The following is a 144,179-nucleotide window of genomic DNA, read 5'->3' on the forward strand; positions in this document are numbered from 1 at the left end:
GAAGATAAAAAATTCGAATATTACTTAAAACGTGATACAATATACCCAACAAAAAAAATCATGGTTTGAGTAAGTATACTTATTTTCTATTAATTCATCTTCTTTGCACCAAGTCAATGCTGGAATGAAATTTGAGGTTTATAAAATCGAGCGACGAGTGAATAGTGAGAACATTTTGTGCCAAATGTTATTATTACTATTTATAATCTTTTAAAGAAAATGGAGGTGAAACAACGTCTGAACAATGTTTCAGCACATGCAACTGTTTTGTTATTACAGTAGATTCTCAATAGTCTGCCTGTTCCTAATCTGACGTTCTTTTGTTGTTTTTTTTGGGGGTGGGGGGATCCTTCGAGCATAGAAGAGGAAAACATGTCGCTGCTTGTCTTTGCATAGAAGTTTATGCGACACGATAACCTAGGATCCCTTATAATTTCCATCTTTTTCATTAATTGTTAATTTTAGACCCCAGGAAACCACCCGGGGATCTCGCTGGAGTACCGACTCAGACCAGTATTGGTTCGATAAGTCTAGCAGTTGGGGTCCTCGGCTGTTGGATGAGAACGGAAACCAGAGGTTGGGTTGACGATGTCCAATCCAAATCCTAGTTTCACCTGTGTGGGGATTCTAGAATCTACTGTGTTACATGCATTTCCCTGTGGTAGGGCTCTTTATTTGTGTCAGATTATCGGGAGTCTACTGTAAAATGAAAGCAATATTATATTTTTCATAAAAAAATAATCAGAGAAAAATTAGTCTGGATTATATTTCAAGTTTATCGTATTCATTGTGAGTTATCATATAAATTGGAGAACTGTTGCTCGTATCAATAATTATTAATTATTTGGAAATACTGAAGCAATTTCTGATTGTATTTATTGGGATAAATGGTCTTGTATTTTTACTTGTTCCCGGTCTTCAGAATAAAGAACTTGAATGATTGCAGTTTTTGTTGTGTGTCTATTTTTTTGTTCAGTTGTATGTTTTACTATATTAATACTTACTCTCTCTCCAAGTTAATGAACTTAGAAATCATCTACTTCAGTTTCTCTTCATAAAGAAATGACAAGAAAAAAAAAATATGCGTACAAAATATTTTGTGAAATAACTTTTATTGTTTGAACATTTCAGACATTTTGTACATTTTTTTTTCAACAAATCAGTTTTAAAAAAATCACAGCAATACAAATTACATATGTTTGCGGTTACAATATGTTTTCCCAAAAGTGTTCATTGGGTATTTTTCACAATTTGTAGATATTGTGCCGAACAATTTCAATTTTTTTTCCTCAAATGTCGATGGATTTCTTCAATAACTTCTTTTTCACTTTTCAGCATTTTAAAATAACCAATCTTACTAGAGTTATTCCCATCTTGGATATTGCATTCAACAGCATCTTTTAAACAATCAAAAAGATTGTTGTAAAATAGACTGCCATATATTTGGGGAACGAAATGGGATTCTTCTTCACGAAGGATGATGAAACCATACTCTTCATTCACTAGTGAACAGTTAGGCAACCATTGATTATGAAGGGAATCTAAAATGCTTTTATTACTTAAAATTTTAAAATAGCGTAGATGGAGAGAACAACATTCCAGATAATCGAGATCCTGTGCTACACCATCTTTGAGAGCATCAATCAAATCAGAATATAAATTTGGAGAGCAAAAAATAGGCTTTGCTTCCGAAGAAACGTAGATGTAACCATATCGCTCCATACTTTTAGAATAAATTTTTTTATCATTACTATATCTTTTTATATAACATCTAAACCAACGTTCATATAACTCCTCCTACAAAATTATGGAATGACGAATAACAAGATCGAATTTTTTTATTAAAAATGAATTAGGACCACTAATTGGTTTAAAGCAAACTCTCACAGTACTGTATGACATCGCTTTGAGGTATATCAGGATAGTTCAGTACTTGTTTCGAAGCAAAAGCATGCATTTTTTTCTCATTTTCTTCTTTATTTCTTGTTAGCTTGTCCAGTCTTTTACCTCGCACAATATGCGCAAGGAAATATAAACAGAAAATACCACATGTTCGTGAGAATGGGGATTGATACACCGTTACATTTTATTCAATTACTCTCGAGTTTTTATGCATGAATCGTAAGATATGTATGTTTTTGCATATTATTCCATAACTATCAAAATAATAACATTTATTATCATCGAAATACATAGCAATCCAATGTGAACCTGGTTTATGTTTTGTATCTAAATTCACAATAAAGGCCTTATGCTTTCTTCGTTTTTGTTGGGGGAGTTGGTCACATGCAAAAACTCCGGCGAACACTGGTGATAGCAAACCATCGCTATGTGCTATTTGAAACAAGTCAATGGAATTCATGTTTAGAAATCTGTGTAAACGTTTCTAGATTTATCAATTTGCACAGTTTTTGGAACTTGAGAATAAACAATCAAAGTCATCGTCTCAGTTAGAGCTTCTGAAAATTTCATTTCAATAGAAAGATTTGAGGTTTCTATAGTGCTGATGTAATCTTGTTTATCTGATGAATAGTCAGGCGTGAGGTCGAAACCAAATAGCATGAATCCCTGAGGATAGTCCTCGTAAAGTATCGGAATATCTGTAGTACTAGCAAATTTATTTAAATCTGTGAAAAGTGACATATAACTTCGAGCGTATGATTTAGCAGAAGGGGTGTAGGGATTTGATGGATATGTGACACCGTCTTTTCTCAAACATATATAATTTATATTCGAATGTCCGAAATTAAACGGATTTTTTCTTTCATCACCGCTGAAATTTTTGTTTGGAACTAAACCAAGAACAATTCTACTAGGAATCTCACTTAAAAATGCATTTGCAATAGAGTGAGTTTGCGTCCCATTTGGAACAGTAAAAGTTTTCAAATCCGATTTTCGTATCGGAATTTGTATATTCCCTATTTCTAATGCTTTGGCATGGCCTAAAAGAACAGAAGGAGCTATTTGTACTTTTCGCACGTACAAACTAGCGTCTGTTATTTGTAATTTAGTGTCTGTTACATCGCTCATCAACACAAACGAATCTTTATTTCTTTCTAGTTTAATTCTGACGTCTACACCATTTATCAGAAGTTTTGGTTGTTGAGCCAAATCGAAATGAAGCAATCCGAAAAGATCCATTTCTTGCGATGCCTTACAACGTTCATGTCTTTTTTTCAATCCCTTATTAAGACTTGTCTGGGGGTCAAAATTGTCCAGTTTTCAAGCAGTATCTTTGATATAGAGGGAACTGGTAAGATAACTGTTTTGAGCAGCTTCTGATGTGAATAATAATGATTCTATGTATGCTTTGTAAGCATAATTAGCGTAGTTGTTGATGGGCTTATCATTCAAAAATACTTGCAAAGAAGAAAAACAAGTATTTAAAATATAGTTTATTGGTGTAGATTTACTTGTTTCGGGCAAATCGGATCCGTCTTGTTTAACGATCTTAGCTTTCAAGTGAAGATAAATTTGAGACGGATCTATATATTTTTCACTATTTGTGTTATTTATCAAAAATTCAACTGGGCCTTTTTGGGTGATGCTGGCAACTGGCTTCACTTCAACAAATGTTGAACCTTCCACAGCGACTTGAATTAATTGTTTTTCAAAAACATCTAATTCTGACTTGAGACAGATACAACCTTTGTCCTCCATGTTGAAAGAGAAGTGAAAAAAAATACATGAACATATCTTTTTATAATTTTAGGAAAAAATATCTTTCCGTCTTTTTTTAATCTTTTTTTTTAGTATTTGCACGTCGCTTTCTGCCCGAACTTGACTGCATCTTGTCAACTACATCACCTGCAATTTTATCTCGCATTTGCATCAATCTAGATTTAGCAGCTGTTTTAAAGTTCTGGCCTTGTATAACATCAGATGCTACCTGGATTCCCGACTTCAAAAATTGTTTACCTAAGTAATGACCTACTTGGGATAATAATGGTACAGCACTACGAAATATATTGGAAAAAAAAACTATTTCCTCGCTGAATTAATCTTCCTTGAAAATAGGGCAAACTATTGCCAGTTTGCTGACTGATGTAATAATTGCAACATTGTCGAGCACATAACATTCTTTTGGTGAAATATTATCTATTATGATGAGAAGTAAACATATAATTCTCTTATATACATATGTATATCCATGAAAGTACACCTGCTTCTAAATAATATCTATTATAAGGAGCGCTGGAGAAAAGTTCTCTTTTTACATCTCTATGAAAGAAAGGGTAAGAAATACTTTCCCCTCAGAAAAATTCAAAAGTTCACCAGATGTTGAACAAATTTGAATTTCAATAGACTCGATGAAATTCTTACTTACAGAATAATACAAAGGATTATTATAAGATCTAACTATCTGTTGGTTTTCCCCCTCATTTAGAACAGGTATAATTTTCAACAAGGGGGCCATAACATTATATACACGAGCAGTCAAGCCATGGGAAAATTTTGTAACTTCTTTATTCAAATTCATTAAGGCAGCAAAAGATGCAGCATCATTCTTGTTGACGATCAATTCAAAGCCATTTGAAACTTTTATTTGCACATATTTTTCAGTTTTATCGAGTGAAAATTCGACTGCATTTCTATTCGTAATCAACTTGATATTTTCATTTAAAGCTTCAAAAAATGATAATTTTGAGAATTCTTCTTTGACGTACTTAACCGGAATCATGAAATTTGGAACCAGAAAACTACGTTTGTCCACTAGGACTATTGACTGAAATATTGCTCACTAACATCACTCCCCGTAGACCTAAACTTGAACGTTGATGTGGAATTTATGATTGCGTCTTTCACAGGTAAATGCAACATGTATAGCAGTTTATCGGCATGCTCAACAGTAATCTTTATCTCATAGTCTTTTGGAATAGTCACAATTACTTCAGTATCTTTAATTTGAAACGCTACCAGATTAGTATTAGCTGTATGCAAAATTCGTTGATTAATAGTGTCCACATCAGGAGAAATGAATATTTGATATTCTCTAACATCAGGTTCATCTATCTCCTCTGTGAACGAAACCTGATATTTTGAATTACTTTCAGTAATATTGTGCCATGATTTTGGAAAAATGGCATCAGTGAGCGCACATTTCCAATCACCTTCTAAATGTAACGGAGTGAACAATTTTGTCACAAAATGACTCTGTGTATTTTGTGGAAACAAATCATCATTAGCATTGCTTGCAAGTGTCACAAAAAATTGATTTTTCATTTTTTCAAAGCCGTTGCTTCAATCCAAGAATTGAACTTAGGTCCGAAACCATGCCACTGGACGAGATACTGTTTGCGTTTACCAACTCCACGTGATTTTAATATTTTTTCAATTTTCCAAAATGCATTTGAAGGTTTTGTCACTCTTTGTAATTCGAACTCATAGAAGCGTCCAATCAATGGTTCACCTTTCAAATCTATTAAATCATACGTCGGTGGTTGAGTTTTATATCGTGATTTGATTAGAAAAATTTCATGTGTCCAATGGGGTAGATAAGATTTATGAAAAACTTTCCGCGTTTTCGATATTTTAACCTGATCGTTTATATTCAACTTAAATTTAGTGTTTGCATTAGAACCATATAATTTCTTAAATATTGTCGAATGATGAATTTTTTTAATTTTTGACGGAGCAAAACCTGTGCTGCGATTTATAGAATCATTGATAGATTTGACTAAGGCGGGTAAAAAGTCAATGTATTTATATTTTGAAGTGTGAGTGAAAATCCGATATATTTTTTCCTTAATTTGGTTGATTTTTCTTTCTGCTAAAGAAGCTTTATTCGGAGATTGAGTTCCATAATGATGAACACCATAACTTTTAAAAAAACTTTGCAATTTTCGATTAAAAAATTCCGTTCCGTGATCAGTATGAAGTTTCTGACACTTCTCTCGTAGATTCAAAAGTGTTTTGAATCCTTCTAAAACCTGTTCTTGTGTTTTATTTTTGAGCGCATGAACAAAAAGTTTTCTTCGAAACACATCAACAACGACTAACAAATATTTTATTCCTTTGTTTTCACGTGAATATTTTTTCATATCCATCAAATCAGCTTGCCATAACTCATTCGGTCCTAGAGCTATAGTTTGTCTTGTGGGAAACCGATATCTCACTGGTTTATGGAGTGTATACACATCCTGACTCATCAACCAATCTTTCGCTTTCCGTTGAGAAATTCTTGCTTGCTCAGCTAATTTTCTTACACCTCCAAATGACGCCGGGCTTTCGAAATTATAGTAGATTTTTTCTAATAGTTTGACCATTGTGCACCAGCAGGTTCGTGACTTCTACTCCGTTCTCTGCGGCTTACCAATTTATGTTCTTTTTTCTTAAATTTACTTTCCCGTGAGGGTGTGAAATAACCTTCAGGAAAATTTACTGAACTTACATGGCCTTCAGGGGAGGTCTTTTTTGATAGTGTCACCAGGCTTTTCCCCCGAATCTGTATAGGAGACGTATGTGCGAAACTTCTTTTTAGTACTTCATTTTGTATCCATTCCAAAGGAATTCCAGTCTTGATCAGTTCTTGAAAAAACAAATTAAAGCCCGGGGGCCAATTTATGTTCTTTCGGTTTCTCAACATAAATGAAAATATATCAATCACATGACTTCCTGGTAGCAAATCTCCATTTATAATCAACTGACCCTGTTTGTTCCAAAATAGATTAGCTTGCTTCATTTTATCTATAAGAGCCGGAACGAATTTTCTGGTTGTTTGTGGAATTGAAAGCAATATTTGTTGTACCATTGGATCTTCATCAACTAATTCGGCAGAATTGCTTATTGGAATAGCTTCTTCCTTCGATTCATCAGATGACTTTTCAATAGAAACTTTAACGGGCTCATACGGCGTGTGAACTAGTCTTTTGTATTTTGATACCATGTTATTAAGTATCTTAACCTTAACATCATCTGCCACGTGATTAGTATTCAAAAGAGATTCGATTTCATCTTCCGTTCGTGATTCTTCAGAAATTTGCATACGTCGAGGTAACAAATATTGTTCTGGGACTAAAGCCATTTTTTGAGCCGTTTTTTATCGTTGGAAAAGACTTCCTAATGCGCTGATTACAGTTGGAATCAAATATGGTAAAAATGCACCTCCGGTCTGATTTGTTAGCAACTGTTTCTTGACAGTGTCTGAAACTTTTTTGTCAGCGAGCTTTCTAATCACCGTCTTATATTTCTTAAGCTTTGAGATATTTGCTTTTCCAACATTCCCGTTCAGGGTATTTAAACATATTTCACATATACAATTTAACTGTGATCCAGTGAGCGTTTTCAGTATAGCGCGACGTTGAGATGGATTTGCTTTTTGTAAAAATGCCAACATATGATAATTCTTACGTATTGACTTCATGCTGAAGGAACATACACCCAATAAACACCATCAAAATCGGGAAAGCACGAATCTCTTAAACGAAAGGTTTTGTTGCTTAACGGATGACAATCGATCAACAAATGCCCATATGGGTTCTCTGTCGCTTTTTTATAAGCATCAATAAAGTACTTAGATTTACTTGGAAACATTTGTCGCGACAAACATTGAATTTGACTCGAATCTCTGTTGTTTCCGAATAAAATAAGATAATGAGTGTTAAGAGTGATGTTTCTAAATATCTTATTTTTAGGAAACAAATTTTGAGTCAAAAATATTACACTTTTATTTCCATGATGAGAAGTAACTGTAAATAAGCGAGAGACCTCTTCATTCAGAGATTCTAATAAATCATCAATTACAATTATATCGGCATTATTTTCAAACGCTTGAGGTAGCCCCTGATGGAAATTTATATTTCTTTCTTCCAAAAACCATTGTTGAAATGTTGAATAACACCACATTATACTTTTTATGTCTTTTCCATAAATGTTACACTTCAATAACTTCCTAACTAAAGTAGTTTTTCCACTTAACGTAGGTCCAGAAACCACAGTCGTAGATGGAAATCTAAAATGAAAAAGATCATTCTCTATCACGTCCTGTGTAAAAAAATTTGGAAAATTCATTTTTATTCAAAACTCCACCTCATGCGTGAACACGAGTTAACTTTCTTGAGCTGTGGTTCTTGAATAAGTGTTAGAAGTTAGCTCCTTCTGAGATAAATAGATTTTTGGTAGGTGGAATTAAATAAATCTATTCTAATAAGTTTTACAATCATGATAGAACAGAATATTGCAAAAAATAAAAATAAATATATAAAACTGTTTCTCGCTTATTTTGAACTCTTACATCTCTTTTTCTGATTTTCCTAAAAACTCTACAGCAGTGTAGGTTAATGTTTATGACTATAACCACTACACTACCCGAGAGTTGATAGAATTACTGCTTATAAACTTGAAGTTTGTTTATTATCATTAATAAAACGAGGAGACATGATCATATCTGGGAGACAACCACCTACTACATGATCATATCTGGGCCCCCCCCCCGGGCCCAGATATGATCATGTATATACTACTCCTGTCCCTCCATACCAGAACACGTCGGGTGTCACACTCCAGACTGAATCGGGACTCGTCTGTAAACAGCACTTGGCTCCAATCATGTTGCTCCCAATCTCGATGTTCAACAGCCCATCTTCTTCGGGCCGCACGGTGGCGTGGGGTCAACGGAATGCAGACCATTGGCCTACGTGCATAGAGCCCTCCCTCATGAAGCCGACTGTTTGGCTGGACACCCTTCGTCCTGTTGCCAAGAGCAACCGTCTTTGCAGCTGCGTAGCACTCTCTGTTCTATTTCGACGGGCTGTTAACCGTATATACCGGTCATCAGTTGATGTAGTGGCGCGTGGCCGACCTTGCCCTGGTCGACGTTTAACATTTCCTGTTTCTTGGAATCGATTCCACAGCCTTGCAACAACACTTCTGGCGACTCCAACAGCGTCCGCGACACTACGTTGTGTTTGCCCGGATTCCAGTCTGCCTATAACACGCCATGCCATGGATTCCGGTAAATCACGTTGTTGAGACATCCTCGAGTCACCTTGTCTCAAAAAAAAATACTGCGCAATCGAATTTCACAGTTACGGCAGTAAAACAGACGTTTCTGCAACATCCCGATTTCTGCCCTTATCTCCTTTTTCTGGTTTTTGACGTCATGAACTTTGATTTGCAAATGAAGTTTTCTTCTTCCGTTTCCTGCTAAGCTTTAAATTATGGATGATTCATTTTATGTTACTTATCGGTATACATCTTTGCGTAATTTTGTTAAAACCATGTGCTCCCTAATTGTTTTGAGCAGTGTATTATTTTGAAACCTAAATTATATTTTTTACCTAAATTAGAGTAATGTATGCTTGCAGCTTTCTTGCACAATGCAAACACACCTGCACTTGTTTAAACAGTTGTAATGCAATGAAATTGATTCCCAAACAGGATGCCACGGCACCCGATGGTAAGGGGCAGTAACAAGGGGGAGAGATTTGTCATCATTTTTTTATCTTTTCATCGGGTTTTTGCTCGTTTTTTTACTGCAGTAGAAAAAATTCAACTTGCTCTTTTCCAGTGCCGTCTTGACGCACGGACCCACCCACACACTGCCTGGGGGACCTCACGTGCAGAGGTAGCCCTCGTGATAATGAGATTAAAATTTTCCAGATTAAGCATGCAAATTGGTAAGCAACCACAGGGCTGCAACTCAGGATGAGCAGTCAGGTCTGGTGCCCTGGGCGCTGGACCAAAGGAGGATACAAATTTCAACCTTTAACCTCTCCTTCGATATTAAAGACACACTAAAATGCATGCTTGCCCCGACTCCCCACTCATCTGGTTAAGGCACTGAGCAACCATTTCTAGTTAGGTAGGGAGGTCTTAGAAAAATCAATTTGTCCGGGTTCCCAAGTTTCTCTTAGTGCCGCGAGATATGTTAGGGATTATGTTGAAGACAGTGAGGGGCTGTGATTCCCGAATGGTGAGCCACATCATCTTGAGATGCCATTGTTATTTGTACCGAAAATATTCTGATTATTCTGCTGAAAGTTTTATTTTGAAAAAAAAACCCGGCTTATTACTACACATACACTAAACCAGTGGTTCTCAACCGGGGGCCATATGGCCCCCTAGTGGTACTGGGATACTTCAGGGGGGCCACAGAAGAAAATGTAGAAAGGGGCCACGACAGGTGGTTTGGAGAGATGCAGAGAGCTGAGAAGAAACATTAAGGTGACTATTCACTTACAGAATCTAACAAAATCACCCATAAAACCCAGGGCCGTCTTAGGGTATGGACCCACCCGTGCCTCACGCCTGCATTTTGCAGCAGGATCCCTAGGATGGGTTTTTTTTGCAGGCCCTCAGCTACATTTTGCACAGACCCCTCTTCTGTATTAAATTATAGTGTGAAAAACAAAAAATTATGAAAACCATATCAGGCCCCGGGCTGCAGTTCTGTCAGTCCCACTCTTGTGAGGGGTCATGCCCGGAGGTCTCACGTCCATAAGTGAATTCCACCTTATGATATTTTGCATAGTACTTATACAATAAATTTTGAAAATAAGTAGGAAATATGTAGGCTGCTTATTTCCAGCTAACTATGAGACTACCATAGCATCACTTGGCCTAGGGGGGCCCATGATGTTGAGACGTCCCTGAATAGAACTCGGACTAACGGGGAGCTCAAAAATTATAGGCCAGTGGTCTGGAGGCCAATCTTATTTGCAAAATTTTCGTTCAGTATAAATTCAGTGAAAAAATCAATTCAATACGTATAAAGGATCTTGCTTCTAGATGAGGGTCGTAAACTCTGGGTAAGACAGGGGGGCACGAGAAAAAAATATGGTTCAAAGGGGGCCACGGGCAAAAAAAGGTTAAGAAACACTGCACTAAACCACACGTGTATCTCGTCCATATTCCTCTGCGGAACGTTTAACGAATTGGTTCATGTTGGAATGTGCGTGTCCGTGTTGTGAACCTAACGTGAAACTTGTTTCTGTGTAATGCTTGTTATTGTAAGGGTGGCCAACAGCTGACCCACGGGCTCCCGACAAGGTAAAATCAAATTAGCAAATTAAAATTAATAATTTACAAGGTGTTGAATAAAATTTGTGATCATTATTCGAGCTATATTCGTCCCAACAGCCGAAGACAATTCATTATTTTTAGTGACGAAAATAACTTACTGTTGTTACGAAAATTAGGTCTTTTTCCGCAATTTTTGAAGAACTCCTCGAGACAGCAATCTCCTGTTGCCAAACCGGAAATGCCAAGATATGCTCGAAGCTTCTAGATTTGTTTAGAGAATCCCTTTTGACCTGTGGGAAGGGGTGCCACCAACTTGGTAGTGCGAAATAGAATTCTCTGCAAACTCGAAGGTTCGATGAGTCTATAAAAACGATGCACGGACAGAAAGGGGGCAGAGTCAGTGTTGCTGGACTTTAAGCTCAGTGCGATCGTACTTGTCGATCGCGTTCTGTCTGCTTGTAAATACGTGTAAAATAGCTGTTTTCTGTGAATAAAACTCGATGCTGACGTAATACTTGAATGACCCCTTGATGGATGTCGTGGTTTATTACGAACGAAAATATGGGGAGGGCTTAGGCTCGGTGGGCAGGATACAAATTTATGCCTTTACACACTTGTATTGGGCGTCATTGCACTTTATTACGTATATTGAAACTCGCATTGGGCTGTAGTTGTTGTAATCGCGTAATGTGCTGTATTGTAATGTGTGTTTGACGTTGAGGTAAGTCGCGACAAAGAGGTCATTCAAGTATTACGTCAGCATCGATCGGGACGGGGGTGTGTTCCGATTTGCTGACTTTTGATGACAAGGGGTGTTTGGATAATACTTACGTCATCAACCACCCTTTATGAAAATATGAAATATTCTTAATGGCATTCGGTGCGCCAAAAACAAGAAATTTTTCGTTAGTTTGTGGGCACCTGAACTAACATTTCTCCCTAATGATAAATCCCTTACAGAGACACTTCAGCGATCTCTAAATGTTTCACGGATCCTTGAAGTGCTCTGGAAATGTGCCACGCGTCACTCAAGTGATCCGTAATTATGCCACGGATCACTTAAGTAATCTGGGAATGTTCCGTGGGTAACTTGTGATATGTAGAACCGCACTGGGGGCCGCTTGTGCTCCAAAATTGTGCCACAGATCGTTTAAGTGTTCTGGAACTGTGTCGCGGGTTACTTAAGTGATCTTTGAATGTGCCACGGGCTTACTTCAGTGATCCAAAAATGTGCCATGGGCCACTAAATGCTTTGGAATTGTGTCACGGGTCATTTAAGCGATCTGTAAATGTGCCGCTTAGTTCATTTTTACAAAATTGTGCTTGAGGGGGCAAACCACATAAGACGGCTCTGCCTGAAAATTATCTGAAGAGCATCGTAGGCCCCGGGCCAAGTGATATTTCTGAGGGATTTTTCCCCCCTCCTGTGCGTACATTTCTGATCCCACCAATATGCGTTAAAAGGTGGGGTCTGTACCTTCTCCAGTCAAGAACTGATCGTACACCATAATTGTGTATGAATTAAACCATATTTTCAAAAATGTAACTAGTTTGGATGCGATGAGCTCAAATTGCAACGCTGTGCCTGTCCAATCAAATGCACCCAACAGAGGATTAAAACATTTTCCGCAACGAATGAATCAAATATGATGTTTCGATTCCATTATGTTTGGGTAGAATAATATATCACCAACTGACATTGGGTTTTCAGGTGTAGCTACAACATTTCTCTGACAGCAGAATCATCAGTCATTCCCCATTGGATGACTTCTGATGTCTTTATTTTTTTTATGATTCTCATTGCAAGAATATTTTATGTAGTCTTTGAGACTTTTTCGAAAGAAGAAAAAATTGACAAAACTAATGTTTCGAAATTCTCAATCTTTTATTAGATCAAACAGAACAAATGCAGCCTGATTATTGATAAAAATGGCATTCACACCGGGGAAAACAAACATAGGTAAAAATTATCTATACAATCAAATAAACAAATTTATAATAATTTTGATAAGAAACGAGTAATAATTATCACACATAAACAAGTTGAAATCACAGACAGAAATTCAAAGCTCCTCATCGCTGTATTGTATCTCTTGCTTTTGGAGTTTTTTCCTGTTAAAGAAAAATAAAAAACACAAAGTCAATGTCATCAATTTATGGCGAACAACTTTTCATGATGCTCCAAATGTCATCAGAACATTTTTTATACAAAGAATGCATGGGCATTGTGCAATAATGCATTTGTCAAAGACTGCATATTGGGCGCGACCCGAGAGTTTCAAGTGCAGGCGGGGCTTTCTGGTAAGATCAGGTTATAGTTTGCAAAAGTATGTCAATTTGTAAGCAAGTATTTCTAGCCTGGTAGGGGCTCAGAGAAATCTTTGTTCAAGGGGGATGGGTACAAGCCCTCAAAGCAGAATGTTTTGCATTGTTCTACAACGAGGTATACTGTTTGAATCGACATGCTTTAAAACGATATATGATATTTCAATCAATCAATCAAATCAAATTTATTCATTTCCAACATACAGAGATTTAGATTAGTTTAAAGAAAACAACATATTTATCATCCAGAGGCTGTGATGCCTGTACGGATGATTGAAAATTTGCATGATAATTAATGAATAACATATATAAAGCATACGACATGAACAGAAACATTAAAAAAAAGGCACATAGAACATAAAAGAGACAAAATTATCACTGTCAAATAAAAAAATACGTAAAATCAAGAACGAAAAAACATACACAACACAAAAAAAGACAAAGTTCTTAATGCATGGCGAGAAATGTAAAATAAAACATTATAGATTGAAAAAAATGAAACTCACTCATACATAGACAAACAAAATTTTTTTTTAATTGAAAAAATATACATAATTAAAGTGGCAAAGCTAAATTAAATACATTTTATTTTGCTCCTCCTAAAGGTTAAAATAAGAGTCTACATCGTCTATTGAAATTAATAATTTGAATAAGATTTTTTAAATGCTGCGTGTGTGGGTATATTTTGTATTTCTAGTGGTAGTGAATCACATAATTTCGGAGCTAAATAATAAAAATGTTTACAAAAAATTTCTTTCCTAAAAGTAGGAATACGGTAAATCATATGAGGTCTTCACTATGAAACATTATCTTTTAAGCTGCATAAGCCTTTGTTACGGTTTAAGAAAAGAATAATACGAAAATAGCATTATGGCGTAAAGGAAGTAGATTAAGATTTCTAAAAATTATAGAAGAATCAGACTGACCCCGATTCAAAATTTTGAAAACTCTTTTTTTGTATTGAAAATAAAGGCAATAAATTGGTTTTATAATCACCACCCCATAAAATTGTACCATAATTTATAAGTGAATAAAACCAAGAATAGTAAAGGTCTTTTAAGAAATTAGCGGAAACTTTCTTACTTATATAATAAAAATTATATAAAACAAAACAAAGTTTTTTAAGTTCATGAACATGAGATTTCCATTTTAAATTGCTGTCTACATTTAAACCCAAGTATTTAATACTGTTTACTTCTTGAATTGCATCGCAATGACAATGAGGTTGAAAATCACAAGCGAGGGTGTGAAATTTAAGATTAAGATGCAAATCAGATTGCATAAGATTGAAATTAACGTATTTTGTCTTCTGTAAATTTAATTTTAAATCATTAGCATAGAACCATTTTTGAATTAATATTAGATCGTGGTTAATATGATTCTTAAGGCTGTCAAGATCATCACATGGATACATTAATACAGAATCATCAGCATAAGTGATCATGGAACCGTCAAATTCTAAATTACAAAGATCATTAATGAAAATCAGAAAAAGCAAAGGACCCAATATAGATCCTTGTGGGACTCCTCTATTTATATGGACATAAATACTCAAATTATCCTGTATTTTTTGACTCTTTGTTCTCTATTATATAAATATGAAGTGAACCAATTTAAAATATGACCCCGAACCCAGCTGAATTGAGTTTTTGAATGAGAATATAATGGTTCACATTGTCAAAAGCCTTTGAAATATCTAAAAATATTGCAACAGTAAATTTGTTCTCGTCTTATTACCATTATAAATAAATTTCGAAAAGGCCAAAAGGGCATTTTTAGCACCTTGTCCTTTTATAAAACCAAATTGGTTTTTAGCAAAAAAATGCACAGAATACAAAAAATTATATATTCTAATTGAAAGAATTTTTTCAATAAGTTTGGAAAAAATCGGTACAATTGAGATAGGCCTATAATTCAGCACAGAATTTTTATCGCCAGCTTTAAAAACAGGAGTAATAGTGGCTCATTTCAGTGACTCAGGAAATACAGCAAGTTGAAATGAGGTATTTATGAACTTTGTGATAAATGTGACATTATTTGCAGCAAACTCTTTAATCAAGTATACAGTTGGCCCCTCGTATTTGCGGTTTTTTTCTTTCATTGGAAATTTTTTTTGGCAACACTCAGCAATCGTCATTCACATGTTTTGTTTACAAAATTTTAGTTGTGTGTGTTTAGGATGGCTCATTTTTCAAGTGCTACTGATAGTGCTTCGGAAAGACAAAAAAAGTGAAAGGTTTACAAGAAAAATTGGATATACTGACTATGCTTGGCGAAAGTAAGTCAATTGCTGCTACTGTGGCCCACCATTACGGAAACAACGAATCTCCTTTTTCTTGATATATCTCAAGAAAAAGGAATCTGAAATTCGTTCAGCCGTGGCTGTAGCTGCACTTGAGGCAGCGAAAAATTTGCATCACCTACTGGATCCATGTGTTTCTCGTACAGAAAATGCTGTTTTTTGTGAGCACAAGACTGCTACAAAAAAAGGTATTCCAATTGATTGTAATATTATAACAGAAAAGGCGATAACATTTTACGCTTCTATAAAGGGAAGGGCTGGTAAAACGTCTATTTCATCAGAATTTTATGCAAGTAGAGGTTGGTTTCATAGGTTTAAGAAACGATTCAGATTACGCAATGTAAAAATCGCTGGCAAACAAGTCTCTGCCGACCAGGAGGCAGCTAGAAAATTTCCAAAGACTTTGCAGAAAATTATTGAAGAGAAGAGTTATGCACCTGAGCAGGTGTTTAACATTGACGAAACTGTACTATTTTGGAAGAAAATGCCGCAAGAACATTTATCAATCAAGAAGAAAAGTGAGTGCCTGGTTTAAAGATAGACTTACTATGACTTCAAGATAGACTCACTATGTTGTTTTGTGCAAATGCGTATGGGTACATGGTAAAGCCCACCGTAATTTTCAAATCTGCGAATCCGCGAGCATTGAAGAGAAAGGATGTCAAAGCTTCCAGTATTTTGGATGAACAATAAAAGGGCTTGGACTATGAAAACACTTTTCCTGAATTGGTTTAAACAGTGTTTCGTTCCAGAAGTCAGGAGGTACCTTGAGAGTGGAGACATGTCATTCAAAGTTCTTTTGATACTGGATAATGCTCCTGGACAACAAGATGTCAATGTGTTCAAAGCTGATGGTGTGGAACTCCTTTATATGCCTCCTAATCAACATCTATCATTCAGCCCCTTGATTAGGGGGTAAAGCGAACATTCAAGGCTCACTATACAAGCCACTCAATGGAGATGATTGTACACGCAATAGAAGATGCAAATCCATAAAATGTCTTGAAGGTATGGAAGAATAACACCACCACTAATGCCATTACTGTCATAACTAGAGCCGTGGTAGCTATTAAGTAGAAGACAAGTTCACTGATGTCTTTATGGTATGTCCTTCACATGCAGAAAAATTAGTAGAGGAAGCCTTGTCAACATATTCCAACGTACTTGATGATATGAAGAAGAAACATCAAACAGAAATCACAATATCCTTTCAGAAAGTATTGCCAACAACCGCTGCACCCTCTTTTACATTTCCCTTCTACCTCTGAGTCACCCTGCTCTTCTTGTGATGTTCAATAAACGAGATAAACAAAAAAACCCTATGGTTTCGGTTATTCGCGGATTTCTGTATTCGCGGTCACCCCAGGAACGTAACCCCCGCAAATACTTGGGGGGGGGGGGCGACTGTATATTAATTCCATTGTAATCATACGAATTAGTTTTAGAAAAAAATTTTTAAGTATTATGTACCTCAAGATCGACTACATCAAAAAAGGCAAAGGAATTTAAGGTAGGCACAAGGAATTTTTTAAAATCATCATTGTTACCAAATAAAGACGTATTGTGGCTTATATGATCAAAGTGAGTGTTGAATTGATTTGCAAGTTCTAGATTATCAGCAGAATCTGGCAACACAATAGCTTTATTTTGGTTTTTCACAATACTGTTAATAAATTCCCATTTCTTTTTATTTGTATCGCATTTCGTAAACTGTTGCTTGTAATATTCATTTTTAACTATGTATGATCTTGGCATTTGTAAATCTGTGCATCATGCGCAAAAGCGCAATTAATCACTCTAACTTCCTAGGATGAATATTCTATCTGAAAGGATATATTTTAAGCATGTCAAGCCAGGCAGTGCCCTCTGCTGGTGAAAAAAAACCACATTTCAAATAAATTATGAATAATGAACTTTAAGAAATTTGTTGCAGTTCTAGTTTTATTTTTACTAAAATATCACTCTAATTCTGCATTCTTCAACTGCCGATCCATGAGGATTTCTTTGGTGGTCAGCAAAACATTTTGCCCAATCCACATAACCACTGTATAATTAGAGATTTAATAAACGCAAAATACTGTCTCCTATATTTGTTTTTATTTCCCTTAGCCATCAACAGGTCTGTAGATAATTTGTCCCATATCTGCCGGTCCATGAAATTTTTCAACTATTTGCACCTGCATGCAAGTGTAAACGAAATTTTGGAGATCACCAACCTAAATAGTCTATAAGGTTTTCGCGGCCATCATTTGATAAAAATTGTTTTTTCGGGTTCGAAGACCATCGTCCGTTTGAGTTTGTTCTCAACGTTTCCCCAACACTAGTGGTTGGCATCATCAGGAGAATTGATAAACTGGATCAAAGTCAAGTTTTCCGGAGTCTGCCATTGCCATTGCCATTGTACGTGATTCGAAGCACCGGTTTTCACCGCATCTTCTTCGTCTTGGGAATTCTTATGAATTACTGGTAATTAGACATGGCTATATACTCATTATAATTTTTAAATGAGTATAGAAAGGAGAAGGAGACGAGACTCTATCAAAAATTGGGCGTGGAAAAGTCGGAGCAATGAAGGGGATAATCTGGGTTAAATATGGTTTATATAATTTATGTACAAGTATTTTTATCTTATTTTTTTTTTTTATTTATTTTATTTATGCAGTTGCCATGAATGCATTTATCATGTTTCCTACTTTATTTGGCATGTTACAAGTAAATAATTTTGCATATATATTTCGTTAAAAGGTCTAGGTTAGATAATTGATTAAATAATAATATATACATGTGATGAGAAATTTTTCTCTATGTCGCCATCTGTTGGACACCTTTTGAGTTCAAAAAGTTAGTATAAAGTCTCTTCCTGTTTATCAGGGGTAATATTAATTCTGTGGTTTTTTTTTTTTTTTTTTTTTTTTTTTAATCATATATGTATTCCTTCTAAAGATCTGGGTTAAATATTTGGATATATAAAAATATATACATGTTATGAGAAAGGGTTTCTCATGATAATTATTTATCTTAGACCTTTCATGTCTTTGGCGCCATCTATGATTTGCGATATAATTATAATCTTTCCATTTGTTCTTTATACTCTCGTTTCTTTCTTTTGCTTTTATTACATAATCTGTTGTGGTCGAGGTTAATTTATCCTTATCTATTTTTGGCCCTCCGGCCATTTTAATTTGCTTCGGGCGTATTTTGCCTCGTGGTTTTTTTTGTTTCGTGTTGGTGTTATTAGGTTTATCCCATTGTCTTTGTTAATCGTTGAGTTGTTGATGCGTAGTTATTTTTAATATTATATCATTTTTCAATTTTGGTAAGTGATTTTTTGTTTTATTTTTTTATTATTACTTTTTCTTTGGTTGATTTTCTTGCGGGTGTAATTCGGTGCGTGCTTGCGTATTGTATTCGTTTAATTGTGCTTGTTTATTTTGTTCGTCTTGGGGGAACTATATGAAATATAGGCTTGTTTGTTATTATATATATATATTATTATTATTATTTTTTTTTTTTTTTTGTTATTATTATTATAAATATTTTTATTATGTGTCATTTATTCTTCTCCCCCATTTAAATTTATTTATGCCTTTTACTTGTTGAGTTTATGGGGTTCATTGGCGCCATCTACTGGGGTCTGAATGACTTCAGTTTTAGCTGCTTTTGACTATTTTAGTTATTATTTTTGTCATGGGTTTCATGTATATCGTATTTCTTTTGTTTTTGTATTGCTTTTATTTATTTTTTCTGTTGTTGTTGTTTTTTTTTTTTTTTTTTTGATTTATCTTTTATGGTTTGAATTTTGTTTATTATTTTTTATATTTTTAGCTTGTTATAAGTCAAATTTTTGGATTCTTTTGGAAGTCTTTGGCGCCATCTTTTGGGGACGATCTGTATTACCTATTTGGAGGGTTTATTTATTTTGTTATTTCTTTTATAAAAAATAATTGTCTTGCTTAATTATTTTGCTAATTCTGTTTTGTTTTTATGCATATTATCTTCTATTATTTTAATTACATTATGTTGTTCTCCTTTTTTAGGTCTGTGCATAATGATATACTTTGTACCAAGAGTTTTTTGGTGACTTGCTATATGTGAATGAGTTCCTTCATGAACGTTTAGGTGAGTTTGTTAGCTTCTCTCTTAGAATTCTTTGACAAATTTATATGTGAGAAAATTTCTTGGCCTTGGCATTCTCATTTTTTCATTTTCTGGATAGTTTGCTATTTCTCTCAATTCCTCGTATGGTGATTCTTCCATTTTATCGTGTAAATTTCTGGTTAGTTTTTTTAAGTGTGTAAATATTGATTCAATTTTTAGTTCGCTATGTAAGTCCGTTGTTCTGAAAAATTTTGGTGCTCCTGCAAATTTACGAAGTGTTTTGTTTTGAAATATTTGGAGTTTATATATGTTTTCTTTGGTTGCGAAGGCCCATGCCGGTGCTCCGTATGTTAATATTGGTCTAACTATTTGTTTGTACATTAGTGTTTTGTTTTTTAAGCTTAGTGCTGATCTTGGGTAGCAAAATCTCATTAGTTCATCTATGGCTACTTTGGCTTTTAGCATTTGTTTTTCCACGTGTTTTCGAAAATTCAGTTTAGTGTCTAGATTGATACCTAGATAGTTTGTTTCTGTTGAGGGGTTTATTGTTTGACCGTTTATTTCTATGTATGTGTTTGTTGGAATTTTTCTATTTGTTAACCATATTAAAACGCATTTTTCTATATTTAATTTTGCTCTGTTTATATCATTCCATTTTTCAATGCTTTCAATTAATTCTTGTAGATTGTCTATTGCTTTGGCTGCTTTTCTGTCTGTGCTTATGACTATTACGTCATCTGCATATTTCCCTAGTATACCTTTTGGAGTTTTCCGGAGTCTCAGGTTGTATTTATGCACATAAGTGGCTTGAACTACACTATTGTTTTGCGATTGGTCAGTTGATTCTATGGCTGACAGCGTATTGTAAACAGTTGTTATGCTGGTAGAACCTGATTGGCCGAGAGATGTGGAGTTATCTGATTGGCTGTTGTCATCATTCTGTTGCTGGACTTTGAAGGGGAAGGTTCTTGTTCTTCTGAGAGCATGCGCTTTACGACAACCACAGTGTACAGTTCAGCAAAACACAGGTAATAGCTAATGTTGACCACTTCTTCCCACGAATCTACAGAGAGGCTATTGAAATATACAAGCACAAAAACAGCTATAATAGAAGAGAAGAAACTTTGAAATTGAGCAGATCCTGGACACCAGCTCTCAGAAGAACAAGAACCTTCCCCTTCAAGGTCCAGCAACAGAATGATAACAGCCAATCAGATAACTCCACATCTCTCGGCCAATCAGGTTCTACCAGCATAACAACTGTTTACAATACGCTGTCAGCCATAGAATCAACTGACCAATCGCAAAACAATAGTGTAATTCAAGCCACTTATGCGCATAAATACAACCTGAGACTCCGGAAAACTTGACTTTGATCCAGTTTATCAATTCTCCTGATGATGCCAACCACTAGTGTTGGGGAAACGTTGAGAACAAACTCAAACGGACGACGGTCTTCGAACCCGAAAAAACAATTTTTATCACCAACCTAATTCACTACAGTTGACGCTGGATTTTACACAGACTGTACGTTTCTACAAAGCAATCTTCAGGTCTCAAACAATTTACTATTCCTTTGAATGTCTTTCTCATTTACAAACTATTTTTCAAACCAGTAAGGGTTTGTAAAAACGAGCATCCCGACTGCAGTACCTAAATAACCCACTAGAGACAAACTTATCATGTATGTCTATGTATTTTACACAAAAAAATAAGCGATTTCATTTAGCATGCTCTGTTTGTTTATTACCACTTAAAAAGGGTTTGTACCATGACTTTAGAATCACCCTGCTCAACAAATAGATGAGAAAACTTGTTACATGAGCATTTATCTAAATTTTTACCAAAACTCAAAACATTTTTATTAATTTACTTACTTGCATCGAAAATTATTTCTCTACAACAAAATGTTCTTTTCAAGCAACTTTTTGACAGAATAATTCTGCCGAAAATATATAAAAGTAAAAAATAAATCAAATAATCGACAGCTACTAACCTTTCTTTGATTCGAATGCATTTCGGACAATGTTCTGTTTTAAAACATTTCTTGTGAAAACATGAACCACAGACTGGACAAAAAAAAGGAAAACAATTACTTTTCATTTCCATGTGTAATTTCAAAGTGAAATATTAACTTTTATGGAATTGTGTGTTTTACAAAAACAGAAAAACTGATGGGATCATAATACAGTAAAACCTGTCTTCAACGGAATTGAAAGGGACCAAGATTTTTTTTCCCGTTGAACACAAGTTTTCGCTTAATAAAGGTTTAATTGAAATAATGTGCAAAATTTTGTAATGATCTCGTATGTAATTGAAGATAATAAAATAAAAATAAATTAATCAAAGATAAAATAAGCAATTTAAATATCAATAAAATAAATAAATAGTGTATAATTACTAACTACTGTATTCAGATTTCGACAGCATCTGTATAAAATTCCGACCTATACTGTTTTTCTTCTAAAATAACGGCATTTACGTGCTTTTTAACTTCCTCAAAAATTGGCAATTAAAGTTTCAATATCTGTCATGTCAAGTTTGTTTTGTATGTTATCTTATATGTTTTATGTCATACCTAGGAATTTTGTGAGGGAAGAGCAACATATGATTTTGCCGCCCCTGCCACAGTAAAATTTGATGATTTTATAACAGTGTTTTTGTCACCACACTGAATTTCACCGCCAGGGCAGTTGATCTTTGTCTTTCTCTCATTAATTCTGGCCCTGCTCAGCCTTACGATCATGGAATGCAGACAGACTGCATACAGATTTGTAGATCTTGCATATCGTTTGGAAATTCGACCCTTACACTGATTTCTCCAGTGGAAGAGCTTGCTCTTCCGAAAAAATTTGTTACAATTTTAAAAAGAAACTGCATTACTACACACATATAGCTTATCAAAACCCAAATATCGAGTACACAAACGAACTTACATTTGCAAGCATGGATTTCGTAAAAAATTTCGGTGGGGCACTTTAATATTTTGTATGGTCTGTTGGTCACCAAACACTTGTTTGTGTGAAATTTTCCATTAAAGGGTAAAATTTTCCTTTCAGTTTCTGCATCAGACAGGTTTTACTGTATAATCAATCAAAATACTGAATGCATATTAGTACATATGATGTCACTGTAATGCGCCTCTTTGTATTGCTAAATATCGTTTACAAAACTGCCAATATTTCTTACGTGTTGAAAAAAATGGTAAATCTGTGGTAAATCACCATACAGCAACCCAACCCTTGATTCAAAAAAACCTTTGAAGCGACTTTTTCTTTACGTGATCAAATAAAATCCCAAGTCAGGGGACAAAAAACTCAAAATTTACACAGATGTAGCATTATGTCTACCATCTTCAATTTCTCTGCTGATTTAGAATGAAACCACAGGGTTTTTTTATTTTTTTTTACAGCAAAAATTGACTGAGCATTAGACAAAAATGCTGTAGGACGGGAATGCAACCAGAAATGAAAATTTACTCTGTCACCCAGGGGGCCAGCGTCCCTTTTGATACCCTCTCCCCGTAATTTGAAGGGAAACTCGGCACCAGACCCCACCCTTCCCTAGCAGTGTCGTCCTAAGGCAAACAGCCCAAGGGTCTTAAGAGAAAAAGGGCCTCACAAAAATGAGATCTGGTCGAAATTTTGAAAATTTCTCTCGTAGGGCCTCAGAAAAATCACTTGGTGCAGGTGCCTATGATGCTCTTAAGACGGCCCTGTTTCCTAGTTGCGGCTCCATTGCAGGGTACAAGAACCTGAAATGACCCCCCCCCCCCCCACAGGTTTTGAGATCAGAGATTTCGATACATTCAAGAAGATGGTAGGGACAGATGTCTGTGAAAATGGCACTGAACAATCGCTACACACCATGAGATCACAAACACACAGTGAGCTCTGGCACACTATGGTGCCATGATATTTGTCAGAGGATGATGCATTTGATGGATAAAATTATCAGAGATTTTGATACATTCATCAAGATGGTAGGGGGTAGACGTTGGTGTGAAAATGGCACCAAACAATTGATACAGACCATGGGAGCCCAAACACACAGCGAGCTCTGGTACACTATGGTGCCATGATATTGGTCAGAAGTTCTACCATGATGCATTTGATGGATAAAATTATACTGAGCATGATAGAACCCTGACTCCTGCTGTTCTGGAACACTATTTACAAAAGACAAAATAAATGAATAAAATAAAATTCACCTTTACAATGAGATACTTTCGTAAGTTGGAAAGGGAAGATGATGTCTTTCTCGTTGTCACACATTTCGCATATGAACCCTTTGCCCTGACAAAGAATGCATTTCATAACATGGCCTATGCATCTGTTGACTAGATTGCTCATAGACTTTGTGAGTTCTCCATACCTGACCTATTAAACATCAAACTCATTCAGTATAAAAGCTGTTACAAAAAGCTTGAAACAATGTTTAATTTTAAAACCACGCTAAAAATATACACACACAAATTGAAAACTAGTAAATAGAACTAAAATTTATCTAAACAGTGGAACCTGCACAAAATGAAACATCATGAGACTGAAATAATATTTTTATACAGTTTTTGTTTTATAAAGGTGTGCGTCAAAATCATTGATAAGATTATCTTTCGATCCCATTCAAGACAGGCTTCCATCTCATGCGGCGTCTGTCTTGAGTAGGTTTCACTGTATTTACTTCATATGTTATGCAAGGAAGTGAAGCCATCTGGAACCAAATTTAAAGCCCAATCTAATTAGTGCTCTAGAGCTGAAAAAAATATTCTACGCCATTCAATTTCTTTGCTGAGAGCTATTTATTTTGGTCAGAGGTGTTTTCACAGTTAGCCAACTTGAACATGTTGGAAGACTCATGGCCAGACAAAGCAAAACAATATCGTTCGCACATTAATGTGTTATAAACTGACTAAAAAACCGAAGTTTTTATATAGCAGTAAAGTATAAAGGCAGTAGAACTAACCAAATGCAAAAAGTAAAAAGCACAACAATTATGCTTTAGGCCAGTGTTTCCCAAAGTGGGTGATGGAATGGTCCAAGGGGGGGATAGAACCAACTGATTTAACATAGGATCCTATGGGTTTATTTGAGTTGGGGGACAATGAGAGAAAAACAATTTTGAAGAAGGGGGTGATGGGAACAAAAAGTTTGGGAGACTATGCTTTAGGCGAATCAATTTCGACTACACATTTCATTGACTACAGTAAAACCCCCTCTTTTGTGGACATGGCAGGACAAAAAAAAATTGCCCGTAAAAGAAGGGTGATCATTAATCAGGGAGGGTTTGAAATGCATACTTTTATAAAGGGGAAATTATTATTTTGATGTAAAAGAGGGGTGACCGCATTTGGGAGGGGGGGGGGGGTTTACTGTATATTCAAAAATTCAAAATGCACTATCATTAACATGACAATTATATGAGACTTACTTGATGTAGGTCGTTCATTGAATACATATGAGGTTCAGATGATATGTGTTCTGGTAAACTCTCCAATTCTCGCTTTATTCTGAAAACAAAATGTTAAAAACGTGTTTTACTTTAATGGTGACTCTTTAAGGTTTTTCCTTTATTTTAGACCTTTAAACTATGTTGAAAATGCAGACTTTAGTTGTTTTTTTTTAGACTACATTAAAAACACCATTTTGGAAGGAAATATAGTTTTTGTAATATATTTTGAAAGCCTTTGTTTTGATTCCAAAACAAGCTTTACTTTGTTTATATGATGCTTAGGCCGGCATTACACTATAAAAGTTTGCTTATAAAACTTGAAAAATGCAACCAATAGGTGGATCAGTTAAGTTTGCTCGAATGTAACAGATGTGCTTATTGGTTACATTTTAAAAATGTTATAAAATTTTTTTTATCAAACTTTTATAGTGTAATACTAGCCTTCGAATCAAGGTTACATCCATTTTAGTGTTCCGTTTATACATACAAGTAATCTGTGAATAAAAACTTTAAATGTGTGTTTTACAAAGAATGATACTTTTGACACTTTACTTGAATTTGTGACATTATTTCTAAAAATCTGATCATTTTATCATTACGAAATTTTAATATGATATTGTTCTATATATATTGTTGAGGTCATGAACCAAAATATAAGGTATATCACACATATTTGTCGAATTGCAGTCTTTTATAGATGATATGTTGGGTGAAAATTCAAAAAATTCACACATACATTAACAGATTTGAATGTAACACGAGCGTGCCGTACTGCCATACAATCTTTTAAATTTTGGTTCATAACCCGCACCATTATTATCTGAATGTACTGCGAAAATAAAAAAAACATTCCATTCATAGAATTTTTTGTAATTGTTTTGAATATTACACAAATTTTGCTTCAAATTTGGCAGAGAAATTACTTTTTCATAGAAAATGACACAGGTAATCCAAAATTTATTTTTCTTTTCACCACAGACACTTACTATCAAAAAATACTAAGTTCACTCCAGTACCCATTTCATAAAAAAAAAGTGCTCTAGAACGTATAATCGGATTCCTTAGGTATACATTTTCATTTAGAAACTAGATCTAGAGATCATATCTGTAAATTGGTTCATAATTTTATAATAACTTACTGCTCTGTATTGCGACATGTTCTAAGGAAACACCTGAGATAAAACATCTGCTGCCTGTATTCACGGCACTGGTCCAGTTGCTTTGACTTTCGATATAGGTTGCTGTTTATAGCATCGACATTGAACAGGGGATCGAAATGCATCTGGTCGAGTAAGTTGAAAGCGAACTTTGAGACATAATATTTACTGAAATCCCATTTCCACAGTATTCTTCCAGGAATGTGAGACAGGTCGTTGGCGTGACAGCACTGGCAAAAATATTTTCCAAGGTACTCACAGTAACGAAACTTCTTGGCATAATCTTGAAACATAATAAAAATACATAAAAAAAAAATTCAACGTTAATTATTCAATGTTCTTATGTAACAGCATGCACATTGATATTTAGTAAAAGGTGGAGGTAGTGTATACCTTTGTTAAACGACCAAAATATACAGTACGCAAATAATAAATATTTTAGATTGTGAAACTATACTTATTTGTCATCTATAAGTGAGCATTGTTAATTGATTAATATACAGTGAAGATCCCACTTATAATGTTCTCGCTTACTAACACTAATTATTGTGAATTTAACTTTCTTTCATATATTGATAGTGTTAACTTTTCCCAGATACAACGTTTAAAATTTTTACTATTCCCGCTCACACAGTTCGGAAAACTCACTCCTCCCCCACTTAAAATCAGCATAATTTTTTTCCCTTTTATCCATGTAAAGAAATGAAAATGATGATTATTTGTGCACTAGCGTTTAGCAATTATGTGAAAACTAGAGGTGGGGTTTCTCTTTTATGGCTATTTAAAGCAGGTCGCCTGAAAAGTGGGTTTTTTTTAAGGGCTCGATACAATAATTTGAACACTTTTTTTTTCTCTCGTTCACCAACAGTATGCAGAGCAAACTGCCCTTACTACTACTACTAAACTGCACATGCACCTCATCCATATTCCTCTGCAGAACTTCTAAAAAATCAGTGCATGTCCATGAAGTTTTTTGTGTGTAATGCTTATTATATGTTAGTGCTGGCATCAGTTTTTCTACCTATGCGTGAAGCATAATCATTGAATAATTGTACCATTGTAGGACTGTTACTCTCGGTGGTGAGACTTTTTAACGGGGAGATCAGCTTGCATTTGTGAATCAAATTTTGGAACCACAAAAAAAACAAGCTTCAGCCGGCCACAACTCTGCAGAGATGCGACCTTATTCATCATATTGAATGAGGTCATTCTTATAGACATTTCACGTTTGCAACCTTTTCCCGCTTATAACGTTTTTAGTTATGGTTTCGTGAAAAATGTTATAAGCGGACCGACTATACATGCAAACATATAGGACTACCCAAACCAAAACTGAAACATAAAATGAGAAAAAAACTTATTTACTCTGTGTGATCTTCATTCCACAACCAGCGCAACGATAATTTTGCTTCACAATAGCATCTTTTCTCCTGGAAAAAATAGGGAAAGAAATTTTCATCCACTTTGAATTTTTTTTTTTTTTTTTTTTTTGTGAAATTTCAAACATGTTGGCAAAAATTTGATGACAGTATTTTTTTAAGACAAAATTTGATGACAAATTTGGTGATGAAATTTAAAAAAAAAAACATATCTAAATGAAATTACAGTTCATAATAAAATGCTGGTGAAAGAAAATGCACCCTGGAACCCTGGCTTACCTTTGTTTCCCGCATAGAAGACCAAGAGAAATAGATTACAAATCAAAAGAAAAGAAAATTTGACGAATGTCTCACCTGGGCTTAGGATGAATGATGGAAATGATTTGACGTCTGGGAGGTGCCCACTCCAAATTCCCTCTCAGGCGAGTCTAAAAAATATGAAAGAAATAATGTATAATACGTAACTTCTAGCAGAAGTCACTTGTATATCAATATCAATAAGTTCGGTTGTCCCGTCTTTACAGACATACGGCAAGGTGGGTTCGACACAGCGATCGCAATTTCACAGCAATAAAAGCAAACAACTCTCTCAACAATATACTGAGCGTAAAAGAAGTTAACAACAAAAACATTAAAACTTCAAAGTAAACATAAAAGTAATTGTGTGACAAACGGAAACATTCATAGATTAACCACAAAAATTGACAGATCAAACACAAAAACATGTAAGACTTAGAATGGAATTTAAAAGTTAAAAGAACAAATAAAATATAGAATATAAAATTGAGATGGTTCGAAGGCTGTGAATTCAGAAACATACACAACATGCGTATGCCCCATTTTCGACGTACACACAAAGACATACGGCCAATAATATATTCATCGATCACATTCTATAGTTACGTCAATGTCATAGTCAAATCAACATTCAAACTTGTATAATAACTTCTAGCAGGAATTTCTCATTCTTATGAACATTCTTAAAAGATGTTTTAAACTGCCTACATACCTTTTTCAAATCATAATCATCATCATCCTCCGGTGAAACTGGCCAAGAGTCTGGTAGTGGAAGAAGCTGAAAAGAAAAGGTATGTGCATATATATATATATATTTACACGAATAGTATCAAATCATTAATACAAATGATATTCATAGTTACTGTGATTTATCTTCACACAATTTTACTTTCTTTATAAAATAGAACCATGTGGTTGTGACACTTGTAGACTCTGAAATAGTTTCGTGAAATTTGAGGGGTTAAACACACCAACCTCTCAGCAAGACATGTCATTTCTTTTTTTAAAATGCCAGATGCTATCGTTTGGAATATATCCTAGTCTAAATTGGCCCTTTTGTGCAGAAAATGATAGTGGTTTGATAAAAATGATTAAACGAGAAGAAAATTTTTTTTTAAATCAATTATATGGTAATCTCAATACAGTAAAACCCCCTCTTTTGCAAACACTCATGGGACGGAAAAAAAATTCCCCGTAAAAGAGAGGTGACCATATTTCAAAGGGTTCTTGTTGAAACTGTAAAATAGAGTATTAACAAAAACTGAAATGGTTCATTATTTGAAAATGAAAGAAACTCTGACTATATAAGATGCGTTTGAGAAGTCATGAAAATACATGATTATTGCAATGATGTGCAATTAAAATCTCAAAAGAAGTATTATACAAAGAAGTTTAACAAATCAAAATCTGGAAGTTTAACAAATCAAATTAAACTCGTACAAATCACACAGATCTGTTTGGGAATATGTGAGGATTACGTTACTGAAAAAAATTTCATTCTGATTTTATATCTTTCGGAAAAACTGATCAATCAATGTTTGGTGGATCTTGCTGAGTATTCCAACTCCTTCAAAATATATTTTGAGTTGCGAGACCAAATCCAATGCCTTCCAGTCATTGTTAATACAGGAAAATGTATTTAATCCCTCCAGTACAGTATTTCAAAAACGTTACTGTACCACCCCAAAGCAGAATGTGCCAAAATCTGTGACGTACGTCGCAGAACAATTAGTGCTACTGCAGAACAATTTGGAAGAATTTTACGAAAAAGTGCAAACAAGCCCTATTACATGTATGGGGATTTTTACCACAGAACATTTCTAGTGAGCTGAGTGCTCGTCGCAGAACAGTGCTAAGCATTCTGCTTTGGGGCTGTACCATCCAGTACTTCAAAAACAGAGTAGTTGTTGACACTGCTTTCTTGCTTCTCGCACTCTACCTCTTCCATACCAACTTCTACCTCTTCCATGACTCCGACATTGCTAATTTCTAAACAATGTCAGATATTTCTCTGTGGTATGATCTTCTATTCTCACATTATCATCGCTAAAGCACAATCTTCTGCCGATGTATTAAACATGGCTACTTACGGGCTGCACCATGAGAAAGTGCAGACTGGACCTTGAGCATCCAGCCTTAGTCGATTCTTTCGGGTACTCATAATAAGGCAATTGAAGGGTCTTCTCCTAATTAACAAATAGAGATAGCCCAGCCCACTGATATAATTTGAACCAAAATTACAACTATTGGTGTCCATACGGGGTTTTTTTAGTCCAATGGAACGAATGACAAACATAATGTCTGTGACCGTATCTGAGTTAAGCAGTGGGTTAACTCAGATACAGTTAAGCAGGGGCTCAAAAAACAGTATTTAAATGGGCTTTCTGCCGGAAGGTATTATTTGGCCCATAAAACAGGCGTGACAGCATCCCAGGGGTGACCTTATAAGAGGGGGTTTCGCTGTATCAAGCTAAGAATTTACTAACTTGTTACCTGACGTGACTATTTTTCTAAAAACCAGGGCATTTTAAAGTCAGACCTCGATAAAGCATCACCCTCAGAGACGAAATAAAAATGACTTCATAAAAAAGTAGACCAATAACAAATAAGTTCAATTCGCTAATTTAATGATGGCAGAAAAATATTGAAATTCTGACCTTAAAAAAAAAAAGGTGACATTGAACGTGATCTACATATAATTATCGTTAAGGTAATGAATTCACAAATTCAAATTATTTAAACTTTTGCTCTTTGAAAAAAAACTTTAAAAATGAGGATTTTCACTTTCACTGAAAAAAAAAAAAACTGGATAATTAAAAAAACATTTGTCACAAAATATACAGGCCACCCTATTCTTACCCTCTGCGGCGCATCTTGTTCTGACACAAGCCACTCGAGATCAGATGCTTTGGGAAGCTGCTTCTCAGAGAAACGCTTGATTAGTGAAAGTGCGACAGCCTCTGCTGATAAATGGACACTGCTCAAGTCAAAATCGCTCCTGTAAAAAATAAAGGAAAAAAAAAATTGAGATTACACAATCTTTGTCTGCTTATTTCAGTTTTTAGTTTCGATAAACTGAAAACAGCCAACTACGAAGAATATCAAACATGAGAAATGAAATAACCTTAAAAATAAAAAAATACTCATAGGCTACAAGTGTTCCCACTGACAAGTTTGAAGAATGCTGTGATGATCGAAACATTCATGATAGCATGTTTGATTTCGAAGAAATTGTAATTTTAATTTCCTTCTGAGAAAAATAACAGACAATTGAACTCTTCTTTTACAAATTTGTTCACTAAAGGAAATTCGAAGATGATGCCTGTAGTAACTATATATTTTTGAACATCATTTAAATATATCTATATACATAAAATTGATTTTTCTGTCTGCGCGTGTGTGTGTATGTTGTGTATACAAATGTAAAATTTTAGATCGATCCTCGAAAAAAAAATTTGCATATATATACCAAACAGGGTCCGACTTGTACAATAGTCAACTTTAAAAGTTTTTCAGAGCCGGGCAGAAAAACTGTCGGGCAATAATGGTTCCTGCACCTCAACAATTTCATTTAGAATGTTTACTTTTGTTAAAGGGGTTTCTTAAAAATGTGTATCAGACATGTATATGCCTTTACAATGGTTTGTCATTTCTTTAATAATGTCAGTATTATGAATAGTTCATTCCTTTATAATAGTTTGCCACTTTTTTCATCCCCCAATGATTGAAGAAAACCCGGACAGTGCCGGGTATTATAGTTGGTGTGGTTATATTTTCTCCTCACAAAACAATATCTTACCTATAAACAAGACTCTAAACACAGTAGACTTTATTTGAAACACATAATACTCACCGTTTTTCTTCTGAAACGTTGGCTGAATGGGCATTGTTTGCTTTGATCAAGTCAGCATCTGAGTAGAAAGCAATACATTTTATTTAGACACTTGATGTTAAGTTCGGTATCAAAATCACAAACCAAATGAAATCTTCTATCTATTTTGATTACTAATTGAATTTTTGCAATTAATATGCAAGCATTTTTAAATGAAATCATACAAATAAAAAAAAAGTCACAGGATATATAATCGTATTTCTCTTATGAGTGAAAATTAGAAGCCTTGTTTTGTTGTCTCTCTTGAACGATATCATTGAATCAATTCAGAAAAACAATTGAAACGTAAAAAAAAGACAAGCTTCTGATTTTGGCGTATTAAGAATAAATCCCTTACATACACAGTGCAATTAAACCTCAATTAACCAAGCTTCTATCAACTGGGGCATGTGATCAAAATCAAGGGCAGGTGGTCATGCAACTCTTTTGCTGTTACAGCACGACGAGTTCTAGTAACCGATGAGAGTAGTTGCAAGTTTTAATTGGAAAAGAGATAGCAGCAATTAAAAGACTCCAAAAATGACCAATCAATCAAAAAACTCACCATGGATATGGTGATGGGGGAAAATCATTACCAAGACTGGAAATGATCCAAGCAGAAATTTAAAGTTTCGTGCTAAGATTGACTTGAAAGGAGCTTCGAAAACAAAAAGCACATAATCTATTAGCTGCCACAATCCCCATTTGGGGATTTTGACATTTTACGTGTTTTAAGTTTAAAACTTTTCGTGCATATATGTCATTTATCCAGCCAAAAATTTAAAAAAAAAAAATTCGGCAGTTAATGGGTTAAAAGAAAACCAAATTTTATAATTTTGATATAAAGTAGTTTTCATTTAATTCAGACAGCAATGCGCCTAAGCAATTTCTATCTCTGGTGCCATTTTGCAAGAGAAAACAATGATCTCCAACAAAGACTGGGCGGTGACAAATTGTTCATGGCAAGCCAAAGTTGGCTGAAAAAAATTTAAGACGCTCATGGGGATCAGAGACTTGAATATGTAAGGACAAAATTATCCGACAAGAAAAATTTCCCATGATTCTCAGGCTGTTTTTTTACAGATTGCCTCTATTAACCAAAGTTTTCAATATCCCAGGTTACTGTGCATCCACTGCCCCTTTCCCTGGCTAACTGAGGTTCTACTGCAATTATGTAATAACAGAAAGTATGGGAAAAATATGTGCAAGCATACCTGAATACATGGATGCCATAGACAGTGATAATCCACTTTCCTTTACCGAACTCAAATTGGATTTTACACTTTCTGTAGATTGAAAACAAAAAATATATATAGACATCTCTAGAGTCATTTTTTAACATGAAAATTATCTTTCATACCACAGCACAATTATAAATTTATCTGATCATATAAGTAATAATCTTGTAAGTACTGAGCTTACTTTATGCATTTTCATGCATAGTAACTTTATTTCAAAATATTTAATACAAATAACAATGCCACAACAGGCAAAATGCCCAATGAGGTGGCTGAGAAAAAGATGCCCATAACAAATATGGATGTCATATATACAGTAAAACCTTGTTAAGTCGTCACCTCGATAAGTCATCACTCCGGTTAAGTCGCCATTTTTCTTCAGGGCCTACCAGCTCTCACAGACAACAATGTTATTAAACCCTCGTTTACTCGTCGCTAATTTCGGTTAAGTCATCACTATGAAAAAATGTGAGAAAGTGTAACAGACTATTTTTATGGCTCCCATTAAAAAAAGAGCTTATTAACAACATTACCATATGCTTAAAAGTCACCATAAAATCCTATATACCCAAACGGAACAGATTAAGTAATGAAAGTTACGCTGGGGAAGTTCATTTGCCGACTAAGGTTTTTGGGGACTGTTCAAGCTATATCTCATTTCTGCGTGGGCTCTACTGGAGAAACTGCAAGACACCCAGGCTCTGTCGCAAGAAGCAACGTAAGCACTTCACCCCCCCCCCCTTCCCTAGGGGGAGGGGGGAACCAAGGCATCTCCGGCAAAATCAAAATTTATTGATACGTCAAAGATTACACATAGTGCAAGGAAATCAAAAATTATGTAAATCGAAGAATCAAATTAATCAAGTTAAAGTCAAAGTGCAACGGCTACGGATAATAAATAATCATAGAAAGCATGGACTCTACTAATTTAGGGCTTGAAATTTAAACAAAATATCTTTGTTGAAAAAAATTAGACAATCTTTCCCAAATTGAGGTCTCCTGTTTACTTTTTCCTGCCCAGGGCCCCTCCACAAAGTCAAAACTGTAAGATTTTGATTTAGAGATTACTACTTTGTAGTTGTATCATGAACTACTGATGAAGAATTAAAACACTAAAATTAAATTTGATGTCTCTGTAAAATTAATGTGCAATAGAGAGTTGTATTATGAAGAAAAGCTACCTATATATTCTAACAGTTGCTCTGTTAGTCTAAATTAGAAATTGCTAGTATAAACCAAAGTGTACAGTACATTTTACCACAACAATTTAAGCAATAAGAGATAAAAAAAGATCGAAAATTGTTATTTTTCTCTTTCGCAATCTGTAAATTTTATTAATATTGTTATTTTGATTCATATTTTAATAAATGTCATATTACTTTAAATTTATACAATTTTCACAACATTGCACATTAAAATTGACGGCACTCCGCTTAAGCCGTCATGATTTTTCGATAACTTGAGGTGACGACTTATCGAGGGTTTACTGTATGTATGAAAAAAATGGTATTTAAAAATATTCAGTTATGAATGGCAGTTTTCTTTTTTTTTAAAGAAAAAGAATGTAACATAATTCAATGAAGATAAAAGAAATGAATACCTGATAGCTCAAGATCTTGAACATTTTCTTCATCACTCCCAATACTTTCAGCTACATAGTAAGACAATTATCAGTTTATTTCATTAGAATAAAACATTATCATATTGAGGTTTAAAATATGCAAGAGAAAGAAACTCTGCTTTACTGGAAGACTGAACAGAGCTACCCCTTAGAGGTGTGCAACAGATGCAGTTGCACTGGGCCCCATGGTTTTGGGGAAAGGGAATGCAATTATGGTAATATACAGAAGTGAAAAAAATATATACTTATTTATTATATATTTATCAAATACATTTTTTTTTCTGTAGTAAAAAAAGGTGTTTGAGCTTCATTTGATTAATCGTTGTATATTTACTGCAGTTAAGAACAGCCCTTCTTCTGGTGTGGCTTGGAGAGTCCAAAAACATTAGACACCCCCTGATGAACATGAATTATTTCTTATTGTGTTTGTTCTTAGACAATGTTACTTTGAAAGTAATGACTTAGAGTGAAAACATACCAGTGCCAAACTCTGATGAATGTGATGTAGACAAAGGGGAAGCACTACGACTGGTTGTAGCTGAAATGGGAAATGAAAAAAATTATTAAGTGCAGTAATCCATGTCCTTAATTCAACAAACACATAACTCAGTCATTCTTTGTATTAACAGAACTCTATTATATATAATCATTCTTAATCTCCAAGGTACATTATCCAGTGTTACCATATTAGTGAAATACAGAAAAATAAACAGCGCTGTGATTTCAAATCTAAATCCAATGTGCAATGGTCAGCAACAAAATTTGCCATATATCCCGAACTAATAACATTCAACGTCCCACTGCACATCAAGTGAGCTGGAACATCAAAAGCACAGTGATATATTTTTTAATAATGTGATCACCTCATATTCCCAAGAGATCTTTACGATCTGTCCAGGGAATTTGTTAGTGTGTTAGTAGACATCCACGCCCGAACTGGGATTCGAACTCAGACCTGCACAGTCAGAAACTAGCTCCCTAACCACTGGATTGCCAGGCAGCTAGTGGTTAGGACTATTTCAATTGACAAACATATTTAACAAAAGTTCAAGATTTTACAAGGGAAAAACAAAAATATTTAAAAAAAACATGTATAACAAATGAGATAGATAAGGTGCATGTAATAAGTATGCATGTATATTTAGGCACAGTGATCTTCAATTAGATGGCAGTGGTTTCAAAACCCAGTGTTAAGAATACTTTTTACTTGTTAAAAATGAATAATATTAACTATAACCTCTGTATATCACAAGGAAACTTAGTTCTCAACAAATTTTATTAAAAATATTTTATCAGAAGTACACTCATGGCCCATAATTTGGGAACGATTATAAATGCTAGGCACACTTACTGTCAGTCCGACCATCGCTCAAGAGATTAGTGGTTTTTGAGGCTCTCTGGAATAAAAACAAAAAAAAATATGCAAATTTTATCATTTATTAATGCCAAACCTGACCTAGAAGAGATTAGAATGGGGGGGGGGCAGACATTCTTTTTAAATCTAAAACTAACAAACTACTTATGAATGTATATCAAACCTGGACAGCTTCTGCTCCTGTTAAAGTTTCCCCAGAAAAAAACACAGAACTAGATGTAAAAACATTCTTTCAAGTCTACATATCATTCTTCATATCATGGGAGCACATACAAAATTAATTTCAACATTTCCAAAGAACGTTGTTGCTCTCTTGGCGTATTCTCTGAATAAGAAGTGGTTGAAATCGTTGCCAAAAATAATACTCTAGATAATACATGAATGCCTTCACAGCCTAGCAAATAATTCTTGCACATGGGAAAACTGTAAATCGTCTCATAAGCACGCTCGCTCTCTTTTAACACATGTTGGGCCACCAAAGTCTCACAGAATAAAATATCAATCTGAGAGTGCAAATCATATTCGTTCAATAGCTATAATAACTGGCATGGCTGGGATTTTCCCCATATACTGGCAGCATTAAAGAAGTGACAAACCATTAAAAAAGGCATAGGTCTATACGTATCTCTGAGGCCCAAGAACCATTGTTGCCCAACAGTTTTTTTGCCCATTTCAGGCATTTGCCCTTCTCTTAGGAACTTTTAAACTAGCCTATCGTTCAAGTCAGGCCAATTCACAAAGAAAAGAAAAACACTGATTGTTCATCGGTACCTCTTGTAGTTTTTCTCGCCGCCTTATGCGAATCCTCTGAGTCAATTTCTTAATTTCTTCATCACTCTCTATTTCTTCTTCCACATACTTCAGGGTCTTTGAACATTTGATCTGTTCTATTGCTGAAATCAAAGCCTCCGATATACAAAAGTGTGCATTTTCCTGGAAATAAAGGAAGGAAAACTTTTCATTTTTAAAATTATTAGTTTTACTTACACAAAGGGAAAAAAAACATTCACACAACTAGGTGGCTATTTGCTACTAAACAAAATGTGCCAATAATTCATAGTGGTGTACTCAGACTTACTCTATCGAGCTCAGCACGTATATTCAGATCAGTCGAAAGAAAGCTTGTTAGAGTCTGCCCTGGTTCAGGTCTCGGGAAAAAACATTCAGTTGGAACTGTTATAGCACCACCTACTGATAAAAATTGTTCCTGTTATGTGAAACTATTAGAAATTTAATACAGAACTGATATAAAAATAAAAACAGTCACTATGTATTTTTAGGGTTCTGCTAAATGGTCTGTTACATTTTTTTTTTCTGTGAAATCTGGTTTTTGAAAAAAAAGAAGTTACGGGATAGGATTAGTTTTAACAATGTAATTGTAATATGCAATACATATTTAAACTATTAAAATTTGGATATAGTGAAGAGCTACACTTTGAGGAACACTGCATAGTGCCATGTTTTGTATAAAGTTGATTTTATGTCTCCTCGTTTAAGTAAAAGAATGAGAGAAAAATTGATGAATGTAAAAACATAAAAAAAATGTCCTTCATTGACTCTAAGCATTGACCACTGTTATTCACATATACATTGTGGCTAAAATCATAAATCGGCCAGTTCATGAATTAGCCAATTTTGTTGTAAATTGACTCGGCCAATGTCCGAATTTTGGGCTTTGGCCAGGAAGTGACTGGAGATCCCTGGCTAAAGTCTGAAAAGACATAATTTGGAGACATCGCCAAGTTAGCATATTTTTTTTGTGATAATTATGGCCATGTTATCTATGGCAACCCATCATATCGCAGTCACAATGCAGTAATCGTTTTTCACTCCAAAATTTGATAGAAAAACTGTATATTAACATATAGTGTTTCTCTCAAATTTCTCTTTTCTTTTTTCTCTCGTCACAGCGAGCTAATCCACTACACAGCTACTATATATAGCCATATATCACATGTTGGCTATGAAAAAAAATAAAGTTAGTGCCTGCTGGATCATCTTACATCAAACTTTGACAAAGAATCTCCAGCCACTTTGCGTTTTGGGTGGCCAAAACTAGAAAAATCACTAATCACTTCTGAAAATTGGACTTTGGCTAAAACTCTGCCAATTTGCGAAGCCCCACTTCGGACTTTGGCCGCAGCATATACAAGTATATTACTAATTGAAATAGGATACCTTCAAATATGCTTTTCGTTTTTTGCTGCTGCCCTGGTTCATCCAATACATTAGGCAAAGATGTGCATAGGAATGGATCCTGGGATGAATCGTCACAACTGTCAGAAGTTCTATTGTCAATAATTCCAATGCCCTCTGACTTGGATCTAGAATGCTGTACTTTCCGGACAGTTGCATTGCAATCACTTGTCAAAGTCACACTACTTAGAGAAGTTGCACTGCTATTCTCATTTATCTTAGTGTGAGAGAGTGAATCGTCAACATTAGAGAAGCTGCCATAGACAGAATCGCACACACTATCACAACTCTTGACGTACGTAGGACTGCATGTTTTTTCAGTCCTGACTAGGTTGCTTAGCATTGAATGATGCTGTTTGCTTAGATTTTTGAAATCATCTATAGTCAAACCCTTTTGAATGCTTGATGCTGATGATTTGATTTTGTGGATGTCTGGACAACTTGAACTCCGCTTCCTCGAGACAAGTGTTCGGCTGAGATTGAATTCATTTATAGACACTGATTCTGGTTTATTCAGTCCGTGATTGGCAAGATAATGAGACCCTCTTTCACAGCGTTCATTATCACTTTCTCCATTAGACTTCAAATGGAAGACTTTGTTTTGGACAGGATGACTCATACTTCTTTTATGGTCTCCACCGTTGCTACTGGAACACTTGTTATTGGCCCGATGTCTTCTTGTTCGCCTTGAAGATGATGGAGATTTGTACAAAATGTTAGAAAAGTTAAAATTATTTTCAGAATCACTCCTATCTATAATAGCTGTATTTTGCGAAATAAAATCTGGAAAATGTCTGGATCGATTGTTGGATGAATGGGCTTGACTAGGAATAACTGGTTGGAATGCCTTGCTAGAAGTTGATACGTGCTTATGAGTTTCTTTCCTCGCTGATGTTCTTTTCTGAACATGAGTTTTCTGTAAATCCAATGGCATTGGAACCTGAGGAAAACAACACAAGCGAATTAAAAGCAAATAAACATTTGAATTTTCCAAGAATATATGAGTTTGAAGAGGTGATAAATTCATGTATTCTAACAAACAGGGTTATAACCTCAGGGTTTCTTGATGATCTCTCAAAGAAAATTGGAAAGAAAAGTCATCTAGTCTATGCCACGACTTGAACCTAGGCCCTCTTAAGAACCAGGAAACCATCTGCACCACTGGAGATACGACCTTGCCTTCTTTATTTCATGCACTGTGGCATGAGACACTGTAATACGGTTTTCTGGTTTTTAGCATTCCCAGTAATAATGTCATTAAGAATATTCCATGTGCCACAAAGCATAATATTTTGCATTGTTCTGCAGCGAGCCATCGGCTGACTGGAAATGTTTTATCATAAAAATTACCATATAATAGTGTTTCTTCATCACTTTTCTTAACGTTTTTCCACATTGTTCTGTGACATACGTCACAGATTTCGGCACGTTCTGCTTTGGGGGGAGGTCCATGTGTTTATAAAGGGGTGGTTAATGACATAAGCATCATTCACCCCCCCCCCCCTGAAGTACAGACAAGACCTGGACTCTGTCCCTTGAAGGATGTAAGTCCTTTACCCTATTGGATTGGGTCTCGTTGGAGCACCCCCCACCATCAAAAGTCAGCACACTTGAGAACCCCCCACCCTTCATAGATGCTGATGTAATACTTGAATGCCCCCTTACTATCACCATTTTCTCACTATTCCATTAAAACGAAAATAATCAGTTCATTTTAGGACATCCTATACTTTAATGTAATAATACCACAACAATACAACTTCTAACTTACAAGAGAAGGATCTAGATCCATCAACATCATCAACTGGTTCTGTTCAACAGCCCGCACACAAATCAAAAGAGCTGCGGTACATGTCAAATTTCGCAAGAAAGCTGTTTCTGAAATGGATGAATAGAAATAAACTGTGAATTACAAACTATATCGAATTAATTTTTGAAAATTGCACACTGTGAAGAAAGACATATAACTCTATGATCAGTATTTTACAGTGGCTCACGATTCTTCGGAATGAAATAAATATAGGGTAAGCCAAAATGAATGCCGGGATTTCAAAGCTTTACTACGCAAAATGTAAATAATGTATTTATTCAAAAGATACATACATATATATAGAGGTATTATAATCAAGTTTTTTTAATGTAGTCCTCATGAGTGTTCAATATGTGCTCTTTGTTTACATGGCTACCATGACAGGAACTGTGTATCTATCTCTATGTTCCAATTATGGCTTCTGCCACAGCTGCAAGATGACCTGGCTAGCTTTATTCTGCAACAGGATGGTGCACCATAACATCTTCTAACTGAAGTGCAAAACCACCTTAATAACACTTTACCACAATGATTACTAATGACCATGATTGATTTTGGAAGCCCGTATCACAGCTGATATCGCCAGCATTGATACAGACATGCTACACAAGGTTTGGCAAGAATTGCATTACAGACTTGATGTATGCTGTGTAACAAAAGGAGAGCATATTGAACATTTGTGAGGACTACATTCAAAACATTCAATTCTGAGGTCCTGATTATAATACCTCTACATGTATGTATCTTTTAAATAAATACAATTACATTTTGCATAGTAAAGCTTTGAAATCCTGGCATTCATTTTGACTTACCCTGTATTGTTAGAAGTCAGAGTGGAAAATATGCAAAGCTTGTCATATCATTTCAAGTGCATCAATAATGAGAAATACCAATCGCGATTTGATACCTTCATAATGTAGATAGACATGATGAATATCTTGAATAAGTTTTTGCAGTTTCCGAGATAGGTTGTGTTCCAATAAGCTTTTTTCGAGCCACGTTCTGTGCAGTGAATGGTCAGTTTTTGATGATTCTTTTGAGTTAGCGTCAGTATGCAGCTCAATTACAGTAGCATCATCCCGGTGCAAATCTTTTACCACCGACCAATATTTCTCATTGTCCTGAAATAAAAAGCAATGAATACAGCAGTTAATCAAACCATTTTCATAAAAACAACACAAAAAAGCTTTACGTTGAATCAGGAAATATCGAATTTCTAAATCTGAGTATGAATTTCCGTCAAAGATTGCCCAGCAAAATAATTTTAACAATAATTATTTCACAACCAGCTCTTTCTCTCTCCTTAATGAACCCCCAACAGGGCCATCTTAAGTGCATCATCGGCCCTCAGGCAAAGTGATTTTTCTGAGGTCCTGTATGGAAAATTCTTGAAAATTTCAACCGGATCTCATTTTTGTGAGGGGACCCCCTTCTTGTCTTGAGGCCCCGGGTGGGCCCTATGCGTAAAGATGACCCTGACATATGTGTTAGAAAAGCCTGAAGCTGTCCACTTCACGAAGTGGCCAGTCCAGTTGACCTAGCCAATGCAGGCCCGTCATTTGGGGGGGGGGGGTGGTCAGGGGGGCTGAGGCCCCCCGGTTTTTGAAAATAGACTACAAATGGTATATACATACATACCTTGAGTACATGTCCACCCCCCCCCCCGGAAAAAATTGAAATGACAGCCCTGAGCCAATGTCCGAAATTTGGGCTTTTGCCAGCTCCTATATATAAATCCCCATACATCTCTATATTGATCTCCACAATTCAGGGTCATCGCTGAGTTGGCGTATTTTTTTGTGATAATTATGGCCATTTATTATTATAGCCATAGCAAAAACCATAATTATTATGGTTAGCTATGACAACCCTAACGATCAAAGGAATCTGAATTTCGATATCTCAGTGATACATATGTAGGGATCTATAAGGATTGACACACAGGGGCCGGCTAAAGTCTGTTGAAAGCCAAAATTTTGGACATTGGCCCGGGTTAACTGTGCTGGCCACTTCGCGTAGTGGCTAACTTCGGGCTTTGGCAGCAACACGCGCATAACTTGACATTAGGCAGAGCTGCCATTAGAGAAAGTTTGCGATAGGTACAGCCGTGCCAGGTCTCACACTTTGAGGGGTGGGGGGGGGGGGGTGTTAGCGCTCAAAATGATAGATATTAAGAAAATGTAATCATATTTTACAATTTATTTGATACTGGGTATTGCCACCTTTCCAGCTTTCCAGATCAAAAAAGTTAGAGTAATTAAGACAAGAGTATATAAAACTTCAAAAACCAAATTAAGCATGAATTTCTTAAATGGGATTTGCTATATGAGGCACCTTCAACCCTTGACACAGCGTGGGCCACATTATACTTTTCACTGAGGCCCACGTGCAGCTCAGCTATGCTACACAAATTTCCAAATAGCTCAGCATGCCAACGAGCTGACCTCTGCGATAAAATTATTTATTTTTATTTTCCTGAGGTTCAGGATTTTTTAAATTACCTTGTATCGTAAACCATGAGAAAGAATCTCATCTATTATGCTTGAGAACCTGGACAAACCACCGTAGGTGTTCCAAACATTTGAAGCGTTACAACACAAAAGCCATTCGGCTGTCTGTTTCAGAACCTTCAGCAGGTTGTAGTGCTCATCAAGCATGCTGTAAAATATGATAAAAGAAATGCAAGTTATTAAAAGACAGTAATACTCAAAACTTAACAAAAGCAAAACTTTGAGAAAAAAATTAAGTGAACGTCGCTCTTATAATTTCAAAACTTAAATGCACATCGAAAAAGCTACAACTTTGTCTTTGAAAACAATCATAAGGGGAGATAGCTGTAATGAATCAATTAAAAGTTTCAAGTATTTCTCACGGGGAAGTTAACTTTGATATATGAATACGTTTCTGAAACAAATTACACTCGCAAACTGAAGTACATTTGTAGGACTATACAGTGATACCTCGGCTGATGAAGATAATTCACTCTGAAACCACGTTAATCAGAAAAATTTTTGTTGGCCAAACTGTGACTTTCCATAGGCTATTTTCCCTATGTAAAGACATTTAATTTGTTCCAGGTACTGTCCAAAATGTAGAGATTATTTGTTTTTTAAAACGTTTTTTGTGGTTCCCAACTTCAAGGCGAAATTGGAGGTAAAAAAAAAAAATCAAGGCGAATACAGCCCAATCTCCCCTTTAAAAAGTCTCGCCACAGACCTACAAACAGTACAAATGTAATTCAATCATAACACATCACTCACTTCACTTTCAAAATATAGATGGCAGCACTGAAAAATCAAATACAACACCACATATGCATTCAGACTTAGGCACACACACACACAGTTACGCTTCCGGCAAAACTCACTACGTAGTAACGCCCATAGATGGTGACAGACCTGAGTTGTACTCGGTTCGAAAGAAAGTTTTTTTTTAAAACACCAAGAAGGTGCTGTAAAAACTGACTGATGGCTAAAATGAATAGCTTAAAACTGGATAAATGAAAATTTACAGGAAGACAGTAGTGAAAATTTTTTATTTCCCACAATGTATGCAACCAACACCAGCTTTAGCAGACTGGTATTATGTCAACGAGGCTTACTGCATGATGAACAAAACAAAATATCAGTAGCAACAGAAGTTGGCGACACTCAGCTAGCGAAACAAGGTATTTATATTACTTCAAAAACATTTCAACACAGCAACAATACCGATTGGCCGCAATCACCGATCACGTAACTGATTGTGACAATCTGATGCCTAGCATCAGATCCTCGAGCTGGGTAACAAGTATTGTTACAGAATAACAGAATTCTGGACCTGAACCTTTCTACAGTCTCTTCAGTATCTGAAACAATATACACATTGCTGCAATTTTCATGAATTTTCAGGATATTTATAAATTTATGGGACACCCTATACCAGGGCTGGACAAGTGCTAGGTCGCCATGACGACTAAAAAAATTGGTATTGGCACCTAAAATTTTGTTAGTGTAACTGCTAAACTGGAGGCTGACAGCAGTAAAAATGTTTTGAATTTATAGCAGCATATCTGCCAAATGAAGATTTCTGCCACTTCTTCACTAGCAGCTGAAGATTTCTGCCACTTCTTCACTAGCAGCTGAAGATTTCTGCCACTTCTTCACTAGCAGCTGCAGATTTCTGCCACTTCTTCACTAGAAGCTGAAGATGTCTGCCATTACTCCATTCAAAGCTGAAGATGTCTGCCACCGCTTCACTAACAGCTGAAGATGTCTGCCTCCACTTCATTCGCAGCTGATGTCTGCCTCCACTTCATTCGCAGCTGATGTCTGCCTCCACTTCATTCGCAGCTGATGTCTGCCTCCACTTCATTCGCAGCTGATGTCTGCCTCCACTTCATTCACAGCTGATGTCTGCCTCAACTCCATCTGCGGTTGAAGATGTCTGCCTCAACTCCATCTGCGGTTGAAGATGTCTGCCTCAACTCCATCTGCGGTTGAAGATGTCTGCCTCAACTCCATCTGTGGTTGAAGATGTCTGCTTCAGTTTCATTTGTAGCTGAAGCTATTCGCTCTTCACTCAGGTGCAGGATCCAGAGAAAGGGGAGCTATTGCCCTCCCAAGGGTAAATATGGGAAAATATGTGTCCTGTAATTTACAGGATGATCCGATGAAATAAGTCTCCTCTCCCCCACACGCATCACCCTGGATCTGTGACTGATTTCTATAAGTTCGACCCTATCTACTGTAATTACATCCCAGCTAGACATTGATAAGATAGTAACTATCACATCTTTTTTACATCATACCATGCAATTAATCGTGTAATAACCGTCTCTGTTAATCCACAATTAAATGCTAAACACATGAATGCCTACAAATAAAAAATTTGAACTGAGATTGTTTTTAAAAACTTACAAAGAAATCCAACCTACTTAACACTTTTCCTACTACCCATTTCGTTATGAAATTATCTCGAGGTAGTTTCGATCCACCATTAGCGAAGAAACAATTATAATAATTATTGTTAACAATTGTTACAGTCTAGGTGAATTCTTATCGAGCTTAAATGCGAGTAAAAGTTGTGACAGGCCGTCCCTTGCCCTTGGAGATCCATGTCTTTCCTCTATCAGCCAGTCACGTATGATTCACGTTGTTTACATTTTGTCATCCGCAGGTTTGCTATTCTAGAAACCTTGGGTTTGCTCTTGTCTTAGCGAGGTTTCGTATCCCCCATTTATAATAATTTAACGAGTTTCTGGCTTGTTTACGACCAGAAATTGGCAACAAAAATTTAACAGTACGGTAATGAATCGGCTGACCATACTTTCGTTTATTTCAACTCTCTCGAAAATTGTAAGAGATAATTTTGTAAAAAGAGGGATATATTTAAAAAAATCAAGAACAAAGAAATAAATCCCTTAAAAAAAATTTACCTAAAATTTTAAGGAGTTATTTTAAGACCCATTTCTTCGTGGGAGGGAATGTGGGATTTTGGTATTCAAAACACAACAGAATACGGGACTTCGCCAATAACAGCCAAAACATTATTCCGAAAGTGCAGAAAGTTGCCAACTATTGCTAAAAATCAGTAAAAATTGCCATGGGGGAAAATGAAACCCACATGTTCTTATTTATATCATATTCATATTCAACGTGGACTGTAGAGTGAAAAATCAAGTTGGCTTCATTGGAAACAAATGAAAAAACAAAAAATTTATACAAAAAAAAAATTTGAGATGGCCGTAATCATTCACAATACAGGACGTATGGTCACATTTATCTTTATTCCATCAGAAAATTTTTCAATTGTCCTTATGACCCGATTTCCTCAAACATTTGCGTATTTTCAATTTATTTCAAGTCATTCTGACATTTTTATAAGAATATCCCTTTATTTTCGATGTTTTTAACAAAGTGTTTTCATTTTTTCGTTCTTCACAGAAACCCAAGATCAGAAGATGACCATTATCTTACAGTCACAAAAATTTAAAGATATAAATCTCTAAAACATTCCTGTAAAACGTATCAAAAATGTCAAAATAAACCATATTTACAGTAAATAATACCAATTTTTCATACTCTATTGACAATTGTTTCCATGTATGATTTTGTTTTTCTTCCGTGAGGGGAGAAAAAGCACTTACTCGTCGAGTATTTCCCAGATTACCGTCAAGTTGGATGTTGAATGTTGTCATAGTTTGTGCTGTATTCAGTCTGGAATTTTGAAGCGTTACCGACGTTTTATTTTCAGTTTTCTGTTGGGAGTTTGTCAATTTCTTTGTCTTTTTTCCTCCCAATTTTAAGTTCAAGTGGGTGAGTTTACGTGTTATAATCAGTCGATTCGTGATATGTGTTATTGTTGCATACATCATGGTTTACAATTGAATGCTCCCGATTCTCACATTTCTCGAGTGTTATCACTGAGCCGTTAGGATCGCTGTTGATTTCCGTTTCTCAATTTTCCCGTTATACCATCAATTGCATGCGTTTTACGAGTGTCAACGTAAATAATTGGCCTTGGGAAAAAAAACGAGTATTTTTCACGAGTATGCGACATATGCGTGCTTATTCAAAAGTAATGGGAAGTTTCTATACCCTCCGGCCTCTAACGTTGATGATTCGGTCCAAGTTGGACAGTAGAGCTAATTATAAAATTTTAATGATTTTGTTTTTTGTTTTTTTTTTTCCTGTGATTCAACAATGGTTTGGTTTCTAGTGATAGGGTGGTAATTGTATTGCAAGGACTGTGTGTTTATGATAGTCCCTGTTTTGGATAGAGTCTAATGTTACAGCGTGCAGTCACTTTTGTGTGGGAAAAATGTGTTCTTTTTTCCCCCTCACTATCGGTATTAACCCAGGAGCAGTTATACTATATTCCCCTATTTGGCAATGTATTGGCGATATATATATATATATTTTTTTTTTTTGTAAAACAAAACGTCCAAGAGCGTTATGAAAAGTCACCAAGAGTGAAACAGAGTCATGCTCTTGAAAGTCTTCCTTGCCAAAGAAGAGATAATAATGCCAGAAAATGGGCGGGGGAAATAATACTCTCGCCGATGTTGTCTAAGTTTCCGTTTTAACTCGCCCTCTCTTCAGGGGTAATAGGCGATAAAACGTCCAAGTGATAGACTCGTGTTGTAAAAATATATATATATATTGGGAACCATCCAGGGCCCACGTGTTGTAGCCCCACCAATCTTATCCTTGTGTCCACCACCCCCTTCCTGATAAGAGCTCAGCAAATAATTTAAATACGATACACAACGAACTTGGGCTGACTCACCACAAGGTTGGTCGTCCACTAGACGCAAGTGTGGAAACAGAGTTTGGTTACTCTTATTGGACACCAAGACCTCGGGTTTCAACCCAATGCATAACAGGGGGGGGGGGAAAGCTTTATTTACCACACCTGTTTTTTGTTTTTTCCCCCCATCCTTTCGCCTTTGCACTGTAATTATCCAAAGTATATTGCAGAATAATCCAATGGGTATCCATCCAAAATTTGAGGGGGGGGGAGGGAATTATTTCCCAAGAATTTACCTGGAAAAAAAACTACTGAACTGCTTGACAAGCATTGTATAAATTATCACCATTTTGTCAAGTCACAAAAATAATTCACTTTTGGGGAGAAACAAAATTTGCCAATAAGCAAGTGTCAATCTGGCCTTTTGAAATCCAAAATTAGTGCGATCAAGTGTATCTGCTTTATCCCTGTGTCCTGTTTCGGGCTCGACAGAGATTTTATTTGCAAGATGTGATTTTTGAGAGGTAATTTAACCCAAGGACTTGAAACTACTGGTTAACAATGATTGGCGATGTCTTGCACAGTGTCACAGTTTTTGCAACGGGAAAGTATCCATAAATTTCCCTTTGACATTTATTTTTGTACAGAATTTGGATCCACGGGAAAACCTCCCGAATTCTCTTTCCCCAAAGTTGACAACAGGGCTTTTTAATCATGAAAATGCTGATTTTTTGTAAAATCACAAAATATATATATACTGTATAAATCGAATTCCAAAGATGCCAATGCTTTACCTGAAGGCCTTTCAATTTTTTAGCCTTATTTGCCTGTCAAAATCAGATTCTCCCGATTTTTCATATCTTCATAGACAAATCCCTAAAAGTCCTGAAATTGAGCTTTGTTTGAATAGTAAATCGCAAAAGAAAATACTCTTCCAGTCCTTGTGATTTCAGGCTAATCCCGGTTTCTTAGGAAAAATATTGGGAATCAGGATTTCAAGTAAGAAAAATCGGTAATCGTTGCCAAATATGCCAAAAGCATGCAAAGTGGCCAATTATTGCAAAAAAATCAAGACAGCAAAAAATTTGTCCTGGAAAAATGGGATTTAAAAAATGTCACCCGTTGAAATTAAAGAAAAAAGTTCCCGGGTTTTCCCTTTTATTTTTGTGACATGTTTTCTTTGATGTGGAATGTGCCATCACGTGATAAACTACAGATTTTTCACGTCTGTGAATTGGCACCTATGGAATTCGTTATTTTGTTTGTTGGCGTAATTGTTTCAGAGCGTGTGAAGAATCCTGAGACAATGGATGAAATTTGATTCTCGGAATGAATTGACGAATAATGTACCTAAAATTGAGGATCAATATCATCGATAGGATTCAGCCAGTTTGCCTGAATCGATACCCTGGTTTTTTGTTGGTTTTTCTTTTACCAAGCTCTGCAAACTTTTTATTAAAATGACACCGGTCATCACTCTAACCATAGCTGTTGAGTCTACCAAATTTTTACTTGATCTCCCCTGACTTTCAAATGATTCTTATATCTTCTGAATTTTGGCAGTGATTGTAAAAAATTCTTAATTTTAGGGAAAAAACCATTCCCAAAGAATTTACTTGAAAGGAAGACATGTTTCCATTTTTAAAATCCTTTGAAATGACGTCACAAGTGTAATTAAATTGTCACCATTGCATTAAATAACAAAGAAAGTATTTTATTTTTGGGGGAAAACAAAATTCACCAAACAGCCAGCATCAATTTGGCCACGTGATGACGACTTGTATTTGCTTTAACCATATGTCCTGTTTGAAGCCGATTGAAATTTTTTTTATTGCCGTGATTTGATTGGAAAGTAGTAAAGACTGGTAATTTAACTTACTGATTGGCGGTGATTGGCACCTTAGCACTGTTAGGCGATGTTTTTTTTTTTTTGGACTATGCCATTTTTTTTGCACGAGAGTAAAATTGCTTCATTAATGAAAAATCCCTGCATTACTTTCCAAAAAAATCTCTTTTATATGAATTTTTATATAGAATTCGGGCCTCCATAATTTTAATCCTCTAAAGTTGGCAGCTATGCTCTAAGTTTGGCTCCTCGAGTAGCTATCTGATGTGTTAGCAGGTAGAGCCAAGCCCCAGAGCAGAATGTTTTGCATTGTTGTGCAATGAACCGTCGGCCGACTTGAAATATTCTGTGGTAAAAATCTTTTTTTGAACTTTTTCTTACAATTCTTCCAGATTGTTCTACAGTAGCGCTAATTGTTCTGCGACGTACGTCATAGATTTTGCCATATTCTGCTTTGGGGGAAAGCCAAAAAGAAAAACTTATTTCTTTTTTCAATTTGTCAAGTCTTGAAGCTGTATGTGATGGAAATGCTCACGCGGATACAAAAATTGGCATCAATGCCGTAAATATAACAGCATCTGGTTGTGCTGTTATAGACGGTAAAGAAACAACAATACAGTCTCTCTCAAATCTCTAAGCCGAATGCGCAGCGGGCAGACAAAAACCTTTGAGCTATCATTGTTCGGCTTATCAGAAATTACTATTTCAGAGTGGTGGGGGGGAGAGAAAGAGTTATTAAAATAACATCTCTATTTACGAATATTGTTTTAGTAAAACATGCCAAACTCAGTGGTGTATTTGATTTGTAGGGGCGTGGGGCCTTAGCCCAGGGCAGCAAGTTCAGATGGGGTGGCAAATTTCAGGAATACAGCTGAATCCTGTTATAACGAACTCCAGAAGACCAGAGAAATCACTTCGTTATAAAGGAATTCCAGCTATTTGCATTGTTCCTATGTAAACTTATCTGGAGGATTAGAAAAGTGTTCGTTAAAACAAGATTTTCGCTATGATGGTATTCGTTGAAACAGGATTTGAATGTAATTGGGCAAGAAAATCAATAGAATGGGAGGAGGACGGCAAAATTTGTATTACACTCAATGAATCCACCTCTGCCTAGACAGCTAGAGGCTAGGTCAGTAAGTAACCAAAAACGTGACCTAAAGTTGGGCTGTCAGTGCAACTCTTTCTGGGGGAGGGGGCAAACAACATATAGGCCTACTCAATATGTGTATATATACCACTTTTAGTGTACTTTTTAAAGTCGATGGCAATTCATTCCTCCTTCAAAAAATGGGTCTGACTTAGAGATATTGCGAGCATGTGAGTGAGCAAGAGAATGACCTACAGCGTAAGGAAGCATGTGAATGAGCAAAAGAATGGCCTACAGAGTGAGGGACCAGGTCAGTGTGTGACCTAGAGCATATGCAAGCATATGAATGACCGAAAGAGTGACGTAGAGTTTGTGAAAGCATGTCAATGACCAAAACAGTGGCCTAGAATGCTAACAAACTTGGAGTTGTGAGGGTAAAATTTTAACACTGTAATCAGAAAGAGTTCTGTCACTAAGTGAAAACTTCGACTTAACCCATTCAGTGGCAATCCCGATATATCCCGTCAAGCTTGATCTGTTTTATTTCAGCCACCCAGAAATATCTTGGCTTCTAAAAATGCATCGACGCTGTTTTTACAGTGAAACATGCTTTCCATCTTCCCTCCAATCAATCACATGCCAGTGAGTGGGGTCAACACTTATTCAAGGTTAGATAAGAGAAGGAGCGAGAAATAGAGCTTATTTGACCATTTTTGTCGCGCTGGTCATTTTCTTCACAGAAAGGCTAATTATACAGGAACCTACAATTTATTGCCAATTCCAAACACGGCAGCCTTTTTTTGCACTCACCTAGGGTTTGGTGCACTAACCCTTCGATGTGGGGCTCCCTGTGGTAGCAATCTTTTTCTGAGGTGTCACGTCGTTTTGTTACACCCTGGTTTCAAGAAAGTTTCTGACAGGACAAACCGGGTATCGAACTTGCGACAGCTCTGGACATCCTTTGGTAGCCTACTTTAGACGAGTATCTTATTGACCTGGGTTACCGTGCCAAAGAGAAGAAAAGACTGAGGTTTCCCCTTCCCTTCCATTTTTCACTGTAAAGACATATACGCTTGAAAGATTTTTTTCCCCAAAGGAAAGTATTTCTCTTCCTATGCCGCACATGTCATGGCAGGTGTTTTTGTGTCATAGTGAGGGAAATAAAAGCAATGGGCACAGTGAATGAATTTTCTTGTTGGTGGGGGGGGGGGGGCAGGTATCAGCTCGCAATTAAAGAAAAAACATTCTTGAAAATAGATGGCGATTTGTGAAGGTTTCAATTGCAAATGTGGCAGTTTTATAAAATGTAGAACAGGAAAATTTTTTAAACCTCTTAAAGGATCAAACAGTTACTCGAATTACCATGTCGAGAATTGACTAATTGGGAGAGCTATGCTTTGAATTTTCTGTCATCATGGTTTTCTCTATATTTACCAAACCCTGGTTAACAAATTGTTGAAATGTATTCTAAAAATAATTTGACTGTCTGCGATTTTTTCCCTATTGATTTATTCGGTAAGTTGTGTTCAAGCATATCACCTTTATCTAAATTTCTCATTGCGATCATCTATCTTCTATTTTAGCAAATCATGCCATTGTTTGGGAAATCCCAAAAGAGTCCCAGTGAGTTGGTCAAGGTGCTCAGGGAGGCGATCGTCGCACTTGAAAAGGGTGACAAGAAAGCGGAAAAGGTAAGCTTTTATTACTGATTCCTAAAAATGAAACTTAGACGAGAGAAAATATCTGTAGGTATATACAAGGTGCATAGCAAATGCGCGGGGGGGGGGGGGTTATGGCATTTTACAGATGAACCCTTGATCCTAGACTACAATTAGAATGAACCTTGCACAAAGAAAAACACTTCACGTGATTGGTATAATTAAACAACAACCAGCTGTGTTGGTAGGTCCCAGCAGAATCAAACTGCTTTTCACCACGACGAACAATTAATGTGAGAATGTAAGAATGAATGCGATCATACACCTTTCTCGATGGCTATTTATACCCGAGAAGAACAGGTTCTATTTCAGTTCGATCGGAGTACTGACGACCTCAGACCTACGCCATCATATCTGTTTTGCATAATGACAAGTAGCAATGAATATTTTTGAATATTGTCCTTTTCTTGGGTGGCAACAGTTTGAACAAAATGGAGGAAGTCTGCCAGGCTTCCCCAAGATGTCAGCAATGGTTATTATCGGTGAGGTCAAGGGGAATTATTGGCACCAACGGAAGTCTGCGCTAGTGAGACAAGGTATTTGATTTACTACAATTATTTGCGTTTTATACATATAATTTCTCATCGTAAAATACACAACTTCAATCATTTAACAATCCTAATGACTCGACCGGGGAATTAATCCAACATGTCTTATGATTTAATGGTTAAAGGTAGTGTCAAAACACAGCAATCACGGTAACATATTGTACAAGGGGCAATATGTTACAGTAATAATAAAATATTTTTATTGTTTTATGTTTATTTTATATAGGCTCAGGAAGATGTATCAAAACACCTTGCACTGATGAAGACGATGCTGTATGGGAGTAGCGATCAAGAGCCCAATTCTGATATAGCTGTTGCTCAGCTCGCCCAAGAGTTGTACAATTGCAACATGCTCCTGCTGTTGATCCAGAATCTTCCTCGGATCGATTTTGAGGTCAGTTCTGGTATTTTTTTTTTATTTTGTAAAATTAAATTAAGTTCGGAGCAGTGAGTATATCAAAGTGATATTGTATTGTCCCTTTGGGGGGGGGGGGGGTAAAAAGCTTTATAAATTATAAATTTAACACTGGATCTTGGGGTCATTCCATTTCAAATCACCCGGCAAAATGCCAAAATGACACCCATAGTCTCAGATTTCAATGATTTTTTTTTATTTGTTGCTTTTACCATCCTCAGGGCTCCCACTCGTCCTACTTTTTGGTAAAATGTCCTACTTTTCCTACATTTACCAAATCCTATCGACAAAATTTGTGTAATTGATTTAATTGAGCAGGAAATTATTGATATATTGCCAAATATTACAAAAGTTGGAGAATGCAATTAATGATTCTGCCAAAGCAGAAATTGTATCATTTTTAAGGTAATGGGGGGGGGGGGGTGTATGTGGACCATTTGATTGATTAATTTTTCATTTGCTTAGTTTGAGGGTTCAACAAGTATAGTAGTCATTAAAAACTTCTGTCTGGATGGAAAAATAATTTTGTATTTATTACTTCGTGGTATTTTGGACAGTAACTTTAATCTTTCAAAATTATGGTGCAAATAGGTAAAACAATCAGTTTGCATTTCAAAGCAGTTGGATACATAGGCCTATTCTAGGTTTGGGGATTCTGATGCTACCCAATAGCATTCAGTTGTCTTCTGTATTTTAAAGGCATGAACAGGCATAAACAATATTTACAATGCTCAGCAAAGAGCTAGAAATGGAAATGCTTCATTTGTCAAAAATGATTACACTGGCATTGAACAGTAAAATGTGAACAAAACAGAAAAATTAAAAAAATGATGAGCAACACAGTAAAACTATCTGGTTCACCTTGCCTTATATAGACCTACGTAAGGGGTGCGGTAGCCCGGTCGATAAAATACTCGCCTAAAGTACCGAAGGATGTTTAGAGGTGTCGCGAGTTCGATACCCGGTTCATCCTTGTTAGGAAACTTTCCTGCCACAGGGGTGCAACAAAAAACGGCGACTTGACCGCAGCAAAAAATTGCTACCGCAGGGAGTTCCCCCCATCTAGGGGTTAGCGCACCAACCTCTCGATGAGTATAAAAACAAGCTTGCCGTTCGGAATCAGCAATAAATTGTAGGTCCTGGTCTAATTAGCCCTCGTGTGCAGAAAATGACCGTGGTGCGACAAAAATGATCAAAATATCTCTAAAACTTTTTGAGAAAAAAAAATATTGAAATTTATCAAAAAAATGATGCAGTTGACTTTTCCGAGGCTCAATTTTTAAGTGGCATTATTTGAGAAAATAAATCATAACATTTTCAATATATTCAAGTGAAATTTCACTAAAGTGTTCACAAAAACATGCAGAATATGAATAAAAATAATTCATACACTTACATTTGAAATTTACATGCAAAAAAATTATGTAAACTGTTTTTGCGGAATTTTTCGTTAGAAAAAATACAATTTTTCTAACGTATTTTTAGATATAACGTATAAGTAATAAACAAAACATAATAATTGGAATCTGGGATGATGGGTTGCATTTCAGTATCTAGTTGAATGATTTGAAATCGGAGTGATCCAGTCTTATTTCAGTAAATTTTGTGTTGCGAGCCAGAATAAATATATTAACAGTCAAAAACCATTAATTTTTTTCTCTAGTATTTTACTTCATATATTTAGGAGAAATTTAAAATAAAAGTTGTTTTGGTAACTGCTGTGCCTCTGGTCTAAAAATATGTTAGAAAAATTCCACAAAAACAAAGTTTACATAATTTTTTGCATGTAAATTTCAAATGTAAATGTATGAATTATTTTTATTCATATTCTGTATGTTTTGGTGAACACTTTAGTGAAAATTAAAAAAGTTATGATTTATTTTCTCAAACAATGCCACTTAAAAATTGAGCCTCTGAAAAGTCATGTGCAGCACTTTTTGATAAATTTCAACATTTTTTTTCTCAAAAGGTTTTAGAGATATGCAAATAATATTTCACACGGTTAATAAGGGTGGTAAAAACAACAAATAAAAAAAAAAAATCATTGAAATCTGAGACTGGGTGATTTGACATGGAATGACCCTCCTGTATGTTGGCTTATGTTCCCGACTCAGCCTTGAAGCGGGGCTGGGAGAGATTTGACAACAGGGTAGGTTCAGTGGTAGAGTTCTTGCATTCATTCATGTTTATGGGCTTAGTGGGAAGTGGGGTGATCAGATTTTTTTTTCTTTTTTTAGAAACGGGGTGGCAATGAGACATACGTTTGCGAGGCTCTCGTTCATAACTCTCACAGGCCTAAAAAATTTGACTTTGTCTGAGGGTTTACGTAAATTAAGGTAATTTAAATGAAATGTGATATGATTTTTAAAATATAATATCGATTTTTCTGTATCACAAGGATTTTTTTCGAAATTGTGGAACTATATATATAAAAAATGAAATTTGAGACATTTTTATACAGTTGCACTTCAGTTAAAGAGCAATTAGCATCACGAGCAAATATTTTGAACAAATTTTGCGCTATTTTTATGTATTTTCACGTTATCACAACTTAGCTGATGGGTTTTTTTTCTCCCCACACATGCGTTAAGGAATTTTGTGTAATATTCTCCTCTACAGTTCCCGGTAAGCGTGCCTCACTCGCAAAATTAACGCATGTGCGAATGTGTATATTTACGATACAGAATTAGATGTAGCATAGCAGCGATGAGTATGTGCACTTGAATTTGATTTTAAATTCTGCTTAAAAAGCTGATTGATTGCATTATTGAACGTGATTTTAAGTGGGGGGGGGGCTAGCTCATGAACAAGAGGCACTAGTTGTTGAAGAGATAGTGTGCTTGGGAAAGGCCATGGACTGGAGGTGCATGAGGATTGCATTCAAAAACTAGTGGTGAAAAATTTCTATAAGTTGACGCAAAATGAAGTGAGGGATCTCTTGCACGCACCAGCAAAAGTTCATGGACAGTATCTCGTCTGAGGATAAGAGAAGTAAGGAGGATTCCCTCACATAAAATGAGATTAGAGAGATGCATAGAATGTGGGAATCTGTGCAGAACTCAACGAGAGAGAGAACTATCGTTAGGACAATTAACAAAGTCCTCACTCTCTCTCTCTCGTTTAAAGTAAGTTAATTTGTAAACATTATCTTATTGTGTGTTTATTTATGACGTTATTTGCATATTTTATTGCATTATGCATAATTATTTTTGTGTTTAATTATTGATTGAATGCTGTTTTTATTAGTCATTTTTATGTGAATGAATAATTGTGGAACGAATTATCTGAGTTTCTATTATTTCCTATGGGGGCGTTTGGTTCAAATAACAAGCTATTTAGGTAACAAGAACTTTGGAAGAACGAATTAAGCTCATTAACCGGAGTTCCGCTGTACTCGTATGTACAAATTACAAAACGTGGATTTTTTACTCAAAAAATTACTTAAAGAAAAGTCAAATGAATAGTAGTGAAATCAGATATGCATCTAAAGAGAAATTAGGGATCTAAAGAGGGAGCTGGGTGTTCTTAAACAGTTTCGTCAAAACAAAAAAAGGTGCAGAAAAGAATGATGCATATAGCTTAATTTAATATTTTCTAATTGAATGCTTTACTTTTATTCAAAAGGGTAAGAAAGATGTCGTTCAAATATTCAGCAACATCCTCCGTCGTCAGATCGGAACCAGGCTACCAACAGTCGAGTATATCTGTACCAAACCTGAAATCCTTTTCACGCTAATGAAAGGGTAGGTAAAGAGTCTGCATTTCTCATTTTAACAATTACATAGGTTTACAATTATTATAGGTTTTAATATTGCACTGGCGATATAGGTTAATATAGCATGATACAGAAACTTGACTTTTGTTATTCTCATACTTGGCAGTGTTAAATTGAATGACGAGGAAAAATTCTGATTTTATAATTTGACACACTTTGGCAAAAGCCATTCAAGTGTCGAAAACATAGCAGCCAAATAATCTAAAAAATTTCTGTCATGTTAATGACAGCCTGAGTTGGACATTTTTATGCCAAAAATTGTTTTATGAAATAATACATTTGGCTTAATGTGTATTATATGTAACTGAGACTTAAAACGAGCATTCCATTACAATAACCTGTAGAAAAAGTTCCTAGTATTTTCATTTAACGACTATCCTATATTTTTCCTTTGGATACAATGACCACCCGTCATCCGAGATGATCAGGATTATATCAATATGAAATTCTTTCGTATCTATTTATTTTATTTTTTTAATGTGTGATACTAGACATAAATAAATGCGGGAAGTATCAATTTGTCTTATGCTTGTAAAAAACCTATTTTTGTCACTACGTTTTTTACTTTAGTTTTTCCCAGATGTGGCAGAAACTTACCAACCCTGAAAATTATTGGTTTTTAAGACAAAATTTTTCAAAACTGTCATTTACATAATAAATGGAAAAATAAATGCATAGCAATACCTTGCATGCATAGGCAGATGAGGAAAGAATCTGTTTTTACCATGCTTTTTCCCATTTTATGTTACTTCTCTACAGTTACGGCAATCAAGCTAGTTACCAATATTCCACATGCAATTTACAGTCTTCCTAAACCAAATTTTAAGACGTGCTGTGTAGTCCAGTGGTTGAGATATCTCGCTCTTATCCTGACGACCTGGCTTGACCAACCATGCTACTTCTGTACAAATAAGCTCGCCAACCCTGATACAGTGAAATCTTGATATAATGATCAATCAAGAAAAAAAATATTGTTGTAGAGGGGGCTTATTGTTATATCAAGCATCATTGTAGTGAGCTTTCTCTGTACAGTAATACTTCGACTTACACTACCTTCAGTTGTAAGATTTCAGAGTTACATGATTTTCTGTGAAAAAAAGCAGATTTCTGAAATTCAAGCATAATCACTGGATTATTGCTGAGATAGTGAGATAGCTAACCCTGGTGACGGCCATGAAAACTCATGAGAGAAAAAAGTCTTGTTTGAAAATAAATCTTTAGCAGTGCATGTTCAATTTTTTTTATTCTTGCAAAAAAAGTGTAACATTCATAATACAGTCGACACTCTATATAACGACTCCCTTCATCCCATCAAAAACTGACGTTATATTGGCAGGGTCCTTGTGTCAAAAGTAAAATATATATGATAGTCATTCTATGAAAAAACATTTGGGACTTATCCTACCTGTTGTTATATGCATTAATGCATGGTAAACGTGGGCCCTTATAATGAGTCGACTATAGTACAAAAATACAAGAGTAGACAGTCATAAATACTTTTCTTTCACTCATTATAGCAGACTCTCACTTAGATAATTCCATTTAAGTTTGCTAAACAAAACTAAAAAGTATTTGTATTTTCAGGTGTAATTGTTTCACACACCTGTCCCCCCACCCACTAGCACTATTGTTGTATTTCCTTGCATTAGCCGGCATATCAGGAAACAGCGAGAGAGACCAGCATGTCGGGAATACCTGTAATTTTCTGGTATGCCAGGAAATTTGAGACACACACTGTATAAAATTCTATAACAACTTTATTATAAAAATTCATTGAATTGGCTGAATGCATATTGTGATCCTCATTTAATGTTGTTTTTCCTGGCATGCTGGGAATGGACCAGACCGCAACATTAAAAAGCTAATGTCCTTCAAGTATTACGGCATGCGGGCCAATACAGTAATTTGATAATATAGATGAAGTGGTAGAAACTTGTAGCAGTTCTTTGTTTTTTGGTTTTTTTTGCAGTTACGAGAAACAAGATATTGCTTTGAACTGTGGAACGATGCTTCGTGAATGCATACACTATGAAGCATTAGCAAAGATTATTCTGTATTCCGACGAGTTTTACAATTTCTTCAGATACGTTGAAGTCTCTACTTTTGACATTGCCTCAGATGCCTTTTCTACTTTCAAAGTGAGTAATATATGGTCAAATTTCAGTATCTCAGAGCCTTTCCGGCAGTTGACATCACTTTGAGACATCAAAAGTTTGACAGTAATATTTTGAAATGTTATACCGTACATGAATCGGGAGAGGGGGGAAGGGTCTTGGTAATAATATAATACAAACATTTATTTGCTAAAAGGGTATGTTTCAGAAGACCAAGGAAACAACATGAATAGTCAAATAACAAGTTTTCATTGGGTACAGAACCATTTTAATTTTTTCTTTGAAAATGGCACCCATGTGTCCTGAAACAATTAAAGATGTATTTGTAAATTTATTATTTGCATATTGAACTTGTTTTTTTCTGTGTTCGCTAATTTTAAACCAAGATATACGGCTTACTTCGTAAGGAAAAGCCAAGACTTTTAAGGCGATAAAATCCTTTCTTTTAGAAGAATAATGATCATAACCTTGTGATAGCTAATGCTAAACTCTTACCCAGTGTCAGCCAGACCATTCTGAGGCATGACATATGTTTTGGCTATTTTTTTGTATTGTATGCAGAAACATCTCTCACGCCCTTCGTTAGCTGTTAAGTGTGCTGCAGTTTTTATGGCTGCAGATACTAGTAAACACGACCTGAGAGACTGGGCACACCCCTTCTCATATTCTCTTATGGAGGTTTCCATGGGGATGGATGTTCCTGAGAATAGAGGGTCTCTTTCTCTATTTTTTACAGGGTTCGCACATCCTTACAAACTCCTTAAAAACTCCTTACTTTTCATTTCCCTCTGGAAGGGCCCTTATAACTCCTTACTTTTTGCAGCCACGCCTGAAAAAGTCTTTTTTTTTTTTTTTCTCTGAAGGGATGATCTTTTTTAGAATAGGCATTCCCCAGGGTGATGAATAGCATTGCCTAAAAAAATAAGAGGAAGCTTCCCCCCAATATAAAGAGGAAGAAAAGATTTAAAAAAAACGCGCTCTCCCTTTATAATAGGAAATGTGAAAGCAGGGGATGGGATTGGAACATCCAATGGTTGTGCATACCTGCCAACCGTTACGATTTTGTCGTATTTAGTAAATTAATACGATTATACGCTTTTGCTTCTAAAAATGTGGTTTTTTACCGAATCACTAGTTTTGACGTGTTTTCCTGCCTATGTCGCAAACTGGTCAGCGTTGGAAATCGATGGTCCGTTATAACGACATCACTCCGCTGAACCAGTAGCCGAAAATTCCCCCATGCCCAGTGGTGAGAAAGTTTTTACTTATGTGGCGAAACGATGTCTCGAACCTCCTATATTACGCAGTATACTGAGTGCAGACCTTGCAGCTTTCCTATTTATCCTACTATTTTCCTACTTTCGCCGCAATCGTCTTCTTTTTTACCACAATTCTCTCCTACTGTTCCTATTTTATCCCTCCTTCCTATTTGCTTACAGCCAATATCTCACTACGAAAACTCAGAGAAACCGTAAAATGTCACTGCTTTCCGCAGTTTTTTTGACGTGTTTTATTCACATTACAACTCGCTACTGAAAAAGAAAGGAAAAAAAATTTCGAGTAAGGGACGACGACAAGCGTATCTTTTCGCCGCCGCGCCTTAAAATGCTAAAAACTGAAGTCCAGTGGGGAAAGCGAATCTGTTTCGCAGATTGATTGCCGTAAATAAAAAGGCAAAAAAAAAAAAAGAAGAGGTACAGGCTCTATCCACACACAAGATTCCATGAGAGAGAATGGGTTTATCTCTCCTGGGATCTCGTAACGAGCGTTCATCCCTGAAGCCAGGTTTTCCTAGGAGTAGGCTTTTTGCGTCGCGTGAACCTAACTGGATCATTTCGTGTCAGCAGAAATGAGTTACATAATGGCGTTACGCATTTGCGTTTTCCAAGCGTGGCGCATCGGCTCAGGATGGCTATATAGTATATGACCCTGGCGTCATCTACTCTATCGGCTGCATGCTCCGGTTTAAAGGGAAGAGACACAACACGAAAATGAAGGGAAGATCGCTGAAACGCGCGGCACACGACACTTAACTCACTAGAAGCAGTCTGCCAATCACGCCCGATGTAAAGCGCTGTCGTGAGCCGTATTGCGCTCTATAGGAAAACAGTCGTACTGCTTTTCATATTGATGAATAGACGGCGTGTAGCGCTGGGTGATTCACGTTGCGCGTGGCATAGAAAACCTGCTAGTAAAACCCGGCTTTTAAAAGTGACAGCCCGAGCCACGTCTGGTTTTACAGGAGAGGAGGGGGGAGGACGAGCCGATCAGCCGCTATAGCTGAACCCACTTTTTTTAACCTTAACCTTCTGAAAATAACTTTCGGGTATCTGTATGTTAGGGGTCATTCAAGTATTACGTCAGCATGGATGGGGGATTTTCGATTTGCTGACTTGATGACGTGGAGGGGGGGGGGATTGGATGATTCTTACGTCATCAACCACCCTTTATAAAAAATATGAAATATTCTTAATGGCGCCTTACTCGGTGCGCGAAAAACAAGTAAAACTTTTCACTAGTTTGTGGGCACCTGAACTAACATTCTTCCTATTGAGTCCCCTACAGAGCCACTCTAGTGATCTTCAAATACTTAGCGGATCCAAATGCTCTGGAGCTGTGCCGCGTGTCATATAAGTGATCCGTGATTATGCCGCAGATCATTGCATTTTTAATTGGGTTGCTGTATTTTTGAAATATGACATCCATATTTTTATGTGCATCTTTTTCTTAGCCACCTCGTTGGACATTTTGCCTGTTGTGGCGTTGTATTTGTATCTCTCTCTGGCAGAAGTGGCCACAGCTCAAGCAAGATAAAAACAAAATTTATTGCAAACTCAATACATCACTTCCGATTTCTTTAAATCATTTTAATACTATATACTACCGCAACTCTCTCTCTCTTCTTTCTTACTACACTTCTCAATACCTAATCTTGATCATCATGCTCTGTTACTGTTCAAATTTGTGTTCTTTTGTCGCGTGTTACTCGTGCGTACAGTCACGGCATATCTCTTTCTTTTCAGCTGAAATTGCTACCCATCATACCCTTTATTCTGAAAGTTGAAGTCTTGGAAACATTGAAAAAGAAATTAAATGAAAATCAATTCACATGTGGGCTTCTTTTGTTTTTCTGTGGGCTTCTTTTATTGTCTAGTGGTGCAATTTTTTTTTCGGAGGGGGCTTGGCCCCATGACACCTTAAAAACTCTTTACTTTTCATTTTGAAAATTTTATATGAGCCCTGAAGAGTTGCTGCAAATATAAATAATTTTGTAAGAAAAATCTTTGTTGGCTGTGGTTTTTATTTTGAATAATTGGAGGGGGAATGAATATCACTTTTAGAATTTTTATAATTTATGTGATGCTATTATGAGTTATATTTTTGACTAACACTTGAAGGTTTTAGAACACTTTGGTGATGACAGAAAGCATGTACGTGGATTGATTATTTTATGAATTCTTATGATGTCGGGTAACAAATCAAAACTTGTAATTTTTGAACCACTTCTACATCTATATTTTTGAGATGTTTGCAAATTCAAAATAAATTTGCATATGTGCCCCGCCCCTTCTTTTTTTTGCTGTAAAACTTGTAAGTTATGAAGTTTGCCATGACTCCTTAAAAACTGCTTGAAACTCCTTAAAAAGTCCTTAAAAAAACTCCTTACTTTTCATTTTGAAAATTTTGTATGAACCCTGTTTTATTCATTTTTTGACGTGAATGTGTCTTTTGAACCATCTGGCGATACCAGGAGCATTTGTAAAAAGTTGGGTGACGAAATTCCTTAAACGCTGATATCTTAGGAAGTACCCAACTTGAGTCAAAAGCAATATTATTGTCAGATGCACATTGCAAAACTGCATTCAACGACATCTCTATAGTTTTAATGTCGCTTCTCATCTGGGTACCAGGGCCATTGCCCTGATTCGTAAAAAAATTGTTTTCCACAAAATCTCAAAAAGTATGCAATGCATGTCAAAAGCAATGGTATCGTCAGATGTATGTTGCAAATGGGCATTCAATGACATCACACTGGTTTTAATATTTTTGCCCCATCTGGACACCAGGGCTGCTGCCCTGATTCGTAACAAATTGTTTTCTATTATGTCTGGAGCAGTTCACAACAAAAATAGACGGTATCGTTTGTTAGCTATTACAAAGATGATGATGACGACATAACTTAATTATGTTAGTACCTACCACATGATTCAAGGCACAAAAAAGTATTCAAGTCAAAACTTGCGTCCATGTCTATGACAAAGCTTACCCCAATTTTCTTTTGAACCAGTAAAGTTAGCAATATACAGACCTGCCAACTCCCGGATTTTTCACCCTTCCTCCCGCTCTCTGGATTTGTTAAAATTTCTCCAGATTTTGGTAGAAAATGTTTTTTTCCGCAAGCTTTCATGCTGTCAATGACTACTACCACCGTTAGGGGGGGAAACACTCATAGAGAGCAGCCATAAAAAAGGCCTTGGTGATCACATTTAGGCAACTGGCGAAGACATGACTTTGTTTACTTAGCATTTATCGGAAATCATTTATCAGGGGATGACCTTGGTTGCTGAAATCTCTGTCTAATCATTGTGTTCCATTACAGCCATGTGGCAAACACTGTTTTTTTGTCAGTATCTTTGTACTGTATTTTGGAAGTTTTTTAATTGCTTCCTTTGAATAAATGTCGCCAAAAAGAAAATATAAAACTGCTTTTAAGAGTTCATATACCCAAGATTATCAATCACTGATAGCATACACAAAAGGACACATTTATGTTTTATGTACAGTATGTAGATGTGGTTTCTCTATTCTGCATGGAACAACTGACATTAAATTATATTTTGAAGTGGGGGGTGGAACTTTTTCTTAATTAATTCAAAAAAAATTGTGAAATTTTATTTCTGTTGGATCTTTGAGCAGGTAGTGGGGTACTCCCCTCATGGAAAAAGCTCCGGATTTCTGGATTCTAAAAGTTCACAGGTCAGAATATAGTATAATTGTTTCATAATCTGGCGATAGTCCAACGACAGTTCAAGTAGAACTATTGCTGGAGTTTTACTAGTGAACCCTGTCAAACAACTTTTTAGTTCCCTCATATTTATCTTCTGTGATTAAGTGTATTTTTTTCATGTGATTTCCTTGAATTTATTTTCATTGATTCATTGCAGGAGCTGCTAACAAGGCACAAAGTTCTGTGTTCCGAGTTCCTTGAAATCAACTACGACAGAGTGTTCAGTCACTATCAGCACCTGTTAAATTCTGAAAACTATGTCACCAAAAGGCAGTCACTAAAAGTGAGCTTTTTCCTTATTTTAATTCATAATCACACGCTTTTGTGATTGCTCTTTACTAATGTTCTCCCTTTAATTTTCCCCGTGCTCAGCAAGGCGTTTTGTCATGGACACACCAACAGTGAATTTTGAGATTTTTCATGCAGGAAAGTACCGCTCTAACATGCAGCTTAGAGGGACCTTTGCTCTTTACCATTATGATTGTATTTCAATTTAAGTGACTCCTAGTGCAATGCAAATTATTATAGTTAATGAGGAATTTATTGCAGGTCTAAAAAGCAAATGATTATAAAACAAAAATTTAACCCTAATCACTGGGCTGACAACTTCCCAGATTTAAGCTGGCGATGCTGGATTTAATAATATTTATGTCCAATGAATATTACAAATTAGATGAGGCACCATTAAAAAAACAGGATATTACTTGAAAATAGTTTCAGGGCAAATAATAAGGAAAAATATAGGAATGTCCCATGAAATATACGTCATTCACCTTATGTATTTGCTGAATTGGATGGAATCTTGGTTAAGAGATGGGACACAACAGGTTATGGTGAAGTTCTCTGATTGGGCAGGTGTCATGAATGGAGTCCCTCAAGGAAGTGTTCTTGGCCCCATTCTTTTTTCACTTTTTATGGGTAAACTCGATCAGGGTATCGATGGGGGTTGTTAGCAAATTTGAAGATTATGGGAATGAGCTAATGGGGGTAGTCAGGAATCGAAGCAATAGGGAGATGCTCCAGACGAACTTGAATATGACTGCAGCATTGGCTAAATAATAATAAGGGGAGCATAACCTTTAGCATTGATAAGTGCATGTTCATTCATTTTGGTTAGAATAATTTATGTTTCTCCTACGAGTTGAATGGTGTCACTATCCCAGATGAAACTAGGGTCACTGATTTGGGAATTTTCATTGCAGAGCGACTTAGGTTTTTTGAACATCGTTCAGCGGTGGTCAAAAAATCGAATAAAATGCTCAATTTCATCTTTAAAGAGGTTTCTTTATGTTCTCCTAAAGTCATGCTTCCTCTTTTCTGGGGCTTAGTTCATCCTGAACTGGAAGAGACCATACCTACAGAGGGACATAGACTTGGTCGAAGGGGTGTAAAGAAAGGCTGCACATGCCGTTGTTGGCACACAGGGCTCGAGTAATTTATATAGAGACTATTTTTTGAATATGTTTACATTGGAAGAACGCAGGTGTCTGGGAGGGGGGGGGGGATATGATTGAAGTGTTCAAAATTTTTAATGGGATGGATAGGATGGACTATGAATTATTAATACTGTCAATCGACTGCAACCATAATTATTTTTTATGGGCATTGTATTATATTTTATCATGTTTATATAGTTTCTAGTTTTTATAATTGCATTTTCAATTACGTTGCTATATTTTAGTAATGGATGTATGACATCCATTTCTTTATTTGTTATGAGCATATTTTTCTGAACCACCTCGATAGACATTTCGTCTGTTGTAGCCGTGTATTTGCAGAGTTGCCAACTCTTTGAGTTCCTTGCGGTGTTTTACTTATTTTGTTGTTTTTTTTTTAATTGCCTCTATCTTTACCATATCGATGAATTCGTATACGCATGTGAGAGAATTCAAAATAAAAACTTGTGGAGCCGATCTGTTTTGTCTGTGCAAGGAAGGTAGTCTGTAAAGCCGCGTCTAAACTCATCGCTCTACTCAATGCCCAAACGCACAAAAACCTGTTTTCTGGTAAAACCGCCCAGCACTGTCCGTTAAAAACAGGTTTTTGAGTGGTTTAGCACGGCCAGTCTGAACCTGGCTTTATTTGCATAGTGCATGGTTGAGATTGTGGAACTTGTGTCAAGAAAATGTTTCGTCGTAGATGCTGTAGAAGCTCTGATACGAACATATCCAACAGAGATAGAGGTCTAGGGTTGCTAGACGTCCGTATATACGGCCCACAAGGGTGTATATGCAGGTTAGGATTCCATTGAATATATTCATGAATTATTAAGGGACTCTGGGACCTTTGAAAGTGGGATGGGGCTCATGTGGCCTGAGCCTTCTAAGTTCTAGTGCCAATGAGGTGCTGCATTTAATGAACTTTCAATAAAAATGTTTAAAAAATTGAATTTTTGAGCTATTATTTTTTATTGTATTATGATTATGTTGTCCTAGGGGGTACCCCACCCCCTTCCCATGGCAAAGCTGAGCATTTATCACTACTGACAAGCTTCAAGCCAGTGTTGGCATGTCTTGTTATTTTGAAATTCCTCTGAGATACACTTGATCACATCCAATTTGTTCATTGATTTTTAAAAAAGTAGTTGCACAAGGAAGGCTGTGTCCTTATGACCACAAATTTACTTAATTAACTACTTAAAATGAAGTATGAATGATTAATATCAAGTATTTGTTTATTTTTAACTATGCAATAAATGTAATTTTAATAACTGGACGAGCTGACTTTTCTTTCAGAGTTTGTTATCAGCATAAATATCCAAAACGTCTCTTTCCTTAAATGATATTGTTTGTTCAAATATGTTAATTGTGACGTTTAAGTTGTCACGACCGGGATCAAAAATAATGAACATCATGAGCAAACACAACTAGAGTCAAGAATTAGAACCTCAATTTAAATTTAATTCAGATAGAATGTTTAAGGATTCGATTCAGAATATTTTAAACATTTTGATAAAGTTAATATCACCAAGTCATCGGTCCACATCTCCATTCACCGGAAGTAAGTTCATCTCGTAGCTGGATATTTAAGTCGACTCGTCCGTTCTTTTACCTCAGCAGGCCTTACACGATGAGAAGCAGCCTAGTAAGAGTTCAGGAACATGGAGGATTTACAGAAGCATTCCAAGCTATGACACCCAACGTGGAGTTAATCAACGAGTGGCGAAGTACAGCTGGATACAAATGAAGTGAAAATACAAGTGGACACGACACTATCGCTGCCTTTTATACTGAAGTGGCGACCAATCACCATCGACTGTATCGCTGATTTGCATACATTCTGGATTTCCCCCGATCAGCGGAATTGTAATGCAGCGGCAGTAGGAACGATGTCATTTCACAACAGTCTGTTGAGAGCCTCAGGAGCGATGTTTACCGATTGCTCCGGATTGACAACGACCTTGGACCAGTACCAATGACCTGACTTACAATATTTTAGTGAGAAACAAACAAAATTATTTTAAAGCACTTATTTTAAATGAAGTGATGAGGTGGTCCATTTCCACTCGCTGCGGGTTTGTTCTGTTACATTATGTCAGTTTAGTTTCAGAAATTATGTTCCTGCTATTCTAACAATTCTTTTATTTCGTGCAGCTTCTAGGAGAACTTTTACTAGATCGTCATAATTTTTCCATAATGACCCGCTACATCAGTTCTCCCGATAACTTGAAGTTGATGATGAACATGCTGAAAGAGCGCAGCCGAAACATACAGTTTGAAGCCTTCCACGTATTCAAGGTGAGAAGTTGTTTTCTCATTCCATTGAATCAGAAAGGTGAATGTATTTTTAAATTTCTTCAATTATGAATGATAAAAATGTATTTTATGGTAACGTGTAAAAAAAATTCCTTTATAGTTGAGCGTCCAAATTTTTGATAACATTATGCAGTAGATCCTTGATATAACAGCCCCCTTCATCCCATTGAAAATGGGCGTTATATCGTAAAACATATGATAGACGTTCTATGACATGGTCACTATAACGTGGAGCCATTGTAACGAGCGTCGATTGTATAATTATTGATTCCCAAAGGATTGTGTGTGTGCACAAGATATCAGAGTTCAACTATTATTTTTTATCAGGGTCATTGATCCAGTAACATCATTCTTTTTTCTTTTTGTTATTAGTGGTGCATTGTTTTTGCGGAAGAGTTAACCCAAGGCTTTTGCAGCCGTTGTTTACAGAACAATGTAGTGCTTTTAGGATATTGGGCTTGTAAAAAGTTTTTTGTTTTGACGTTTTGGTTGCATGAAGTTGTTGTAGTACACCAATTATTGTTGCGTGTGCCGAAAGTGCAAGCAAAGATTATTGTGATGTAGTGAATGTGTGGGAAAGAATGTGTTATTCTCTGAGGTTAAATTCATCTTATGGAATTACTGAGGATTTGATATTTCTGGGAGGTAGAAAATGACATTCATGACATATGAACAGTGAGTGTTTGCGTGGAACAAGTCTCTCACGATATCTTGTGGGAATGTGGAGCCAGTATCTACACATTTCCCCAGCTTGGCCTCTACTATTCTGATAGGATTGGTTAGTTGAGAAAGATTGTTTTCAATCGTGAATTTTTTGCTTTTGATGCAAATCAAAATTCCTTCATTCACAAGACTGGCGACAAATACAATCGATCAATCCTATTGTAGCACTGTAGGCCATGCAAGGAAAATCTCTCCAGTAGAGACTCTGTTCTGGCCTGACATTGCATGAGCCACTTCTTGAAAATGTTTGCCACTCATTTTAAAAGAAAACTTTCTGCCTCGTCCATCCAATCATCCCAGATGTATTGTTCTTGTTTTTATTTTTCAGTTCGTCTTGTGTTTTTGAAGCTTGATTTCTACCAGATTGATAATTGGTTATATATGCTTTGTTTGACATCTTCGCAGGTTTTCGTAGCGAATCCAAACAAGCCAAAGCCGGTGTTGGACATACTGCTGCGGAACAAAGACAAGCTGGTGGACTTCCTGTCAAATTTCCACACGGATCGATCAGACGATGAGCAGTTCAACGATGAGAAGGCTTATTTAATCAAACAAATCAAAGAGCTTAAACCGGACGAGTAGCATCTCTCCAGTAGGAAACAACAGAGACTTCTCAATAGGAAATTGCCTTCTTCTTACCTTCTTTTCTTCATTTTTGTTTTAGTTTTTTTTTTTTTTTTCATTCGGAGTCGAAAAAGAAAAAAACTTTGGTTGTAAAAGAAAAGGGGGGAAATGTAATATTATTGTACGGCTTCCAGTAAATTTCTACGCATTAGAAAATATACAAAGAATATATATATTATATCAAGTATACTTGAAAGTGAAGGTATACATTATATATTTCCCCGCTATTGCGAGGCGGTTGCTTTTGTAAGTGCTCCTTCCCCCCCCAAACCCCAGCTTTTATTTTTTAGTTTCGAAACTAGCAACAGAATTCCACGGAAGAATCGTAAGAAATACAAGCAGGTTTCTGAAGGTTCTGATGGCTCTGTTCTTATGCATAATTTTTTTTAACGTTTTTTTTTTTTTTTTTTTTTTTTTTTTTTGGCATCAAGTTTTGTCTAAGTGGGTTTTTTTTTGTTCCCCCACCCCACATAACTACTTTTGAGCAAATATGTATAATTAGCTGGGATTTAGTTGACGAGAGTGAATCTATTTTAAGTAATTTGTAAAGGTTTTTTTTAATATGCATTAATTTCTTGCTTCTGAGAGGGTTCGGAACCAAAGAAATAGATATATACATATTATATATGTTACGAAAAAACTCTTACATTCAAGTTGTCTTTTGTTTTTGGTTTCATGCAATCTATTTGTGATTCAATTAGCATCAACACAATTTTTTCCCCCAATTTGTTTTTTCATTGTAGAAATATTTTTTTGGCAAAGTGGTTACCTTCGTGTAAACCGTTAATAACATACATCTTAGTTATTCAAAATTTTGTAATTCTCGATAATGTTACTACCATTACATTATTCAGGATTTTATTTTATTTTTTTCTTTTAGAATCTGTAACCTAGAATGTTCTGCATTAGGTGTCGAGAAATTCCAAAAGCAAAAAATTGCTTATTCTTTGTTAGACTACCTTTACCCCGAATCGCTCATGTATTTGCTGTGCTGTCTGTTTTGAGTCACATAAGATCTTGCAACTTATTTTTGAGCTAGATTTGCATCCGCACTTTGTCGAATTGAGGAAAAGTGAAATAACACCTCTGATCGCTCTGGAACAAGTTTCCGTGGGTTCTTGATTAGATCTTGGAATGAACTCAGTTGCAGCTAATCCAAGCATGTATCTGGATGATGCCAACTGGTTTTATACCACAGTATTGTTGTTGCCTTCGCAATAGAAGATTGCTATTAATGGTCATTAAAGTATGCCGAGAGATGGCTGATTTCATTTTTTTAGCTGATCCAGTTCTAGCCTGTCAAAATGCTTCCTTTGAAGATTGCACAGAAGGTTTTATGGTGACTTTTTATTTCTTGGCCACATAGTTCTATTCATAATATGGGACCAGGTTTAGCTTATCAAAATGCTTCATTTTGAAGATTGCACATAAGGTGTTATGACTACTTTTACTTTTTGGCTGCATAGTCTATTCATAATATGAAACCAGGTCTAGCCTATCAAAACACTTTTTTTTTAGAAAATTACACAGAAGGTTTTATGACTATATACTTTTTTTGGCCGCATAGCCTATACAGAACCAGTTCTAGCCAATCAAAATGCTTCCTTTAGAAGATTACACAGAAGGTTTTATGACTACTTTTTTTTTTGGCCGCATAGCCTGTTATTTATAATACAAAACCAGGCCTATCAAAACCTTTTTTTTTTCAGAAAATTACATGGAGGTTTTATGACTTTTGGTTTTAGCTACATAGTCTATATGGAACCAGTTCTAGTATATCCAGCTTATCAAAGTACTTCTTTTGAAGATTGCACAGAAGGTTTTACAAGGACTTTTTTTTGGCCGTATAGCCTGTTATTCATAATGCGAAACCACGTCTAGCCTATCAAAACTTTTTTTTAGAAAATTACACAGGAGGTTTTATGACTTTTTAGCCGCAGTCTATACGAAACCAGTTCCAGCATATCAAAATGCTTCCTTTTGAAGATTGCACAGGTGGTTTTATGACCTTTTTTTTTTTTGGCTGCATAGTCTATTATATTCATAGTATGAAATTTTTATTTCCAGCTGTGAAAATTACACCTTGATTCAACTTTCACATTTGTCTTTTTGTGGGAGGGGGAAAAGATTTGTATCCTCTATTTTCTATAGCAACGGACATTTATTCAAATCTTAATATACAAATGTGTTTGGTTTTCAAAAATATTCAAACAGCTGATGACGAGTTTGAATATATCTGTATTGTCACAAAATACATCTTGAATCAATAATCAGAGTTGCTTTTCTGTATTTTTCTGTACGGGAAGAAATTAAAAATTTGTTTCCCCACCCCCCTTTCTCCATCGTCTTAGGTGAATTGATTGTATATATGTATAATAAATATAATTGTGGCTTTTTGTTTATTAAACATTTGTTTTTTTTTTCCTTGGAAGTATTCTCTACTTTTCTTTTGCCTGCTTCGACAAAATTTGCCAAATATATTCCAAATGTGAATGAACTATACCATTTCCCACTGAACAAGCAAAGATTATCGTGTGACCGACTGGTCAGAAAAGTTGTTCTGGTCATTACAGGCATTTAATAATTTCCCGGAAAGAGGGGTCGAATTTCAAACAGTGCAAATTTTACATTGCTAGGAAAATCTTGTGACTTTTCAAATGATATCAGCGTATAGTGAAACAGCAATGGGTCAAACTAGAGTTAATGAGTGGTATCGCCGGGTTGACAAAAGTATTGTGGATAATGGGAGTTCAGGGCGGTCATCATTATCCACAATGGATGAAAAAATTCCTATTGTAAAAAACTGTTTCTGAGATTGCAAAATTTGTTTGCATTGCAGATAAAGTCATGCATGTGAAATATTGTTCCTCGAAATCACAAATCGCCAGTTCTTTAAAAGGCCAATTGTTGGGTGCTCCATCATGACAATGTTCCGTCTCACTTCTGGTGTTGGATTACTTGTAAGAGCATCACATTTCAATACTTTGACAACCACTTTATCTCTCTCTCTCCCCCCCCCCCCCCCCCCACCTTTCTCGCAGCCCATGTGACTTTTTTCTTGGATGAAGAATTTGCTTAAGAAAGAATGATTCTTAGGTTCCAAAGAAGTGGCAAAAAGGGGCTTGCAATCTGCATAATTACATCTTTGTAAGAACTATGGCATAATTGAATAGGGTAGTTACTTCGAAGGAAACAACAAATAAGTTCTATATGTACTGATTGTGTTCCGTAATAAAGTAAGTTCCAGAGCTTTTTGAACACAGTATCTCTCTTGAAACAAATGTTTTAACCTCTTAAGCGGTTTTTAAAATTTCCCCGATTCACGTTACAACTGCCACAGTGGAAATCACCACCTGCAAAATGTTTTTTAGGATACTTTCTTTCCCGATTTCATGCAAGTGAAAATGCTCCAAAGTCAATAAAAGCAAGAGAGATATTTTTTCTATTATTTATACTGTATAAATATTTCTATACTAGCTGTGTTACCTGCAGCTTCGCTCACATGAATTTGGTAATCAGAGAATATTCTTCCTTTAGGGAGTGAAATTTGCATCATAAAATAAAACTACCAACCAAATTTCGTAAGTATAGCTTCACTGGTTTCAGTTAGGCGTGATTTTCCTATGTAACCATTGAACCCTCCAGGGGTCAAATTTTGTAAAACACCTTCCGAGTCGTCTATACATCATTAAAACTACAGACAAAATTTCATATTGCTCCAATGCTTTCGGCTCGACATGATTTCTCTGTATAACCTTTGAAACCCTCTTTCTTAGGTCTTCACTTCATAAAACTACTGACCAAATTTCATATTCATAACTCGTGGTTTCGGCTCGGCGATGATGAATCAGTCAGTCAGGACGTCTATATACGAGCATATATTGGATATAGCAGGCTGATGCATAGGTCATCTTTAACCCCCTTTCTTGTAATATCCAATGACTATAGGTGAGATGACCTTCAGTGACGTCACAAGCTTCGCGTGGAAGACTTCTATAGGTCGTGTTGACTTTGCCCACTGGCAGTTTATCTGACAGAATGGGGGGGGGGGGGGGGAGAATGAAAAACATGTTATCAGGGGAAAACTTACAATGGTATCTAGGGTCGTCAGTGGTGTAGCAAGGTCTGGTGGCACCCGGTGCGGAGTTTTCACTTGTCACCCCCCCCCCCCATGTCCTCCAAAATAAAAATTGAAATTTATTGAGGAAGTACGGTAATTCTTTTGATAAGACAACAATTACCAGGAAATACTAAAAAGTTTCTTATGCATTTCGACATGCTATGGGCAGGTGTGGCTCGAGCTTACCTGCCGCCCGGGTGCGAAGCCTCGTATGGCGACCCTGGCAGGAGGCCGACAAGGCTTCAGTGAAGGGGACCTCGAGATAAACCTGGGTTTTTTTTACCAGAAGGAAGCCGCACATCGTGTTTACTGTGCAAAACGTGCGTGACCATACGTCCCGCTTTTGAAGTTTTTTTTTGGTTTAATTTCAAAAAATTATTATTCTTAATAATGCCAGATAACTTAACCCTTGGAACAGCACTTATTTTTGTGAGCCATCATCACTTTTCCTGTAAAGATATGTAACGAGATTATTTTTACTACTTAAAATTTTACTTAGAAATTTCTTTCATAGGTGTTTCTGGTACTCCAGGGACCGGCCAAGTGAGAAGCCGAATTCCTTCGCTTCCATTTGACTATGTTGGAACGAATTCGGGGGAGGCAATGACACTCCCCCATTCCCCTTCATTCTAGGCTGGGATCTTTTGTGAGCCCCCTTAGTCAGATTTTTCACGGGACTTTATATAGTGAATTTATAGCGTGAATAAGCCAAAAAATTACGAGAATTGCCCAGGGCTAGAGCTCTGCCAATTCCGCCCGTGGGGGCATGGGTGACGGAACCAAAATGAACACTTGCCTATTGCAGGGCTCGGCACGGGTCACTTTTTCCCCTAAAAGTCACTTTTTTAGAAGCTGGTCACTTTTATTACCTATTTTCGGGCCCATGTCACTTTTTCCACTTTTTTTAGCAAAAAAAACCTCGTTCTCGCGCGCTTTTCCGCTGTCAGTGTTTTTCTTTTCTTCAAGGAGGAACTTTACCGGTTCAAGGTCGCTAATTTTCTCCCTCCCTTCATTGAACTACGATCGTACAAGGAACCTCTATATATATATATATATGAAGGCGTCTTTATCTTCCCGGGAGCATACCGTGTGACGTCAGCATAACTTGATTTCAAGGCGCTTGGAAAGAAAGCTCCTTATAGTTAAGAGTCGTCATTTTATGGAAAAGCCGGTCGGAAAAAAATAGCGTAAAAGGCGTATTTACATCAAAGAATTTTTTCCCCTCCTCTACTACCATTCTTTCTTATTTCCCCACTCGTTCTTTCATTTTCATCTTATTTTAAAATTGATCCTTTATTTTATTTGTTTTAAAAAGTTTTAGTCCTAAGGGCCGAATTCCTTTCTTGGAGCATCGAGCAAGTTAAGTTTGTTGTTTGTTCCTTCGTTACTTTTGATAATTTTTTTTTAATATTTGAAATGACGATTTAAAGGCTCATTTACATTGAGCGAGTTTATAAAGAGAGCCCGTGCAGAAACTAACTTAGGCCCCTTTCACACGGAGCGGACGCGGGTCCGCATACCCTTTCAAACGAGCGCTGAAGATGCGGACGAATCGCCGAAATTCGTTCGAAATTCGTGCATAAAAACTATTTTTTCGCAATTTTTGTAACTGTTCTTCTCCTTCACCCCTGATTCAGTGGCCATAGGCAGCCTAGAGGTATTCTTTGGTGGTTTAGTCTAGAGCCACATAGAATATGGGAATAAAGATGTCTTAATTCCGATCCTCACAAGTAGTCGATGGGAGAAAATGTCTTCAAATATTTTCAAAACATTTTGAAAAAAAAAATCCGTCTTTTCGGAAAAATATGAAAGAAAAATTCCAAAAACATCCAAAACTAATATGTTCCTAAAAAAAAAATTCAGGAGATATCAAAGAATTTGCAAGTAGAAAAAAAGGGGAGGGGTGGGAACGTTCAAAATGTCTGTGCTTAGAAATATTCACATCACAATTCTGTCTTAGGCCTGGATTACAGTATAAAAGTTTTATAAAAGTTAGTTTATAAAACTTGAAAAATGCAACCGATAGGCCGATCAGTTAAGTTCGCTCGAATGTAACAGATGTGTTTATTGGTTACATTTTTCATGTTTTATAGTGTAATACCAGCCTTAGGCCGGGATTACACTATAAAAGTTTTGTAAAAGCTCTTTGATAAAACGTGAAAAATTCAACCAATATTATCTTATTGGTTGAATTTTTTGAATGCAAAATGTGTGTGTGTGCACCGGTTGCATTTTCTTGAATGCAACCGATGCGCCTATTGGTTGAATTTTTCAACTTTCATAAAAGTTCTTTTATAAAACTTTATAGTATAATCCCGGCCGGATTACACTATAAAAATTTTATAACAATTATTTAAAAAAAAGCAACTAATAAATTTATAAATTTATTATTTATTAATTTTAATACGTATTATTAGTACGCTTTGGGGAATACTCTTGTAGCTGGCAAACGTTAAAGAAGCTCGCAAGTATTTTGAATTTACTTACAATAAAAAAAAAATCATCCGACTGAAAATCGCGATCTATCTAGAAATAAAATTCGTACTATTTTTCTAACTGGATTTAAATCTCAGCAAGGAACTGTAGCCCCAGATATGATCGAAAGGAGAACTATTTATGAAAAGATCACAGAATCCTGCAATTCAACGTTTATGGAACGATGACGTCACTCTGCTACCATACGAAGGTTTTTAACAACTGGCTGTTGCGAAGATATATTTTGGAAAGAGAAAATTCAACTGCCTCTGCTGGGAATCGAACCCACGTCCTTTCACTTTCCGGTTGAATTTTCTCTTTCCAAAATATATCTTCGCAACAGCCAGCTGTTAAAAACCTTCGTGTAGTAGCGGAGAGTGACGTCATCCTTCCATAAGTCGCCATCTGGTGGCAACGTCAGCAGTTGTGAGCTTGGCCTGAGTCTGTCTGGTCTGGCCGTCCATGTACGGTCCTTTTCAGTATACACGAGCTCCAAGGAAAGATTGAGAGATTCGTTGCCTCTGTAGTCTAGTGCGTTCACCCGGAAAGTGAAAGGACGTGGGTTCGATTCCCCGCAGGGGCAGTTGAATTTTCTTTTTCCAAAATATATCTTCGCAACAGCCAGTTGTTAAAAAACCTCCGGATTCAACGTTTAGTTTAACCAAATCAGATGAAAATTGGTCATCAGGCTGATGAAAACTCAGTTAACGTGCATGCGAGCCGTACATAGAGGCGGATTTAACGGTGGGCACAGCGACCGCGCCTTTGGCCCCTACTTTATACTTTTTTCCTAATTTAAGGGGCGTAATATTAATTTTTTTTTATGCCCGGGCCGTCAACAACTGACCGCTTCTGGCCGTAACTTAATTCATAGCATCTTCACGATGCTGATTATTGACTTAATATCGACATATTGCGCTCCATTCTCGGTGTTGTGTAAAAAAATCCCCTTTTCAGACCTCGGAAGTTATTACAACGTTTTTGTCTCGAGTCGCTGTTATGACCGCAATAGGAGAGGGCGGGGTCTGGTTCCACGGGTGTTGAACGAGGAAAAGTGCAGAGTTTACTCTTTTTTCCGTTATTAAAAATGGATACCGGCCCCGGGCGATAGTAAATTTTCGTTCGTACTTGCGGCCCGGGTTGCTACATACCGTGATCAAATCCAAAACTGGGGGGGGGGGGGCGGCAATGCCTCGAATGGAATTTTTGATGGAATGGTATATTTAAGAAAAGGAAATAAATTCCTTTGCAAAATTATCGAATTTCACAGTCAAGGGGCAGTAAAATTACATTTCCCCTCCAGAAAAAATATCGTATTACGGCCATGGTAAATCGAGTGCCCCGGGTGGGGGCGAATTCACCGTTTTTGTTCTTTGAAAATTACGGGAGGAGTCCGAGCTAACGTGGCGACTTTTTTTCGCGCTAAAATAGGTAGCCCTGACAGCAGCATCCATAAACTCTATCAACCGCATTTATAAACCCCGTATGTCGTTGATTCGATTTTTGTGTTCATTTTATCCTAATTTTCCATATTTCCCGATATATTTCTATCGATGTTCGCATATTGCCGCATATTTGGTTGATTTATGTTATAAATTATATATTTTTTTGTAATTTTATGTTCCCTTTGTCAGCCATCTTGAATTGACCGCCGCAAAACGGCGATTGGTTGGCGCGGAAAAAAGTCGCCACGTTGGTGCTTACAAGATTCATGGGAAATTTACCGGGGAAGACCGCGGAGTCTTTTTCTGTTAAAAATTACGGGGGGGGGGGGGGCAAAATTATATTGTTTCTGGGTAAAGTAGTAAATATTTTTTTTGCAGGGGGTGTATGTTGTGTGTAAAAAAAAAGGAAAATATATATTTACAAATTTTTCTCTCAAAAACCAAACAATTTCAAAACTGATTTGTTTTCTCCCTCACCCAAGGGCAGTATTATTTTGGAGCCTCTTCCGCCTTAAAAGAGTAGACCCACCCACCCTCCCCAGTCCAGCCATAGGTGCAGATAGACTTGAAGGTCTTAGAGGTGCGGCAGATGACAATTGATATACATCATGTATACATCAGTAGGCTCTGCCATTGACATTGGGGGGAGGATGGATTGCTCTCCCTCAACGTATAAGGGGCCGTTCAAGTATTACGTAAGCAAATTTTTAGCCATTTTTGACCCCCTCCCTCCCCCCCTTGTCAGCAAAATTTCGTCATCAGCTCTGCCCCTCTGAATCCTAACTCATATTTTCATAAAGAGTGGTTGATGACGTAAGCATTATCGAAACCCCCCTCCCCCCTTGTCATCAAAAGTCAGCAAGTCAGAAACCCCCCCCCCCCTCCATCGATGATGACGTAATACTTGAACGGCCCCTAACAATTAAAATAATTTAGTTAATTTAATAATTTAAATAATTTATTTAATTCAGTAGTTTAAGTAATATTTTAATTTAATAATTTAAAATGATATTGTTAAAAATGTAATTTTAGTTTTTTTTTTAAATCAATCATTAAAGTAAATTTCTTAAAATTTGTTGGAAGATATTATACAAACCTAATTATGTAAATCAATTTGTACTAGTTAAAAAAAAAGTTCATTTTGTAGTACATTTTGTATACTGTCATTCATAGCATAACATAATGAAAAATCCACTAGAATGTAGATGGGACAAATTCTCTCATCAAATTTTGTGTTATTTCATTTTTTTTTCCTCCTTTGAATGTGAAAATTTTTTCCCGTTTTTAAGTTTTTCCTGCTTAAATTGATTTTAAGATGGGTTGTGGATAGCAATATGGGGCCATTCAAGTACTACATAAGCAAATTTTTAGCCATTTTTGACCACCCCCCCTTGTCAGCAAAATTTCGTCATCAGATCTGGCCCCCCCCCCCCCCCCCCCGAATCCTAACTCATATTTTCATAAAGGGTGGTTGATGGCGTAAGCGTTATTCAGCCTCCCCCCTTGTCATCAAAAGTCAGCAAATCGGAAACCCATCAATGATGACGTAATACTTGAACAGCCCCTATGGGGGTGGGGGGGGGGAAAGGCATTACTACTGTTACTTAGAAAGGATGTAATGTTACTCTCTCACACATAGTTGTTGATAAATTTGATAAGTTATTCAAAACTTTTCTGGTTAGCAGAATGCATTCGAGTTTGATTTATTTCACACTACTATATGTAAAAAAAACAATTTCGATGAGCTCCATTGAAATACAAAGTTTAGTGAAAACTAAATTCAATTTCAATTCATTCAATTTGGTAATAATCAAAATTCATTGTCCATTTGGTCTCTTTCTAAAATTATTTTGGTCACTATTGGGTCACTTTTTAAACATTTTGGTCACTATTGGGTCACTTTTTAAACATTTTGGTCACTATTGGGTCACTTTTTAAACATTTTGGTCACTATTGGGTCACTTTTTAAACATTTTGGTCACTATTTGGTCACTTTTTTAAATATTTTGGTCACTATTGTCACTAGTTTTGAGGCCATGATCCGTGCTGAGCCCTGCTATTGTGATAATTGGCTTAAACAGAATAAAGCTAGTGTTTATTGTCGGTATAGTTTAAAATGAAAAGATCTTCTGTATCTCATACAAATTCTCATTCATTCCAATTTCAAAGCTATTCATTTTAGCGTTTGGTCAGTTTTTATCGTCTTTATTAACATTCCTTGGTATTTTAAAAAACATCTAAATTTTGAGCCATACCTGGAATAAATTAAACAATATTCCATAGAAACTCATGGGAAATTGTGTTTCAACAAACAAAAGTGATTCTGGAGCGAATTTCTTCATACAGTACTGTAGCCTCATTCAGAGCCGCAACTAGATACTTTATCACCCAGGGCAAGCCGGAATTTTGGCGCCCCTTGCATGCAGAGGAAGCATTTAAAGGGTGAATTTGACGCCTCTTCTGGTTCAGCACCAGCCCTGCCCTCATTTCCAACCAAATCTAATACAGTATCTCATATAACTAAAGACATAATTATCAACAATTTCCTGTTATTTGAGCGTTCATCGCACTGATATAGATTTTTAATAGAATCATTCTTCACCCTTTTAATCAAAGCATTGATGTTATTTGGAAAATGATGCATCAATACTTGGACCAGATCAAAGTGATAGCGACATTTGACATTTTAATGAAACTCACAGGGCACTAAGATATGCTACACAAATTAGTAAACAGCTCAGCAAACCATGCATTGGAGATTATTGTTTAGATCAAAGGGGTTTTGAAACCAACTTGATCGATGCTGTTCTAGGCATTAAAAATGTAAACTGAAGAGCCAAAAAAACTGGTACAGGCATGCGAATGCAAATAAAGAGATATGGAACCAATCAGAGTACGGCGTTGTGGTCAGCAACGCCTATATAACACAACAAGTGTCTGACATAGTTGTTAGATCGGTTACTGCTGCTACAATGGCAGGTTATCGAGATTTAAGTGAGTTTGAACGTGGTGTTATAGTCGGCGCACGAGAGATGGGAACGACATAGCATCTCCGAGGTAGCGATGAAATTTGGATTTTCACGTACGACCATTTCACGAGTGTACCGTGAATATCGGGAATCCGGTAAAAAATTAAATTTACGACATCGCTGCGGCCGGAAAAAGATCATGCAAGAACGGGACCAACGACGAGAATCATTAAACGTGACAGACGTGTAACCCTTCCGCAAATTGCAATGCTGGGCCATCAACAAGTGTCAGCGTGCGAACCATTCAACGAAACATCATCGATATGGGCTTTCGGAGCCGAAGGCCCACTCGTGTACCCTTGATGACTGCGCGACACAAAGCTTTACGCCTCGCCTGGGCTCGACAACACCGGCATTGGACTGTTGAGGACTGGAAACACGTTGCCTGGTCTGACGAGTCTCGGTTCCAATTGCTTCGAGCTGATGGACGTGTACGGAGACAACCTCATGAATCCATGGACCCTACATATCAATAGGGGACTGTTCAAGATGGTGGAGGCTCTGTGATGGTATGGGGCGTGTGCAGTTGGCGTGATATTGGACCCCTGATACGCCTAGATACGACTCTGACAGGTGACAGGTACGTAAGCATCCTGTCTGATCACCTGCACCCATTCATGTCCATTGTGCATTCCGACGGACTTGGACAATTTCAACAGGACAATGCGACACCCCACACGTCCAGAATTGCTACAAAGTGGCTCCAGGAACACTCTTCTGACTTTAGGTGACACTTCCGCTGGCCACCTAAATCCCCAGACATGAACATTATTGAACATATCTGGGATGCCTTGCAACGTGCTGTTCAGAAGAGATCTCCACCCCCTCTTACTCCTACGGATTTATGGACAGCCCTGCAGGATTCATGGTGTCAATTACCTCCAGCACTACTTCAGACATTAGTTGAGTCCATGCCACGTCGTGTTGCGGCACTTCTGCGGACTCCCTACACGATATTAGGCAGTTGTACCAGTTTTTTTGGCTCTTCAGTGTACATGCACTGTTAAAAAATTAAAGAAGTTATATTTTTGAATTATATTTTGTTATATTAAGTTATATTTTGAAGAATGAACGCCAGGGTCTCTGCCACCGGAATTATCCCGTTGCCGAGATCTCTTCCAGCCCAGCTTCGTGGCACAGTCTGGAACAAAGTGAGTGTGTACCTGACAGTCTGAGTGTGTAGCCAGTGTTATGCCTGATATTTCAGTGCTGCCATCTATACTTCAAATTGTGAGTGAAGTGTAATGATTGAATATTTGTAACTTTGTTGGCCTGTTGCTCTCTGTGGCGAGACTTTTTAACGGGGAGATCGGCTCGCATTCGCGCCTTGAAGTTGGGAACCACAGGAAACCAACTTCAGCCGACCACCACTGTGGAGCCGGTGGGGTTCGAACCCGGATCCTCACGATGCGATCCCGTCACTATGACCACTCGACCACCACAGCGGCTTTTAGTTTGGCTGGCAAGATGTTAGTAAAATATTATAAAGCACAATAGCAATTGATGGTTATTTTGTTGAGCCCGAATGGCGCAGTGGTAAAGATGCTCGTCTTCCACTGTGAAGGTTGCCACCAAGGTCCATGGGTTCGTATCCGGGCATAGAACTTCAGAAGCAAGCTCTTTACCAGCCGAGCCTGGGGCGACCACCGATAGATGGAGCTTTCATTTCCCTCCCAACTACAATGGTTGGAAATTACCGTATGGCGATATATGACCGGAGTTGGTGAAGTAGGTTGTTTTGTTGATTCGTAGAGGTGCTCACCTCAGCAGTGCAATGTCCTTAAATCGTGATCTATTCTCCTAGGTTGCTTCAGATCAACAAGAGAAGTAAAGAGGGGCTTTACAAGACCTACCTTTAAAGGAGGGAGGGGGAGAGATAGGATAAAATATTTCCTCTCATAACAAGCTTTCAAAAAACATTTTAAATTTACAGAAATTAATCAAAACAGAACACAGACATTTTTCTACGATATTTAATTTTTTTTTTAAATTATTTGAATTTAATTTTTTTTTTTAAATTAAATTTTTATCTCTTGCAGGTCACGAGGGGAGAGGGGGGGGGGGTGTATATATTACTATATCCCCCACCCGCGTATCTCTCTAGAATGGGGAGGGCAGCCCCCCTCCCCCTGGTTAATAACGGTACTAATCTAGAAGGTTTTGGTCCAGTTTACTTGATTTTACTGACAAGTGGGGTTGGGGAGGGTAAAAACAAAACCATAATTTTGCTTAATACTTGGACGGTCTATGGTTACGGCTCGGCCACTTCCTTTTGGAACTATTTTAACTTTTCTCCAGCTCGGAAGGTTTCACTCTGTTGTTTGCACCTTAGTGTGTTTACGCCGCTAAATTTACGGTTCGAGAGTACTCATTCCCGCTCCTCTGTGATTGGTCGAGTTCACTAGGGAATGTCGGATTTTTAGCCGCTAGTATTCTACAGTCCATTTCAGGTTAACTTTGCAGTTCAGGGAAAGGTAGAAAGTGTATTCCTTCGCCGCAAAATATAGTTCCCATATTTCGGAAGCTTACGATGATCATTTATGCAGAAATTTCAATTTTTTGAATGATTGAAAAAATATTGTTCTGAATCGATCTTTATTCGTTTAAGAATTTTTTAGAAAAAATTATACGTAAAAAAAAAAGATTTTTCTCAGTGAGATTGTCGAGAATCAGCTATACCTTACCGCGACCGCGCATCGATACATTGGTTGAAAGGCTTTCGTTGCCATAGCAACGTGTGATGTGGTTCCCTCGTAGCTTCCCTTTCACTGCAAAGTTAACTTGAAACGAACTATAACTCAACAGCAAATTTATTCATTTGCGACTTAATCAATGAATAAACTCACCCTTTGGATCGATGAAAATGCACGCTCTTCATATTCTTCATTTTGTCCATGATTTTTAATAATATAATAGGAAAAAATGTGGAAAACACGAGCATAACGAGACGAAAAAAATGGCGAACAATCTGCAATAGAAGCAGAATGCAATTTTTAAGCCACTTGCCAATTTTAAAGCAACCTCCTACCTATGCTAACTTTATTGTTTAAGTGCTCCTACGTCACGCGTGAAATCACGCCCATTCGCGCTTGCGCTTTAAGCATTCCTTCGTGGTCGCTACCGGCTATGCTATAACTTGGGTCATGATGTAAATAAACCGCTGTACCAATTTTTGATATCACTCCACATCCTTTATCTTTATTGGTTGTAATTTTACCCGCCCCCTTCATTACGTGTTCCGAACACATGCGTTTTTTCCTCAAACGTGAGATTGTAAATTCGTTATGAAGAATTTTCCTGAACATTTTTTTCCACTGTTCTCCAAATTTTGTTGAAATACAAACTGTTGATAACACTAATAAAAATAGAAAGAGGTATATATCTCCCAAAAAAATTCGATAAGTTATTCTGTGGTTATCGTGGCACCCTCTTCAAGAGTTGGGATGACAGGGCTCCAACCCTGGTGCCTGCGGGTCGATCTAAAAAGTTTACTATATAGAAGGGCTGTTGAAAGGTTGGTCTGAGGGCCTGCCAAAGATCACAGCTTCGGGGGGGGGGGGGGGTCTTGCGGCAGGATGTGGAGGAAATGGTCGTTACAAAAACTTGTGCGAGTTGCTTATTATTTTACGGCAGATAGTGAGAGAAATTCTCATTTTTCCTTCTTATTACTTTTTTTTTCTCCAAAATTTTACAATTTTATTTCTGAGCTAATTTACGCGGTATGATTTCCCTGGGCCGGATATGCTGCCAATTATAACGTGAAACAACTTATGAACAACTTACCATTGTGTTGCCGCTTTTTATTTTTCTTGCGGGTCTGTATAATTAAATATTTCATAATAATCCACAGGCTGTAGGAGTTGCAATTTGATGAGAGAGTCATCCACATTATTTCGTTTCTTTACTTCAACCTGTAGTTGATATCCTGTTTTTTGTCAAGACAATTTCGGTTTTTTTTATCCGTGCGTAGGTTACGAGCCATGACCCCAACATCCAGCAGCAGGAGCCCCTGGACTGGGATCTTTAATGGGCCCCCAGGCCAGGCTTTCTCACGGGATCTATAGTGTCTGTCATAATGAGGCTAACTGAATCAAAAATTAGCAGTACTCTTTCGAGAACCAGATTTTCAAAACTTTACCTTCATGTCTTCAAGATACGTAATCCTCTGATCCTCGTAATCCTCTGACTTTTTCGGCTCGCCGCCTTCGACGAAACCAATATTACTTCCTCCCAACAAGCTGCAAAAATGGCTAAAAATCCTCTTACGTAATAGATTAATGGCCCCCAACATGAAAAAGGGGTCATAAAGACTTGGAAAAAGTCTTATCAAAGCAATGCGTGGCTCCTGAGAAATTTGTTTGGTGCCTGAATTCTTTTTTTTCCCGATTTGCCAAGCCCTGAATACACAGTATTTTGAGAAACGAAATTCGGCATCTGAAAGTATGCATTACATAATTTAACAGAATTTAAGAAAGTTCTGTAAAAAAACCGCCGCCTCGCAGTCCAGTGGTTAGGGAGCTAGCTTCTGACCGTGCAGGTCTGAGTTCGAATCCCGGATCGGGCCACGACCACCTAGATAATAGAGGTTATATAGGAGGTCGTGGTCGGGCATGGATGTCTACTAACGCTAACCCTGGACAGATCGTAACAATATCTTGGGAATACGCGATGATCACGTTATTACAAAAGAAAATCTGTGAAAGAAATAATTCCGGAATTATTTAGAATAATTTTAGAATTTTTAAAAGGGTCCGTTAAAGTATTAAATTTTTAGCAAGCAAAGTTTTAGCCATTTTCTGACCCCCCTCCTCTCCCCCTTGGCAGCAAAATTTCGTCATCTCTGCCTCCTAACACATATTGGTAGGATCAGAGATGTACGCGGGGGGCTCGTGCCCGCCGCCGCCAGACTTGATGGAAAAAGTATTTTTTTACAGTTTCGAAAGAAAATATCTTTATATTTTGTTATAATCAATTTCTGTTAGTTGCAATGCTATTTGAAGAACTAAAAATTCATTGCGATCTACCCTCTATCTTATATGGTAAACCCGTGGACCAAATGTGGCCTGCCCCCACAAACATAATTTTGTAAAAATGAACTAAGTGGCACATTATACAGATCACTTGAGTGACCCGTGACACAGTTCTAGAACAATTTAAGTGATCCGTGGCACATCTAAATATTCCTTGAGTGACATGTGGCCCAGTTTTCGAGCCCTTAAGCGTCCCCTAGTGCAGCTCTACATCACTCAGGGCCATATTATCGCATGGGCAAATCGGGACTTTGCCCAGGGCCCCCCGCTTGAAGGGGGCCCCCAAATCTATAATAATAAAGTCTGAAAAGTTGTTTTTTTTAAGTAAAACTTAAATACTTAGAAAAAAAGGAATTTCGTTTTTGTAATGCATCTAAACTTTTTAAAGAATAGAAACTATAAATATAATTTTTTTTTTACATTAATAAAATATTTTTACAGTTATTGGGAGAGAAATTGAACTTCTATTATTCAACTGTAATACTACTTTTTCTAATAAAGGAAAAATGAGTTCCGATTGGTCGGTTCAGGGAATTTTCTGTTGATACCAAAAAAAGTTAAATCTCAGATGAGAAGAAGCACCGGTGCTGCGATGCTAGCCGTTGTAAAGGCATCACAATCCATAACAGAGAAAAGCAAACAATGTTTGTTTTCAGCATGTTTAGCATTTTATAGCTCAATGGTAACTTCAATATTATAAGTTTAATTATGTCCTCTCGAACTTATTTATCTGGCTCTGCAAAGAGAAAGTTGAAAAAACAGAAAGATGAGGGGGAAAAAAAAATTGCTAGTTCATTAAAAAATTATTTTGCAGCACATGCAAAAGTCAATGCGCCATGTAATGAACAATCTAAAGCTGAATCTGATGATGATGAAACAATAATTAATGAATATGATAATTCCAGAGCATGTTTGAGGAATGTTGAGATTCAAGATGATGATGATAGTAAGCCTAGTTGTGTAAGCCTAGCTGCTACTGAGAAAAATGAAAATTTTCTTTATCCAGACCCAGCAATGTGGACTGTTATTAATAATGAAATGGTGGAATATTTTATATGTAATCCCCCTCCTCAAAATACCGATTTGCTATCGGAGACTGAAAGAGTTTTTGGAGGTGTGAAGAGAAGTCTCACTATTTCTCAATTTTATCATACCAAAAGAAATGGTGAAAAACTTTTAAGGAAATGGTTGGTTTTGTCAGCTTCATCGAAAATGTTATTTTGTTGGGTGTGCAAATTGCTACATGCCAATAGCAACAGCTCATGTAAAGGTCAGCTAATTGAAGGATTTTGGGACTGGAAGCATGCTGCTACCAGATTAAAAGAGCATGAAAACTCTTCTTCACATAAGCAAGCCATGATGGATCTGTCACTCCGGGCAAATGTCTCACAAAGAGTTGATTCATCTTTGGTACAGCAATATGAAGAGGAGACGAAGTATTGGATGTCTGTGCTTAAACGAGTTGTTGCTGTTGTGAAATTTTTGGCTATACGGGGTCTACCTTTTTTTGGTGATAATGAAACTGTTGGATCTAGGCACAATGGAAATTTTTTAGGCTGTTTAGAAGTGATAGCCAAATTTGATCCATTTCTTTCAAAACATTTGGAGAGATATGGGAATCCTGGCAAAGGAAATGTAAGCTATTTGTCCTCAACATGTATCGATCAGTTTATTCATATAATGGCTAAACAAGTGGAAAAACAAATCATTGATGAAATTCTGCTTGCCAAATACTACTCAATTATTATTGATTCTACCCCAGATATTACTCATCTTGATCAGTTGTGTTTTGTGATTCGATATGTTGTCGAAGCTGAACCTGTGGAAAGATTTCTGAAATTTGTTCCAATGTACAGCCATAAATCAGAAACCCTAGCAGAAATTGTTTTAACAACTCTAAAAGATGCTGGAATCAATGTATTAAATTGTCGTGGCCAAAGCTATGACAATGCATCAAATATGGCCGGCAAATATTCTGGGTTACAAGCCCGAATAAAAAGCATAAATCCTTCCGCTGATTTTGTTCCTTGTGCAGCTCATTCTCTTAACTTGGTTGGTGTTAATGCTGTTGAGTCATGCAGTGGTGCAATGCAGTTTTTTTGTCTTGTGCAACAAATATATACTTTCTTTTCTTCATCAACACACAGGTGGCAGATACTAAATGAAGAACTGAAAAAACGTGGCGATTTTTCAACATTGAAGAACCGCAGTAGTACTAGGTGGTGTGCTGATGCTCATGCCGTTAAATCATTAAGGAAGAACTATAATGCCATTGTACTTACTCTTAACAGATTAGGTACAGAAGAAAATGAAACTGCATACACAAAATTGGAGGCACAATCCCTTTTGAAAACGTTGAAAAAGTTGGAAACTGTACTGAACATCGTTGTATGGGATACCCTTTTACAAAGGCTTAATCAAACCAGTGTGGAACTTCAAAAATCATCTATGAATTTAACGCGTGTCACACTTTTGTACCAATCTTTAATTGAATTTACTCAATATGTGAGAGACAATTTTGAGGAGTATGAAAAATTAGCAAGAGATATGTGTGAGCCGGATGTTGATTACGATGTAGCAAGAAAAAAATTAAAGCCAAGAAGCAAAGATCCTCATGCAGTACATAGCTGTGAAGTTGACCTGACACCTCGTGAAGCTTATAAATCAAGTATTTATTATGCTGTTTGTGATGCTTTAATTTCACACCTTTCTTTTCGTAAAGAGCCGTATAATAGCACAGCGAAAAAGTTTGCTTGCCTGAGTGAAATGAAGTTGAAATCAAAACTTATGGATAAAGCGATTTCTTTGCAAAAATCCTACCCTCAGGATTTAGATGATTCTTTTCCTGAAGAGCTACAGCAATTTTCTTCACTTGTGGAAGATGGATATAATATTGCAGATATGTTTAAAAAACTGAAATGTTTAGAGCTGGAAGAGACATTTTCCAATGTTGATAGTGCCATAAGAATTTTTTTAACATTGCCAGTAACAAATTGTTCTGGTGAAAGATCCTTTTCTTTGTTAAAGCGTCTAAAGTCTCCCATACGCTCTAGTATTCTGCAGGAAAAACTAAGCTCTTTAGCATTACTCTGCATTGAAGGAGAAGTAACAAAAAAATTGGATTTCAGTAATGTAATTCTTGATTTTGCGAAAATGAAAAGCAGAAAAAAAAGTGAATTACTTCACAGTAAAACATTTTTGTGATGCATTAGCCACGCAACTGGTGATTTTATTGATGTGGTTAGTATTTGTCTCATACTTTATTATTTCTTGATAACTAAAGGGTACACGTGAAACAAAATGGTTTAAATTTTCAGTTTTATGTTCAAAAGTTTTTGATCAGACAAAAAATTCTAAAAATATGCAATTTATATCGTTTTACACCCGAGAAATCTATTTTAGATTAGAGAGGAGGGGGGCCCCCAAAAGTATCCTTGCCCAGGGCCCCGATTTGTCATGATCGGGCCCTGACATCACTCAAGGTACCTGCGGCATAAATACGGATCACTTGAGTGATGCATGGCCCAGGCACATGTAGAGATCACTAAAGTGGCTCTATAGAGGACTGTGGGTGCTTCAGGTGCCCACAAACTAGCGGAAGGTTTTTCTCATTTTTGGCACACAGAGTAAAAGACGCCATTAGGAATATTTAATATTTTTTATAAAGGGTGGTTGACGTAAGCATCACCCCCTTCCCCTCCCTCCATCGATGCTGACTTGAATGACCCCAAAGTAATAATTCATAAAAAAAATAAGAATTTGCGAAAGAAATAATTTCATAGTTAACGAAAACCTACAATTACAAAATTGAGGAATTGAATTTTCTGGATGGTATATTGAAATGAATATTTGAAAAGTGATGTGATTTTGCCTCTTTGGAAATCAAATCTGAGTCCCCTTGCATGCTAGGCAAGTGAGCTAACCAATGCACTAGAGGCACACTCTTTTCAATTCCTTATAACACACATTATTGGCGTGAGGCGTTGAGTGGAGACATTGCAGCCTCCCTTAACTGGGGGGGGGGGGTGTCCAGTCTTCAAGGGTGTCAAAGAAGTACAGCAATTTATTTACAGCAGTACACACCATAACATTCGGTACATTAACATCCAGAAAAATAGATTTCTCAGTATATTTCAAGGCTGAAAAAAAAATCTCTTAATATGAAACACCACCCAGGGCAAAAAATTACTGTAGTTAAGATAGGCTACAATGTCTCCAATCAGCGCTTCATGCTAATAACGCGTTATAAGGAATTCAAAAATGTGTTTCTCGTTTGTAAGGGGACCCAAGTTCGATTCCCGGAGGAGACAATCACTGTTCTTTCAAAATATTCGTTTCGGCATAACATTTAGAAAATTCAATTTCTCAGTATATTGCAGGTTGAAATAACATTGCTTATAGTTACAGAATTATCGAGACAAATTTCAGAATTAATAAAAAAAATAATTTAAAAATTGGTGGGGGAAAAAAAATCAAAAACGAAGTTTAATAATTTGGAGAACCCTGTTTAATAAAGGGAAATGCCACGGCATGACTTGGTGGCCCACATGCTTTATGGCAAGTTTTAATTTAGCCCGCAATACCCGAAAGGTTAGGAGAAGAATCCCACTCTAGATTATTTTACGTATATGTTGAGAAAACACACATGAATCACCAAAAAGACACATGCCAAAAAAAACATCGAAATAGTTTTTAATTTTCTGTTTTAAAAATTTATCAGAGTCACAAACATGAAAACGAAATCACATAGATTTTCTCAAGTATTGCTGTGGGTGTGACGATGGCAATAAATCGATTGATTGCATGAAATTAAAATACATATTAAATAAAGTAAAACTCATACGTACCAAGTGGGCGTAAAATAACATGAAAACAGCCCTCTAACGATAAATATAAATTTGGTATATGTACACAGTTGTGTATATATGTGATTTTGGTTTGTGAAGGGAGAAAAAAAAATTACTGGCAAAAGCCACCAACAAAGGAAATTTCAGCGCTGTGTACTGAATAAAATGTGGTCCTACAATCTATTCCTTATGATACTGTTAGGCATTCTAATATGCTGCAGAACAGATGATTTGATAGCGTTCTCCAGGATGATGCACCTTACAACCAGGGCTGTCTAAACAGTAGGACTCAGACATCATGGGCTGGTCCCGCCCAGCTGGAAGTATTACTGGAAGTAAGTTAGGGAGGAAGATGTTATTGGGTATAATTTATTGCTATTATCATAGAGTCATGGAATGGCAACTGGAGCATTCGAATGTCAGCTCTGTTGTTATTGCCCGCGTGTTAATATGGCAGTGCAATAAACGACGGTTTTCCAGGTACAGTGTAAGAATGATTTAATTTGACCTCAGAGAGTCTGCATGTACTTACATCACAATTTTTTCTTTTTCATGCACGAAAAACGACGCTGTCTATGTCTTGTCAGTTATGTCGTGGTGAGGAATGAATTGGCTGCAAATCATATTCCCGCCAAGGCAGCAACCCTGGAAGATTTCTTTTTGCCCCCATTTCTCTCCACCTTCTTTTATTCATACCGAGCACAACTCCAGTCTATTGCCATGGCCAATTTACGGCTGGTTAAATTGCGCCAGAAGTGTGAGTATGTGTGCCGAACAACCTGAGTGTGTATATAGTGTTGCGTGTGTGAATTTTTAGTGGTGCCATCTATATTACAAATTCTGAGTGAAGTGGGATGTTTGAATATTTGTAGCATTTGTAATGGGGAGATCAGCTCACATTCGTGCCTCGAAGTTCAGAAAACCAACTTCAGCCAACCACCACTGTAGCAGCAGTGGGGTTTGAAATCACAATGTGAGTCCGTCACTGTGACCACTTTTCTCTCTTTCTTTGCATGACATCATCATCTTCCATCTTTCCATGGACAGACAAAATTTATTATGCAGCAATGGACCATGCCAGAATTTCTCTAGTTGGCGACTTGAGGCAATTTCCTCCCCCCTCCCTCAGAAATCTAATCTGAATGTTTTAAATGTGCACATGGCATTGAAGTTTGATGCATTACTAGGTTCAGGGCTCTGAACACCTGAATGTAATTTCACGCCCACTAGGTATTCCTGTCACTGAATAAAATACTAGTCAGAACAATCATTGTAAAATCCAGGTTGCATTTAAAACAGTAAAAGAGACATAAATCAACAAGATTCGGACATGTCTGTTGCCAACAGAAACGAAAGTACATTAAAATCAAGTAAAAATAATAACAAAACAGAGAACAGGAAACGATAAATTTGTGGAATGCATTGAATTTCACCGCACACACATCAATGTAAATCGCTAACTATTGATTTCCTCACCTTTCATCACCACTGCACAGGCGACTCAGAAGATTTCGCCACAAATGATGAATAAAAGGATTGAGCATACAAAAATACAAACGAGGACATTAAAAAAAATTCATCCTCAAGACGCAAATGCATTGTATACTGCTTGCTGGTTATTCACAGAGAAGTGAACAAATATTAATACAGGCATGTATATTTGTATTTAGGCAATACTGTGCAAACAGATGCGTGAATGCTCGGTATACAGGGTGAGTTGCAAATAATCTGCAGAATGAAAATGGCTGATAAACACAAGCCCAAAGAGAACACAAAACACCATAACAACCCTGTCCTATCTCTAAGCTGTTTTTCGAGTTATGGCGGATAATGGATTATGAAAGTAAAATGCATCAAGTCTGAAAAAACACAAATTTGTAAAGTTTTTAAAAGACCTACAAGCAAAATAAGATGATATTTGGATAGAGCAGGAAAAATCCTATAAGATTTCATGATTTCCATCAGAATAACTGGATTCAATGGCGAGCTACACGCACTGAAAGATTAAGAAAATGCAAAATCAAATGTTGCCAAAATTTTTAATCGCCAATTTCGCAAACACCCTTCTAGCTACAATCAGTTTAAGCTACCAAAAACTTGCCTATTGCACCAGCTTTTGAAAGAGCCTACAATGAATCATATCGGTGTTTTGGTTCAAGCGAAATTTAGCATTTGTTTGCATTGCTTCACTGAAATCTGCATTCGTTGATGTAGACATTACAGTAGATTTTGGCGACAATTCGATTTTGCACTTTGCCAATCTCTCAGTGTTGTAGTTCATCATTAAATGCATACATCCTGATGGAGGTGGTGTCAACTTGTAAGATTTTTTCTGCAAAATCAAATTGTTGTCAATTCCAAATTTTCATCAAATATCTACTTTGAGAATGCCGATTTCAGTGATGTAAACAAAAGGTTAAATTCTTCCTGAACCAGAACACTGATGTGGTTTATTGTAGGCTATTTTGAAATCTGGTGCAATGGACAAGTTTTTTGGTAAATTTGCTCGATTATAGCTGGAAGGGTGTCTGCGGAATTGATGATTAAAAATTTGGCAGAAATTAGATTTTGAACTTTGCAAATCTTTCAGCACTTGCAGCTCACCATCAAATACAGATTTTCAATGAAATTGGTATCACCTTATATAGTGTTTTTTTCTGTTCTTTCCAAATATGTGCTTGGTTTGCATGTAGGTCTTTTTCAAAAACTTGACAACTCTGCCTTTTACTTACACGTTTTCTGTCCATTTTCCATCATGACTCGAAAATGGTTTAGAGATAGGAAAGGGCTGTCATCATGGGCCCAGGCCAAGTAGTTTTTCTGAGGCCCCATACCTGTAAAATTCTAGAAAATTTTTACCAGATCTCATTTTTGTGAGGCCCTTTTTCTCGAGACCCCTGGGCTGTGCCCGAGTGGGCCTGTACATTAAGACAGCATTGGGCTGCTATGGTGTTTTGTGTTCTACTTAGGCTCATCTACCACCCGTTTTTGTTTGGCAGATTATTTGCAGTTCACCCTGTATACTGTACTTACATCCTTGGAGAGTTAGGAAATGGCCAATTCGTGTAACCCATGGATTTTTGGTTGGTACAAATGGGGGGATACAGTAAAAATCCTCAACTTTTACAAGACAGATACATACAAGGTGTGAATTATTATGAAATATTGCGCAAGCTGCATGTTATGGATTATTTTTATCCCTAGTTTTTTGGAGAACAGCATCAGGTGTGCAGTAACTATATAGTAACCACAGATTGACTTACAGCACATCCAACATGCCATGTCCTTCTTCCTAATTCTGTGTATAAATCGATGATTTTCATAATTTCTGCCATAGTATATTAATTGCTTAAATCCCAAAGAATTTAGGTGCACACACGCACATTTGGACAGGATTGCAAATTCAAATCGGTGGATACAATACTGGGTGATTTTATTAAACTGACACCTACTCAGACTAGTGTAGTGCTCATTCTGGTGGACGTATTTCATTGTAACTTTGTATATACGTGCCCCCCCCCCCTCCCAACAGCCTCAAAGGTGGAGTCGGCTGATCTAATATACAGGGTATTTCAAAAAGAATAATTTGATTTTAAAAAATCATAACTATTCGGTTTTTAATCCGTTTTGATCAAATAATGCATAGGTAGAAAGAGGGAAATTTCGAGTTTCATGCAGTTGCTGACAGGTAGCGCTCTTCCTTTGGCTGCCACTTCAGTGTCTGTCAAGATGGTGACTGCACAACAGAAATCGTTTTGTGTTCTAAATCGGATTCAAGGAGTGCGAGTCCATAACAACTGTTCATCGTGATTTTCGTCAAAAATAACCTGGTGTTGAACTTCCTATCGCTCAGAGCATTAGGCGATAGTATAAATAATTCCAAGACACAGGTTGTCTGAGCAAAGGGAAATCCCCTGGCCATCCCAGCATGTCTAACGAAAATGTGGAGGCATCCGTCAGAGTTTCGCACATAGTTCACAGAAATTCTCTCGTAATGGATGCTGTATCGATATATGTTGTGTATCCCAAAGTGGACATATTGAGCACCTTTGTTTGTAAATTAAACTTATTATTAGCTATGCTATATAAAATTAATCTTAAGTGTCTATGCTCAATATTTTTCATAATATACACATTTCAAATCAGGTGATTCTTTTTGAAACACCCTGTAGAATCCCTCCATAGCCAGAAGTCACAGGGATTCGAGTCCGGAGAATGAGGAGGCAAGTATTCAGAAAAATTCTTGAAATTACTCGAGCATCTCCAAAGTGGGCAAAAAACAGTTCCTTCACTAGTCAGTCGATATAGGGGTGTTGCACGTTCTTGCATGAAGAGAGTAGTCTCTGAATATTCCTTAAGGCAGGAATGATTTGGTGCTGCAGAAATTCTCAATAACAGGCCCAGCAAAACTAAGTTGAAAGGTAAAAAAAAAAGCTTTGTTGAAAAAAAACGTGTTTTTCAAAAAGGCAAAAATAAGCCCAGCATGGGCACAGTTTTTTTTGCTCAAGCTCCCTCTAAACAGATGCCTGTGACGGAACATCTTTAAGGGCCTGGAGGAGAACACTCCTCACGAATTACATTCGAATATGTGAATATGCACATTGAACAAATGCTGCTATCAAATGAAGTTTTGTTTAAAATTTTCTCCACATTCTTCAATCACCAATTTTTCAACTGGTTGTCAAAAACTTAACTATTTTTTTTAATTGCAATTTTCTTTTCCCCCATGGGTCTGAAAACGTATATACCAAGTTTCAACAAAATGGTCCATCAGAATGGATGCTGCAGTATAGTGTCAGTTTAATTATAGCCACCCTGTACTTACCAATCTGTATGTAGAAAGTTCATGTGAGCATCCAATTAACAACCATTCATTAGATGAGCCAATAGAGTGATAGGTACTTTGGTATAGATTCTTCTAGACTATTGAGCCATGGTCCAATCGAGGACGTAACTGTGCATTTCGTTACAGGCATTTATGCAGCAGACATCGTCATTGGATATCACAAACCTGAATAAGAATATTTCATTTTGATCGGAATGCTTGAAGTTTTTTGCTTCGAGGCAGGGCAAAAGTTTCACTATGGACACTGGCTCTTTTAAACGTACCGTATATATTGAACGCACTTGAACTATGAGGCAATAAAAGTCCACAAGCATTCAATTAGTTCTAACAAAGGGTTGAGATCTTTTTGTTACTGCTGCTTGCTGAAGATGTTCACCGCAGCTGCATTCAACAAACTGTCAGGTTCCGTTTTCAATTTTTAGAATATTAACCTAAAAGCCCATGAGAATCGTCAAGTTGTGTGTAATTTGTTCGATCCTATCCAAATTTGTACAGGAGCTGTCGCTGTTCAATTAAAAGAGATGAGCTGCCTATCACCAGAAAGGGTAATATTACCCTCAAAGAACTTGTAAAGTCTTCAGTAATGTTAATAGTAGTTCTCCAAGAAGAAAGACTAGTAAAATTTTGATTTGAATAAATCGGGATAAGGATTCCAGTCTTCTGTGGAAAATTTGAAATAGTGTGTTTCCTGCTCATCAAGCCACTGCAGTTCAATGCAATTCACTTTTCACGAAAAAAACACTGTATAATGCTTGCTTTTATAGATATTTTCACTATATAATCACAGAGTTCACCCCGAAAAATTCAGTAACAATTGAAAACTAAAAAATTTCAGAATTAACGACAAAAATTGTCGTTCTAAATACGATTATAACTGTTGATTGGAATCATCAGAGGGAAAAAAATGCAGAATTATACATAAATGAATTCACAAACACGAAGAGGCCGTTACTATGTTGCACACATAGTAGATAAACACTACTGAATATTTCAAGCGAGATGCGAAACGAACCTCAAAAGTGAGATCCACGTTGATTGAAACACATTTTGTTTTTTTCCCAAGAAACAACACCGTTGTGAGTATCGATGTAATTCGAGAAATGATGACATTGGCACTTTCTTTACTTCCTCGAAATTATGCATATGAAAGCATGCACAAGCAAATAATGAGTGACAGCTAACTTGAATGAGAAAATTACTTGTTGATTTGCATAAGTGAAACTCCCGAAACAAAAGGTGTTTCTCCTCTCGACCATGTATCTTATACATGTAATCATGTTTCAAAAATTTTTGAAATTTCATCGAATAATTGTTTCGTATTCAGGAAGAAAAACTAATGTTCATGATTAACAAAAATCAAGGAACCTACTATCAACTCGAGGCTTCTAATCTACATCCTCTGATACAGATGTGGTTCCAGTTCCCCTAAAAAGTGATAAAGTGTTTTGAATTTTTTTTAAACAACGATGTAGACAATAACATACAGTGAGTGCACTGCAAAAGTTTAGACCAGTGGTTCTCAAAGTGTCAGCCACCAGCTATTGTCAGGAGCACCGTGATTAGCTGTCTTTATTATTGTATGCTTATTTAATATCATGAGGCAGTTCCTTGTTAGACTGTTCTCGGAAGCCGTGGAAGACAATAATTTGAAAAACACTGGTTTAGACACTGATGAAATTTAAAAAAATCAGACATTGAATGATACGAATTATCAAATATAGTAGAACCTTGTTAGAAGTCTTCACTCTAACAGACTAATAGGGGCTGAAAGTTGTCTGCTATAATTAAAGTCTGATTTATAACAAATATTTCTTATAGGGTGTGATGCGCCAGGGTGTATATCTATGAAAGTGCAGCAGTTAGCTGTAAAAAAGTGTTTATTATATATCAAATAAAAAACAGCCTTCAACATAGGGTGAATTGAAAAAGCGTGTACGTACACACTATATTAATCTTAATTTTTCTGGCTGGCGAGCTTTATGAGTCATACAGCGCATCCATGTTATGCAAAACAATGATCGCTGTTTAATCAGTTGCTTGGAAATGCAATGTATTAAAGGAATTAATACTTGAAACGAGTTTTAAATCTGTCTCGGATTAAAATTTCAAAATTTTTATAATTCTTTTAGCTGTCCGTTATAAACAAAGTAGTCTGTTATAGTGGGATTCATTATAGAGAAATTCTACTGAACATAATTTTTTGTACATTTGAATATGAAAAATTTTTCAATTATGTAAATTCACCACAGATGTCATCACTGCTGCTCAGTATTGATAGTATCAGTTATTTAAAATACCACGAGCTCAGGGATCAGTTCTGAAGAAGTAAGCAGAAATGGAAGTATGTCTTACATGTTAAAATAGTCTATCCAAAGGCAGTGGCGTTATTTGCAGGAGGGGCTTAGCAAGCTATAGCCTGTGGTGGCAAAATTTTGGGGAATAAGTCTCCAAGAAAATTAGTAGGATGGAAGGGCAATAAAATTGGTATAGTGCCCCCCCCCCCTAACCATGAATCCACCTTTGCCCAGAAAAAGAGAGACTAGGCCACTGAGTGACCTATAGAGTTTGCAAGTATAGGAGGGAACAAAACAGTGTGCAAGTATGTGAATAACCAAAAGAGTAACCTAGAGAGTGAGATACAAGGCCAGAGCAATCAAAAGAGTGACCACAAGTGTTTGCAAGCAAGAGGGTGAACAGAAGAATGTGCAAGCATGTGAAAGACCAAAATAGTGTACAATCACGTGAATGATCTAAAGAGTGTGCAAACATGTGAATGTCCTCGAGAGTGTGCAAGCATATAAGCACATGAATGACCAAAAAAGATGCCTAGAGAGCAAGGAACTAGGTTAGTGAGCAAACAAAAGAGTATCCAATAGCGTGTGCAAGCATATGTGTAACCAAAAGAATGACCCAGAGTTTGTGCAAGCATTTGAATAAACAAAAGAGTGACCTAGAAAGCGTGGAACCAGGTCAGCGAGCAACAAATAAAAGTGAACTACAGTATGTGTAAGCATGTGATTGTTGAATAATCAAAAATGGTGGCTTAGGGCATGCGGAAGTATGCGAGCGACCAAAACTGAAACCCACAGACTAAGCATGGGATTGACCAAAAAGAGTACACACACATGTGATTGACCAAAAGAGTGACTTGGAGACACAGACGTATTCACAGGGGTGGGTGAGGGGCAAAGACGAGTGGGACGGGGTGACGAGTTAATAACATTTATGCAAAGGATAACCACTGAAAATTAAAAGAGCATCTGCATTTTCAGTGTCAATGGGTTTGATTCGTATACAAGAAACAAGTGCAATAGCATTTCAAAATATTCTGAAAAAAAAACTCAAACTTTGAAGCTTGAGTACAAAGACTACGGTGGGCTCGCAAGTATGGACCAAATGGTATTCGGTCATTTTCAGCAATGAGAAGCCATGGAACCTAGATGTTATGTACTATCTGCACGATTTCCATAAGCAACCACCACAGACTGATTTTAGCCACACATGAGGTGATGGTTCACTGCTATTTTGGATTGTATTCCGCTATTATGGGTGGGCTGGTATTAATAGGGTTTCTCAGAAATTTTGGAATGACCCAATACATGAATGAGAGTTATGGTCAATTCTCAAGATTTTGAACAAGGAAAGTACTAACAAAGTATAATTTAGAAAAGCAACTTGTAGGAATGTTTTATAAAAAATGTAAAATTTGACAGCACTTATTAGGAATCACCTTTTTATACAAGAAACACTTCTAACTTCCTGTTTCAATGTTTATTTAGACGATAAAGAGAGAAATTCAACATCAAAAACTCACCCCTATCCCTTGTTTCCATTCTGTTCCATAAATATTATCTTCACTCATACCAACACGCTGACAGACCACTCCAGACAAGGTTCCTGCTGGTGTTTCGAATGATTCCATCACAGCCCATATCTACACGTAAAAAAAAATCATGATCATAAAGCAGTAAAGAATAATGAACAGTAGTTTATTGATATGTAACAAGTAAGATGACCAAGAGAGGAGGCAAGAGACATTTTTGTAAAGCAATTTCTGATGAAGAGGCAGTGGCGAATTTAATATGCCACAATTTTTTTGCTAAAACAAGCATACACTGTTGCTGATTCGAGAAGTGTATGTTATAAGTGAGGTGTCTTGAAATAGCTCTAGTAGCAATAGTATATATGAATAAAATTCATTATTGAGAGATTGCCACAGAAAAAATAAGCTCATGCGGCACGTAATTGAAATGTAATATTACATGAATGTAGTTTTTGATTGATATCAAATTTTTTTTTTAAACTTATTAGAAAACATAATTTACAAAAACATGCATATTTTTGGAAATTTTAATGATTTTTTAAGTTTATGGAGCTAATGGATTCATTTGAAAAGACAGTCTTGTATACAACTTACTCAGAAGAGAAAAAAAAACAGCTGATGTTCACAAATTTTACATGTCACCAGTCAGTACTTTTTAATTGACATTGATGACTTAGAAACTGGCGTTTCTTTATCACTGACATTTACAAGGTGATCAAAAAGTAGCAAAAAGTAAAAATTCATCAATTCGAAAAGCATAGGCGATGCTGGTTCCACAGAAAGACATTAATTTTACAGAAGACACATTTTAATAACAAAAATTTTCATTGTCAGAATAGTTACATTTTTTGTCAACAGGTGAGAAAGACTAAAGCTATATAAATGTTTTTATCACCATCCATTAGTAACAAATGTAACTATTTTGGCATATATAACATCACATCATTGAAGAAATTCACGTTTTTTTGTGAAAAAACAGTAAAGTGAATAAGCCAAAATTCTGGGATTACAAAACTGTATATTATACTTTTGGGGTACGTTATAGTTGTACTCGACTGTATATGTTACAGTAAATGTGATAAATGCAGTTATTATAACGCATGATAACCTGCTATTGTTTACAATTGCCAAGCATTTTGGATAAATTTCCCTAAATTTATCACTTTTACCAGCGATAATTCATTGCACCCAAGCATTGTTGGTAAATTTGATAAATTTTCCTAAATTAATCACTTTTATTGGTGATTATGTATAATAGCCAAGCGTTGCATCATTGGTCATGTTAAATCATATTATATGATATACTATGCATGATAATTCATGCATGTGTATTATATCATCATATCGGGTATGATCGTAAAATTTGTTATCGTTAGAGTCTGATTATATTAATCAACACATATATTAGACTCATTTGAATTTTTTTCATACTTATCAAATTCAGCAACCATACTAAGGTTTTATGCATAATTTCGGGTAAAAGTGATAATGTGTTTTCAGTATTTATCAAATTTACCAACAATGCTTGGATGTTATGTATATTTGCTGCTGAAAAAAGGTAAATTTATCAAACTTACCAAGATCGTTAAGTATGAATAATAACCATATTATCTTATTTCCTGTAACTGATTTATCTCATTTCCTGTAACATATATACATAATGAAAAACTGCCTACTTTCTGAAGCAGTTTTAAGGTACCAGTAAATTTGGTAGAAGTAGTATTTTGAGTTCAGTAATTAATGGCTTTAATCTACTTTTGGTCTTGCGTTGAAAACCTCGACTAAAAACATTATCAACGTTTGATATAGTGCGGGCAACAAGCCACTAAGTTATACTAAAGATGTTATCAAATATCTCAGTGGGTCATGCATTGAAGACCTCTCATCTACTATATCAAAGGTTTTCACAGTCTTGTAGATATTATGATGGCAGAAGCCTGAACTAGAGGGGAGGGCGAAGGAGGCAACTGCACCTGGACAGCAAATTTTACGGAGCAAAAGCCACGGCTGTAAAATTATCAAATTTTACAGTGAAAGAGGCATCAAAATCATGACTGTCCCTCCTTCCCCTCCATGTCAAAAATCATAGTTACCTCCCTGAATATTGGTTCTGAATGTCAAAGTAAGAGATGAGAAGGATGAATTCCACAGGAATCCGAAAAAATTATATAAACACTTTACGATGAGGCTTGAAAATACATGTTTAGATGAATTTTACTCACTTCATCATCAGGCCCGACTGAAACCTGTTTAACATTTTCAGAAATCAGTTTCCAGTGAGTACCTTCTTTAAATATTTCGACAATTTCTTGCCGTCCCCACAACTTGTTGTTTTCATCCACAGCAAGTACTGCAAGTTTGCCAGCAGATATCTGCCTGAGGTGATGACCGACCTGCGGTGGCTCAACGTGGCACCAGAAAAGACCTGCAGTCAATAAAAATCATCAGTATGCTGAAAGGAACTATGAAAATGTTGTTTCAATTGATGCATCTTCGATGCAAGTAATTGATAAGATTTTTGCAGCCGCTGTCAATCAGAAGATAAGTTTTTGGAAGGCTATAATTGGTAGGAAAAAGCGATGAAGCTCAATAGGATAAATATGGATCCCAGCTCTGAATTACATCATACCACTCTCAGTTCTGAACATGGTTCATCAACAGAATCACCAATTGGATTGTTCAGAGCTTCTTGTCCAATCACATCCTTCCACATGTGATGTTGCTTCGCATGGAACATAATTAGTCATTCACTACAACTAAACCTAAAGCCAGGGGTGACTTGGGCTGCAGTTATAGTGGAGCAAACAAGTAAGCGTTACGAGAATTGGGACCAGGAAGAAAAAAATGTATAGGGGTGGAGGAAGAGACACCTTCGCATAGCAAAAGAGGACGAGGACAGAGAAAATCGCCAAAGGGGTTCTGAAATGTAAGGGTGTGATGATGATGATGATCCCTCCGCAGAAGAGGGAAAGAAAAAGGGGGAAACAGACTAATCACAGCAGATAGCAAAAATCAGCAGATCGAGGTGGATTGTTCAAGTCGCGCACCTCATTGAGTGGCCTTTTCTTTCTCTCGCTGCTTGAGTGTGCGAGGTGGAGAACAAAACAATACAATTGATTTCATTGCTAGTCTCTATTATGCACTCCGTACCTCATGGTTGCCTCATTATGTGTTTGGTCTTAAGCAAGGATGCAAGAGGGGTGGTGCAAAGATCCCAGCCTAGGTGCCCTGCTCCACGCTGTGGGGGTCATGTCCTTTCTCATATGGAAACCAATATTATTCCCAAGAGGTCAGTCCACTACTTCAAGGGAATATTGCAGGTGTTGAAAGGTCCCAACAAACAAAGAAAAAGTTGTTCTTTTTTTGTTCATCCAGCTAAATTGCTCCCCCCCCCCACCCATAATAATGATATCCCTCCTCTTCCCCAATTTACACATTGACAGACGTCTTTCTTGTTTTTGTTTACCCATCCCCCACCCCAGCAAAAAAAAAAAAGCTTGGAGAAAGAAGAAAAAAATACTGAATGCTCCGGAAAAATAGTGTGATTCAGAAAAAAAACCAAAAAAAAATTTAGGACGTAAAAAATCTGTGACCTTCGCCCAAATCTTATGACTTTCCCGTGACCTTTTCTCATTCCGTGACTTTTCCGTGATGGTAGACACCATGTGTTCTTTCCCAACTTTCCCCCAATTTTTCAATTCTAATATCCCTGGGAGTATTGTACTAGGTGGAGTTGTTGGTCTCAGGAGAAACATGACAACAACTTTGTAATTGGGGTTTTGATGACAGAGTGCGTGCATAAAAATTAGTTTTTTGAAATTTTAACCCTTTAACTGCCACGGGTGTACATATATATGCCTTACAGAGTCTATGCATTAACTGCCACGGGTGTATTTATACATTTTTACAGCACATGAGCAAGAAAGGGCGGCACTGGGGACGGTGCCGTCTTAACACATGGCCCCCCCCCCCGGGCGCCTCACGGGAAGAAGGGCCTCACAAAAATGATATCCAGTTGAAATTTTCCGGGATACACCAGGTAGGGCCCCAAAAAAACCACTTGGCCCGGGAGCCCATGATACCCTTAAGACAGTTCTGACTGGGGAGCGGATTACGTAAGATTTTGTCGGCGGTTTAATAACTACACAACCCCTTGCAATATGAATGACGTATCTGAGTTCTACACATTATTTGAATAATTTTTCTAATCGGAAGTATGCCTCTAGGATCAACAGTTCCCCGGTAAAATGTGGCAAGGGAAATTAAGGAGAATCGCCCTACATACATGCACAATGTCAATTTATTTAATAAAGTGCAGGTGTGTGTGTGTGTGTGTTTGGAATACTCGAAAGCTTTTCTGTCAGTGAGTGAGAACACGATTGTGTATTTCTGGGAACTGTTATTTAGTTTCATCCATCATGCAAAATTTGCACTTTTTTTAAAGAAATGTTATCAAAACATACCATTCAATTCTAAGCTGCTTATTCCATGCCTCAGTTGTGCTGAGCCATCTTTCACTATGCCCCAAATAGCACCATTGACACCAACAGAGATTGAGCAAAAGGACTTTTCTGTGGGAACGTGTACCCAAGTCTCGCCCTTGAACCAAATGTATGAAAAATATTAGGCATTCAATATTTCATTATTTATACATCATTCTAGTAGAGCCTCTGGGCTGGATCGCCAGGTTGACTTTCATGTAAAGAAGATATTAAAGTAACTTCAGAATTTAGTTGTACGAATAAATGCATTATAATTGAAGAATGTTCACCCTTTTCAATTTTTAATCAAAATAAAGAAAATTTTACCTCCGGACATTCCTTGCACACTCCCACCCGTCGAAGAACATCTCCATTGGTAGCTACAGCCCACACAGATATGTATCCGCTTCTAGAGACATCTACTTGAAAAGACACGTCTAAGAGCTGAGTCGAACCAAGTTGCTTCCATGGACCACTAGTCAATAAACGGCACTTCCTAAAATGATATCAAAAGATATTGAAGAATGTTGCGACCTTACACACCAGGAAAAATAAATAGAAGGTGCCTTGCAGTTGATAAATTAAAACCAATTCAGTAACTGAAAGATACTGATTTGTCAATCAAGATGATACATAATTACTAATCACTCTATAGTAGCATGAAATTCCGTTTAAAATCATCTGCAGCCATTTCCTAACTAACGAGCAGAACAGACAGAATGTCTAATGAGCAGAACTATTTTGAGCATTATCCATAATTCAAAATCAAGCTAGGCAATTTTCTGATTTGAGATCATAGATGAGGCGGGTTTGCTTTAAATTCGACCACCTCAAGAACAGCTCTGGATCATGCATGATAAAGTATGTTACGTCAGCTCCAAATGCTTATTCACATCAAAATTTTTAGCCATTTCGATAGCACACAGCCTGCTCTAGTTTTCTTCAAACATATAGGTATGAAAGCGTAAGTAACAAATGTGTCTTGGTTGAAACATGGACAAAACTATAGTATTCTGACTTTGAGGAAATTTGCATTTTTAGCAAAAATTATTTAATACATTTTTTACAGCTAAATCAAGAAGAGAAAAAAAAATGCAATAAGTATAGTACCTGACCCATCTCCTTCTTCTCACATAGTCGATGAAGCTTTTATACGCATGGTATGAACGTGGAAAATCAGCAGCATATTGCCAGCCAGCATTATCAACACCACCAGGTGTTTTGTAATCAATACACCAGTCAGATATCTAAAATAAGATGATTTATAACTTTGAATTTTCTCAGACTTGTGTTAAGAATATGATTTATTTCTGAAGAAAGAAATTAGAATTTTTTTTTTCCCTGAAAAATCATATCTCTGATTGTAACCGATTTGAGACACCTAACACTACTATAATTCATTGTCTATAACCAGAAAAAGGTTTTTGTTTTTTAAACTCTGCCGGCAATCAGAAGATGTAGCCAATACAAAATATTCCAAAACTCTGTGAAAACTTTCAGTCCAAAAATGTGTTTTAATTTTACTTATCATTTGTAAACCTCGCCCCACAAATGGCTTTGAATGAAAAACAGGTTTTCACCTGCCTACCCTAACCTCCGTGCAAAAGAAATGGTTTACACACCAAAAAATGGGGGCTATATATAGAAAGCTTATTTTTATTTCTCTCTATGGGTATTTTATCTCTTACGAGAAGTACAATGGTGCTAAGCATAGGAAGTTCAGGCATTTTCCTTCATCATCGCATTCATGTGCAGTTCAAATATTAAATAATTAAATGATTTAATAGCGGTCTTAATAACAATGCTAATTTATAAAGAAATTTATATCATACCAATAATAAAATACCATAAAAAGGTCAATCTTAATCTAAAATCTGGCAACAAGCATTTTACTTTACTACCAGATAGTCTCCGCTCCCCATTCAATAAAAACATCAGAGCATTTCTGAAGGTTGGACATGCCTCGAGATCCAGCCATCATTTTATTTTTCTTTCGGATGAAGAAGAATCATACCATAATAACTGTCAATGGAGGGATGTAAATCAAATCTTATTCGTCAATAAAAAATGTAAGAATAGATGCTATGATATATTTTTTGCAATGCCGCCTTAACACATGCGCTTACCAGGGCATGGCCCGAGAGCCTCAGAAAAACAAGTAGTTGTTGAATTTTTTGGGAATTTTCCAGGTAGGACCTCAGAAAAATCACTAGAACTTGGGGCCAATGATGCTCTTAAAACAGCCCTGACTCTTTGTCTTGAGCGTCCATTGCGCACCCGTCTTGTCACCTCCATACTTCAAGAGATTTCAATTGATATTCTCTTGGCACAGTCTTTGCGTTCCTGTTGGCTACGGATGTTGACTGTCAGCATGTTGATGCTGTAATAACCTCGCCCAAGCATCACTGACAGCTCTTCTGGGTAATAGTTAATGGTAATGAAGCACCCGAGTGACGCAGGTTATCATCAGGTCCCAGGTTCAAATGGGGGGGGGGGGGGAAAGAATATAGATAACAAGATATTTTTCCTAATGAACTTGAGGCAACCACAGATAGATGGCGCTTTTGTTTCCAACCCAGCTCATTAATGACAGTAAATTGCTGCATAGCGATATGGCTGGAGTTGGTGTTTGGTGAAGTAGTAGTTAATGATCAGCAACACACACTGCAATATTGTCTGCAAAATGATTCAAGTAATTTTAAAAATGGTGGGAATTTTCAATTTTCAACCACTTTGTCAAGCTTTTTTGCAACTTTTGGTTCTTGTATTTGTATTAGGTAATTATTGGTATAGACAATTATCTACATATCAGTAAAAATGTCTAGGGCATAGATTTCTAATTGGTGTTCTGTGGAAGCCAGCGGTTTTGTGAGACCTTTTCTGAAGTTTCACATAATCGAAAACTGTTAAAAGTTTCATTGGGAGGGCAGTAAAAAAACCTATGTTCGAAACAATGGGTTACATGTGGTAACCATCAAGAGTTAAGAGTGAACAAAATCATTGGAAACCCCCATTCTAGAGAACATGCTGAATTTGTTAGAAATTTCCAGCCTAATTCTCAGATTTTGCTACAGGTCACTATCTTACGGATAATTGGCAGAAACCACAGAAATGATAATGTTATGTCAAATTCGTAATCTCTCTAACAGGCAATGCATTCAGTGGGTGAGATATCATAAATTAGGGTATTGTTATTGGACGATTCATTCAAACCTAATATCACTGTGATCTTAAAATTTAAAATTTTTTGGTGAAATTAAAAATTATGTAAGAATAAAAATTTTTATTCACCCACTGCCAGTGACTGGAAGGCAAATACGTATTTTCTTTGGTACACTCGTAGCGACCCGTCTGGTCACTCCACATGTAACGGTCAGTAGGTAGACCCTTGGCACTGAAACCAGTGAGGGGATTCCATCTCTGATTCTCGTAGATGTAGAAACACCTGGTATCAGACATGGGATTCACGGATACATTTGAACCAGATATACCTGATTTAAGAAAATGAGAAACGGATGTATGCTTTCTGAAAACAAAGACATGAAATTTCAGCGCACCAAAAGACCCAGACATAGTAAATAAGTTCTACAAAGATGAATCATTAGTGATTCATATATGAAGACAGTATTCAAAATGAGACAGGCTTCCAAAAAATATAACTACATATATTTACAATGGATTCCATTCAAAAGTCACTGTGTCAGACAGGGCGAAAACTGGGAGACAAAATTTAAAGTGGCAGCAGTTTTAGGTGGGAACAAAGAACACAGTTATAGAATTATCAAATTTTAAAGTTGTGAGGGCGGCAACAATCCCAGTTACGGCCCTGGTGCCAGACATAAGAAAGAGAGAATCCTTCATTTTCAAACTAAATTTTTTCTATATTTTTTCTACTTCTTGTTCAAGAAGTTTTTCACTTAACTCATTTGCATCAGCTTCGTATCAGGTACTCACTTCAAACTCTTCAGCGGTCAACCCACTTCTGACTGTATCGACATTCATGTACAACAAAATTGGTTTTTACATAACAGTAAAATACTGACCTCAGTGGGATTTGCAGAAGAAAAGAGGAAAAACCATAGTATGTGAACTTACATAAATAACTTGAAGCCAATCAATGTAAAACCCTCAAAGCAGTTTTTCTTTACCTTGATAAACAATAATAGATTGTTCTTCAATGGTCACTTTGCATGATGTGTGTACCAATCACAGACTGTTTCATATTTGGTCCAAAACAACCATTGGTACAAGCAAATTATTCCACTTGAAAAATAGCAATCACTGCTTCATAGACTCTTCCATGTATGGTGATAAGAGGCCGTTCAGGTAATACATCAGCAGAGTTTTAATAATTTTTGACCCCCATCCCTAGTTAGCAAAATTTTTTCAGCTATGCTCCCCCCACCACATAATGGGACCCGAGGTGAATGCCGGGGGGGGGGGGTCATAGGGACTTGTGTTTCCCCCTCCCCCCCAAGACAATCAAAAACTTATTTTTGATTCAAAAAAATTAAAATACCAAAAGAAAATACCTCTTTGTTGTTATAGTTAATTTTGTGTTAATTCCAATGCTATTTGAAAGCTAATAACTCCAAATTTCGCTAAGGAATTCATTATGCCCCCCTCCCTAAGCCTTTTGTGCCCCCTCTAAAAATTAAGAGATTGATGTCAAGACAGAGTCATCTTAAGGCATGGGCCAGGCCTGTCATTTAGGGGGGGGGGGGGGGCGTTAAGGGAGAAATCACTTGGTCCAGGGGGCATGATGCTCTTATAAATGACCCTGTATCAAAATGGTTGCTGAAAAACAACCTTTTGAGTAATTTGGGGGAATTCCTTTCCATATAGCTATCGATGCAATTTGATGGAATCGTTGTAGATTTGTCTGGTCTTGACCATAGCGCTAGTTGGGGCCCACACCAAGTGTGATCAAGCTTTTCAGGGGAATAGTATAAATAAAAATACACAAATAAAAGATGCCATTAAGGATATTTCACATTTTAATAAAGGGTGGTTGATGATGTAAGCATCATTCAACCCCCCCACCCACCAATGTCATCAAAAGTCAGAAAATCCAACACCCCCCATCAATGTTGACGTAATACTTGAATAGCCCCTAACAGACAACAAAAATTTGCAAAATATTCCGTTTGTGGATGCAACTCTGTTTATTATAAATGACATCTTAAATGGGACCCACATTCTTTGAACGATTTCAAGAGATCAAAGATTTTGCTTTTACACTATCTTTCTGTTCTGATGGTGATTCAGTTCTCAACGTTTGTTTTTACCTAATGTAGATCATTGATTCATTTGTAGATGTCATCATTTTGGATGTCAATGTAAATGGATAATATAACAAAAAGCAGGCATACTAATTACATATTTCTATAAACTAAAGAGTGAAATGAAACCTTTATATGGTCCACCACCGTATCCACCAGTATAAACCCAGGCAGTACAATTGTAGCCTAAACCCCAGACAACACCAGATGAGTTGGTCTCAACGATTCGTAAATTTCCTCCGCCCAATACATACCAGAACCTATAAGTGAAAAACCACAAACAGAGACTTTGAAAATTCTACTAAGTAACATCAACAAGACAATGTAGTTGTCATGAAATCAGATATTTCGGCAGCTGTTTATTTTTTCTTTCAAGTGGAATGAAAAAAAGAATTATGCACTTTTTTGTAATTTACAAAGAAAAATTTACATCTTTTCAGGTGGTTCTAAGCTTTTATCTCTGTATTGCTTCTGGTGTGATGCACCATTGGACACGCTGTGGATATACACATCACCGCTAGTTGTTGTTGACCAAAGAGAAATTTCAGTTGGCCTGAATGCTATTTTGTTCACATGGAGACAGGAATTATTCAACGTTCCCCACTAGAAAAAATGAAAGGTAGAATTAATAGAAAAATTATGTGGATCAAAAACTGATAATTTACTTTCATTTACTGTAAAATATCCCTGAATTATTCCCCCCCCCCCCATGAAATATTATTTCTTTCATGGTTAGAGAAATTATCATTCAATATATAACGAATGCATCTGACGGCTATAAATTTCAGCACGAAAGAGAGGCGAAGCTCTCTCTTTCTTTCGAAAAAAAAATAAATTTAATGCTAATTATAGCAGCCATATGATCCCAGCACCAATTATCTTGATTTATGTGGTCTGGGTTATGAATAGGGTTTCCAGTTTGAGCTCGAAAGATTCTAGCCATTCAGATTCTGCTTGACGAGTTAACTCTTTTAGTCACTGAATTTATGAAATGGCTATGACACGACAGAATCAGTTTTTTACTCCGCATCACAATGTTTGGGGTTTTGAGGACACAACTTTGTATTTTCTGTAACTGATCAAATATTTTTTTACTCCAGAATAATGTCTAATGGTTGTGGTATTATGAAACTCAAGGAAAAGTAAAATTTGCAAGCACAGATTTTTTTCAAATGTTACTGTTTTACCAGTACTTGAAAGAGAAAGATTTGTGGCTTCTACAGTCAAATATCCCATAATGGTCACCTCCAAACAACAGTAACCTCTGAACAATGGCCACGTTTTCTTGGACCAGAACACATCCTATTGGAATAACATTGTGGTCAACCTCAGAATAAAGATTTCCTAATAACAGCCATGCAAATGAAACTTTTTGACATGAAAATAAAAGAAAAATTATGCATATCATAAGAAAAATAGCCCTCAAGATCTTTTCTAAAGGAGTTTTTCTTCTTTGAACCTTGCGAACATAAAAATAAGTATATGTTCATTCCTTCATCTCTTTCTCTTTCTCAATAGTTTTCAAAACCCTAGTCCGCGGACTCCAAGGGTTTTTACAAGTAGTTGTAATGAGTGCATTAGATGGGTTGTAGGAAAGAACAAAGCAAAAATAAGGATTGAAAAATGGCGTGGCTATGTCATAGCCCAGGGAGTCCTTGGTTTCCATGCTGTTTGACCAAGGGTGCTTGGATAAAAATCAATTGAAAATGCTACTACTACTAAACCACACACTCACCTCGTCCATATTCCTTTGCGTAATGTCTAACAAATTGGTACATGTTGGAATGTGTGTGCATGTGTAGTGAACCTAACTTTAAGTTTGTTTCTGTGTAATGCTTGTTATGTGTAGTGCTGTCTCATCTCCCATCAATTTTTTTAATTACTGATTAGCTCGCATTCACGTCTTCTCGAAGTTAGTAACCAATTGAAAATACTGCACTAGAGAACAAAATAAAATAAATAGCTGATTATATATATCAGAAGGCGATCTCTTAAAAAAAATAATGTCCATGGATACAAGGATTACAGCACAGCACTACACATTTTGTTCATGAGATTTTTACATTTTCCCAGAGCCAGTCACATTTCATATCTAGAACTAGACAAATTGTTGTTTGAATGAAATTAACAATAAAAAAGTGTTGGTCATTTTGCCTGTTGTGGCGTTGTATTTGTATATTTGTAATCACAAGATTTTTATGCAAAGTAAATATCATGTGCTTCAAAACAGTTTTTTTGAATAAGTCATAGTAAGCATTGTTAAAATTTTAAGGGGCATGACAATTTTTAATTTTTTTGGAATACTAAACCTTTTAACAATGGTAACCTCCCAATAATGGCCATATTTTCTAAGTCCTATTAGTGGTCATTGTTGTGGTGATCGGCTGAAGTTGGTTTTCTGTGGTTCCCAACTTCAAGGCGCGAATGTGAGCCGATCTCCCCTTCAAAAAAGTCTAGCCAAAGAGAGCGACAGACCTACAAACAGTACAAATGTAATTCAATCAAAACACATCACTCACTTCACTTCTGAAATATAGATGGCGGCACTGAAAAATCAAACACAATACTACATATGCACTCAGAACTACATACGCACTGTTAAATACACACACACAGTTACACTTCCAGCACAACTCACTAGGTAGTAAATCCTCCATAGATTGAAAGATAGTTTGAAAGAAAGAAATAAGTGGTCATTGTTGGGAGATTTCTCTGTACAAAACTGCAACATCTAAAAAGTCATTGTGTTTCTACAACAAAAATATTTTTCTCTCTAGCCATTTTTCTCAATTAACCAGAAATTTTTATTTTATGTTGCATTTTAAATTAAATTGTATATTTGAAAGCATTTACTAGCTTGGCACACACAATCTCTAACTTATGTTATTAAACCCGATTAATCGGGTCAGTTAATCGATCAACTGTTAATCATAGTTAAAAATTTTAGTTGAATTAATTTACTCGATCAATCAGATTAAAGTTCGATTAAAATTTGAGTAAAAAGTTAGTAATTTGACTTGATTTACTTAATGAAACCAATTAAATGCCCTAAATTATTCAACCAATATATAACATTCTCGATAAGTGGTCATATTTAGAAACATTTGAATCAATACTTGGATAAAATTTTTCGGCACTAGAAAATACAAATCCATTCAACGAAAAATTGTGATTATTTCAGTTTCAAATTGAGTTTGAAGGGAGTTTTAAAAGGCAAGACCAAAATTTATTGTCGGTACTATGGACAGTAGTTGTTCATATTCTTGAAATTGCCAATACCTCTCCTCACAAGCACCATTTCACCATTTGGGAGGAGTTTGAAGGAGAACAAGTAACCGTGTGATCAAAAGCAGTTTCGAAATCAGTGACTAACCTAAAATAATCAATTAAAAAAAACACAAGATCCAAACGAAGAAATTCCAGATTTTAACAAAATATGTTCAGCATATGAGTATTAAATTTCTTCAAATGGCAGCCTTAATTTCTTAGTCTATTCAACTGTTCCCCTAAAAAATATTGCCCCCTGGTGGGCAATGGAATGGCCCAGGGCTGGGGGCGATAGAAGCTGCAAGTATAACATAGGATCCTATGGGTTCACTTGAGTCGAGGAAGGGGGGGGGGGGTGGTGATGGAACAAAAAACTTAGGAAACTATATATATATATATATATATATATATATATATATATATATATATATATATATATATATACGCACACACACATATATATATATATATATATGGTCTATTCCATAGTTTTCCAAACTTTTTTTTGTTCCATCGCCCTCTTCTTCAGAAAATTTTCTATCTCATCGTCCCCCTGGACTATTCCATCGCCCACCAGGGGGCGATATTGCCCACTTTGGGAAACACTGGTCTATTCTTATGCTTGTTTACATCTAGAAAATAAGTGCATTAAATGAATAAATTACATTTTTATAGAATTAATTAATATTTTATAGTTACAAAAAATATTTGATTAAAATTTGATTAATCCAGTGAATATTTTTGATTAACCTGTTAAAAATTTTAATCGATTCCCAGCCCTATTTCAAAGACTTCATTAGGAAACCTTTTTTTATAGGTCACCCCACAAGATCTAAACAGATAATTTTTTTTGTCCCGTCGGTATCTGCAAAAGAGGGTTTTACTATGTTCTAATTAAAAAAAAATCAGTGTTTTTCCAAGCTAGAACTTTGCTTTCACCAAAATAAAACTAAGCAATGTATTGACTAATATTATTACCAGATTGGCTGAAAAAAACAATAGATTCTTACCCAATCTTCCAAGTCTTCAACCGATACAAAAGAGAATTTATGAACTTTCCCTTTAAGTATCCATTTCTCTGTGTATACCAAAAGCACAGATCTGCTTCTGTCAATGTGTCGAGCAACACAAGTTATCTCATTCAAGTTCAGAAACAACTGAAATCCACAAAAGAACTGATTGTTATCAGTACACAGTGAAAATTAGATGAACCAATTTATTGAAATGTTTTGAGATAATCGCTCAAATAAAATACATTTTTCGCCACTCACTTTATCACTTTTATGGTGGCAGGTTAAAAAGCCTCTCTCTGCTCCTCTCTCGATTCCTTGTTGCTCCAGTTCCAACAGGCACTTCACCCACTGACATTTTTTATACCATTCGCCGCTTCCTGTTTTTACCCAGGTGCTCTGAAAATGTGAAAATTCTTCAAATAAAAACATAATTAACTGGCACAATAAAAACTATACCTTGGACATTTTCCAAAATATTTTGACACTTGCAACACTGGGTGCAAACTTTTTTTAGCTCGTGAGCAAAGATTTATTTTTACAGGCTGTATAAGGACTAACTTATGTCTTTGAGCGGCAAATATAAACATGTTTTAAAAAGTCTGTCCTTTTTCAAGTTCAGACATTTTCTCAAATTTCAAGTAAAATACTGGGAGAATGATTCAGAAATTTTGGTTATATATACCTTATATTGAACAGAAAACATAAAAGATGCTACACATAAGGCATACAGTCATGAAAATTCAGGAAGATATGCGCAATATTGTGAACTGCAATTTTGAAACTTGCTGAAAGTAACTGAATAATAAGGGATTTTCCACATGTTGGTATACGATTCTTTGCATTTTGGTATTTTCCTATACTGACAATTCATTATTTGAAATAGTTTAATCGTCATTCAAGCCCTTTTGCTGGATTCATTCAGCACGGATAAGCTTTTCATAAAATTAGGTTATGGAGTTATTGTTTCCAATCAACAATGGTAATTTTTTTGTCGAACTCAAGTTGCTAAAAAAATAAAAATAACGCAAGTTAAATTCTGGCATACGTTTTATTTTAGCATACAAAGAAAGAAAGTACACGCTTCTTATCAAAATTCTACCATAAAGCCTGGGTACATCTTTAGAATTGGCTCCACATTTCTTTTCACATTGCTCAGTAGACAGAATGGCAGTTCGAACCAGAAGTCAAGATCGTAAAAACAGCATCCATAGTGTGCTGACATTACGCCAGAATTTTAAAATTATGTTTTTGGTCTTCAAAGATTTATTGTATTACAATTTGGTTGATAGAAGCAAAGTCTGACAGCTTATTGAATTTTCCCAAACTAAATTTGCTTGTACAAAAACCACAATTTTTTCTCTCAAACTTTGAATTATCCAAACATTTGAAGAAAAAAAATTAATTAAACAAGAAATTTTAACAATAAATTTGATAGAAATCTCAAGGGGAGCTTGTAAAAGTTAGAATTACCCAAAATTCAAATTGACCAAGTTCGAATTAACCAAATTCCAGTGTATATGAAAAAAAGAACATCTAGGGAAAAAAGGAATATTTTGTTACTTTTTCAATCGCTCTGGGATATGAAGAGAACAATGATATTTCTCTACTTCCTCTAGCTTTGAATTTGTCTAGAAGATCACTGTACCATTTTTCACCAGGTCCTGTCAATCCTCTTGAGCGACCTGTAGGATACAAATACAAATCGATGAAGGATATCCACGTAAAAATGACAATAAAGATACCATCAAAACTAACAATAGATTGAAATTCAGATTTTTGGTATCACTAGGGCTAGGATTTTTATGATCTAAAAACCTACAAAATATTCTCCATAAAAAATGCATTTATGCCCTAAAAAAACTTATAATATGCCGTAAAAACCTAAAAAAATGTCTAGATAAATAGGCTGACCATATTTCTTCGAGAAAAATATGGAAATTACAAGAAATTACCAATCATTGTGCAAAATGATGCCAAAGGCAAACAAATAAAATAGCCAATCATTGCCAAAAACCATGCCAAAGGTAAGTAAAATTGTTGCTAATATGTCGAAACATTGACAATTGTTTGAAATGAAGCTAGTGAAGAGTGAACTTGGGGGGGGGGGATATTTCTTCATTGTTTTGCTGAAATATATAATAAAATATATGAAATTATAATATAATATAATGCTCTATAATATGAAAAATATACCTTAAAATCTAAAAATGATTACTTTAAAATTGCTGAAAATTATAAAAAATACCTTTAAATTGTTGTAGTTAATAAAAAAGCCTTAAAAATTAATAAAAATCATGAAGAAAATGCTCTATTGTGTAAAAATATTGTGCAAAAAAGTCATAGAAATCCAAGCCGTAAGTATCACCATATCACCAATTGACTGGTAAATAAAAATCCTGATGAATACTGCGGCCAAATATGGCACTACATGTTGAATAGATAAGTGGTTGAAGATATTAAATAGATAATTGCATCTGTCACTGAAGTCGAAAACTGTTTGACAATGAAGCAAGTAAGAATAAAAATTACCTTCAGAAAACCATGGTGGCATCATGTCCGCCTCCACCAAACAACCACTGCCACTTATCCAGTTCCAAGAGAACTCGTCATTCAAGACATTGACAACTTCACCAATGCCTTGGATATCACAGTCCCAAACCACACTCGAACTCTCTGGGTTATAAGAACCACCATTGATGCTACAGACTGATCTACGCTCTATAGCACTGTCAGTTTCTGAAGATGAATCAGCGTCAAAGCTTGTTGCACCATGCCTAACTGCTAGCTGAATGTCACTCTCAGAGGCTGTCCGTGAACTCACGTCAGACATCCTATTTTTTCTAAAATGTGGACTGGAAGTGACATCACTCTGGCTGCTTACTTTTCTTGAGCACAGACCAGGACTTTTGGAGGATGATTCGTCAGATGATTGAAATGTTTCTCTGTGAACAGAAAGGCTTGAATGAGAGCTGAGACTAGATGTACTAGACACACGATGCCGCATTTTGATTGGTGCTTCTATTGTTTTCCACGTTCGTCCACTGAGCTCAGTGAGGGTCACACCTGTCCTTATATACACTTTGTTGCCATCGACGCTGAGTGCCCATACCTAGAGTAATTTGAAAGAGAAAACTAACATTATTTCTGAAAATGAACAATAAAATAGAGGTGCTCATTAATTATTTTCACAATATAGTGAAACCTCACTACGACACCCAATACAACGATAATTTTCCGTATCTACTTTGACATTGCTTTCACTATAATGTTAAACTTCTCCCGATACAACGATATCCTCTAATATAACTCCCTCTATAACAATATTTTTTTTAGCTTTTGCACGGTTTCCATCTATATTTTTTCAAATTCTTTTCTTCAACGAATCTCTGTGAAACCGGTTTTGTTCGATTTTATTTCCCAGAATGCTTGTGGTGTGTTATTAGATTTTTTTAACCATCTTAACCCTCCCCTCATTCCCGACTACTCCCACAGATTTGCATTAGTTAGCTCTTTGAACAACCTTCTTTTTGAGTATTGCCCACAATACTTGCTGGGTATTGTCTGTCCTGCATACAAAAGGCTTCCTCATTATTTGAGAATAGCAGCACAATCTATCTGTTTGCCACTCACTGTAGTCGTATGTGGGTTTTCTTAAACAAATCTTGTACACTATCTTGTCCCTTTTTTGAGGATTTCGACTGTCTGGACTCCAAAAGCATTCCTTTCTGTCTTTTTTTTTTTCTCCAAGCACCCTAACCCTAAAATTCAACACCTTCTGCTGTGTTACAACAATGAAGTCTAGTGCTCCTGCTATATGACACAAAATCGCTGGGCAATAATTTTTCCGACTGGATAGGTTTTCAATAACAACTACAGTAGGCAATGTAGGTTTTCAATAACAACTCAAATGTTCAGTTAAGAGGGTCAAAACTAAGAAGTTCCGCCTTCAGTAGGATTCTTCCCTTGGTCACTATGCTGTATATAGGGAAAATTGACTTTCAGCATCTCTTGTTCGTAGTGATGCATGTTAACCAAACATATGAAAATGTTGGATTATTTCGGATGAACATTAGACAATATTCAGGTAGTTGAATAGAATTTTTGCTTTCAACATTTTACCTATTATTTTTTTTAATGTATATGTTTTTGTGTGTCAGAACAGATTAAATACAGATCAATTATAAATCAAAGAATAAATCATATATCAACAATATATATAGACGTTTCTTTACCAGTATCTTCAAATAAAATAGATATACAGGGATAAGATACATATTTCCCTCTAATTTTAGTCATTTACATTTCCATTGTCATAAATATATGTTTTTCTGTTCAAAGAAGAATCTTAAGATAAAACCTTTCAAATTATCGAGGAGAAACAAAGCAATGACTGCAAGAGCATGACTCAAGTTTTGGTTCAACCTTTATGATCTCAATCCATATGGTTGCTGCAGGAAGCAAGCATTAGTGTGTTGTAACTTGGGTGGATTTAATTTTATGGCTCAACACTGTATGTGCACATGCATGGCTGCACTTGTGACAGACATCAAAATAATTGTATCAAATTTCAGTAAGTATTCCAAAATAATAATAGTAAAAGCCGAAATAACCTGGTCATTGAGCCCAACGGTGACCATCAGCAAATTGTCTACCATCTGTATCCACCCACTTCCTGTTGCAAACATTTCTGAAGTTCCAGAGTTGACTCCTTTAACACCTTTGCGGAACCAAACCTGCAAACAGAATCCAGCAATCAGCACAATGTACATCCATTCCTACTAAGATTATTTCGAATTACGAAGAAATTTAACTTGGGTACATGTCAAACTCTTTTCAATACAATTTGCCAATAGCTTTAAATCCCGTTACAACACATACACATTTCTTTTTTTTACCAGCGTGAATGAGACATATGGCATACAAGGCAATAGTATATTCAGTGATTTTTCAGTGAATTTTCACTGTGAGTGCCGCCACCTCATGCACACAGTTTAGAGAAATATTGCATGAATGTTTGAGCATCACATTTCTCCAATTGTTTCTTCTGGAGATTGCATAAAAACTGGGGGGTTTTTTTTGGAAAGCCATATAAAACTTTGATCACTTCTTACAGAGCTGTATAGACGCTGTATAGAACAATAACTTCTTTGAGGGCTGTATAAAAACAGAATGATTTCTTGAAGGGTCATAAAAATGAGAAAAAGTAGGAAAACGTCGGACTAAAAAGTAGGATGGGGGAGGGTAACCCACTTATACAACACAATCATAGCATAATGGAAAAAAAAATCCGTAAAAAAAAAATTTTTTTTTAAATTTTGAATTAACTTTATCTCAGCCACCTCGTTGGGCATTTTGCCTGTTGTGGCGTTGTTTTTGTATTTCAGTCAAGCCAAAACAAAATGACAAATGACTTGGTTACAAAACCAATTTTTGGCCAAAACAGTGCACTAGCAACCACAGATAATTCTTTGCTGTCTCTCCTCATACATATTACATTCTTTTTTTTGGAGTCTTCCAAAGTGAAGAGCTTGTCAACTCTCTTCGACAAGGTACAGCAAATTTCGAAGATGTACGTTTTTTAAGAATGACGCAACTTCAAGACCACTTTCGAAAGCACAGTGCAAAATGTGTAAATTACAAGATCCGACGTAAATAAGGCAAGGTGAACCAGATAGTTTTACTGCGTTGTTCATCATTTTTTAAATTTTACTGTTTTGTTCACATTTTACTGTTCAATGCCAGTGTAATCATTTTTGACAAATGAAGCACTTCCATTTCTAGCTCTTTGCTGAGCATTGTAAATATTGTTTATGCCTCTTCATGCCTTAAAAATACAGAAGACAACTGAATGCTATTGGGTAGCATCAGAATCACCAAACCTAGAATAGGCCTATGTATCCAACTGCTGTGAAATGCAAACTGTTGTTTCACCTATTTGCACCATAATTTTGAATGATGAAAGTTACTGTCCAAGACCATGAAGTAATAAATACAAAATTATTTTTCCATCCAGACAGAAGTTTTTAATGACTACTATACTTGTTGAACCCTCAAACTAAGCAAATGAAAAATTAATCAATCAAATGGTCCACATACACCCCCCCCCCCCTCCAAATTACCTTAAAAATGATATAATTTCTGCTCTGGCAGAATCATTAATTGCATTCTCCAACATTTGTAATATTTGGCAATATATCAATAATTTCCTGCTCAATTAAAATCAATTACACAAATTTTGTCGATAGGATTTGGCAAAAAAAGTAGGAAAAGTACGACAAAAGTAGGACATTTTACCAAAAAGTAGGAAAAGTAGGATGAGTGGGAGCCCTGAATCATGCTAAATCTGAAATTTTACAATCATGTTTTCTCAAGGATAAAGAAAAAGTTATTGACTTTTTCAATTAGAAAAAAAATTTTATGTGAAAAGTGAGGATGTTCATACTGTCTTGTTTTGGGTGACAGCCCACACAACATTCATTCCGACACTCATTTGCATCAGCTTCTCTCCGTCTGGTGGATCCACATTCACCCAGGAAGTACCTGAAATTGATGACAAAATGATAGCTTCAATAAAGCTATATATAATGTTTGTTTATTTTTTATAAACTGCAAATGCTTTCAAGATTTTTTAATACATGAATGCTTTCATAAAAGGTTGAGAAACCATTATGGTTCTCATTGCTAAAATTTATCTGATTGTTAAAATCAATCACATGATTTTTTTTTTGTTCATTGAAACACTGGAAGGTAATACAACTGAATCAAGATAACGTCCAATATCTTTTTATAATTCTAAAATTCCAAGTTTTCATTTGGTTTCCAGAACTCTAATCTTATAGAAAAGTTTGATGAGGATGATGGTAAGTTTTTGTCGGCAGCTGTGTATTCGATTGGTTGACATTTGAGTGTATGAGAATTCAATGGTATGTAAATACTGTTTCTAAAGTAGCCGATTAGGTTTTCGGACTGTTGTTCGATGGATGATATTCTCTTGGGCTAAGAAGCCATTGTGAGTTGGAGACAAAGTCTACATACACAAAACTATGTGATAAATATTTAGAATCAAAAGAGCATGAGTGAAACTTCAGATTTGGCCAAACAGATAAGTCTGCAGTCGCACAGCCTCCTCATAATAATCAACTATCAAATTCAAAGAAAATAAAGTTTTATCTGGAGAAGATTAATTTTTCCCCCAGTTATACAAAGGAGTAGAGATGTAAAATTATCGAGAAAAATCTTTTGGAGATTATTCTCATCAAGGAGAATATTCGAGAATATTCTCTGGTAGGACTACTATTATAAATAACTTGAGAATATTCTCCTGTTATTTATAATACAGTTACATATATCCTTGAGAATATTCTCTGGAAGGACTACTTTCATAAATTACTGGGGAATATTCTTATAGAAAATAATAAGAATTATTCTGAAGTTATTAATAATAGTCCTCCCAGAGAATATTCTTCAGTTACTGAAATCTTTCCAGAGAGTATTATCAAGAATATATGTAACAACATGTATTAGAATAAATAATCTCAATAAATAACTTGAGACTAATTATTATTTTTGATAAGAATATTCTCTAATAATTTATAATAGTAATCCTCTGTTCCCATCAAGAAGATGGGAATATTGAAGTTTGTAGACACCACAATATTAAAGTTTAAAAGCAAGAAAATTAAACCAGCAAGGCTGAATGGCACAACTTTAAAAGAAATGTGAGTGATACAGACTTTAAGTGTATGTGCATTGAAGAAAACAACAGTTCTGTATCTTAGAATGAAGGTGATTATATAAGAATAGCTTACTTTGTCTATCAACTTTGATTTAAATTCTTTTGTTGTAAACTTATTTCTGAAAATTTATCTAATTTTAAAATATTTACTTTAAGGTTTTAATCTAAATGTTTCTAAAATCTTTATAACCAAACTCTTTTAAAACCTCTCATCAGAATATTCTCGAACTAAAAGTTGTCATTGGTGGATGACAACTAAAAGTTGTCAATACCAAAAATTGTTTTATTGTAAATGTTTCAGGCAATGAAAACTGATTTATATTTCACAATATAAACAAAATTAGTAAAAAAATTTAAATTATTTGAAAGAAAAATGAATATTCTCGATTATTCTCCAATTTTTACAGCCAGGAAAATATTTTCAGAATATTCTCGTTCTCCGAGAATATTCTCACCTCACATCTCTACAAAGAAGAAACAGAAATTTTCAAACACACCCTTTCTCAATTGCTACAACAAGAAAGAAAGAAAAATAAAGTTAACTTGGATCCCTGTTTTGAAGAACGCAAGACACTTTCTGCTCCTATTACTTCAGCAAACACCAACTCCAGCCATATCGCTATATTGGAATTTACTGACATTAATAAGGTGGGTTGAAAATAAAGGCACTGTCTATCAGTGGTCGCTTCAAGCTCATTAGGGAAAATACCTTTTCTATATCCTCCCTCAGGTTTGAACCTGGGACCCGGACAGCAACCTCCACGGTGGTAGACCATCTTACTACCACGCCACTCGGGCACTGCTCCATGGCTGACATCATAATGAAGAAAAATAGACCAATTTAATTGGCTACATGCTAAAACAATCAATCGCAGCAAGTCAAGTCCCCTTCAGCCAAAGTCAGTCCAAAACTAGCAACATTTGTCTTTGATTCATTCAGTATAGGTCAGCATTAATATTTGTGACTGTTCTGTCTGCTTCAGTCAAATTCCTCTAATGTCTCCTGAAATCCATCTAATATCTATACCTCTACTGCTACCATTGAAGAAAAATTGGATTCAAACTCACCACAGCTCTTTAACCGGAAATCAAAATCTGATCCTCGTATGTATAATATTGGGAAGTGCTGAAACAACATTTCATCCAGAGAAATGGAATGAAGCACCAGTGCCCAATTTTATACGTCTAGAGGGTTGTATGTGTAATATTTTGTTGGGCGGCAGGCACAAATGTCCAGATGTATTGCTAAAAGGTGCTACTTCATTAATTGTAACAGAGTAACTTTTTAGTCGCTCCTGAACACCTAGAAAAATTGTGTGTAGCATCTGGTTGGGAATTGGGAACCACAGCACTAAAGAATGATATCCAGCTTTATAACCACTGGCATTCAGGTAATAAGAAATTATAAAGGTTTCAATAAAACTAATATGTGACGTGATCAGCTGCATAAAATAATCCTCAATATTCCAATTTACCCATAGCATTTTCCCGGGTGACTCCATTTCGAACCAGAGCATCTCCAGCCCACGAGAGAGCCCAGACAAGACCAGTTGGACCAACAGATACTTGGAACACTTCACACTGTTCTGGTGTTTCGACTGGAACCCATCCAGTACCTTCAGGGCAACTATTTGTTACCCCATACCGAAACAGGACCTGAAAAAAAAAGTTGTCATTGAGCTGATTTGTTAAAAATATTGGAAAATAGATAGATATATTAAATACTTACTAAGATATAAGCGTTACAGTACACTAAATGTCTCAATTTGGGAAAACTTTAATGCAAAAAAAGGGGAGGGGAACTTGCCCCACACACACACACAATGCAGCATAAGAATATTTTATTAAAACTCACTCGTCCAAGAACAGTTACAGCCCACACAGAGTATTTGTCTGAGTCGCCACCAGGGATATCTTGTCCACTAACAGAAACATCAATTAATGGCTCCTTAACTGGGTCATCATGAACACTAGCTATCTGTGGGAATGAATAAATTGATTGAAACATCCATCGATAAAAATAATGAGCACATTCAGCCTTAATCGCTAAATGTAATTTTCTATCAGAAAAACTAACTTACCTTCGCCCATCTATTCAGTGCAGCATAACGTCTATAACGTATCCATTTTCTCCTACGTACAAGACACCATGCTTTGTTAGGACTATAGGTTGCAGGAAAGTCGACGGCATATGTCCAGCCCTTTCGAAAGAAGAATCACAAAATATATAAAATTGGTACCAATGCCGCCATTACTCATGTTCCATTCACAAACACTTAAGGGAAATTAATTGTTCACCATATGCTTTACGTGCATACCTTAGTGTCAAATTCGAAATAAGAATTATTTGAAAATTAAGACTAATTTTAAAATACACACTTGCATTGTAAACATTCACATATACACATATAAGTGTGCAAACATACTTCAGGTTCCAGTGGCTGTCCCTCTAGATTATCTTCAATATGCCAGTCCCCCTCCCATTGCCAGTTTTCAGATGGCAACTTGAAACTCTTCAAGGGTAAGGCCACCAAACCATCGGCACTGCTCCAGCAGGGTCTGTCAGTGGGTAATAGCTTTGAACTGAATCCATGGAAAGGATTCCACCTCTAAAAAAAATAGAAGCATTTATTTGAGAACGGATATCGAAGACGGTGAGATCAATCTCACAAGTCATTTCAGCAAAACCATGTAATTTATAAAGCATCATTACAGCAGTGAAACGTTGGGCACATAAAATTTATTTACCTAAATCAGGGTCTTCAACCTGACAGGAGCACTGCCCATGCTTATCATCAATCAGATAGCACCCCACTTATGGCAAGAGTGCTCAGCCTTTAGAAAAGTGTGGGCTACTAGAAGAGCATTGGTTTAAAAGCGCATCGTGGGCAAAATAAGTGATCTGTTAATGAGCTGCGGGTCACTTGAGTGATCTGATAATTTGCCACAGGTAACTTGACCTTGGGTCACCTAAGTGATTTGTAAATGTGCTGCTTAGTTCATTTTCAAAAAACTGGGGTTTGAGGTCGGGACCACATCAGGCCCCACGCACCAAGAGTTGAGCATGCATACCTTTTGGTAACATTTACATATGTATGCTTGAAATCTGCATAATCTTAATTTTTGAATGTAATTTTTACAGTGTATTTAACCGAAGAGTTGATCAAATTCTCGTAAGCATGAAACTTGGAATGAGCATTGAGCACTCTTGGTGCTTCAGGGAGCACCATGGTGCTCACAAGCAACAGGTTAAAGATGGCTAATCTAAATATTAATCTTCTAGTTACTCACTCTCACACAGATTCTGGATAATTTTGGAAATCTATGTATCAAAAAAATTATACTCAAGTTTGTTAAGTTATTTATTTATTTATTCAATATTGTTTGGCCAAGGCCTATACACGAGGCCTATATCCTCAAGCTAACTTGAAGATTGCCATTGGGAAGGGCAGCACAGTATCCACCAATCCAGTCATGCGAAATCCAGTGGAATTAGATGGCTTTTTCTCAGCCCAAGATATCAAGGAAACATTTTATTTTCTGGATATTATGCTGAGGTGAACTCAGACAGAAAAATCATCTTGTCTCCACCGGGACTCGAACCCAGGCTCTCTTGCCGTCCCACCTGGGGGGCCAATTCCTGAAGTTAAGAGAGGCTACTAATGTCTCTACTTCAGTGCCTCAAGCCACAGTGCATGAAATAAGGAAGGCCGGGCCGTGTCTCCAGTGTAGATGGTAGCATGCTTGCCCGGTATGCAAGAGGGCCCGGGTTCGAGTCCCAGCAGAGACAAGATAACTTTTCTTTCTGAGTATACCTCAGCATAATATTCAGAAAATAAAATATTTATTTTACAGTGGAATTATTTCATTAAATTAGTTAAACATACACAGTGAAACTCCATATCAGGAGTCTTCAGCCCATGGCCTGCTGAGCTTTTTGCTGTGGCCCCAAACAACCATTTTCAGAAAATAGCTATTTCACATAGAAAAATGATTAAATCCCAAAAACAAAAAAACAGAAATTTTGCGAAAGAGCCTCTATCCACTGAAATCTGTACTACTGTATACGATTCAATAGTAACGAATTTGATACATTAAAAGAGCCGTCGTGACGAATTTGGGGAACCCGGAGCCAAAACAGTTTTTGAGGCCTATGATTTCATATAAGCCGCACATTTCAAGAGGCCGAATTCAGCATTGGATAGGTCATACATAATTACAGAATTTACAGAAATGCTAAAAAATCTCTTCCATGAAAGAAATAATTTTAGACTTAATGACTTTCGCAATCGATGAAAATCTACAGTTAATAAAAAATAGTTTCAGAATTTCAGAAAGAAATAATTGCAGAACCACTGATAAAAATAATTTCAGAATTGTTAGGAGTAATCTCAGAATTGTTAGAAGTAATGATTCATGAAAAAAATTAAGAATTAAAAATTTTTGAAAGAAATAATTTCATAGTTAATGAAAATTTAAAATTAATGAAAAAAATAATTTCAGAATTATCCAGTAAATTTCAGATTTAATAAAAGAAAGAATTAATTAATGAAAGGAAATTATTTTTGGAGATCTCTGTTTAATAACCAAGAATACCACAATATGACTTGGTGGCCCGCAGGCTTCATGGAAAGTTTAATTTGGCCCGCATTGTCTGAAAGGTTGAAGATCCCTGCTTTAGATTGTGAGACACTTACTGTTAAAACAAGGGTGCTTTAAAAAAATTTCTGCCAACAGGAATTCATTTGTTATGTCTCCCTTCAGAAATATTTTAGCTTAAAATTTCTCTTGAAACTAAAACTCAAATTTCAGTCATTTTCGTAACCATTTGCCTTCGAATTCAGTGGATTTTGAACAGAGAATATGTTAGCTGCCCATTTAAAAAAATTACTTGTGGTTGTTGAGCACATTATTAGGTACACCTTGGTTTTCGTTGACTTCGGTTATCGTCAGTTTCGATTTCCATCAATTTTTTCCGTGAAAAATTTGTCTCGGTTTTCATCAGTTGCCTAGGATTTCATCTGCCTGACAGGCCAAATGAACAGGGAGCCGCAATCCAAAATAAGTTCAATTATGGAATCAATAATTCCCTGGACGAATCATGCTGATCCCTTGGGAATACGTGAGGACCACATTATTTATTAAACAATAAAAAAATATATATGGCAAAAAAAAAGATGCTAATATAGCGAAAGGTGTAAATGTGCTAACGAAACAGAGATCGCAAGCAATTAAAGATGTCGAACAGTTACTATTAATTTGGATCAATCAAAACAATTGCATGGTGGTGATGATGGTTACATGGCAATATCAGTTAGTGGCCCCAGATAGTCAGTGCCGTCTTAACACATGGGCCCGGGGGCCTCAAGAGAAGAGGGGCCTCACAAAAATGAGATTCGGTTGACATTTTCTAGAATTTACCAGGTAGTGCCTCAGAAAAACCACTTGGCCCAGGGGCCCATGATATTCTTAAGACGGCCTTGCAGATAGTGCCTTGATATCTAAGATCCTTGTGTGGAAGGGGGGGGGGATTCCCCTTCCAAGCAATAATATTTGCACTTCTCTCTCGCCTTACCTTGCCATCTTTCATACATCAAAAAGTCTTCAGTAAGGTATAAAAATGTGAATTCCATGTTAAATGTTCATTTATTCTTTCATTAGTCTTTTATATTGATTTCTTATTGTGTTTATAGTATTAAACACTAAATTTATTCCCTATAAAAGGTGTTCTTGGTACTATTTTGGAGTGATTTACATTGATTCATGTGGAAATAATTGCCTCGGTTTTCTCATCGGTTTCAGATTTCGCTTATTGATTTCTAACAGATTATCCACGAAAACTGAGGCATCACTGTTTTTCTATCAATGATTTTATCTTAAATCAAACCATTCAATCACACACACACAAAATAAAAAATAGATTAAATAAAGTGAAAAAAACCCGTAAAACCCAAACGAATAAAAAACAAATACCTCATTTTCATAAGTAACAACTTTACAGCGAATCGGAACGTCTCTAGCTGGAACATACAGATAAATCTGATGATCGCTACTGATTGCCCAGGTGAAAAACTCATTGGCTGAGACCCTCTTTATATCAACACCACGGTAAATCAACTCTTCCCATTGGTGAGATGCAGTTGATAATACGAATACTCTTCCGAGGCTATTTACACTCCAGAAAGAAGACATTTGACTTTTCTTCTGAACATAATCTACAAGATAAGCAATTCAAAGCAGAACATTATTAGCATAAAATTGGCATTTCTAAAGGCAAGTGATATTCTTCTCAACATCCAAACTTTATTTGCAAGGGAGGGAGGGTCTTCCTATATATATATATATATATATATATATATATAGATGAGTACTACAAATCCACATACAGCCAGGAACATTTGACCTACTAAACCACACATGCACCTCGTCCACATTCCTCTGCCGAACTTCTAACAAACTGGTACATGTTGGAATGTGTGTGTATGTATAATGAACCTTTCCATAAAGTTTGTTTCAGTGTAATGCTGTCATCTGCCACCAATTTTTCACACTAGGACTGAATAATGTTATCATTGTAGGCCTGTTGTTCTCTGAGGTGAGACTTTTTAACGGGGAGATCGGCCCGTATTTGCACCTTAGTTCCCTTGCTAAAGTGCTACCATCTGCCACCTATTTTTCACAAGCTGTGAGTGAAATGTAATGATTGAATATTTGTACCATTGTATGCGGCTGCTCTCTGTGATGAGAATTTTTTTTACTGGGAGATCGGCTCTCATTCCCGCTTTGACGTTGGGAACTACAGAAAACCACCACTGTGGTGAAGGTTCCAACATTGATGTGGAGGGTCGAAGAATTTTTTAGATATGGATCGTGACCATAAGTCGTTTCGCAGAGGCTGTACTAATCTACAGTCAACCCTCCGTATTCGCTGGAGGTGACAGCGAATACAGGAAATCTGCGAATAACCGAAACCATATTTTTTTTCTCGTACATCTCGTTTATCGAGCAGCATGAGAAGAGCAGAGTAACACAGAGGTATAGGGGAATGTAAAAGAGAGTGCAGCGACTGTTGGTGATGTTTTCTGAAAGAACATTGTGATTTCTGTTTGCCGTTTCTTCTTCATACCATCAAGTATGTTGAAGTATGTTGACAAGGCTTTCTCTACCAATTTTTCTACATGTGAAGAGCGTACTATATAGGGATCTGTCATGACAACAATCTTTGCTGATTTGAACGTGCGAAGCCCTTCTGTTATGTTGCTCACGGTGAAAACTTGTCTTCTACTTCTTTATCTTGATCTTCTTCATCTGGTATTGCTTCAGTTTCAGGAGCAGTCAACTGCATTAATTGCTCCTCTCTATCAATAACTCTGAATTGCTATTAATTAGCTGTTCAACTTCTATAATCCATATCACTGAACCCTTCTCCACCCACCTGTTTTGCTAACGTGACAATGTCTTTTATAGTCTCTTCAGTTGGCGCTGTAGAACTGATTATGTTCTTTAGCCCACATTGTGGAAAAGTGTTTATTTAACCCAAGGTGACTATTTCTCTCTTGGGAGCTGCCACGGCTCTAGTGATGACAGTAATGCCATTCTAACATGCACAACTCAAATTTTGTAAACAAAACACATGAATGACGATTTCTGAGTGTTGCAAAAAAAAGTCCAATGAAGGGGGAGGGGGGGGGGGGGGAACAGACGCAGACCTCTGGGTTGCCATATTTTTTAACATCTTTCCAGTTTTCGCTGGGTGATACCAGGTGACGCTAGCTTTGCCAAACAAGATTTTTCTTTTGTTCACCCCGCGTTTTTTCATAAATTCAAAACAGCCGTTGCTCCATTTCCATATTCCTCCCTTCTGTAGCTCGCGTCATTTGGATTATTATCTACTGCTCAGGTTGTATCATACTAGATTCATCGAAAGACTGGTTATTTGTGGAGATGAAGATTACAAGGAAGAAAATTCATCACTGCCCCCACGGGGACTCGAACCCCGGTCTCTCGCTTGCCGGACGAGTGCTCTACCATCTAAGCTATGGAAGCAGATAGAATATTTCAACCTTGGAGCGTATATATATATGTTGAAAGGCACCATACATGGACGGCGTCAACAATCAACTAATAGCTCGTGAATGACAAAGGCCAACCAGATGGCCATATGCATATAGAAACAATTCTATATGTATCATACTGTTTTATTATTTCGTTATATTTATTACTTACTCATCCATTGTCATGCCTTCTGTCTTACCGGTTTATTATTTAAAATGAACCCAGTGAATTTTTCATGCCCGGAATTCCTTATGCCCCAATCCGTTTATTATTAAAAAAGGGTCCGGGTTTTAGTTTTTAATACATAGAATATTTATTTATTCAACCACTGTTTTTATTGACAGAACCCAGAGGAACTTTCGCCCCGATCCGTTTATTATTTAAAAAATGGTCCAGGTGTAATTTTTTTTTATTTTTATGTTTGGGGGTTTCTATTATGTTTTGCACGCTGATGATTTTTTTTTTTTCGGCGTCCGTAGTGTCTGACGGCCTTGGCGACTTTTCGTCGGGCCATCAGACATGTTTTTGGTCATTTTAAAATCAGTTTCATACAAAATTTTGTGTATTTACTTAATTTATGAAATATAAATGTGCTTTGAATATTGAAAATCTAGTTGAAATCCCTTACCACAAATGCAATGATTTCTCTCTTCCCAGTGCGTGTGCGCACATTTGATACATTTCAATCAAAACTCTTCATTGAAAGTGAACTCTTCATCAGCTGCTTAAGGGGCGACTTGTCCTGGAAATGAGTGTAAACAAACAACGTCATATCCAATGATGATGTCATAACTAGACCATACGTCCGGTATTTCCCGGGACAGTCCCGGTATTTTCTGTTTTTTTTGGCAAAAATGTCCCGGTTTTTCCCGTATTTCACACGAAGCCCACTTGAATTTTTATTCTTTATTGAACTCAAAGATTGAAACTATTTTTCAACTCATCAATTATATTATGATAATTACAACTATAAATAAGAATATGACATGAACGTCGCTCTCCACTTGTTAATACAAGATATACAGTTGACTGGATGTTGTGAAGATATTTATTATTTTAGATGTTAATTTTTTAAGGAAGGAAAAAAAAAAAGGACGGTTTCACAGTCCATTGCACGGTTCCGTTCGGCATATATGCGCTCTAGCGAAGGAAAATCTCTATCTCCTCTGTAGCTTAGTGCCAGAGCACTCGTCTGGCAATCGAGGGACCTCGGTTCGACTCCCGGTAGAGGCAGAGATGAGTTTTTTCCTTCCTTAAAAAATTAACATCTAAAATAATAAATATCTTCACAACATCCAGTCAACTGTATATCTTGTATAAATAAGAATATTAATCTCCCACATTTGTCTTCGTGAACGCTTTTTTTTTTTTTCGTGGAATTCATTTTAATCCACTGCAATTTGCAGTAATGCTTCATTTCCCACCATTGTGATTTTTCCGCAATTCAACAATATTTGGCAACTTTGTTCGGTTTTGGCGTCATTTTTAGCGGTAATTGGCAATGTCCCGTATTTTCCCGTATTTGGAATCTCAATTTCCCGTATTTCTCTCGAGGAAATATGGTCAGCCTAGTCATCACTCACGAACTGTTAATTCTCAAATGGCACAGTGACACGATTGGCTGGTGAGGGAGTGACGTTAGCATGAACTGACATCAGTTTGTCATATTTGGCAAGAAATCATACTTTTTATCATTGAAACAAGTCGACTTTGCGTTGATATATTTTAAGACAGAACTCTGTCGGGAAACCACGTGACCATGTACTCTGTATTTTACGGGACAAAATTACATAGAACTCTGAGAAAATTTAAAATTTGCCGTTATCACGTCATTTCTAGTAAAAGTCATTTTGTGAACTTTCGTCTCTGAAAGAGCGGTTTTTATCGAATTGTGAATTTTTAATTCTAGTGAATATTTCACACCTCGTTTTGAGATATTGGGTGCATTCAATACCACTGTGCTGTTGTTACATTACGCATGCTCAACCCATGGCCCGCGGGCGAAATGTGGCACTCAGAGTGATCTGATGTGACCCGCGACCTCAAACTTAATTTTGTAAAAATTTACAGATCACTTAAGTGACCCGCCGTACAGTTCTAACGCACACTTAAACGGTCGGTGGCAGAGCACTTAAGTGACTCGTGGGACATTTACAGAGCACCTGAATGACTCTTGGCACAGTTTAACATAACTCAAGTGACCCGCGACATATACACTTGAGCAACCTGCGACATAGTTCTACAATACTTGAGTGGACCCGACATATTTCCAGATCATTTAATTTATTCGCGGCACATTTTATATCACTTAAGTGGCCCGTGGTACAGTTCCACAACACTCAAGTGGCCCGCGACGCATAGTTTCAGAGCACTTGAACGGCCTGCGATGCAGTTCCCATCACTCAAGTTACCCGTGGCCTAGCTCGGGCGTTGTACGGTACCGATGAAGTAAATCTTGAAATTTTAATTTTCACCTTATAATAACCGTTTCATAATATTTTGTATGTCTGAGGGAAAGTCGTTTAAAAAAACTGTCAGTTATTCGACACATTCATACGATGTTTTGACTCGGCCTCTTGAACGTAGTATAAGCGAGATTTCCCTGTATTATACAAATACAAATACAACGCCACAACAGGCAAAATGCCCAACAAGGTGGCTGAGAAAATGCAGTGGAGTTGGCGAGAGTTCACGTTATGTCCTGTTATTCAGCAACCTTATCCTACTTGTTTATGCCGAATGGACGCTTCCCGTTGCTAAACTGCTTATACATATTTTACATTGTCGATTTACTTTTTTTTCTCTGTGGTTTAATATTTGCAAAAGGGAATGAAGAAATCTTTATCCTCAAATTGCACTATTTGTAAAAATATTTTTTTTATATGAAAAGAAATTTCAGTGCCTAAATTCAAGGGTTTTCAAACCATCAAACATTACGGGAAAAATTAGAACTCTCCACGAAGTCCACAGCCCCGGGCCAACAACTCTGCATTCGGAAATTCACAACGGCTTAATTCAGTGTACAATGGGCCAACGGGAACCCGGTTAAGCGGGGGGGGGGGGGCTGAAATAATTGAAAACATTTAATTACTTTGAAATTATTTCTTCAGTTTGTCAGTTTTTGTATGAAGCAATGGCTTTCGGTAATTATGAGGTGGTTGGATATTCGGGGCACCAAAATGTCGAAGTTGACCGTCACCAAAATATGTCTTAGTTGATCATCACCACATAAAGGACATTTACTTGGACGAAACAATGTCCAACAATTTTGTCTCCTGTATTCAAACCACAGTTTCAAATCAACATGTGCGTATTCAACAACTAAAGTTTATCCCATTTATCAAGTGTATTCAAACAATGAAAAGCCGATGATCAGTTTAGTGCGTACAGAGTGTGGTCAACCTGTCCACAAAACTCTTTACTATGGGGAGTGCTTTTGTTAACACACTTCCAACATCTTTACCATATGAAACATCAAAACAAACTAAAGAAATAATTCACCAATACGAGAATTAAAATCATGTCACACACAGTTAGGTTAAATAAAGAAGCACAAAATTTTAATTACTTTTCTAAGAACTATACAAACGGGGATTCATCTGACAACATCAGGGACGATGCATTGAAATATTAACAAAAATACAAAAACGCTTAATTACGCTCACACAACATATCAAAATCAAAATTAAGTTTTACCAACACATGGTAAATTAATTCAGCTTTCCAACGATAGGTCACACCGATAGGCCAAAAATGGCCAAAAATGTGCTTACGTAATACTTGAACGGCCCCTATCGGGATCGTATGCAAAATCCAAAATTTTGAAAAAAACATACAGTGTGTACTAACAGTATGTGTGCAACCAACTCGTTTTCCCAAATGAACAAACAAATTTTCCTGAGACAAAATACACATATCTACGATTTGACAAAAATCACTCATGCAAGACATGAACAACTCTTGATTACAAATTCTCTATTTATCTCATACTTGTATGTCAAAAAAGGGGGAAAAGTGTGCCATCACTTTTCCACCTTGACAATTAAATCATCATAAAAATGGGAGAATTTTTATCATTTATAACTAATTCACCAATTTTATAATGTAAAAGAAATATACGGTCATCACAAGGCCCCAGGGCTGTGTCACTATCAGCCTTCCGATGCAAGCACTGCATGTAGTCAGTGCCAGTATCGTCTTAACGCATAGGTGCACCAGGGTATTTCCCGAGAATCTCAGGTGCAGAGTGGGCCTCATGACAATGATATCTGGTCAAAAACTTCAACATTCCGAATGTAAATATGTTAGCAGCTGTTTCCAACCAAGTGGGGCCCAAAAAAAAAAAAAAACATAAAAACCCCTTCGCCAGGTGTAGGCCCGGAACTGGAGAAGTAGGGTAACTGCCCCACGGAAAAATTTAGGAGGCAACAGTGTTCTAGGTGAGAACAAAGAACACCGTCATAAAATTACCGACAGAAACCGTGAAGCGGAGCTTATGCGTTGAAATGAAAATTTCAAAATTTATTTGATCGCAATTCATTATCCTTATCGGGCCCTAACGTCCCTCGCTGGGAGGAATGCAAATCCGGACAGAAAGTCGAAAGCGCGGCTTATACAGTGAAATTAAAATTTCAAAATTTTATTTGATCGCAATTTATCATCTTGATTGGCTCCCCAGAATGCCCCTCGTCGTGAGAAATGCAAATCTCAACATAAATCGCGAGGTGCGACGTATACGATAAAACTAAACCAAAATTTTGAAATCGACCCTTTCGGGATTTTAACCCTGTTGGGATTTTGACCTGTCGACCCATGACCCAGACCCATGTCCTACTAATGATGCTGGAAAGAACATTAGTGGAATAAAGTGAATATAAAGATAAGTTTAATTTTCTCCATCAGCAAAACTGGTAAGAGAGAGCCCCAGTTTCTTATTGTTAAAAGCCATGCTTGAGTTCAAAAGCTGCGTGAATGAAATTATCTCGTTTTAAACATCCAATTGTTGCACAAAAAAAAAAAAGTTTAAAAAAAACGTACTCTTGGGTGACAAAAAAAAAAAAAAAAAGTTTTCGAAAACTGGCTCCTGAAACTAGAGCTTCAAAAAAACGAAATCCAAAAATAGCACTTCTTTTTGGGAAATGTTAGAGGAGATATAATTTTCGACAAACTTTTCATTACGTGTATAATCGTGTGACTCTCATTCAAAACATACAGTACTTAATAATTTTCGACATAATTTTCATTCTTTACATATTTATAATTGAAGCGTTTCTCGCTCGCTCGCGGACTCGGTAGCTCGCTCGCGGACTCGGTAGCTCGCTCGCCCACTCATTCGCCCACCCACTCACTGGTTCACTCACTCGCCCACCCACTCACTGGTTCACTCACTCGCCCACCCACTCACTGGTTCACTCACTCGCCCACTCACACGAACACTCACTTACTCGCCCGCTCACCCGTTCACGGACTCAGTACCTCGCTCGATCAATCCCGCACTCACTCGCTCCGTCACTCACTCACCCACTCGCTGACTCTCTCACGGACTCAGTAGCTCGGTCGATTACGCGCCCATTCACTCGCCCCCTCCCCTCACCCGCTCAAGGACTCAGTAGCTCCCTTACCCTCCCACTCACCCATTCACTATTTCCCTCGCTCACGGACTCGGTAGCTCGCTTGGTCACTCCCTTAGTCACACACTCGCCCACTCACGGACTCAGTAGCTCGCTCGCTCACTCACTCAATCACTCGCCTGCTCACCCACTCACAATTTCACTCGCTCACCCACTCACTCACGGGACTCAGTAGCTCGCTCGCCCGCTCGTTGTTCCAATCTCACTCACCCACCCACTCGCTCGCCTACTCACCAAACCAATCGCCCACTCACTCCATCACTCAACCAATCATGGACTCAGTAGCTCGCTCGCTCACTCACGCGCCCCCTCGCTTACCTCTCACTCTCACTCACCCCCTCACTCGTCTCCCCAGTGGGTCACTCGCTCGACCACTTACCCACTTGCCCACTCACCCACTCACTCGCCTCCCCAGTCGGTAACTCACTCACTCGCTCCCTCACCGGAAGCGCAGACATGAAGAAAACATTGGAGAGGCTGAAAATTTCTGATCGTCCCGTATATACGGGACTCAAGCGCGTACGCAGGTGGAGGATGGTGCATTGCATTGTTTTTTCAGAAATTATTTGGGGGCTCAGCCGCTTTATAAAATTTATTGGGGTGGGGGGGGGGGAGCTCAAATGATCTCATCCCCCTAGGTTCCGGTGCCTATTTCCCTCACTCACCCGCTCACTCATTCACTCATCCACTCACTTATTATCTCGCTCGCTCACTCGCTCATGGACTCGGTAGCTTCGTGTTGAACTGTTGTCGGTGAATTTTCCTAGCATGGAATTGCATAGCGGTGAATTGTTGTCGGCGAATTTTCTGGACACGGATCCGAATGGGGGCCTGACAAAAAATGTGCACTTATTTTGCATAATTTTTTCTTTTTTAAGGAGCCCACAAGAAAATGTCTGCCACTAGAAGGTACGCAACGGCCCTGATGAGACCTATTGGTGTATGAGCAGCCATCTAGCGATGAATTCGTGAACTTGCAGAAAATTTCTAAATATCAAAATGACGATAGGGTCATTGTTTTGGACGTCTCCTTGTGTCCTGAAGAAATGACTGAACTTGCTATTCAGTTCAGTTTGTGGGCTCTGCTCGTAGGGAACAGTACTGAATGAAAATTTCTGCTGTCGTCTGCTTTATTCTAGGTTCTTTGTTTTGGACGTTTCCTTATGCCCCGGAAAACGAGCTGAACTTGCCATTCAGTTCGGTTTCTGAGCTTCACTCATAGGGAACATTACAGAATGAAAATTCTGTAGCCTGGATTATATACAAATGCATATACACTGAAGAGCCAAAAAAAACTGGTACAACTGCCTAATATCGTGTAGGGCCCCCGCGAGCACGCAGAAGTGCCGCAACACGACGTGGCATGGACTCGACTAATGTCTGAAGTAGTGCTGGAGGTAATTGACACCATGAATCCTGTAGGGCTGTCAATAAATCCGTAGGAGCAAGAGGGGGGTGGAGATCTCTTCTGAACAGCACGTTGCAAGGCATCTCAGATATGTTCAATAATGTTCATGTCTGGGGATTTAGGTGGCCAGCGGAAGTGTCTAAAGTCAGAAGAGCACTCCTGGAGCCACTTTGTAGCTATTCTGGACGTGTGGGGTGTCGCATTGCCCTGCTGAAATTGTCCAAGTCCATCGGAATGCACAATGGACATGAATGGGTGCAGGTGATCAGACAGGATGCTAACGTACCTGTCACCTGTCAGAGTCGCATCTAGACGTATCAGGGGTCCCATATCATGCCAACTGCACACGCCCCATACCATCACAGAGCCTCCACCAGCTGGAACAGTCCCCTGTTGACATGTAGGGTCCATGGATTCATGAGGTTGTCTCCATACCCGTACACGTCCATCATCTCAAAGCAATTGGAACCGAGACTCGTCAGACCAGGCAACGTGTTTCCAGTTCTCAACAGTCCAATGTCGGTGTTGTCGGGCCCAGGCGAGGCGTAAAGCTTTGTGTCGTGCAGTCATCAAGGGTACAAGAGTGGGCCTGCGGCTCCGAAAGCCCATATCGATGATGTTTCGTTGAATGGTTCGCACGCTGATACTTGTTGATGGCACAGCATTGAAATCTGCAGCAATTTGCGGAAGGGTTGCACGTCTGTCACGTTTAATGATTCTCGTCGTTGGTCCCGTTCTTGCATGATCTTTTTCCGGCCGCAGCGATGTCGTAGATTTAATTTTTTACCGGATTCCCGATACTCGCGGTACACTCGTGAAATGGTCGTACGTGAAAATCCAAATTTCATCGCTACCTCGGAGATGCTATGTCCCATCTCTCGTGCGCCGACTATAACAGCACGTTCAAACTCACTTAAATCTCGATAACCTGCCATTGTAGCAGAAGTAACCGATCTAACAACTACGCCAGACACTTGTTGTGTTATATAGGCGTTGCTGACCGCAGCGCCGTACTCTGATTGGTTCCATACCTCTTTATTTGCATACGCATGCCTGTACCAGTTTTTTCGGCTCTTCAATTTATTACTGGTATAAAATTAAATTAATTATATAGTAATATAAGCTCGATGGTGCTGTCACAAGGAAAAGTGAACTCAGTGGAATGAGAAATAAATTTGAATTTTTTCGAGAATTTGCTACGCAGGGTATACACTAGTGCTACGATCTTCCAACGCACGACCCCCCCCCCCCCCCTGCAGCGGTTCTAATCCGCTCGTGGGTACACGAACTTCCTGTGTATTCCTTTCTTTCCTTTGTGTTTGTTGAAAAAACCGATTCCAGGTGGGTCCAGTGAAAACAGCTCAACAATCGTTCACAACACCGTACAAATTACTGAACAACCAATTGCGAATGCTTTCATTGCATGATCCGCGCGCTAGTATATACGCGCCTTCAGAAAAATCGCTTATGTCGGGTTTCCCTAGGGGGTTCGGATCCCACTTCTGACACAATCTTTTTTCCCCAGCGCGACCCAACCCGCAAGAGTAAAAGGGTAATATCCCGGGAGGGACAGAGCCTGGGTCGTGTCTGGTCTGTCGGTTTCCCTAGGAGCAGGTTATCTGCTCCGTGTGCAGCGTGTAAACGCTGATTAGTTAAAAAAACCAGAATTTCAGGTTTTTAACCAAGCTCCTCCTTTACGCTGCATACGGCACAGAAATTCTACTCCTAGGAAAACCCGGCTTTAGACCAGGGACCCCCCATGATTGTCCTAAGACGGTCCTCTGGTCGACACAAGCCTTTTTTTACATGTTAAGTGGTGGGGATTTTGCCCACTGGCCTTTCTATTTGCCCCACCAGTGAAGATAAAAAAATGGCCACTGGTGAGGCAAAGCCCTTTTCTTGTTTTCCTCGTTCAACTTTAAACCCTACCAATATGAAAGGAGTCAAAGAAAAACACTCACACAAAAGATTTCACCATTTTTACGAGACCGATTTTTTATGACTTATTTTTTTTTCACGAAGGAAAAGGAAATTTCAACTGAAAAGATTAAGTTTTCCAGGGACTGACTTCTCTGGAATAGGTCTTTTGCTCTCATTAAAAGTCCGACGAAGAACAGATGGAGGATGGACGAAGCGAAGCATATGACCAATGATTGATTATTTTGTCTTTGATGCTCATTAAAGTGAAAACGATTTAGTTATATAACGATGGGAGTAGAAAGAATCTAAAGTTACCGGGTTGTCATCAGATGCCGGGGTTAAAACTCTCTTTTCTTTTTTCAGCAATATATAGTGTGACCATACGTCCCGTATTTCCCGGGAAAGGCCCGGTTTTCTTTCTTTTTCTGGCCGTCCCAACTTTTTTAGCAAAAGCGTCCCGGTTTTTCCCGTTGTTTACATGACGCCTACTTGGATTTTTATTTCTTATGGAAGTCAACGATTGAAATTATTTTTCATCTCAAATTATATTATGATAATTACAACTATAAATAAAAACATTAATCTCCCACATTTGTCTTCTTGAAAGTTTTATTTCGTGGAATTCATTTTAATACATTGCAATTTGCTTAGTTTCCCGCCATTGTGATCTTTCCATAATTTCATTTATATTTGCAGTGCTGTAGTGGTGGGTTGGTAAGATACGGAGTTAGAGATGGGAAGAGTTCATGTGTGGTGTAGCAGTAGTGGTAGGGCCTCCAAAAAATGGCTCGGGGATCCATGATGTTCTTAAGTCAGCCACCTCGTTGGGCAATTTGCCTGTTGTGGCGTTGTATTTGTATTCAAGTAATCAGCAATCATTGTATTTGGTAACTTTGTGCACTTTTGGCGTTGTTTTTGGAGGTAATTGGCGATGTCCCGTATTTTCCCATATTTGGAATTCCAATTTCCCGTATTTCTCTCGAGGAAATATGGTCAGCCTAGCAATATAGATAGGTAAACATCAGTGTAGTAGCACAAAACCATTCAAATTTAGTTCCACAGGGGGAGGGGGGAATGAAGAAAAAAAGAAAGTTCCATGCAGCCAGCTAACAAGCAAGATACCACAATCAAAGGAAATTCTACTGGAAATGAAAGAACGAACTCATATATTGTACTTGTTTCTCACCAGCAGACTAGTTGCACATGCTTCAGGAATAACACTGGGAAACGAAGCACTAACACAATGGAAAAATTCGGAAGGAAAATGTAGTATGCGAAGAAGTATGGTCTGTACATCTAGTATAGTTGCCTTTCGACAAATGTGAATTATTTTGTTTATGGCTCCCTGCATTTCCGTAGTTCTCAAAAACTTACAATAACCAAACCATTTTAGAGGCCATTTTAAAGGGGTCATCAGCTTGCTGAATGTTTATGTATCCGTTTACAATCATACTAAAAATCATGGCTTTTCTGGCGATGATATTCGTAAAAATATTCATTTGCGACGTCTTTTGCTACCTACAAAAAAAAAAATTTAATTTTAATTCTATTCACAGAAATGAAATTTTTACCGAGTTTCGGGGTTCCAGTTGAAATGAAACGCCGTGTAATTGATGTTGTGCGTCTGATAAATTAAATATTTTAACGTTAATATATGTATAGGAATAACCTGCGACCGAAGAGCCAAACGTGTATAATGAATGAGTAAATGTCGTATAAATGAGAATCGTATTAACAAGTGTTCCACTGTATTGTGATTTTATGAGTTTGTGTATACTGCCCACTATGTGAGTATACAATACTTGAAGAGTGATTCCGTCACTATTGAATCTCGAATGTTTGTGAAAATGAGAGGAGTAGGTGGAAGGGAAGAATGGCATGGCGTCTGTCTTTGGGGGATGTGTTGGTGACAGTATCTCTTTGTGATGAAACTAGCCAATGGCCACTCTTAAACGAGCCATACGGTAATAACAAACCATAAAAAAAATACCAATCGAGACCTGGGTATCATATGTCAGCGCCTTTTTAGGAGGATCTATGTTACGTAAGATAAAATTTGAGATGATTATAACCGGGAATTTCATGTTGAGAATTTATTATTCGCAAATGCGGACTTGTGTAAAATTACTTTTTGTTCAGATTTTTTTAAAATTGAATATTAGTTTTTCATCTCTTGTTGTGTTCTTTTTGGATTGTTTTCTTGTCATAACTGAAAAAAATAGAAATCAAAATCTACATTTTAACATCGAAAAAAGGGTAGAATTCTTTTCTTGTTTTTATTTTCCATTCTAAAATTTGAGTGTTTCCATGTGTTTCTTTAGTACCTGCTGAAGCTAGAACAGTGTTGACAACTTGGTTATTTTTCAACTAGATCAGGTCTTTTTCTTGGCCATTTGGATGAAAAAAATACCCATCTAGTTATTTGCCTTTTTCAAAAAAAATTTCCCGTGTACTAGTAGTCTATTACTAAATCACGTTAAAATACAGGAATGTTCCGGGAAATAAGAGACATATGGTCATCCAAATAATGATTAAAATTAATTCTAGTTGTTTTAAGTCTGATTTCTAGTTGTTTTTGATTAAAGGGATGAATCTCTTTTTGAAAAACAATCATAATTTTTCTGCATGTGCTATACAATGCCATCTTGCTTCTTTTTGTATTTGCAATGATATCCTACCTCTCGCATATGTTTTTTATATTGTTTTGAATCAATGCCAACACAAAGTTTCGTTATCCCCATTGTGAATAATGTTTAACTTCTGGTAGATTTCATGCTATGCTGTTTTTCAAGTTTGTACATCTACGCCCTTCCTGTTTTGCATATGTTTTGCATTAACGGAGAGATTTAATAATCAATAATTTCATTAGTTAATACTTTTATTAATTAATAATTTCATTAGTTAATACTTTTATTAATTAATAATTTCATTAGTTAGTACTTTTATTATTTAATATTTTGTTGACTAACATGTTTATTAAAATTAAGTTTTCGCCTGCTATGTCATTTGTACGGAACACACTGGAGATTACTCCGCTTCGAGTGCCCCTTTTTTCTAGTGCCCCACCAGTTAAATTTCTTATAAAATGGCCTGCCAGGCATCATGAGAGTTAAGAAACTGAATGATGTGTTAATTAGGATTAAAAAGTCTCCATAGTCAAAGTGAAAGATGGTTCACCTGAACAGACTGGCTCCTTACCACAGTGTTTATCAAAGTGCGACCCACTGACTTGAAGACAGAATAGTAAATACATGTAAAAATTGCTGTTCTGTAAATAAATTTACGTCCTGCAAAGTGTTTCCATCCTCTGCTTATTTCAAGGACTTGTGAAAAACTATCCGGGACAATTTCTTTCCTTAATTTTGGAATTATCTTTCATAAATTCGGGAATTATCACTTTCATTAATTTTCGAATTATTTTCATTAATGCTGAAATTGCTTCTTTCGTTGATTATGAAATGATCATCTCTTTCATTAATTCCAGAATTATCTTTCATTAATTTCGGAATTATCTTTCATTAATTTCGGAATTATCTTTCATTAATTTCGGAATTATCTTTCATTAATTTCGGAATTATCTTTCATTAATTTCGGAATTATCTTTCATTAATTTCGGAATTATCTTTCATTAATTTCGGAATTATCTTTCATTAATTTCGGAATTATCTTTCATTAATTTCGGAATTATCTTTCATTAATTTCGGAATTATCTTTCATTAATGCTTTCATTAATTTCGGAATTATCTTTCATTAATGCTGAAATTACCTGTTTGATTGATTTTGGAATTATCTCTTTTATTGGTTTTGGAATTTTTCTTTCATTAATTTTGGTATTTTCTCTCTTTCCCTAATTTTGAAATTATCTCTTTCCTTCATTCTGGAATTATCTTTCATTGATTTTGAAATTACCTCATCGATGCTGAAATTATTTCTTTCATTTATTGTTTTAAATTCCTGTGGATGCCGTAAGAAAATAACGGGGGATTGTGTGTGTGTTTTCACCATTGAGAAGAAATATGCTGTAAATAACTTCTCCTCTAGGTTTTCGCCGAGTCACGTGATCTTCCAACGAATGAAGTTAATACACACCGTTCTCAGCACCACCAAGTCGGAAACCGCTGATGTCATACTCCTTCCAGTAATATAAGCTCGATGTATTTTATAGTCTTAAAAAAACAAAAGTATAGTTTATTAACAATAAATAATATTTTAATTCTAAATTTTAGTCAATGGCAGTCCCGTAAAATATGGACCATATGGTCATTCGAAAGAGTTACATCAGGGATAGTAGCATCACTTTTCCCATCTTTCCTTCACCCTTGTAGATTGTTTGTGAAATTTTTTTTTTTAATTCTGTGTCAAGATATCAGTGTGGAAATAAAGGAGCTGTATTAATCGCGATCATTTTATTTATTTATCAGTTGCGTGTAGAGAGAAGACATGGCTGCGATATTAACGCAATATAGCACGAGAGGGTTCTGTAAGTTCACGAATTATTTCCATTATGTATTTGGTTCAATTGCACTTATTTTTTCGAGAAACATTCACGTATTTAGTACACACAAGCGATTTGTTGTCATCACTTGGGGGGATCTAGGAAAGTTCGTGGGGGGGGGGAAGCCCGGGGGCCCCCTTCCCTTTAGTGTAATTGTGATCAGTAAAGATCTTGTATATGTAAGCTTCAGATAAATAATTTTAAAAGTTCCTAGGCCAACTCTTGTTAGACTCGAGACCCTGGGGATTTTGAAACTTCCTTTACCCTTGTTAGACTACTACTAAACCATACATGTACCTCATCCATATTCCTGTGCGGAACTTCTAACGAATTGGTATATGTTGTAGTGTGTGTGTGTGTAGTGAAACCTGACGTGAAGTTTTGTTTCTGTGTAATGCTTGTTATGTGTAGTGCTGCCATCTGCCACCAGTTTTTTGTAACTGTGAGTGAAGTGGGATGATCGAATAATTGTATCGTTGTTGGCCTGTTGCTCTCTGTAGCGAGAATTTGCAATGAGGAGATCAGCTCGCATTCGCGCTGCAAAGTTGGGAACCACAAAAAACAACAACAACAACCAAACTTTGACAGAGGGGTTTGAACTCGGAGACCCTTGTTAGACATGAGACCCGGGGTCTCATTGACTCGTCCTGTTAAACACAGTATTAATTAATTATCGCAAACTTGTATTAACGGACCAGAATTCGCCCTAATGTTTGCCACTAAGTATGAGCGTTCCAGACATCTCTAATGACAACTTCAAGCCTGTGCTGTTAGGTGTCGCTGTGTGTGGCAAAATGAAAATTGGACTCTTTTTAATGGGTATGATGCGAGACTTGGAATGTATACAGGTGCCACTCAAGATTTGGGGAGGATTTGGCGATGTACATGGGTTGTTTTTTTAACAGTGGCAACGATGCTGTACTGATACCATGAAACAGCCAGGTAATGCCATTTATACCACTAGTAAGTTATATACATGCTCTCCCTCAGACTACTGAACCATACATGCACCTCATCCATATTCCTCTGCGGAACTTCAACGAATTGGTTCGTGCTTGAATGTGCACATGTCTTGTGAACCTACAGTGTTAAGTTTGTTTCTGTGTAATACTTTTGTTATGTATAGTGTGCTGCCATCAAATTTTCTAACGAGTGAAATGTAATGATTGAATAATTGTAGCATTGTAGGCCTGTTGCTCTCAGTGGCAAGACTTTTTAACGGGGAGATCAGCTCGCATTCACGCCTTGAAGCGGGGCACCACAGAACAGCACAGCAAGTTCAGCCAAGCAACGGCTAAATGACAGAAGTGCATGGATTTGAATGGGGAGTTCATCTAATGTAATATTCAGTTTTTGTGAATGAAATATTCCCCCCACCCCCTGGTGATTTCATTTGTGTCAATCATTTCTGTACGACCGAAATATTTGAGAGTGCCTCCCTCAAATGATGAAGTAGGCTCGGTAAGTGAAAATAAACGTTGGAATTAGATAAAGTGCGAATAAGACAAAAACCAGAATAAGATAAAGCAGGGGAGGGGGGAACTGCCCCCCCCCCTGAACTTGGTTCTGCCGGCACTTAATTTGCGGATTTATTTCCCTGCCGGGGTTTGTGCTAAGCAGGATGGCGGCGTCAATTCTTCAAATAACCTACATGTCCTAAGGTTAGATAAACGTTGGTATAAGGTAATAAGGTATTCAACCTTTTTCTTGTCACGAGCAATGCCTGTACCCATTAAAAGAAGAGCAAGCACCCTTACAGCAAGTTTGACATACGAATGCATGAAACCAGGATTAATTTTAATCCTGGAATACAATTTGTACAAGGCATTCAACCCCCCAAAGCAGAATATGCCGAAATCTGTGACACACGTTGCAGAACAATCAGTGTAGCAGAATAGTCTCAAAGAATTATTTTAAGAAGGGTGTAGAAAACGCTATTATGGGAATTTTTACTGCAGAACATTTCCAGTCAGCTGAGGGTTCGATGCAGAATAACGCAAAAGATTCTGCTTTGAGCGCATTCAATCAAAACATTGATCAAGTGTGCCCATGAACAAAAGCATTGAGCACTCTGGGTGCTTCAGGTAGCAATGGGGTGAAGATGATGCGAGCCAATCTTCCCGCAGCTACAATAGTACAAATATTCAATCATTACACCTCACTTCTGAAATACAGATGGCAGCACTGAAAAACACTATATACGCACTCAGACTGTTATGCGCACACACACTCAGACTTCTGGTGCAACTCACTCTGTAGTAAATGGTTTAGCTCATGGTGATAGGCTGGAGTTGTGCTCAATTTGAAAGAAAGACGGGTTGAAGATGCCTGACCTAAGGGATGGGTCACG

General features: G+C 36.7%; 6 protein-coding genes and 1 non-coding gene across 11 annotated transcripts in view; 3 read left to right on the top strand and 4 right to left on the bottom strand.

Annotated features, from left to right (window-relative positions):
- Positions 1 to 2,364: 2,364 nt before the first annotated feature.
- On the bottom strand, positions 2,365 to 3,141 carry LOC149070723 (uncharacterized protein F54H12.2-like). Its single transcript, XM_089248801.1, has one exon. The coding sequence runs from the start codon at positions 3,139 to 3,141 to the stop codon at positions 2,365 to 2,367; it is 777 nt and encodes a 258-aa protein (XP_089104927.1).
- A 9,689-nt stretch (positions 3,142 to 12,830) lies between these two features.
- On the bottom strand, positions 12,831 to 45,212 carry Rubicon (run domain Beclin-1-interacting and cysteine-rich domain-containing protein rubicon). 3 transcript variants are annotated; one of them, XM_089248339.1, is made up of 21 exons: positions 44,998 to 45,212; positions 42,584 to 42,740; positions 40,990 to 41,203; positions 40,044 to 40,150; positions 38,255 to 39,212; positions 37,155 to 37,267; positions 36,848 to 37,009; positions 36,053 to 36,098; positions 35,180 to 35,239; positions 34,681 to 34,731; positions 33,057 to 33,128; positions 31,825 to 31,882; positions 30,831 to 30,969; positions 28,684 to 28,749; positions 28,029 to 28,102; positions 27,661 to 27,725; positions 26,278 to 26,578; positions 25,118 to 25,196; positions 23,898 to 24,066; positions 21,684 to 21,756; positions 12,831 to 13,074 (listed from the first exon to the last, which is right to left on the bottom strand). In XM_089248339.1, exons 1-21 carry the CDS (start codon positions 45,018 to 45,020, stop codon positions 13,026 to 13,028), a joined length of 3,036 nt encoding a protein of 1,011 aa, XP_089104465.1. In that variant the 5' UTR covers positions 45,021 to 45,212; the 3' UTR covers positions 12,831 to 13,025. The 3 variants fall into 3 exon arrangements, with proteins under 3 accessions (XP_089104465.1, XP_089104467.1, XP_089104466.1); XM_089248341.1 differs by having other exon boundaries at positions 44,981 to 45,212; XM_089248340.1 differs by having other exon boundaries at positions 12,832 to 13,074; positions 37,155 to 37,264; positions 44,998 to 45,207.
- Positions 45,213 to 46,220: 1,008 nt separating this feature from the next.
- Positions 46,221 to 71,357, top strand: Mo25 (calcium binding protein Mo25). 2 transcript variants are annotated; one of them, XR_016194964.1, is made up of 9 exons: positions 46,221 to 46,378; positions 51,832 to 51,939; positions 52,741 to 52,908; positions 56,554 to 56,672; positions 58,674 to 58,842; positions 63,984 to 64,109; positions 67,420 to 67,563; positions 68,710 to 70,317; positions 70,417 to 71,357. XR_016194964.1 is itself a non-coding variant. In XM_089248436.1 (8 exons), exons 2-8 carry the CDS (start codon positions 51,838 to 51,840, stop codon positions 68,884 to 68,886), a joined length of 1,005 nt encoding a protein of 334 aa, XP_089104562.1. In that variant the 5' UTR covers positions 46,221 to 46,378; positions 51,832 to 51,837; the 3' UTR covers positions 68,887 to 71,357. The 2 variants fall into 2 exon arrangements, 1 of the variants encoding a protein (XP_089104562.1); XM_089248436.1 differs by having other exon boundaries at positions 68,710 to 71,357.
- Positions 71,358 to 86,239: 14,882 nt separating this feature from the next.
- LOC149070726 (zinc finger MYM-type protein 1-like) lies at positions 86,240 to 90,153 on the top strand. Its single transcript, XM_089248802.1, has 2 exons — positions 86,240 to 88,154; positions 90,077 to 90,153. Exons 1-2 carry the CDS (start codon positions 86,240 to 86,242, stop codon positions 90,151 to 90,153), a joined length of 1,992 nt encoding a protein of 663 aa, XP_089104928.1.
- Positions 89,703 to 129,123, bottom strand: LOC149070727 (tectonin beta-propeller repeat-containing protein 1-like). Of its 2 annotated transcripts, XM_089248317.1 has the most exons (22): positions 129,005 to 129,123; positions 126,295 to 126,536; positions 122,748 to 122,930; positions 122,403 to 122,522; positions 122,177 to 122,299; positions 121,797 to 121,977; positions 119,029 to 119,126; positions 117,197 to 117,319; positions 115,116 to 115,695; positions 114,147 to 114,268; positions 112,845 to 112,982; positions 112,584 to 112,730; positions 108,737 to 108,909; positions 108,436 to 108,566; positions 106,316 to 106,515; positions 104,135 to 104,271; positions 103,352 to 103,520; positions 103,007 to 103,142; positions 100,766 to 100,968; positions 98,535 to 98,654; positions 96,090 to 96,145; positions 89,703 to 94,283 (listed from the first exon to the last, which is right to left on the bottom strand). In XM_089248317.1, the coding sequence occupies exons 2-21, from the start codon at positions 126,511 to 126,513 to the stop codon at positions 96,092 to 96,094; spliced, it is 3,357 nt and encodes a 1,118-aa protein (XP_089104443.1). In that variant the 5' UTR covers positions 126,514 to 126,536; positions 129,005 to 129,123; the 3' UTR covers positions 89,703 to 94,283; positions 96,090 to 96,091. The 2 variants fall into 2 exon arrangements, with proteins under 2 accessions (XP_089104443.1, XP_089104441.1); XM_089248315.1 differs by having other exon boundaries at positions 89,703 to 96,145.
- Positions 128,296 to 128,367, bottom strand: TRNAA-GGC (transfer RNA alanine (anticodon GGC)). Its single transcript has one exon. It is a non-coding gene; the product is annotated as a tRNA-Ala (tRNA).
- Positions 129,124 to 141,655: 12,532 nt separating the features above from the next.
- The window catches only part of LOC149070729 (ubiquitin-associated domain-containing protein 2-like), a 16,750-nt gene continuing 14,226 nt past the window's right edge, over positions 141,656 to 144,179 (top strand). The window contains exon 1 of the mRNA XM_089248501.1: positions 141,656 to 141,814. Coding sequence (XP_089104627.1) covers positions 141,775 to 141,814 — 40 coding nt within the window. The 5' untranslated portion in view covers positions 141,656 to 141,774. The remainder of the gene's footprint in view (positions 141,815 to 144,179) is intronic.

The sequence above is a fragment of the Pholcus phalangioides genome, unplaced genomic scaffold (genome assembly GCF_987345545.1).
Source record: "Pholcus phalangioides strain wild (caught in Gottingen) unplaced genomic scaffold, Ppha-v1.0 ptg000020l_1, whole genome shotgun sequence".
NCBI classification, from domain to species: Eukaryota; Metazoa; Arthropoda; class Arachnida; order Araneae; family Pholcidae; genus Pholcus; species Pholcus phalangioides.

What these genes read in the sequence shown, in the direction of transcription:
- LOC149070726 (XM_089248802.1), top strand. Translation starts at nt 86,240, where the DNA reads ATGTTATTTTGTTGGGTGTGCAAATTGCTACATGCCAATAGCAACAGC. An exon ending in AACAAAAAAATTGGATTTCA is followed by an intron (nt 88,155 to 90,076) that starts GTAATGTAATTC and finishes TGATACTGTTAG; the next exon opens with GCATTCTAATATGCTGCAGA.
- LOC149070727 (XM_089248317.1), bottom strand. Translation starts at nt 126,513, where the DNA reads ATGTCTTCTTTCTGGAGTGTAAATAGCCTCGGAAGAGTATTCGTATTA. An exon ending in CGGTGGTGGACCATATAAAG is followed by an intron (nt 106,516 to 108,435) that starts GTTTCATTTCAC and finishes TTCTTAAATCAG; the next exon opens with GTATATCTGGTTCAAATGTA. An exon ending in TGTGCAAGGAATGTCCGGAG is followed by an intron (nt 103,143 to 103,351) that starts GTAAAATTTTCT and finishes ATTTGGTTCAAG; the next exon opens with GGCGAGACTTGGGTACACGT.
- LOC149070723 (XM_089248801.1), bottom strand. Translation starts at nt 3,141, where the DNA reads ATGGATCTTTTCGGATTGCTTCATTTCGATTTGGCTCAACAACCAAAA.
- Rubicon (XM_089248339.1), bottom strand. Translation starts at nt 45,020, where the DNA reads ATGGGTAGTAGGAAAAGTGTTAA. An exon ending in GAAAGTATCTCATTGTAAAG is followed by an intron (nt 21,757 to 23,897) that starts GTGAATTTTATT and finishes TTTTTTGTCCAG; the next exon opens with TCTGTGGTTCATGTTTTCAC. An exon ending in TGCATTCGAATCAAAGAAAG is followed by an intron (nt 13,075 to 21,683) that starts GTTAGTAGCTGT and finishes TTTCTTTAACAG; the next exon opens with GAAAAAACTCCAAAAGCAAG.
- Mo25 (XM_089248436.1), top strand. Translation starts at nt 51,838, where the DNA reads ATGCCATTGTTTGGGAAATCCCAAAAGAGTCCCAGTGAGTTGGTCAAG. An exon ending in CCAAAAGGCAGTCACTAAAA is followed by an intron (nt 64,110 to 67,419) that starts GTGAGCTTTTTC and finishes TATTTCGTGCAG; the next exon opens with CTTCTAGGAGAACTTTTACT. An exon ending in AAGCCTTCCACGTATTCAAG is followed by an intron (nt 67,564 to 68,709) that starts GTGAGAAGTTGT and finishes ACATCTTCGCAG; the next exon opens with GTTTTCGTAGCGAATCCAAA.